Source organism: Cyprinodon tularosa, unplaced genomic scaffold (assembly GCF_016077235.1).
Source record: "Cyprinodon tularosa strain WSP-4 unplaced genomic scaffold, ASM1607723v1 ctg780, whole genome shotgun sequence".
Taxonomy (NCBI): Eukaryota; Metazoa; Chordata; class Actinopteri; order Cyprinodontiformes; family Cyprinodontidae; genus Cyprinodon; species Cyprinodon tularosa.
The window spans coordinates 114,710-252,940 of record NW_024039541.1 but is presented as its reverse complement, the minus strand read 5'-3'; the positions used below and the strand labels follow the sequence as shown (position 1 = coordinate 252,940).

At 50.2% G+C, this 138,231-nt stretch overlaps 4 protein-coding genes across 6 annotated transcripts; 2 read left to right on the top strand and 2 right to left on the bottom strand.

Annotated features, from left to right (window-relative positions):
• The first annotated feature begins 2,627 nt into the window (after positions 1-2,627).
• Positions 2,628-27,093, top strand: mapkap1 (MAPK associated protein 1). Its single transcript, XM_038270869.1, has 12 exons — positions 2,628-2,830; positions 8,101-8,497; positions 12,537-12,626; positions 15,986-16,134; positions 21,812-21,984; positions 22,049-22,225; positions 22,304-22,413; positions 22,523-22,630; positions 23,734-23,874; positions 24,390-24,518; positions 26,274-26,371; positions 26,443-27,093. Exons 2-12 carry the CDS (start codon positions 8,215-8,217, stop codon positions 26,563-26,565), a joined length of 1,581 nt encoding a protein of 526 aa, XP_038126797.1. The 5' UTR covers positions 2,628-2,830; positions 8,101-8,214; the 3' UTR covers positions 26,566-27,093.
• Positions 27,094-43,019: 15,926 nt separating this feature from the next.
• Positions 43,020-67,081, bottom strand: ajm1 (apical junction component 1 homolog). Its single transcript, XM_038270864.1, has 2 exons — positions 66,886-67,081; positions 43,020-48,008 (listed from the first exon to the last, which is right to left on the bottom strand). Exon 2 carries the CDS (start codon positions 47,952-47,954, stop codon positions 44,685-44,687), a length of 3,270 nt encoding a protein of 1,089 aa, XP_038126792.1. The 5' UTR covers positions 47,955-48,008; positions 66,886-67,081; the 3' UTR covers positions 43,020-44,684.
• A 3,210-nt stretch (positions 67,082-70,291) lies between these two features.
• LOC119773747 (major intrinsically disordered NOTCH2-binding receptor 1-like) lies at positions 70,292-76,831 on the top strand. The gene is made up of 3 exons (XM_038270874.1): positions 70,292-70,478; positions 72,733-72,975; positions 76,617-76,831. Exons 1-3 carry the CDS (start codon positions 70,332-70,334, stop codon positions 76,803-76,805), a joined length of 579 nt encoding a protein of 192 aa, XP_038126802.1. The 5' UTR covers positions 70,292-70,331; the 3' UTR covers positions 76,806-76,831.
• Positions 76,832-76,993: 162 nt separating this feature from the next.
• slc12a2 (solute carrier family 12 member 2) lies at positions 76,994-112,733 on the bottom strand. Of its 3 annotated transcripts, none has more exons than XM_038270870.1 (27): positions 111,980-112,733; positions 97,725-97,844; positions 96,762-96,837; positions 96,414-96,509; positions 95,377-95,516; positions 95,196-95,306; positions 95,013-95,121; positions 93,784-93,908; positions 93,542-93,626; positions 93,305-93,465; positions 93,023-93,130; positions 92,828-92,951; positions 92,301-92,402; positions 90,975-91,130; positions 90,672-90,771; positions 90,216-90,327; positions 89,609-89,749; positions 89,152-89,258; positions 84,805-84,884; positions 84,571-84,711; positions 83,394-83,441; positions 82,747-82,869; positions 81,023-81,134; positions 80,275-80,361; positions 79,923-80,058; positions 78,928-78,995; positions 76,994-78,259 (listed from the first exon to the last, which is right to left on the bottom strand). In XM_038270870.1, the coding sequence occupies exons 1-27, from the start codon at positions 112,460-112,462 to the stop codon at positions 78,124-78,126; spliced, it is 3,387 nt and encodes a 1,128-aa protein (XP_038126798.1). In that variant the 5' UTR covers positions 112,463-112,733; the 3' UTR covers positions 76,994-78,123. The 3 variants fall into 3 exon arrangements, with proteins under 3 accessions (XP_038126798.1, XP_038126799.1, XP_038126800.1); XM_038270871.1 differs by having other exon boundaries at positions 83,394-83,438; XM_038270872.1 differs by lacking the exon at positions 83,394-83,441.
• Between the last annotated feature and the right edge of the window lie 25,498 nt (positions 112,734-138,231).

Here is a 138,231-nt window from a genome sequence, read left to right as displayed (position 1 = left end):
GATAGATGATGGATGAAGGATGATGAATGGATGGATGATGGATGGATGATGAATGGATGGATGATGGATGGATGGATGGATGATGGATGGAGGATGGATGGATGATGGATGGATGGATGGATGGATGATGGATGATGGATGATGGATGGATGGATGATGGATGATGGATGGATGATTGATGGATGGATGGATGATGGATGATGGATGGAGGATGGATGGATGATGAATGGATGGATGATGGATGATGGATGGATGGATGATGGATGGATGGATGGATGATGGATGGATGGATGGATGGATGACGAATGGATGGATGATGGATGATGGATGGATGGATGGATGGATGGATGATGGATGGATGATTGATGGATGGATGAATGATGGATGGAGGATGGATGGATGATGAATGGATGGATGGATGGATGATGGATGATGGATGGATGGATGATGGATGGATGGATGGATGGATGGATAATGGATGATGGATGGATGGATGATGGATGATGGATGGATGGATGGATGGATGATGGATGATGGATGATTGATGAATGGATGGATGATGGATGGATGGATAATGGATGGATGGATGGATGGATGATGGATGGATGGATGATGGATGATGGATGATGGATGGATGGATGATGGATGGATGGATGGATGGATGGATGATGGATGGATGGATGGATGGATGGATGATGGATGGATGGATGGATGGATGGATGGATGATGGATGATGGATGGATGGATGGATGATGGATGGATGATGGATGGATGGATGATGGATGGATGGATGGATGGATGGATGATGGGATGATGGATGGATGGATGGATGATGGATGGATGGATGATGGATGGATGGATGGATGGATGGATGGATGATGGATGATTGATGAATGGATGGATGATGGATGGATGGATGGAGGATGGATGGATGATGAATGGATGGATGATGGATAGATGAATGGATGGATGATGGATGGATGATGGATGATGGAGGATGGATGGATGGAGGATGGATGGATGGATGATGGATAGATGATGGATGAAGGATGATGAATGGATGGATGATGGATGGATGATGAATGGATGGATGGATGATGGATGGAGGATGGATGGATGATGGATGAAGGATGATGAATGGATGGATGATGGATGGATGATGGATGGAGGATGGATGATGGATGGATGGATGGATGATGGATGGATGATTGATGGATGGATGGATGATGGATGGAGGATGGATGGATGATGAATGGATGGATGATGGATAGATGAATGGATGGATGATGGATGGATGATGGATAGATGATGGATGGAGGATGATGAATGGATGGATGATGGATGGATGATGAATGGATGGATGGATGATGGATAGATGATGGATGAAGGATGATGAATGGATGGATGATGGATGGATGATGAATGGATGGATGATGGATAGATGATGGATGAAGGATGATGAATGGATGGATGATGGATGGATGATGAATGGATGGATGGATGATGGAGGATGGATGGATGGATGGATGGATGGATGGATGATGAATGATGGATGATGAATGGATGGATGGATGATGGATGGATGGATGATTGATGAATGGATGGATGATGGATGGATGGATGATGGATGGATGATTGATGGATGGATGATGGATGGATGGATGATGGATGGATGATGAATGGATGGATGATGGAGGATGGATGGATGGATGGATGATGGATGGATGATGAATGGATGGATGGATGATGGATGGATGATGAATGATGGATGATGAATGGATGGATGGATGGATGATGAATGGATGATGGGGAATGGATGGATGGATGGAGGATGGATGGATGATGGATGGATGGATGATGGGGAATGGATGGATGGATGGAGGATGGATGGATGATGGATGGATGATGAATGGATGGATGATGGGGAATGGATGGATGGAGGATGGATGGATGATGGATGATGAATGGATGGATGGATGGATGATGAATGGATGGATGGATGGATGATGGGGAATGGATGGATGGATGGAGGATGGATGGATGATTGAGGATGGATGGATGGAGGATGGATGATTGAGGATGAATGGATGGATGGAGGATGGATGGATGATGGATGGATGGAGGATGAATGGATGATGAATGGATGATTGAAGTGTTTAATGTTTCTGGTTGTGGATGTAGTTACCCGCCTGTACCGTAGGTGGCGGTCTGCATCTCTGCAGTAATTTGCTGTCCGCCTAGAAGCAGTAGAAGAAGAAATGCTGCGTTCTCTTTTATCGCAGATGCCGGAAATATCGCTTAATGAAGTTTTATCCAGAACAATGGGTGAGATGTAGAAAACTAAAGCATAATTCCAGTGGGTCTTCATCTACAGCTGGATCAGCCGCGGCACTGACCGGCTGGGTGCTGCTTCCGGTCTGCATGCCGTCAGATCCACTGCACACTGTGGCGCGAACCTTTATGTTCAACATTTCAATCAGGCGCGAAATAAATGATTAGGTGACTAATGATTCCAAGCAGCAACAGTACATGTTCAGTCTGCACTGTTTTAAAGCTCGGCTCGGAGCGCAGATTAAGCTCTGCGGCGTGAAAGTACCTCTATCTGACGTCATTGCTGTTTCCAACTTCCGAGGGGACGCAAACGCCCCACGCTGGACGGAAGTGGCTGCTGCTGGTGTTATGGTTCGGTTCTATGGCGCCTCGTAAGGTGGAACAGAAGCTGCCTGCTGGGATATAATGCTCTGCCGGAGACCTGCTGACCTGCAGCCATTAGTGACGGAGGTGATGATAGCGGCTAACTGCTGCCAGCTAACCCGGCTTGGACTGCGAGGTAACCCGGCCTGAGCTGTGAGGCTCCAGCGGTTCTCCTCCTGATTAAATGGTTTCTGACGCAGATAAAGGATTTTATAGACGGTTAGAGCGGAAGGCTACAGCCGGATAGCCAACAGCTGCTAGCTCCGCTCTTCTCTTCATCTTTGACCAAAAGTACCACAGCGGGGGGAATTAACCCTGTTGACGTCACTTCCTGTACAGAGAGCCCCCTGCTCTTCTGTTAGAACACAGCTATCCAACATCTGTCTGCTTTAGGACATACTTTATATTGCGGCTCCTGAGGGTCAGACTGTCCAGACTCAGTCTGTCCAGGGTCAGTCTGTCCAGGCTCAGACTGTCCAGGTTCAGACTGTCCAGGGTGAGTCTGTCCAGGGTGAGTCTGTCCAGGGTGAGTCTGTCAAGACTATCCAGGGTCAGACTATCCAGGTTCAGTCTGTCCAGGCTCAGACTGTCCAGGGTCAGTCTGTCCAGGGTGAGTCTGTCCAGGGTGAGTCTGTCCAGGGTGAGTCTGTCAAGACTATCCAGGGTCAGTCTGTCCAGGTTCAGACTATCCAGGTTCAGGCTGTCCAGGGTCAGTCTGTCCAGGTTCAGTCTGTCCAGACTCAGACTATCCAGGTTCAGACTATCCAGGTTCAGTCTGTCCAGGCTCAGACTGTCCAGGTTCAGACTGTCCAGGGTGAGTCTGTCCAGGGTGAGTCTGTCAAGACTATCCAGGGTCAGTCTGTCCAGGTTCAGACTATCCAGGTTCAGGCTATCCAGGGTCAGTCTGTCCAGGGTCAGTCTGTCCAGGTTCAGTCTGTCCAGGTTCAGACTATCCAGGGTCAGTCTGTCCAGGTTCAGACTATCCAGGGTCAGTCTATCCAGGTTCAGGCTATCCAGGGTCAGTCTGTCCAGGTTCAGGCTATCCAGGGTCAGTCTGTCCAGGTTCAGACTATCCAGGTTCAGACTATCCAGGTTCAGTCTGTCCAGGTTCAGACTATCCAGGTTCAGGCTATCCAGGGTCAGTCTGTCCAGGTTCAGACTATCCAGGTTCAGACTATCCAGGTTCAGTCTGTCCAGGTTCAGACTATCCAGGTTCAGTCTGTCCAGACTCAGACTATCCAGGTTCAGTCTGTCCAGGTTCAGTCTGTCCAGGGTCAGTCTGTCCAGACTCAGACTATCCAGGTTCAGTCTGTCCAGGTTCAGACTATCCAGGGTCAGTCTGTCCAGACTCAGTCTGTCCAGGTTCAGTCTGTCCAGACTCAGACTATCCAGGCTCAGTCTGTCCAGGGTCAGTCTGTCCAGGTTCAGTCTGTCCAGGTTCAGACTATCCAGGTTCAGTCTGTCCAGACTCAGACTATCCAGGTTCAGTCTGTCCAGGTTCAGTCTGTCCAGGGTCAGTCTGTCCAGACTCAGACTATCCAGGTTCAGTCTGTCCAGGTTCAGACTATCCAGGGTCAGTCTGTCCAGACTCAGACTATCCAGGTTCAGTCTGTCCAGGTTTAGACTATCCAGGGTCAGACTGTCCAGGGTCAGACTGTCCAGGTTCAGACTATCCAGGTTCAGACTATCCAGGGTCAGTCTATCCAGTCTCAGTCTGTCCAGGCTCAGTCTGTCCAGACTCAGACTATCCAGGGTCAGTCTGTCCAGGCTCAGTCTGTCCAGACTCAGACTATCCAGGCTCAGTCTGTCCAGGTTCAGTCTGTCCAGACTCAGACTATCCAGGGTCAGTCTGTCCAGGGTCAGTCTGTCCAGGTTCAGACTATCCAGGTTCAGACTATCCAGGGTCAGACTGTCCAGGGTCAGACTGTCCATGTTCAGACTATCCAGGTTCAGACTATCCAGGGTCAGTCTATCCAGTCTCAGTCTGTCCAGGCTCAGTCTGTCCAGACTCAGACTATCCAGGGTCAGTCTGTCCAGACTCAGACTATCCAGGGTCAGTCTGTCCAGGGTCAGTCTGTCCAGGGTCAGTCTGTCCAGGGTCAGTCTGTCCAGGTTCAGACTATCCAGGTTCAGACTATCCAGGGTCAGACTGTCCAGGGTCAGACTGTCCAGGGTCAGACTGTCCAGGTTCAGACTATCCAGGTTCAGACTATCCAGGGTCAGTCTATCCAGTCTCAGTCTGTCCAGGCTCAGTCTGTCCAGACTCAGACTATCCAGGGTCAGTCTGTCCAGACTCAGACTATCCAGGGTCAGTCTGTCCAGGGTCAGTCTGTCCAGTCTCAGTCTGTCCAGGGTCAGTCTGTCCAGGTTCAGTCTGTCCAGGTTCAGACTATCCAGGTTCAGACTATCCAGGGTCAGACTGTCCAGGGTCAGACTGTCCATGTTCAGACTATCCAGGTTCAGACTATCCAGGTTCAGACTATCCAGGTTCAGACTATCCAGGTTCAGACTATCCAGGTTCAGACTATCCAGGGTCAGTCTATCCAGTCTCAGTCTGTCCAGGCTCAGTCTGTCCAGGCTCAGTCTGTCCAGACTCAGACTATCCAGGGTCAGTCTGTCCAGGGTCAGTCTGTCCAGGGTCAGTCTGTCCAGGGTCAGTCTGTCCAGTCTCAGTCTGTCCAGGGTCAGTCTGTCCAGGGTCAGTCTGTCCAGGGTCAGTCTGTCCAGGTTCAGACTATCCAGGTTCAGACTATCCAGGGTCAGACTGTCCAGGGTCAGACTGTCCATGTTCAGACTATCCAGGTTCAGACTATCCAGGGTCAGTCTATCCAGTCTCAGTCTGTCCAGGCTCAGTCTGTCCAGACTCAGACTATCCAGGGTCAGTCTGTCCAGACTCAGACTATCCAGGGTCAGTCTGTCCAGGGTCAGTCTGTCCAGGGTCAGTCTGTCCAGGGTCAGTCTGTCCAGGTTCAGACTATCCAGGTTCAGACTATCCAGGGTCAGACTGTCCAGGGTCAGACTGTCCAGGGTCAGACTGTCCAGGTTCAGACTATCCAGGTTCAGACTATCCAGGGTCAGACTATCCAGTCTCAGTCTGTCCAGGCTCAGTCTGTCCAGACTCAGACTATCCAGGGTCAGTCTGTCCAGACTCAGACTATCCAGGGTCAGTCTGTCCAGGGTCAGTCTGTCCAGGGTCAGTCTGTCCAGGGTCAGTCTGTCCAGGGTCAGTCTGTCCAGGGTCAGTCTGTCCAGGTTCAGTCTGTCCAGGTTCAGACTATCCAGGTTCAGACTATCCAGGGTCAGTCTGTCCAGGCTCAGTCTGTCCAGACTCAGACTATCCAGGGTCAGTCTGTCCAGGGTCAGTCTGTCCAGGGTCAGTCTGTCCAGGGTCAGTCTGTCCAGGGTCAGTCTGTCCAGTCTCAGTCTGTCCAGGGTCAGTCTGTCCAGGGTCAGTCTGTCCAGGGTCAGTCTGTCCAGTCTCAGTCTGTCCAGGTTCAGACTATCCAGGTTCAGACTATCCAGGGTCAGTCTGTCCAGGGTCAGTCTGTCCAGGTTCAGTCTGTCCAGGTTCAGACTATCCAGGTTCAGACTATCCAGGGTCAGTCTGTCCAGGCTCAGTCTGTCCAGACTCAGACTATCCAGGGTCAGTCTGTCCAGGGTCAGTCTGTCCAGGGTCAGTCTGTCCAGGGTCAGTCTGTCCAGTCTCAGTCTGTCCAGGGTCAGTCTGTCCAGGGTCAGTCTGTCCAGGTTCAGTCTGTCCAGGTTCAGACTATCCAGGTTCAGACTATCCAGGGTCAGTCTGTCCAGGCTCAGTCTGTCCAGACTCAGACTATCCAGGGTCAGTCTGTCCAGGGTCAGTCTGTCCAGGGTCAGTCTGTCCAGTCTCAGTCTGTCCAGGGTCAGTCTGTCCAGGGTCAGTCTGTCCAGGGTCAGTCTGTCCAGGGTCAGTCTGTCCAGTCTCAGGTTGTGGGTTTGAGGAGCTGCTGGAGATCATGTGATGGTGTGTTTGCTGCCAGCAGCTGGGTTGTTGAAGATGTAGACAGCTTTATGTTTATGCAGGGCGTTAGTAATCAGGTGAATGTCTGAACTACAAACACTGAATGAAATACTAGGCAGCTGCTTAGGGCCCCAAGTTCCTGGGGGCCCCATAAAACTCTGTTTCCATGTGTGGTTAATACAACTATTCCTTATTTGTTCACATTATTTATGTTTTAGATACATTTTTTTTCTCTAAAATGCCATCAGAACGCTGATAATATTCAGTGTGTCTCAGCCCCCCCCCCTTCAGTGTCCACCATATTGGATCAGTCCATTTGCTGCACATGTTCAGAAAGGTCCAAACAGACAGCAGCAAACCATTTGAAAACAAACCATGCAAAGAGCAGTGTTGCCAACTTAGCGCTTTAGTCGCTATATTTAGCCACTTTTCAGACCCCTCTAGCACTTTGATTTCTAAAAAGCTCCTAGCGCCAAATCTAGAGACTTTTTTCTGCTACTGGAGACTTTGGAGACAACATCTAAAAGCAGCGAACTCTGCTCTCCAGAGCCAGTAGATTGGTAACCCCGCCTCCTGCTCTCCTCTATCTTGTCTGCTGTCATGATTCATGCAGCTATTATTTCATCCAAATGAAAAATGGAGAACAGAGAAGCAGATCATGGCTTGTCTACAGTGAAAAGAAGGACTGGGTTATTTACTTTGGCCTTTTTGGAAACACAGGAAGGAGCAATCAGCTAAGTGAGCTTAGTGTTGGGAAAAATCTTTCATTCCTTTAGAGACAGCATGAAAAGTCAGCCACCAATCACTGACTGGAGCTGGTTACTGATGGCGCAGTAATATCTACAGAATTATAAAAGCCTCATAGATCTTTTGGGAACATCTATATTAGAACAGGTTATTGTTCTGTGATTGGAGGGATCGGCCGCACACTGCGGAGCCTGACAGTCTGATGAGACTGTTTTCTTTAATAAATCATTTTAAAGTGGCCTTTATGATGCAGCTAAGGATTATTTTTCAAATAGATTAATCTGTTGATCATGTCTTTGAATAATCTAGAAGACTTTTCATTAAATTAAAGCAACTTAAACTTTTCCACTTGAAGAGTTCTGGATTATAGAGCAGATTGACAGACTGTTTTTTTTTTTATCTTAAATGCTTATACTTGGTATCACTCCTGCTCTTAGCGTGTCGCTCTGTCAGCTAAAGGAATGTTTTAGAGTCTCTATCCTCCAGTTAATAATTAATTGATTAATAAATTAGTTGATTATTTTAATAATTGATTAATTGGATTCATTGTTTCAGGTCTAATTGCTTATTTATCCTTTTAAAAGTATTTTAAATGAGTGATTTAATTTAACCTGGTTAGATTGTGGTCTATATCAGCTGAGGAGCTGTCTCCCTCTGACCAGGTGGCCACTCCTCCTCCATGGAGCTGAGTCAGTAGAGCGAGGAGCAGCAGGAGGTGCTGCTTTGACCCGGCCCAGCAGAAGATTGAGAAGCTTTAGGTTCTGCTGCGTGAAGCCATGGCTTTCCTGGACAACCCGGCCATCATCCTGGCCCACATCAGGCAGTCCCACGTCACCAGCGACGATACGGGGATGTGTGAGATGGTTCTGATAGACCAGGACGTGGACCTGGAGAAGTGCCAGCTCACCCTGGTGCCCGGTACCAGCTGTGGATCGTCAGGCTCCGCCTCCCTCGGCGAGGCCGGCTGTCCCGCCGTGGAAAACCACAGCTGTGACCTCTCCCAGTCCATGGACATCACCTCCAGCTGGGACTTTGGCATCCGCCGCCGCTCCAATACAGGTAAGCTCAGCCGCAGGCCGCGGCCGGCCCTCTGACCGGCCCTCTGACCGGCCCTCTGACCGGCCCTCTGACCGGCCCCGCAGGAAGCCGGTCCCTGTGGCTCTGAGGGGCCGGCTTCCTGCTGGGCCGGCCTCCTGCGGCTCTTATGGGTGGAACCAATCGGAGGTTGGAGCTTAAATCTTTGGTTTGTGGTGAAATCAGGGGATCAGATGTTTGTTGATTGAGTGAAAGGAGACGATAGAAGAAGAACTCAGGAAGGAAGCTTGGTTTGACCCACAGAACCCACTGGTTCGGTCCCGTCTGCTCATCCAGCAGCAGCCGCTCACAGACCGCCAGGCGACGGGGGGGGCGCCATGCACCTCCTGAAGCAGAGTGTGGAGGATCGTCCCATGGCTGAGAGCTGAAGGCCTGAGCTGGTTCCAGTGGGAAAGAACCACTCTGGACACACAGCCTTCCACGTCTGCAGGCTGCTCAGGCTGCTCCTGCTCAGGCTGCTCCTGCTCAGGCTGCTCCTGCTCAGGCTGCTCAGGCTGCTCCTGCTCAGGCTGCTCAGGCTGCTCCTGCTCAGGCTGCTCAGGCTGCTCCTGCTCAGGCTGCTCAGGCTGCTCAGGCTGCTCCTGCTCAGGCTGCTCCTGCTCAGGCTGCTCCTGCTCAGGCTGCTCAGGCTGCTCCTGCTCAGGCTGCTCAGGCTGCTCCTGCTCAGGCTGCTCCTGCTCAGGCTGCTCCTGCTCAGGCTGCTCAGGCTGCTCCTGCTCAGGCTGCTCCTGCTCAGGCTGCTCCTGCTCAGGCTGCTCAGGCTGCTCCTGCTCAGGCTGCTCCTGCTCAGGCTGCTCCTCCTCAGGCTGCTCAGGCTGCTCCTGCTCAGGCTGCTCCTGCTCAGGCTGCTCCTGCTCAGGCTGCTCAGGCTGCTCCTGCTCAGGCTGCTCCTGCTCAGGCTGCTCCTCCTCAGGCTGCTCCTCCTGCAGGCTGCTCCTGCTCAGGCTGCTCAGGCTGCTCAGGCTGCTCAGGCTGCTCAGGCTGCTCCTGCTCAGGCTGCTCAGGCTGCTCCTGCTCAGGCTGCTCCTGCTCAGGCTGCTCCTGCTCAGGCTGCTCCTGCTCAGGCTGCTCAGGCTGCTCCTGCTCAGGCTGCTCCTGCTCAGGCTGCTCCTGCTCAGGCTGCTCAGGCTGCTCCTGCTCAGGCTGCTCCTGCTCAGGCTGCTCCTGCTCAGGCTGCTCAGGCTGCTCCTGCTCAGGCTGCTCCTGCTCAGGCTGCTCCTCCTCAGGCTGCTCCTCCTGCAGGCTGCTCCTGCTCAGGCTGCTCAGGCTGCTCAGGCTGCTCAGGCTGCTCAGGCTGCTCCTGCTCAGGCTGCTCAGGCTGCTCCTGCTCAGGCTGCTCCTGCTCAGGCTGCTCCTGCTCAGGCTGCTCCTGCTCAGGCTGCTCAGGCTGCTCCTGCTCAGGCTGCTCCTGCTCAGGCTGCTCAGGCTGCTCCTGCTCAGGCTGCTCCTCCTCAGGCTGCTCCTCCTGCAGGCTGCTCCTGCAGGCTGCTCCTGCTCAGGCTGCTCCTGCTCAGGCTGCTCGTGCAGGCTGCTCCTGTTCAGGCTGCTCCTGCTCAGGCTGCTCCTGCAGGCTGCTCCTGCAGGCTGCTCCTGCTCAGGCTGCTCCTGCAGGCTGCTCCTGCTCAGGCTGCTCCTGCTCAGGCTGCTCCTGCTCAGGCTGCTCCTGCTCAGGCTGCTCCTGCAGGCTGCTCCTGCTCAGGCTGCTCCTGCAGGCTGCTCCTGCAGGCTGCTCCTGCTCAGGCTGCTCCTGCAGGCTGCTCCTGCTCAGGCTGCTCCTGCTCAGGCTGCTCCTGCTCAGGCTGCTCCTGCAGGCTGCTCCTGCAGGCTGCTCCTGCTCAGGCTGCTCCTGCAGGCTGCTCCTGCTCAGGCTGCTCCTGCTCAGGCTGCTCCTGCTCAGGCTGCTCCTGCAGGCTGCTCCTGCAGGCTGCTCCTGCTCAGGCTGCTCGTGCTCAGGCTGCTCCTGCTCAGGCTGCTCCTGCAGGCTGCTCCTGCAGGCTGCTCCTGCAGGCTGCTCCTGCTCAGGCTGCTCCTGCAGGCTGCTCCTCCTCAGGCTGCTCCTCCTGCAGGCTGCTCCTGCTCAGGCTGCTCCTGCTCAGGCTGCTCCTGCAGGCTGCTCCTGCTCAGGCTGCTCCTGCTCAGGCTGCTCCTGCAGGCTGCTCCTGCAGGCTGCTCCTGCTCAGGCTGCTCCTGCTCAGGCTGCTCCTGCAGGCTGCTCCTGCAGGCTGCTCCTGCAGGCTGCTCCTGCTCAGGCTGCTCCTGCAGGCTGCTCCTGCTCAGGCTGCTCCTGCTCAGGCTGCTCCTGCAGGCTGCTCCTGCTCAGGCTGCTCCTGCAGGCTGCTCCTGCAGGCTGCTCCTGCTCAGGCTGCTCCTGCAGGCTGCTCCTGCAGGCTGCTCCTGCTCAGGCTGCTCCTGCAGGCTGCTCCTGCTCAGGCTGCTCCTCCTGCAGGCTGCTCCTGCTCAGGCTGCTCCTGCAGGCTGCTCCTGCTCAGGCTGCTCCTCCTGCAGGCTGCTCCTGCTCAGGCTGCTCCTGCAGGCTGCTCCTGCTCAGGCTGCTCCTCCTGCAGGCTGCTCCTGCTCAGGCTGCTCCTGCAGGCTGCTCCTGCTCAGGCTGCTCCTGCAGGCTGCTCCTGCAGGCTGCTCCTGCTCAGGCTGCTCCTGCTGCAGGCTGCTCCTGCAGGCTGCTCCTGCTCAGGCTGCTCCTCCTGCAGGCTGCTCCTGCTCAGGCTGCTCCTGCAGGCTGCTCCTCCTCAGGCTGCTCCTCCTGCAGGCTGCTCCTGCAGGCTGCTCCTGCTCAGGCTGCTCCTGCTGCAGCAGCGCTCACAGAGGCCCGTCTGGTTAAAGGAGGAGTAATCAGTGATCTAACCCTCGAAGGCATCAATCAAACCTGCTGTTCTGTAGGACGGCCTCCCTGCCATCACCCTAATGTTTAGCTGCAGGCAGGAAGGTTCTCCAGGAGAGGAACCAGTGGGTCCATGGTGTTGATCCACCTGATGGAGTCAGGCGGAAGCTGTGATCCTGGGAAACATGGCCGCCAGCTGCTGCTTCCATCTGCTTCCTGCTTCCATGGCCAGTCCATCCTGTTCAGGAGCTGACCCCCCCCACCAAGACTTGGTGGCTTTTATTGAGCGCAGAGGAGGTGCTTGTATCCATGGCAACGCTGTGTGGCGCTACGACTACTTACTGCTAGTCGTAGAGGCACCATGAACTCCACGGACTGTCCAGTTAACTCTTTAAATGTGATCCGTTCAGGATCCAGTGGAAACCTGAAGAATGTTGACCTGGACCACATTCAGTCTGATGGCCGTCTCTGGATGAAGGCTTGTTCTCTAGCTGGCAGGTGTGGAACGTTACCTGGAGGTCAGAGCAGCAGCCGTTCATCAGAACTTCTCCTCAAAGATCTGAAGCTGGGATGTGGGTCAGTTTGATGGAGAGATGCACCGACAGCACGGTTCCAGTTGGTCCAGCAGGTTCTGCTCACCCTGAACACAGAAACACCAACACCGTTTTTAGGATGTGATCCAATAGAACCCGGCCCCCCTAAACGGGCTGAGGTAGAAGGACCGGGCTGGGACCGGAGCGATGGGTGCATCTCTGCCTTCATGGAGCCGATCAGACAGGAAGATGATCCTGAAGGTTCTGCTGGGAGGCAGGTGGTGTGAGATGTTTGTTGGTGTGGAGGTTCTGGGATGGCTGGGTTCTGCAGGGTTCTGCAGGGTTCTGAAGTACTGACCTGTGTGGCTGTCTCATCAGGATTCCAACAGGAAAGCTGTGAAAAGGCTGGGGCTGCGGGTAAGATGGTCTGTTCCTCAGGAGACGGTGGAGAGGTTCCACCTGGAGGTCCAGAGTGACCCGGTTCCCTCCTAATTAGAACCTTATTGATCAGATGGAAAGCAGCTTTGATGTTCTGTAAACAGACTAGTGAAGCATTTAGAAATGAAAGACTGAGTAACTTGGACTAGTCTACTAGTCGACGGGACGTAAAATTTGTTGTCTCTCTTTTCAGCGCAAAGACTGGAGCGACTGAGGAAGGAGCGTCAGAACCAGATCAAATGTAAAAATGTCCAGTGGAAGGAAAGGACGAGCTCCCACTCTGGTACGCCTCCTGCTCCTCTCTGCCGCCTGCTTCAGCCATTTCTAAAATCAAATGTTTTCGGTCAAAGAGGACCTTCCATTTAGGAATTATTACATCTTATTTATAAACTAACTCTTGATTTTCTGTCAGTGTGACGAACAAACCAGCAGAGTTTATGTTCCTCTGCCATCAGGCCGCCGCGCACCTGCTGCTTAAGGGCTGAACCGTCCACTGGCCCCACCCACTACAGTGTTTGGGACGGCCCCCTAATGTGGTGGACCCTCAGCGGGAACAAAAGGGCACGTTAAAGAAACAATCCATTGGACTTTTGTTTCCAAGTTTGAAGACGTTTCTCTTCCCAGTTCATAATGTCAGAAACAGCCTTGAGTTCAAGGACCCCCCTTTCAGAGACATAGACAGGTATGGGGCATTGCAGGCTAATAAAGAAGCCAAACCACCCCCGTTCCAAAGGGGGGGACCCGTTCATCTGTTTCTATTACTGCACTGTATAAAGTCTGAAACTCAATGCTATTGAGTTCTGAGGAATATTTACATCACTGCCTTTTATGCACCTTAAGAAAAGGTGATCGACCATATACTGGCGCCACCAGGAGGCCGCTGCCGCCCAATGTGTCTCCCCACTGGCCTCCCCACGGGTTGCCCCACGGGCCTCCCCACAGACTGCCCCCACGGGCCTCCCCACTGGCCTCCCTACAGGTCGCCCCACCGGCCTCCCCACTGGCCTCCCTACAGGTCGCCCCACGGGCCTCCCCACGGGCCTCCCCACGGGTCGCCCCACAGGCAGCCCCACAGACCGCCCCACGGGCCTCCCCACGGGTTGCCCCACAGGCGGCCCCACGGGCCTCCCCACGGGCCGCCCCACAGGCGGCCCCACAGACCGCCCCACGGGTTGCCCCACTGGCCTCCCCACTGGCCGTCCCACGGGCCTCCCCACGGGCCGCCCCACAGGCGGCCCCACAGACCGCCCCACGGGCCTCCCCACGGGCCTCCCCACGGGTCGCCCCACAGGCGGCCCCACAGACCGCCCCACGGGCCTCCCCACTGGCCGTCCCACGGGCCTCCCCACGGGCCGCCCCACAGGCGGCCCCACAGACCGCCCCACGGGCCTCGCCACTGGCCGTCCCACGGGCCTCCCCACTGGCCGTCCCACGGGCCTCCCCACGGGCTGCCCCACCGGCTGCCCCACGGGCCTCCCCACGGGCCGCCCCAAAGGCGGCCCCACAGACCGCCCCACGGGCCTCCCCACGGGTCGCCCCACCGGCTGCCCCACGGGCCTCCCCACGGGCCGCCCCACAGGCGGCCCCACGGGCCTCCCCACGGGCCTCCCCACGGGCCGCCCCACAGGCGGCCCCACAGACCGCCCCACGGGTTGCCCCACGGGCCTCCCCACTGGCCGTCCCACGGGCCTCCCCACTGGCCGTCCCACGGGCCTCCCCACGGGCCGCCCCACAGGCGGCCCCACAGACCGCCCCACGGGCCTCCCCACGGGTCGCCCCACCGGCTGCCCCACGGGCCTCCCCACGGGCCGCCCCACAGGCGGCCCCACAGGCGGCCCCACGGGTTGCCCCACGGGCCTCCCCACGGGCCGCCCCACAGGCGGCCCCACGGGCCTCCCCACGGGCCTCCCCACGGGCCGCCCCACAGGCGGCCCCACAGACCGCCCCACGGGTTGCCCCACGGGCCTCCCCACTGGCCGTCCCACGGGCCTCCCCACTGGCCGTCCCACGGGCCTCCCCACGGGCCGCCCCACAGGCGGCCCCACAGACCGCCCCACGGGCCTCCCCACGGGTCGCCCCACCGGCTGCCCCACGGGCCTCCCCACGGGCCGCCCCACAGGCGGCCCCACAGGCGGCCCCACGGGTTGCCCCACGGGCCTCCCCACTGGCCGTCCCACGGGCCTCCCCACGGGCCGCCCCACAGGCGGCCCCACAGACCGCCCCACGGGCCTCCCCACGGGTCGCCCCACCGGCTGCCCCACGGGCCTCCCCACGGGCCGCCCCACAGGCGGCCCCACAGGCGGCCCCACGGGTTGCCCCACGGGCCTCCCCACTGGCCGTCCCACGGGCCTCCCCACGGGCCGCCCCACAGGCGGCCCCACAGACCGCCCCACGGGCCTCCCCACGGGTCGCCCCACCGGCTGCCCCACGGGCCTCCCCACGGGCCGCCCCACAGGCGGCCCCAGGGGTTGCCCCACGGGTTGCCCCACGGGCCTCCCCACGGGCCTCCCCACGGGCCGCCCCACAGGCGGCCCCACAGACCGCCCCACGGGTTGCCCCACTGGCCTCCCCACTGGCCTCCCCACTGGCCTCCCCACTGGCCTCCCCACGGGCCTCCCCACGGGCCGCCCCACAGGCGGCCCCACAGACCGCCCCACGGGTTGCCCCACTGGCCTCCCCACTGGCCTCCCCACTGGCCTCCCCACTGGCCTCCCCACGGGCCTCCCCACGGGCCGCCCCACAGGCGGCCCCACAGACCGCCCCACGGGTTGCCCCACTGGCCTCCCCACTGGCCTCCCCACTGGCCTCCCCACTGGCCTCCCCACGGGCCGCCCCACAGGCGGCCCCACAGACCGCCCCACGGGTTGCCCCACTGGCCTCTCCACCGACGTCACATTAGAAATCTCACTGTTAACCAGGATCTGAGGAGGTGTTACTGAATCGTTCTGATTTCACCACTATAGTAGAATCAAACCCTGATATTATGGCTTTTAGATTCAGTGGCCACTCCCAAGATTTTAGTGGCCCCATCTGCCCCCCAATGAAACATTTCTGGAGGCGCCACTGATTCCATGGTGGCCAGACAAGCAGATATATCCCATGATGCTTTGCGAGAATTCTCCTCGCAAAGCATCATGGGATTTGTCGTGGCAGCGTTAAAGAACAAAGATGGCGGAGGCAGTGTGCGGGGTTAGCGCCATCTGGGGTTAGCAGGGATCTTCTGTGAGTTAGGGAGGGGTCAGGGCGTCTGTCAGCCATGACAGCTCCTCGCCAGGTCTCAGTAATCCCTAATCCTGCCTGTGGCTATGGCAACGTAGAAATGACCTTTAACATCATAGAGCTGCTCTAATGTAGCTCTAGACATTCAGTCTGAAGGTCTCCACATCAGCTCCACGCAGCTTAAGCTCCTCCTACTTGATGATGCGGTCCAGGGTGTAAATGCTGCATCTGGAATGCAGAGTGCCCAAACTCCCTGCAGGGCTGGAGGAGATCACCATGGAAACCGCCTGCGACCTTAAGAAGCCTGAGGGACGAAGCGAGGCGGCGGCCGCTGCTTTCAGAGGCAGAGCTTCCTGCTCAGTCTGAGGCTCTGCAGGATCACGCCGCAGGTATTAACTGAATGACGTGTTCGTTTGTTTCCAGCGGAGGATCTGGGCTCTCTGTTTGAGAAACGCGACTACAAAGACCGGCCGAGGGCGGCGGGGGCCAAGTCCACCTTATCGCTGCGCCTGGAGCAGTGTCCTCAGCAGCTTAACAATCCCTTCAACGAGTACTCTAAATTTGATGGCAAGGTAAGCTCAGCTCCCCCTGCTGGTCAGAACGGGTCCTACAGGACGCCAGCTAACCAGTGCAGACCAGTCTGCAGACCTTATTCACTCCAGCCCATCTCGTCTTTGAATAATAACCAATGTTTATTTCTAACTTTAGGTTTTAAAAAGAAGAAAGAAAACACATCTTAAATGGGTTTCTGAAAATTTAGAAAAATTATGTAACAAACAGAAAACAAACTTTTTCCTTCATATGAAAGATCAGAAATAGATTTTTATTTTTATATTTTCTTTTACTTAAAGCAATGAAATGACTTTAAAGAATCGTGTGGCTTTAAGGTGAAAGAACACATGGCACCATGTTGGTCTATTATTATTGAGGGATATTTGTGTTTAATGGAGAATATAATGAAGCCAATCACACCTGATTCTATTGATTAGCAATAAATCTGATATGGTTGGTATTATTTATGACGGGAAGGAAATGCTTCCTTAGGGAACTGAGGTTTTATTACCTTTAAGATGTTTAAAAGTTGAACCCTGTGGTCACAACTGCACCTCATGATGACATAAAAGCATTTTAACCGGCTTAATAAATGAAAATATGATGAGATTGAACCATATAGCTGACTTTACATCTAATAACTCAGCGACCACCGACCACCTGACTTCCTGCGGTCGCCTCCAGACCAGCAGCTCACGGTTCAGCTGGAGCTGCAGGTGGAAATGATCTGAATCAGGCGGATCTAACTTGATTGGTCGGCTGGCTGCTCTGTCGGCCATCGTTCTCCCATGCTACTCCTATGCTGCTTTCCCATCAAAGGTTAATAAAACCTTTAAACGTAGAAAAATGGACGCCGGATCAAACTGTGGTCGTGCTGTTCTGATGCTTCGCGCTCCGGTTGTTTATCTGCTCTGATCTGGAGCTACAAGCTAAAACAGTTCAGCTTTATTTACTTTGGAAAAATAGTTTCTAAGTGAGAAAGTCCACCTCCAAACATCCTGAGTTCATCAGGATTATAATCCCACTAAAATCTGCAGTTGTTGTTGGGAGCTCCTCACCCCCAGCATCATCACCGCCGCTGTTCTGTCAGAGCAGCATACCCCGTCAGAGCAGCATACCCCGTCAGAGCAGCATACCCCGTCAGAGCAGCATACCCCGTCAGAGCAGCATACCCCGTCAGAGCAGCATACCCCGTCAGAGCACCATACCCCGTCAGAGCAGCATACCCCGTCAGAGCACCATACCCCGTCAGAGCAGCATACCCCGTCAGAGCAGCATACCCCGTCAGAGCAGCATACCCCGTCAGATCAGCCTGCCCCGTCAGAGCAGCCTGCCCCGTCAGAGCAGCATACCCCGTCAGAGCACCATACCCCGTCAGACCAGCATACCCCGTCAGACCAGCATACCTCGTCAGACCAGCATACCCCGTCAGAGCAGCACGGCCCGTCAGAGCAGCATACCCCGTCAGAGCACCATACCCCGTCAGACCAGCATACCTCGTCAGACCAGCATACCCCGTCAGAGCAGCACGCCCCGTCAGAGCAGCATACCCCGTCAGAGCACCATACCCCGTCAGAGCAGCATACCCCGTCAGAGCACCATACCCCGTCAGAGCAGCATACCCCGTCAGAGCAGCATACCCCGTCAGATCAGCCTGCCCCGTCAGAGCAGCCTGCCCCGTCAGAGCAGCATACCCCGTCAGAGCACCATACCCCGTCAGACCAGCATACCCCGTCAGACCAGCATACCTCGTCAGACCAGCATACCCCGTCAGAGCAGCACGCCCCGTCAGAGCAGCATACCCCGTCAGAGCAGCCTGCCCCGTCAGAGCAGCCTGCACCGTCAGACCAGCATACCTCGTCAGACCAGCATACCCCGTCAGAGCAGCACGCCCCGTCAGAGCAGCACGCCCCGTCAGAGCAGCCTGCCCCGTCAGAGCAGCCTGCCCCGTCAGAGCAGCCTGCCCCGTCAGAGCAGCCTGCCCCGTCAGAGCAGCCTGCCCCGTCAGAGCAGCCTGCCCCGTCAGAGCAGCACGCCCCGTCAGATCAGCACGCCCCGTCAGATCAGCACGCCCCGTCAGAGCAGCACACCCCGTCAGAGCAGCACACCCCGTCAGAGCAGCATACCCCGTCAGACCAGCATACCCCGTCAGAGCAGCCTGCACCGTCAGAGCAGCATGCCCCGTCAGAGCAGCATGCCCCGTCAGAGCAGCATGCCCCGTCAGACCAGCATACCCCGTCAGACCAGCATGCCCCGTCAGAGCAGCATGCCCCGTCAGACCAGCATACCCCGTCAGACCAGCATGCCCCGTCAGAGCAGCATACCCCGTCAGATCAGCCTGCACCGTCAGACCAGCATGCCCCGTCAGAGCAGCCTGCACCGTCAGACCAGCATGCCCCGTCAGACCAGCATACCCCGTCAGATCAGCATACCCCGTCAGATCAGCCTGCACCGTCAGACCAGCATACCCCGTCAGACCAGCATGCCCCGTCAGATCAGCATGCCCCGTCAGACCAGCATACCCCGTCAGACCAGCATACCCCGTCAGACCAGCATGCCCCGTCAGACCAGCATGCCCCGTCAGACCAGCATACCCCGTCAGAGCAGCCTGCCCCGTCAGACCAGCATACCCCGTCAGAGCAGCCTGCCCCGTCAGACCAGCATACCTCGTCAGAGCAGCATACCCCGTCAGACCAGCATACCTCGTCAGACCAGCATACCTCGTCAGACCAGCATACCTCGTCAGAGCAGCATACCCCGTCAGACCAGCCTGCCCCGTCAGAGCAGCCTGCACCGTCAGACCAGCATACCTCGTCAGACCAGCATACCTCGTCAGAGCAGCCTGCCCCGTCAGAGCAGCCTGCCCCGTCAGAGCAGCCTGCACCGTCAGACCAGCATGCCCCGTCAGAGCAGCACGCCCCGTCAGATCAGCACGCCCCGTCAGATCAGCACGCCCCGTCAGAGCAGCACGCCCCGTCAGAGCAGCATACCCCGTCAGAGCAGCATACCCCGTCAGACCAGCATACCCCGTCAGAGCAGCCTGCACCGTCAGACCAGCATGCCCCGTCAGAGCAGCATACCCCGTCAGATCAGCCTGCACCGTCAGACCAGCATGCCCCGTCAGACCAGCATACCCCGTCAGATCAGCATACCCCGTCAGATCAGCATACCCCGTCAGACCAGCATACACCGTCAGACCAGCATACCCCGTCAGACCAGCATGCACCGTCAGACCAGCATGCACCGTCAGACCAGCATGCCCCGTCAGAGCAGCATACCCCGTCAGATCAGCCTGCACCGTCAGACCAGCATGCCCCGTCAGACCAGCATACACCGTCAGACCAGCATACCCCGTCAGACCAGCATGCCCCGTCAGAGCAGCATGCCCCGTCAGACCAGCATACCCCGTCAGACCAGCATACCCCGTCAGACCAGCATTCCCCGTCAGACCAGCATACCCCGTCAGAGCAGCCTGCCCCGTCAGACCAGCATACCCCGTCAGAGCAGCCTGCCCCGTCAGACCAGCATACCTCGTCAGAGCAGCATACCTCGTCAGACCAGCATACCTCGTCAGAGCAGCATACCCCGTCAGACCAGCATGCCCCGTCAGACCAGCATACCCCGTCAGACCAGCATACCTCGTCAGAGCAGCATACCTCGTCAGACCAGCATACCTCGTCAGAGCAGCATACCCCGTCAGACCAGCATACCCCGTCAGAGCAGCCTGCCCCGTCAGACCAGCATACCCCGTCAGACCAGCATACCCCGTCAGACCAGCATACCTCGTCAGACCAGCATACCTCGTCAGACCAGCATACCTCGTCAGACCAGCATACCTCGTCAGACCAGCATACCCCGTCAGAGCAGCCTGCCCCGTCAGACCAGCATACCCCGTCAGACCAGCATACCCCGTCAGACCAGCATACCTCGTCAGACCAGCATACCTCGTCAGAGCAGCATACCCCGTCAGACCAGCATGCCCCGTCAGACCAGCATACCCCGTCAGACCAGCATACCCCGTCAGACCAGCATACCCGTCAGAGCAGCATACCCCGTCAGACCAGCATACCCCGTCAGACCAGCATACCCCGTCAGACCAGCATACCTCGTCAGAGCAGCATACCCCGTCAGACCAGCATGCCCCGTCAGACCAGCATACCCCGTCAGACCAGCATACCCCGTCAGACCAGCATACCTCGTCAGAGCAGCATACCCCGTCAGACCAGCATACCCCGTCAGACCAGCATACCTCGTCAGAGCAGCATACCCCGTCAGACCAGCATGCCCCGTCAGACCAGCATACCCCGTCAGACCAGCATACCCCGTCAGACCAGCATACCTCGTCAGACCAGCATACCCCGTCAGACCAGCATACCCCGTCAGACCAGCATACCCCGTCAGACCAGCATACCCGTCAGAGCAGCCTGCCCCGTCAGACCAGCATACCCCGTCAGACCAGCATACCCCGTCAGACCAGCATACCCCGTCAGACCAGCATACCTCGTCAGAGCAGCATACCCCGTCAGACCAGCATACCCCGTCAGACCAGCATACCCCGTCAGACCAGCATACCCCGTCAGACCAGCATACCTCGTCAGAGCAGCATACCCCGTCAGACCAGCATACCCCGTCAGACCAGCATACCCCGTCAGACCAGCATACCTCGTCAGACCAGCATACCTCGTCAGAGCAGCATACCCCGTCAGACCAGCATGCCCCGTCAGACCAGCATGCCCCGTCAGACCAGCATGCCCCGTCAGACCAGCATACCTCGTCAGACCAGCATACCCCGTCAGACCAGCATACCCCGTCAGACCAGCATACCCGTCAGAGCAGCCTGCCCCGTCAGACCAGCATACCCCGTCAGACCAGCATACCCCGTCAGACCAGCATACCCCGTCAGACCAGCATACCCCGTCAGACCAGCATACCTCGTCAGAGCAGCATACCCCGTCAGACCAGCATACCCCGTCAGACCAGCATACCCCGTCAGACCAGCATACCTCGTCAGACCAGCATACCTCGTCAGAGCAGCATACCCCGTCAGACCAGCATGCCCCGTCAGACCAGCATACCCCGTCAGACCAGCATACCCCGTCAGACCAGCATACCTCGTCAGACCAGCATACCCCGTCAGACCAGCATACCCCGTCAGACCAGCATACCCCGTCAGACCAGCATACCCGTCAGACCAGCATACCCCGTCAGACCAGCATACCCCGTCAGACCAGCATACCCCGTCAGACCAGCATACCCCGTCAGACCAGCATACCCCGTCAGCTGCTGCTCGTAGGGCTGGAAGTGAATAGAAATATTTTAAGGTTTGTGGTAAAAGATGCAAGAATCAGAATAAATAATCCAGTATCTTCCATCAGCAGGTTTTATCAGTTAATGATGGGATTTATAAACTGTTTCTGTTTTATTTCAGCAATAATCTGTTCTTTCTAAATAATCCGTTCTATTTTCTAATCTGTGGAGTTTACCTCTGGATCAAAGCTATAAACGCTCATTTATAGTAAATTTAGTTTTAGACGCCCCGGACTGAGGCAGGTTCATGGTACGAGCAGACCCACAGTGAATATAACTTTATTTTAACTTGCCGTCACTCAGCAGCCGCTCTGCAGCCCCCAGAGGCGGGATTATGTTGGGAGTTGGGCGTCCGTCTGTCCGTCACACGTTTCCTGTCTGCTTTTGCAGGGTCACATCGGTACGACGGCTACCAAGAAGATAGACGTCTACCTCTCCATGCAGATGGCTCAGGAGAAGCTGCACCCCATGACGGTGGTGACCATCGCCAACGCTCGGGTTCACGACCTCATCGGCCTCATCTGCTGGCAGTACACCGGCGAGGGCCGAGAACCCAAACTGAAGTGAGTGTGAAGCGCTCAGAGCCGTCTCTCTGCTGCTGCCCCTCTGACTCTGCTCGCTCCGCAGTGAGAACGTGGACGCCTACTGCCTCCACATCGCCGAGGACGATGGTGAGGTGGACACAGACTTCCCTCCGCTGGACTCTAACGAGCCCATCCACAAGTTCGGCTTCAGCACGCTGGCTCTGGTGGAGAAGTACTCCTCCCCTGGACTGACCTCCAGGCAGTCCCTGTTTGTCAGGATGTGAGTGCAGCAGACTGGGAGCACTGGTGCTGGTCCAACAGGACCAACCGTCTGACCGCTCTTCCTTCTTCCTCCTAGAAATGCTGCTCATGGCTTCTCTTTAATTCCTGTGGACAGTCTGAAGGTCACCATGAAGGAGATTCTTCAGAAGGCCCTGAAGAAGAGGAAAGGTTCCCAGAAAGGAGCAGGTAATGGTGCTGAGCCTCCAGCTCTTCCTTCCCTTTGGTCCATTTAGGATTCTGGTTCTGAAGGGAAATGAGGACTGACTGTGAAAGTGTCTCCATGACTCTCCACCAGGTCCTCTGTATCGTCTGGAGAAGCAGATGGAGCCAAACGTTGCCGTGGACCTGGAGTCTTCTCTGGAGAGCCAGAACACGCTGGAGTTCTGCCTGGTCAGAGAGAACAGTGAGTACAGCTGCTGGAGATGCTGGGATGGATCTACTTTTTTTAGGGGAAAAGCTCAATCAGAAACATCATGTTGCATCTTCCTGAGCAAAGGTACGATTCACAGCACTACAGTGTTTACCTGTGAAATTTATCCACAGGGATTATTTCACAGTTTGTCCATTTAGACCAGATCCTGAAGAATGATCGCCGTCCACCTTGAACAGAAAATAACTTCTCCAGAGTCTCAGTGTCCTGAACCAGACCGACCCAGTCCTCCACTGTGGGAGCTTCAGGCTTTTTGTTTTGCTTTCTGCCAGAAGCTTGAACAGCAGTGGACTCCATCCTCTGATGACTCGTTCCTAGCAGAGCCGTACGTGTCCCAGTAGAACCAGTTAACGTCCCCAAACCAACAGGGATGACCTCCTGGAAGGGGTTCAGATGATTAAAAGACAAAAACTGGACATAAAGTCCCTCCTGGACCAACTAACAGTTTAGTAACATCTAGGAGATTCTGCTGTGGTTTACTTAGAGCAAAGCTGAGCAGGAATGTCTATCTGACCAGGTGATCATCTCTAGACGGGTCACGGTTCTGATGGTCCCTCTGCAGACGGGTCACGGTTGCCGTGTTACTTTTGGTTTTTGATGGCGGTCTGTCAGCGGTTTGCATCATGCATCGTTTCCCAAACGTTTCCAGGACTCATGGAACGTTTCCAGGACTCGTGGAACGTTTCCAGGACTCGTGGAACGTTTCCAGGACTCGTGGAACGTTTCCAGGACTCGTGGAACGTTTCCAGGACTCGTGGAACGTTTCCAGGACTCGTGGAACGTTTCCAGGACTCGTGGAACGTTTCCAGGACTCGTGGAACGTTTCCAGGACTCTTGGAATGTTTCCAGGGCTCATGGAACCGATACAGATGTTTCCTTGAGGCTCTAGAATGTTCCACATATTGGAACGATCCAAGTTCATGTGAAACCATTGAGTCAATGAGCAGATGGTGACTCAGCACCTTCAGACATTGAGTCAATGAGCAGATGGTGACTCAGCATCTTCTGGGTTAGTCAATGAGCAGATGGTGGCTCAGCATCTTCTGGTTAATGATGAGATGTTTCTGCTGTTTCAGGCTCCAGAGGCGAGGAGAGCTCAGAGGAAGACCCTACCATTGACATCACCACCGTCCAGGACATGCTGAGCAGTCACCACTACAAGTCCTTCAAGATCAGCTTGATCCATAAGCTGCGTTTCACCACAGAAGTCCAGCTAGGTACTTCCTGCTGCCGGGGGCCCAGACCGCCCACATACGCTCAGGTGGAGCAGAACCTGAAGGTTCCTGCATGGAGGAGGAAACCAGCAGAAAGGGACAGAAGGTTCCAGATGTTGGTGCCTTTAGGGCGTAAAAATGCTGCTGGTTCATTTAGCTGCTGATGAACCAATCAGTCGCCCTTTAATGTAGAACCGTTTCATCCCGTTCTGCTTCACATCTCAGCTGATGAGAACGCCATCAGTAAAGATGCTGCTAACATTTAGCCTTAAGCTAACGCTTAGCTGTAAATGTTGAAGCTCAAACAGCCAGGATTCCTCCAGGCTGCATGAAAGCAGAGCCGGTTCCTCAGCTGCTCCATCAGGACGGTCTCCTCCTCTGGGAGGGGCCGCCCCTCGGTCCAGATGTTGGGTATCTTCTGCCAGATGTTTTCTGTTGGGTCTTTAGATCAGTAATGTTGGCATTTTACCAAACTAAACGCTTTTCCACCATAAACCACTTCCAACCTTTCTCTGCAGGCATTTCAGGAGAAAAAGTGGAAATCGATCCTGTTACCAATCAGAAGTTTTTCCGCATTCGCCAGAAACCCATCTCCATCGACTCGGACCACCTGTGTGCCTGTGACCTTGTTGAGGAGAGGAGCCCCAGTAAGTGTTCCTCAGATCTGCAAAAGTTTGAATCGATCCCTGAGAAACAGTCCTCCCATCCATCAGAAACGTTTAGCACCTTAAGTTCAGCAGCGATCGACCTGAAAGATTACGGCCTTCAGCTCGTCCTAGCTTAACCCGGATGCAGCTCCGAGCTTTAAACACCCCGACTGGAAGGTTTCCCTCATCAGGATCAGTCTGAAGCAGAAGGACAGACCTGAGGAGAGTCAGTGGCTGTGGTTTGGAGCTGCTAGCTAAACTCCATCAAACACTGGGTTACTGAGCAAGACCCTTAAAGGGGAACACCGTTTTTTTTTTTTCATTGGTCCTTGATTTTCCGTTATTCCATCATGTTCTACTCTCCCAGATGAGTTTAGTGTCATTTGGAGCCGTTCTGAAGATATTCCGTTAGGTTATATCCAGTAACGTCTTCCTATGGGCAACGACTTGAAGGCACAAACTAAACTGTTCATCATTCATTCTTTATGGAACGCCAGCATTCAGAACATGGAGGCTAATCACTGTCCCCCAGACATCCACAGTTAGATTTTTTATATTTATATCTTTTAAAAACAAAGCGGAGTGTGTATGACGTCATCAGCGTGCCGGACTGTAGTAGTAACAGGCGGCTACGCTCTACCTCTTCTATTCATTTTAGCTCATCTGAATTGTTCATCTGGAGAGCGAGATCATCTGTGGTAGCAGCTCTAGACATCTTCCAGGCATGAGAGGAAAACTAGCAGCAGTTCAGCGGACAGGAAGAATGATGGTAGCCGGCGGGCGCTGATGACGTCACACACACGCCGCTTTGTTTTTAAAAATCTAACGGCGGATGTCTGGGGGACAGTGATTGGCCTCCATGTTCTGAATGCTGGCGTACCATAAAGAATGAATGATGAACAGTTTAGTTTGTGCCTTCAAGTCGTTAACCTGACTCCTCCAGATGGATTTACTCCGCATATCCATCTGGAAACCTTCTGTTGAAGTAATTTTGGGAAGGGACGAAAATACTGGTTAGCTGATTGGCCTATGTTGGTGATAGACGGGCCAAATAAACCAATCAGATCAACGAAGCATATGACGTACTAACAGAGCGACGACGAAGAGGAGCCAATTGATAGATCAAACTCTTGCTGAAACCAGTCGGGAGAAGAGCAAAAACATCTTTTCCTCTGAGAAAAGCCTCCAGAGCAGTGTTTTGCTCTTCTTTCAGTGAAGAAATACTCTGTAATTCCCATAAAACTTGCCCGATAGCCACGCTAACGCTAGTTTCATCGGCTGAAGCCGCCATGTTCTTTAGACTGAACTGTCGCGCTTCTCGTTGCGTCACACCTCAACCCGGCTCAAAGCCAACGCTGATTGGACGTTAAAATTTTCTTTAACGGAGAGTCTCCAGACTGATTAGCGAGTGAAACCTTGAAAGCTCGCGAGATCAGAATGGTCTCACCAGGCTACCAAGTCGTTGCCCATAGGAAGACGTTACTTGGATATAACCTCAAAATCAAGAGACCAATGGAAAAAAATGGCGTTCCCCCTTAACCCCACACTGCTCCCCGGGCGCCACACTGTGATGGGTTTATTGCAGAGAGGGAATTTCTCCAGTGTGAGATCAATAAAGTTAAATTATTATTCTTATAGGATGGCACTTCAAGCTAAAGGCCTGTAACCTGCTGAAGGACGGTTAAACCGTCCCTCATTTATTCTCCTTGATGTGTGGAAAGATGTTCAGCATGTTTTTGTCCTGTTGTCCTGCAGGTCACGCCATTTTTAAGATCACCTATCACAGTAACCATGACTACAAGGCTCTGTTCTTTGAGTCTGACGCTGCTACGGTTAACGAAATCGTGCTGAAGGTAAGTAGGAAGGGAGGGAAGGAAGGAAGGAAGGAAGGATCTGATTCTAAGCGGCGTTCTCCTCCTGCCAGGTGAACTACATCCTGGAGTCCCGGGCCAGCACCTCACGGGCCGATTACTTTGCCCAGAAGCAACGCAAGCTCAGCCGCCGGACAAGTTTCAGCTTCCAGAAGGAGAAGAAGACGGGGCAGTAGTCTGAGGGAAAGTTTGCTTCCATCCACCTGAGGCCTTCAGTCTCATAGGGGGGATTCAGGACTTCAGATCCAGAAGGATCAGAGAAATGGAGCCGCATCAGAGATCAGCTGATGATGATTGGACAGGTTGGTCTGCTGAGCTGCAGCCAGATGTTCTCCATGGATCCTGGCAGTTAGGGAACGCAGGAGCATCCCTGTCAGCAGCTATGAATTCTCATCATTTTTATGTATTGTATATAAAGATTTTTATAATCGGGACATGAATGGGTGATTTAGAAAAAGCCGTTTGGCTTTTGACGCGTCTGCCTTGAATCAATGCGTTTGGTTCTGCTCTGTGAAAGTAGCAGCATCTCCATCATCCCGTCAGTTTAAAACCAACACAGAAATGTTCCTACATGAATGTCTGAGCTTCTGATCACTGCAGAGCTTTTTATTCCCAGCATGCAGGAAACGCCACCTTTTGCTTTTCCATGTCTACTTGGACAGTTTGGCATCAATAACACAAGAATAAAAGAACTTCAAGACATTTTCCAGCTGTTATCTTTATTGTCATATTCACCACATTTCAACCGGCTTCCTTTAAAATGAGATTTAGTGGGTGATTAATGTTTGTACCAAGGAGCTGAAGCATCCATTCAGGAAGCCCTGATGTCACACTTAAAGCTCATTATGCTACCAGACCTTTGGCCGCCATGCTAACCTTAGCTTAGCATTAGCTAACAGCTAATAACCTCCTATTTGCTTCCTGAAGTCGATCTGAATCTAGACCAAAGTTCCTGTTGATGCAGAATCCCTTCCTGGTGACGTTGTCATGGTAACCAAAGTAACGTTTATTTCTTTCATTTTGACTCATCAAAATGTATAAATTATTCTTCATGTAGTAAGTTTGCTTTCCTGTAAATGTTAACACGTTCATTCTCCTCCAACCATCTGCAGAAATAATGAGGATGAAGTTGGACTCTGACCCAAACCGATGGTCGATTTAAACATTAGCAGCAGGGGCGGATTTAGGACATGTGGGGCCCTAGGCAAAGACAGGCAGGGGCCCCTCTGGATGGAGAAGACATCAATCAGCCCCCTTCTCCAGATAGAGAAATGTTAATAGAATAGACATCCATGATCTGTTCTAGGTTGTGTCCCTCTCTTCTTGTCCCTTTTCTTCTTGTTTTCCTCTCTATGTTTTGTACTCAGCTGACTTTTCATGCTGTCTCTAAAGGAATGAAAGATTTTCTCCAAGCACTAAGCTCACTTAGCTGATTGCTCCTTCCTGTGTTTCCAAAAAGGCCAAAGTAAATAACCCAGTCCTTCTTTTCACTGTAGACAAGCCATGATCTGCTTATCTGTTCTCCATTTTTCATTTGGATGAAATAATAGCTCCCGCCTCCGTTCCTTGGACAGATCCTGTCCTTCACCTGGAGTGGTCTCCATTCTATTGAGCAGCGTTTACAGCTGCTTTGGCCAAAGTGCTGAGTCATCTTCCAGAAACACTCTGCTGACTAGCTGAGTGGATGATGATGATGGTGGATCATCATCATCAGATCCTGGCTGGATCATTCTGGAACTCTCTCTCTGTTGCTTCCCATCTCTGTCTCCTTCTGAAAAACAAACACGCACCTTAAACCCAGAATAAGGCTTTAACTCAGCGCTCTAATGGACGAATATTAATCCTTTGCTAAAGTAGAAGTGTGACAATTTCATGCAACTTAAATTTCTCAGGAAAATACTGCAATTTCTAATCTATTACTAAACCTATTTATATTTCTGGCTCCATATTTTAACCTCTTCATGCTCAGTGGAAACCTTGTATCCCCAACATGACCTTTTAAAGGCAAACCGTGTAACTTTTGGCCACCAGGGGCACTAGACCTGTAACTTTAAAGTCTAGCGCCCCTAGTGGCCAAAAGCAATGCAGCGCTGTCCAAAAGTCAACAGTCAGCCTCCCGTGTCTGTCGATGGGAGATCATACTAGGCGTCTAGGTTCAGCTCGGAGAGCAAGAGAAACGCTGCTGCTCTCAGGAGAGCATCAACGCCACGGCCGACTGGACCACGCCGCACGGCACGGAGGACCAGTAGCTCCACTAAACAGCCACTGGGTCGGACGGGCGGTGCGTAGCCTGCTAGCTTTCTCTGCCTGTGTTTTGCTTCTACTAAATATTGACAATAAAGAAGATCTGACTGTAAACTAGGAGCAAAGGGTTAACTTAACAATCTAATAATAAGGTTGAGAAAAAAGAATCTGTTTTACATCCAGCGGCTTCTTTCATTCTGCGCCAACCAACAAACTCTTTTCCAAGATTGACCCTTGTTTCCTTGATCCTTTTACGTTTCTGGTTTTTAGCCTCAGAAGGTTTTAACTTTTTACTGGCCTGAGTCATGACCAGTAGCCAGCTGTGGCCAGTAGCCAGCTGTGGCCAGTAGCCGGTCGTGGCCAGTAGCCAGCTGTGGCCAGTAGCCGGTCGTGACCAGTAGCCAGCCGTGGCCAGTAGCCAGCAGTGGCCAGTAGCCAACTGTGGCCAGTAGCCGGTCGTGGCCAGTAGCCGGCCGTGGCCAGTAGCCGGCCGTGGCCAGTAGCCGGCCGTGGCCTGTAGCCAGCCGTGGCCAGTAGCCAGCCGTGGCCTGTAGCCGGCCGTGGCCAGTAGCCAGCCGTGGCCTGTAGCCAGCCGTGGCCAGTAGCCAGCCGTGGCCAGTAGCCAGCCGTGGCCTGTAGCCAGCCGTGGCCAGTAGCCAGCCGTGGCCTGTAGCCGGCCGTGGCCAGTAGCCAGCCGTGGCCTGTAGCCGGCCGTGGCCAGTAGCCAGCCGTGGCCTGTAGCCAGCCGTGGCCAGTAGCCGGCCGTGGCCTGTAGCCAGCCGTGGCCAGTAGCCAGCCGTGGCCAGTAGCCGGCCGTGGCCTGTAGCCGGCCGTGGCCAGTAGCCAGCCGTGGCCTGTAGCCAGCCGTGGCCTGTAGCCGGCCGTGGCCAGTAGCCGGCCGTGGCCTGTAGCCGGCCGTGGCCTGTAGCCGGCCGTGGCCAGTAGCCGGCCGTGGCCAGTAGCCGGCCGTGGCCTGTAGCCGGCCGTGGCCTGTAGCCGGCCGTGGCCAGTAGCCGGCCGTGGCCAGTAGCCAGCCGTGGCCAGTAGCCAGCCGTGGCCAGTAGCTGAAACCCAGAGAAGATTGGCTGTATTACCAAGTTGGCGTCATTCTGGTTCTCTTTGGCTGATGTCAGGCTGCACTGCCATCTACTGGTCTCTACCTGTTGGACTCCAGCATGTGTTTGTTGCCTCTTGTTGTTATTGCTCTGATGTCACACCTTGATGATTTAGATCAGCATATTACTGACGTATGAAAAATCTGGCAAAAGTGCGGGCATACGTTGGATAAGTTATGAGCACGCTGGCACACGTCATCATACGGCGAGTATGATGATGTCTTGACATGCCAGCATCTGCCATCCATGGGCCGTCAGTTATCTGATGGTTGACAGACGTTCAGTGTCAGATTCTCATCAGTCGTGGCGTCTAGCTTATCCTAAACCTCTGAGTAACTTGTGCATAACTTCTGCAATTGTTGCACGCAGCTACAGCTCACACTGTAAGACGAATCCGCAGGGATCCGAGTTCACAGCTCACGATGTTTGTACAGCACGACGCTCTGTTGCGATCTACCTGCTCACACTGTACATCTAAAAACCAGGTGGGACTCAGCTCCGCAGTGAGATGGCGCTACTGGGACTCGTCTATCTGGAAGCCAAACCAGTAGCAGAGGAACATGAAGCTCACTAGAGTGAAACGCGCTGCCTTGGATATTTGGCCAATTTAGTGCTGAAAGCCCTAAAAAGAAAAGGAGACGACGTATTTGGACAAAGACATGGCTGAGCTAACGTGGCTACTACGGTCTGTCAGTTTGACAGAAAGAACTCCATTTCACTCATTGCCCCCCCGCCATGCTGCTGGGTTTACATCTGAGAGGAAGAAGAAGAAGAAGAATCCTAGTTTGCTGACTGAGCGATTTGCCAATGACGGTGGGCAAATGTTTGATTTTTGATTTTCTCCTGATCTTATGGTTCCTAATGGGGGGGTGGTCGTTAGAGGCTGATCGCCCCTCGTTACCCCCTGTAGACTACACACCGCACCATCAGGCTGAAAGTCGGCCGGATCGAAAAATTCTCGCACGACTGGAGAATCAACCTGAAAAGGGCAAAAAAATCGCACAGTGTACGCCCGGCGTAACTTATCCAGAACTTCTCTCCAACATATCAGCGTATCTGCCGTGTTCCAGACGAGCGCTGAACGTGTTTCTAACTTCCAGCTACTGTATAATGGCGTATTGGCAGCGTTTTGGTATAAAGGGGGTTCACAGGAGGAAACCGACAGTTCTCCTCCAGACTTCATCCCCATCATAGGGTGAGCCAGAAGGTGAGTGATGGATCCTCCCTGCGTTCACGCCCACCACCAACACACTTCCTAGCAGACATGATCAATCTGCTGACACCAGAAACCTGCTTTATTTATTCTATTGTCGGGTGGTAACCAGCAGCTAGGTTAATACCGCGATCAAAGACATCTCTATCTGCAGGCCGGGCGCCTCCGGGTGCATCGCTGCCCCCCTCAGGACTCATCATTTCCTGGGCGTCACGCTGCCGTGCGTCATGCAGAAGTTAGGCTGTCGTTGGACAGAAGTTCTGGACTCGTTATGAATCCTCTATGTTTACGCCCAGAATAGAAAGAATCCATAGAAAGTTCAGAGTTTAGGAGATTCTGGGACGTCAGGCAGACGCTGGATATATCGTCATGTGGGACCGGCCTAACCAGCTACCACCTCTTTATTATTTCGGTGCATTCATGGGTCCTCTGAGGTCAAAGGTTCAACTCTAAAAACAAGACAGCAGCGGAGGATAGAAATGGACCTGGGAGCTTTTCTAATCACTAATCCCAGGAGGTGAACCTCCATCTTTTGCTGAATGTGTTCCTGAAATATTTGACACTAAATGACTCTAGGTGACACTGGTCTATTTGGCCATCTTTGGACGCTGTTCTCTGGTTCTGTGTTACTTTGGGCTACGTTCACATCGCAGCCTGAAGTGACCCAAATCTGATGTTTTTTTTTTGTTTCTTTGCGCATGCGCTGAGTGGACGCTGGCGCGTTTTTGCAGCCGCTGCTCTCCGCTACCTGTTTTTAAGTATTTTTCAACGTTTTTACGGAATTTTGGGCCGTGTACTCACATTCAAGTGAGAGCAAAGACACTTGCCTTCGCTTTGATCATCCTAACTCCCGCTGCCATCCCGTTGTTTTTGTGTCTGAGTGTGTTTAACTAACCTCACTCTCCAACTGTTCTCCTGACTCGACCCCGTTGCTGCTGTTGGTTAGCCACCCGCTGCCGTTAACAATGTCAACCTCCAAGTTCTACATCTGGTGTATCCTCCTCTGGACTGTCCTCTCCACTCTACACCGACCTGGGGCTGGTCTGTTCCAGTATTCGGCTGCTGATCTCCTCCTGCTCCGTGGGCTTCTGTCTGCGCCTCCACCGCCAGTTCTCCAGCTACACCCGGAGATCATGCTCCTTCCCCGCCGGAGATACATCCACCGCGGATCCCGTCGGAATTTCCACATCGATGACTCCAATCCAATACCATCATTCTGGTCCACTTCACGCCGCTCTCGCCGATATCCCGGTCGGACCGCTGACTTCAGTTCGCTTGCTAGCCTGGCTAAGGCAGCAAGCCCCGCCTCCGGTCATATCAACTCTCCCGTCAACTTTGGACTCCTGAATATCCGCTCTCTCACAAACAAGGGTAAGCTCATCCAGGATCTCATCAATGACCGTAAGCTGGACTTCCTCTGCCTCACGGAGACATGGCAACAACCTAAAGACTTCTCCCAGCTCAACGCCTCCTCTCCACCTGGGTTTGTTTACCACTCTCTTCCTCGTGTTTCCGGCCGCGGGGGAGGTCTCGCGTTACTTCATCGCGAGAAGTGGAAGTTGTTGCCTGTTTCTATTCCTGTTTTCCGTTCTATGGAATGCTTTGCATTTGAACTACCTGGTCCTACTCCAATATTTATTTCCATAGTCTACCGTCCCCCCAAACCACATAGTGACTTTTTAAACGAATTATCCATACTACTTACCCACCTGACTACTCTCTCTCCTAATGTCATTCTCCTCGGTGATTTCAATATCCATATGGACAATGTAAACCTTTCACTCACCAGAGACTTTTCCTCCTGCCTGGACAGTTCTGGATTTCATCAGTATGTTGATTTTCCCACCCATATAAAAGGACATTCACTGGACTTGATTTGCTGCTCTGGTTTAATCCCATCTAACTGTTCTGCTGATGATGTCCATATTTCAGATCACTTTCTTTTATCCTTCAACGTTTCCCTGTCTCTCTCCATAATCAAGCCTGTCCGCCAGATTTCCTTCCGCAATATTAAGAACATAAACACAGACATTTTATCCTCCCACATTGACAATATCCCAATCCCTACTCTTTCCTCTCCGGACCACCTTGTCACCCACTACAACTCTGGGCTTTCCAATATTCTCAATTCCCTTGCCCCTCTCAAAACCCGGTCTGTATCCTTTTCCCGCTCTGCCCCTTGGTTTACTCCTGAGCTCCGCCTCATGAAAGCCAAAGGTCGGCAACTGGAACGCCTCCACAAAAAAACTGGTCTCTCCATACACAAAGAAATGCATAAAACTCATCTACTTCAATATTCAAATTCAATAGCCATTACTAAATCAAATTACTATTCTGACCTTATCTGTTCCAATGATGGAAATTCCAAGTCTCTCTTTTCCATAATGCATAGGATCTTTGACCCCCCTGACACCCTGCCTTCTTACATGTATTCTACTCAGACCTGTAATTCTTTGTCAACCTTCTTTAATGAAAAAATCTGCTCCATTCACCAGCAATTACATATGACCGCCTTGCCTCCCACTTCCCCTCCGCCCCTCCCCCGTAGCCAGTCATTCTCCTCCTTCCTACTGCCCACTTCTTCTGAAATTTCTGACCTCATTCAAAAATCCAAGTCCTCTACCTGTTCTCTTGACCCCCTCCCCACAGCTCTGGTCAAAACCTGTCTTACCTCCCTCCTCCCCTTCATTACTTCCATTATTCATTCTTCACTCTCTTCTGGTATTGTTCCTTCACTTTTCAAAACTGCATCTGTCTCCCCGATTCTGAAAAAACCTGGTTCTGATCCCACTAACTTTAATAATCTTCGTCCCATTTCTAATCTTCCCTTTATCTCTAAAATACTTGAAAAAACTGTGTCTGCTCAACTCCACACCTTTCTTACCCTCAACAGTCTTTACGAACCTTTCCAGTCTGGTTTTCGCCCCTCTCATAGCACTGAAACTGCCCTAATAAAAATCACAAACGATCTCCTTATAGCTGCTGACTCCGGACTCCTCTCCATCCTCATCCTTCTCGACCTCAGTGCAGCCTTTGATACCATTTCTCATCCCATTCTCCTCAATAGATTATCCTCTCTTGGCATCTCTCACACCCCTCCTGACTGGTTCCACTCATATCTCTCCGACCGCACTCAGTTTATTCAGCTCAAATCTTTCACTTCGCACCCTTCCCCTGTCACTTCTGGTGTTCCTCAAGGCTCAGTTCTTGGCCCCCTCCTCTTCATCACCTACCTTCTTCCCCTTGGCAGTATTTTCCGGAAATTCAACATTCACTTTCACTGTTATGCGGATGACACCCAGCTTTATTTATCCAGTAAACCCACTTCCTCTCTCCCCCCCTTGTCCCTTACTAACTGCCTACTTGAAATTAAAGACTGGTTCACCTCAAACTTCCTTAAACTAAACAGTGATAAAACAGAACTCCTCCTCGTTGCCACTAAATCCACCCTATCAAAAATCAAAAGTTTCTCACTACCCATTGACAACTCCTGAGTCTCCCCCTCCCCTCAGGTCAAGAGTCTGGGTGTCATCCTCGACTCCTCCCTCTCCTTTCAGTCTCACATAAACAAAATTACCAGGTCTGCATCCTTCCACCTTCGCAACATTAACCGTCTCCGTTCCTCCCTCACCACTCATACTGCCTCTGTCCTTATCCACAGCCTCATCACCTCCCGTATTGATTATTCCAATTCTCTTCTTTTCGGCCTCCCTCATAAATCTCTCCATAAACTTCAACTTCTTCAGAACTCCGCTGCTCGTGTCATCACCAGAACCCCCTCCTTCCATCATATTTCCCCTGTTCTTCACCAACTCCATTGGCTCCCAGTTCAATTCAGAATTCAATTTAAAATCCTTCTCTATACTTTCAAAGCCATCCATAACCTTGCTCCTTCATATCTGTCAGACCTCCTTCACATTGCCACCTCCTCCCGCTCCCTTAGATCCTCCTCCTCCATCCACCTCACTGTACCCCCAGCTCGACTGGTCACCATGGGGAGCAGAGCCTTCAGCCGCTCTGCTCCCCAGCTCTGGAACTCACTTCCTCCCGACCTCCGCAGTATTGACTCTCTCCCCTTATTCAAAGCCAGACTCAAAACCCATCTGTTCCAGCTCGCTTATCTGTGAATACACTGCTCTTTTCCCTATCCATAATTGTTTTTTGTTCTCTGTTTTTTTTATGTTCCTGTATCTGTATTTTGTATTTTCATCTTTTTATTTATTTTTTGTATTATTTGTAAAGTGACCTTGAGTGTCAAGAAAGGCGCTGTTAAATAAAATGTATTATTATTATTATTATTATTATGTTTTTGCCCATATCCGACCTGCATCTGATCTTTTCATGGCAGTCTGAACAACACAGATCCGATCTGCGAACAGCCATGGCGGATGATGATGCGGAGAGCAGTATTTATGTTTAACTATATTGAAAAGTTTGAGTTTTAATGGTTGGAAAAGATCGCTAGATGCGCACAGGCGCTACCTTCCATGTTTACTTCCGTAAACATAGAGCACGCTGGCCTGTGACGTCATCGCGTCCTCTACTGCACATGCGGGTTACATGTGCCGTATGACTGCAGTATCACACAGGAGATCTCATACAAGTCGCATATAGTTGGAAATGTGAACGGCAACGCAAAAAAAATTGGATTTCACAAAATAATCTGAATTGAGCATCGATGCCTGCCGTGGAACGCAGCCTTAGATTCTCTAATTCTCTCCCAGCTTCTTCATCGTCGATGTGTTGATATGGTGACTGGTCTGAAGAGGAGCTGAGGCGCTTTAATCACTTAGATTATCAGTTCATACCATTTAAACCCGACTGTAAGGATCCAGAAATTTCAAACAGAAAACATCTTATTGTTTTGGACTGATGCTACTGAGAAGTTTCCTTTAAATCTAATAATCTGCATCTACGTTTCTCATCCTTTCAGAGTGGAAAACACCTTTTTATCCTCTGCTGCGGCTTAAAGAGCAACGTCTGCTCTTCTTCACGGGCTGTTCAGTATTCTCTCAGAGCGCTGGCCTACATACAACTGAACAACAGATGATTGTTTGACAAATAAAGACAGTTTGTATCAAACACAGCAGAACAAATAACACCAGTTAAACTTTAACCAATATAAACATGTTAAACATCCTTAGAAAGCTCAGATTCTCCACAATCCAACCACCGAGTTCCTTTAATGGAAATATTGAGCACCAAAGCAGACGTGACGAGATGCAGAATAAATGTAAAATAATGACACTGGCCTATTTTAAAGCATCTCTGTCTTACTGCTATTTAAAAAAGACCTAATATGTTTTAGAAGAAAAAACCCAACTATGAGTCGTATTTTAACTGCTGCAGTTTAGGCTGCGTTTTAGTCACAATAGTTTATAGTTTTATAATTTCAGAAACCAGAAGGTGTTAGCTTTCTAATGATGTGTCACGCTTACAGTTCCTCAGGTATTTGCTTTTCTATTTGGGTATGCAAAAAGGAAAGGATGGCTTTAAATTAGTTGGATGTTAAGTTTAACTCAAAATCAACAATTTCTTGGGGAGCTAATTAAATATTACTCTGCTTTATACATTTTCATAAGAGCTGAACATGTGGTTCAGTGTTTCCCTCTAAGGACCTAGCAGCGGCTGATGTCGTTGAATTTTCTTCTTCTTCAAACGGTGCTTCTTGTGCATCATTTGTTCATCATATGCCGACTTTCATTTGTGCTCAGAAGTTTCAAATATGGGTCAGAAAGTTGGTGCGTCACGATGGGACCCGCATCAACACTACGTAGCCCAGTCAGTCATTCAGACACTATATTTTGTCAGGACTCTGTGGGCGGAGCCTAGCAGTTTCTGCCTTCCCTGCTCTATCTGCTCTTTCCACAGGTGTCGGCAGTTGACTGGTGGGCGGGGTGCGCTCACCTGCAGCGTGTTCAGCAGCGCTGAAGGAGGACGGCAGAGTATTAACCGTTGGTGGTTCGCTCTCGTTCTCCCGTGGCTTCTTGTGTGGTGGGCCTCCAGACCGCCTTTGCTCCAGTCAGGCTCCAGTGATCCTCTGACGTCTGGAATCCCAATTTCAGTAGCTGTGTCCCGATGCAGCTGCAATATCGGTATTATAAATAAAAAAGTTGTAAGAACTGACGCGCTTCCAAAGTAACCCGTCAGTTACTGTAATACATTCCAGACCTAAAGTTTGGACACACCTTCTCATTCAAATGTTTTCTTTATTTTCATGACGAAAAAAATTGAAGATTCACCCTGAAGGCATCAAAACTATGAATTAAAACGTGGAATTATATACTTCACAAAAAAGTGTGAAACAACTGAAAATCTGTCTGATATTCTAGGTTCTTCAAAGTAGCCTCCTTTAGCTTTGATCACTGCTTGGCGTTCTCTTGATGAGCTTCCAGAGGCCGTCACCTGAAATGGTTTTCACTTCACAGGTGTCCCATGTCAGCTTTAATAAGTGGGATTTCTTGCTTTATAAATGGGGGAGGGACCATCAGAAGTCAGGTGGATCCACAGCTGATAGTCCAACTGAACAGACTGTTAGAATTTGTATCATGGCAAGAAAAAGCAGCTAAGTAAAGAAAAACAAGCGGCCATCGTTACTTTAAGAAATGAAGGTCAGTCAGTCCGAAAAATTGGTCAAACTTTGAAAGTGTCCCCAAGTGCAGTCCTAAAAACCATCAAGAGCTACAAAGAAACTGTCTGACATGAGGACCGCCCCAGGAAAGGAAGACCAGGAGTCGCCTCTGCTGCTGAGGAGAAGTTCATCTCAGTCACCAGCCTCAGAAATGGCAGATTAACAGCAGCTCAGATTAGAGAGCAGGTCAATGACACACAGAGTTCTAGCAGCAGAAACATCTGTAGAGCAACTGTTAGAGGAGACTGTGTGAATCAGGCCTTAGTGGTAGAAGAGCTGCTAGGAAACCGCTCCTAAGGCAACAAGCAGAGACTAGCTTTGGCTAAAGAAGACCAGGAACGGACTTTAGACTGGTGGAAATCTGGGCTTTGGTCTGATGAGTCCAAATATGAGATCTTTGGTTCCAACCATTGTGTCTTTGTGATACAGAAAAGTTGAACAGATGGACTCATGGTTCCCACAGTGAAGCATGGAGGGGGAGGTGTGATGGTGTGGGGATGCTTTGCTGGTGACACTTTTGGGGATTTATTCAAAATTGAAGGCATCCTGACCCAGCATGGATTCCACAGCCTCTTCCATCCGGGTTGCGTTTAGTTGGACCATCATTTACTTTTCAGCAGGACAATGAGCCCAAACACGCCTCCAGTGTGATAGGATGCTGCACCAGATGACCTGGCCTCCACCATCACCGGTCCTGAAACCAGTCCAGATGGTCTGGGATGAGCTGGACCACAGGGTGAAGGCAAAGGGCCAACAGGTGCTCAGCATCTCTGGGAACTCCTTCATGACTGTTGGAAGATCATTTCAGGCGACGGCCTCTGGAAGCTCATCAAGAGAACGCCAGGAGTGAGCGAAGCAGTGATCAAAGCTAAAGGAGGCTGCTTTGAAGAACCTGGAACATCAGACAGATTTTCAGATGTTTCACATTTTCGTATTAAGTATATAATTCCACGTTAATATTTTTGATGCCTTCAGTGTGAATTTACAATGTTCATAGTGATGAAAATAAAGGAAACTCTTTGAATGAGAAGGCGTGTCCAAACTTTTGGTCTGTACTGTATATTCCATTCAGCAGTAACCGAGTAATTAAACGTGTTCCAAACTACATTTTGGTCATATTGTTACAGCTACTAAGGTGAGTAAGATGGTACAATCTGAGCTGAATAACCCAAGGCCAACAGCCTAAATGAAGAGCAGAAGCCCAGCCTGAAGGAGCCACATGAGGCCATCCCACAGTGGGCCCAGGGGGCGGAGCTGTCCACCACTGAAAGAGAAGGATAGAACCAGAGGTTCGGCTGGGAACGTCTGGAGCCCTCGGTCCGCTATATGTTGAACTCCCTCCTCTGGGAGCCTGTGGCTGTTCCCATAAGATCTGCTGTGCCTGTCATGGCAGCAGTTCTTAACCCAGTGGTGAACATCAGCAGTAAGGGATTCTGTAAAGCTGAAGGTGGAGTCCAGCCTGACTGACTCCTGAGTCAGCAAGCAGGTATCACGAGGCCAAGTACACGGCTGTCTGGGCAGTTGTTGAGGCTGGGAGGAGTTTGAAGGAGCCATGGAGAGAGTCCATTGCTAGGCCCTAAAGTGATTCTGGAAAACCCTACCTTTCCTCCAGGGGAATGCAGTGCTTTGCTAACATGGTTTTCAGAGGGAGTGGGGAGCAGCTGACCCTGGGAGGCAACATTGTTAGACGTTGGAAGGAATACTTTGAGGTTCTCATCAATCCAGCTGACACGCCTTCCATGGTGGGAGAACAGAAGGCGTTCTTGGGTTTGCTAGTCCAGATAAGCCCAGCACGAAGATGCTTTTTGATTATCAAAACAGATGCTGAAATCAGCTAAAGTCCTGAGTCACTACTCAGCAGACACAGTTGGTACTGGCATGCAACGCCTCACCATACGGAGTAGGTGCCGTCTTGTCCCATATCATGGAAGATGGCAGTGAGAAACCCTTAGGTTTTATATCATGCACGCTGACACCAGCCGAGAAGAGATACTTCCCACTGGATAAAGAGGGCATAGCCATAATGTTTGTAATAAAGAACTTCCATAAGTACATCTTAGAGCTTACAGCTTTAAAAATAGAAAGCTTGCTTCTTTGGTTTAATGCAGAGCTGCACACTTTAAAGCTAAATGCTAGGAAACTGGAGAGAAAATATCGCTCCACAGACCTGCGGGAGTCCTTCTTAGTCTGGAAAAATGGTTTACTGCTGTATAAGAGGACTCTTTGTAAAGCAAGAGCAGCATACTTCTCCTCATTAATAGAGGAGAATAAGAATAATCCTAGATTTCTTTTTAATCCAGTTGCCAAACTCACCCAGAGCCATAGCTCTGTTGAACCGTCCATTCCACCTGCTCTTAGCAGCAATGATTTTATGGGATTCTTTATAAATAAGATTGATCTTGTTAAAAATAAGATCATAAGCACTCCTCTATCCGCTATTGGTTTGTCTCTGAAGGGGGGGGGGGGGGGGGGGGGGGCAGCATCTGAGGTAGTCATGGAATCTGAACCGTGTTTAGACTGCTTTGATCCAGTTGAACTTTCAGAGTTAGCAAAACTATTGTCTTCATCTAAGCCTTCAACTTGGATGTTAGATCCAGTTCCAACCAGGTTATTTAAGGAGGTATTCCCTTTGATCTCCTCCTCCATTTTAGATGTGATTAATCTATCTCTGTTACAGGGATATGTACCTAAAGCTTTTTAGATTGCTGTAATTAAACCTCTGCTTAAGAAACCGTCTCTTGACCCAGATGACTTGGTCAATTATAGACCTATATCCAATCTTCCTTTCTTATCCAAAATTCTTGAGAAAGTAGTTGCCAAACAAGTTTGCGATCACTTCCACCATAATGAACTTTTTGAAGAGTTTCAGTCTGGCTTTAGAGCTCATCATAGCACTGAAACAGCTCTGGTGAAAGTCACTAATGATATTCTCATGGCCTCAGATAATGGACTTGTATCTGTGCTCGTCCTGTTGGATCTCAGTGCTGCATTTGATACAGTTGACCATAATATTCTTTTAGAAAGACTTGAATATTTTGTTGGAATTAAAGGAACAGCTCTAGACTGGTTTAAATCTGATCTATCTGATCGATTTCAGTTTGTTCATGTTAATGATAGATCTTCCTCATGCTCAAAGGTTACCTTTGGAGTACCACAGGGATCAGTGCTAGGACCAATTCTCTTTACTTTATACATGCTCCCAATTGGTAGAATTATTAGACAGCATGGGATTAATTTCCACTGTTATGCTGATGATACCCAGCTATATCTGTCTATAATCCAGATGAAGCTAACCCATTACATATCTTTATTACATATCCATTACAGATCTTTTAGTTCTCAGGCTCCTCTCCTGTGGAACCAACTATCAGTTTTAGTCCGTGAGGCAGACACCCTGTCTACTTTTAAGGCTAGGCTTACAACTTTCCTTTTTCATAAAGCTTCTAGTTAGAGTGGCTCAGGTTATCCTGAGCTATCTCTATAGTTCTGCTGCTATAGGCTTAGACTGCTGGAGGACATAGGGACCCCTTTTTCATCATTCTGCTTCATTCTATCTCTATTCTCCCACTCTGCAGAATCTGTTAGTTCAATCTCTAACGTTCTGCTCTCTCTGCTTTTTCTCATAGTAGCTTCATCTGGTCTGTTCCTGTTTGGCTGTGACTCCATCCTGGAGAGAAATATCAGCTGTGCTGCTGCCATCAACACCTTTGTTTCTAGATGCTGGAGCTTGGCCTGTTTTCCAGTGTAGTCCTGTTTCTCTGACTGTGACTAACTGGATGTGCTCTCTTCATCCTCTGTCATGGGAGCTGGCTCGGAGCTCGTCTGCCTGGCTGTGTGTTTCCTGGACGGGGCCGCCTGTGGAGCTGGTTGACAGTTGCCTTTTGTATCTATGCTTCTTTTTCTATGTCTGCTTCTGTCTCCTTGAACCCCAGTGGGCCTCAGCAGATGGCCGCTCACACTGAGCCTGGTTCTGCTGGAGGTTTCTTCCTGTTCAAAGGGAGTTTTTCCTCTCCACTGTCGCTACAAGCATGCTTAGTGTGAGGGATTGCTGAAGAGTCAATGAGTCGATGCAATCAGCTGGTTTTCCTTAGATAGAAAACTTTGAATCAATCTGACTGGATGATCTGGTGAACTGGAAAGTGACCTGAGATGACATGATGTGAATTGGAGCTATAGAAATAAACTGAATAGAATTGAATAACCAAAGCTGGTAAAACTGCATGGTTGTTGTGTTATGCTTGAAGATAGATCGGTTAATCCACAATGTGTATTCATATTGTGTTTCACATTTGAGACTCATTGTTTTGTTTTTCTGGGCCTGGATCTAAGTTTGACCTTTCTGAGGTTAGAAATGGTTACCTTAGTATTTGGTCTCACTGGGTGGGCCTGGGTTCCCTTCAACAGCTTGCTGGAATTTTGGCCCATTCCTCCTGACAGAAAATGTGTGGCCGGTCAGCTGCTGTCTCACATGCTTTCATCTCATCTTTACCTTCATGGCCAGTCTGTCCACACGTTCTTCTCATGAAGTCATCTGTTTGAAGTACCAGCCTCTTCTGAAGCAAAGCCACTCCCATTAATTTATGACTGTGATGAACGTATTTGATGATCATTATCAAAGCTCAAAATGTTCAGTTTCATCAGACATGTCTGAAAACACAACATTTACAATCTCTGCTCTCTGAAGGTCTTTCTTCTCACCCAGAAGCCTTTGAAGCTTCAGAACGAGTTTTATTAAAGTTTACCTTCCACATCCACAGATGGATTCAAAGGGAGAATATATCCTGCAGACGGTTTAAAAGCAAAGCATTATTTTCTTGGCTGTATTTTTTATCTCTGATTATCATCTCGCAATAATCTGGAAATTAATTTGATATGAATTAGTCTGAATGAGGGTCAGACGGTAAGGAAAAATACGTAGATTTAATCTGAACTTCAGCTCCTCCTCCTCAGGAGATAAAAGATGGCAGTTCATTATGCAGCATCAGAAAGGGAAAAACGATCCTCAATGCTGAAAATGTAGATTAAACAAGGTCCAGTTTGAGGTCTAGAGGAAATGTTGGTTAAAATAATGAAAGCATTTAATAATCTGTTGCTGCTGAGGTTTAGAGGAGCAAAGAATGCTCTTCAACATCTTAAGGATAAAATCATTTTAAAGACGTCTTTAAGCTGCATCACCAAACAAATGCAGATCTTTGGAGGAAAATCTGATTTCCTGCGACGCCTCCCAGTCATTTATTAGACTCTATGAAGATTCATCAAACTCACAGTCTGATCCCTCCAGTGATAAAGACGTTACCTTTAAATCAGACGTCATTCATTGGCCAACAAAGAAAACCGTCTTGCTGCTAATCTCCCAGTTTTTCTCTCAAAGAGCTGGATTAATAATCCAGACTGCCAGGCTTGAACAAACGTCCCTTTGAGAAAATAGAGAAGGCAGTTCCTGTTCCGTTTATTGGACATGGTTTATAAACTGACACACACACATGTTGAAAGTATAAAAAATACAAGATTACAGGATCTTCTAGTGAGGTCTCTTATTGTTTGTGTTTAACATGGTAGATAATAAAAACAGATCTTTCACAGCATTGTATTCATTTTCACAAGCCCATTCATCAAGCTTTTTTTTGCGGTTAGGGAAGAGGAATTAGATCACATGCAGTCAGACTTTTCAGGAACTTTCTACAGAACATTTTCTAGAAAAGGTTTCCAGGTTTTCACCGTACTTTGTGTTGCAGATTGTGAGGGACGGTGAGAAGGAATGAGGATAACAAATGGACATATCTGCTAAGGCCGGTCTGTATCAGACGCTGACAGCCCGACCGCCTTTAGACCTTTAGGAATATTAGCATTCAGTCACAATAAATTCAAGCATTTTTCAAATATTCAAGGTGGGACATTCGGAGAATGCTACAAACACACGGGTAACAGATGAATGGCCGAGTGCTTTCATCAAACATCCATCATGTTTGCCTCTAATGAACCAAAAAGGACATTATACTTACAATAAACCTAATTCAGCACGAATACACAGCTAACTTATTCTGTTCCTACCGTAGAAGCCTAGCATACAGCTACCGAGCCAACGTCTGGCTTACTTGGTTTAAAGGACAAAAACCTCCTATAGTTTATGAAAATATCGATAAAGACGACTGATAAAACTGTCTAAGAACTTGCATCATATGTTGGCGTTTGACCAGGTTGCGTTTTCCGTTACTTTCACTATTCACAGTGTTTGAAGTGAAGCGTTCAGGCCCACGCCTGTAACTGGCACCATGACGACCGCTCTCAAGGGTTCCAAGTACCGCATTGCTCTGCTAATTCTGCAGAGCAAAATAAACTTAAAGAAAAAACTGATATGAGCTTCTGTTAGTCTGCCTTTGGACAGAAGAGTCCATTGATCTTTCATATATACATATATTACTTTCCTCTGATTATTATAGTCTGTGCAACAAGCAGCACAACTAATATCCTTTTTCTAGTCATCATTTAAGCGTTATAAGACTTTATAGTGCCATCAAAAATCTAACTTCTTCACAGATGTATTAGATAATTATCTTTCTATGTATAGATAAATAGATATATGTCATAGATGATATAGCAGATGCTCCACCTGCAGGAATGTGGTTCTTGATTGATGAAATAACTTTGCATAGAAAGTATTTGTGTTGCTAAGAAAATAATGTTTCATTTTTCCAGCATGTCACACCTATAAAGTTAGATATGAAAATATCCATGTTGTACTCACAGATGTAAAAAGGCTCAGAATAAAACAATAATCCTTAGCTTTGGAGATAATAACAAACTACATGTCAGATAAAATAATCCCTACTGAAAGTAACAGTACAGAACCAGGAAAATGACTGAGTGGGCTTAAAGCATTTTCTTTAGGATTAACATAAATACCTAATATACTGGACTTCTGCACCTGATAATTAATATTCTGATAAATAATACTGACCTAGCAGCCATGGACGTATTCAATTCTGATTTTAAAAAATCTGCTGTTGCATCATACATCACTGTTTACAGGCGGACCAATAGAACTATGTGCAACATTTTCTTTTCTGTATTTCTGTACACATATATCTGTCATTAAATGATGTCATCCAGGAGATGCGGTGTGCCCACCCAGTCCAAGGTTCTGGGCTCAGAGGCAGCCATGATCATGCACATGAACTGTTTACCAGTCCGCTTATCAATTGGGTAAATGGTGGTGGGTGTGAACCTTCTGTTGCTCTCCACAAACTCACAGAGGTGCTGATACACGTTTGGGTACTCATGGCGTAGGAAAACCCCTCGCATTCTCAGCTCTCGCTGTATGTTGATAAAACAAATTTCTCGTGCCTTCCGACCTTCTTCTCCTTCCATGTCGATATCTGCGGTTCCCGGGGGGGGAGTAAGGATCAGTGTTTCCATGTCACTCTCTTTCTTGTGAACCTTCCTCTCTGGACTAAAGGAAGCCAATGCAATTTTTGCATATTTTCGAACTGTCGGGGCTTGATTCCTTGGCGACGGTCCATCGGGCAGCTGCTCACCCACGGCGATGGATACATTCAAGATGAAACATTCGTTGGGGTCATACTCGTTGCCAGCCTCCTGCAGCTCATTGCAGTACTCACCCAGGTTGTCCTTAAAGCTTTCAAGCTCACGAAGAGACAGGTATGTAGGAGACATTGGTAAACTGTTCAGGCCATACTGCAGGAAGCTACTGGATGAAGAAGGGTTTGGAAAACCAAGGAAGAGAACCCCTCTTCCTCGAGAAAGGTAGCCAACCTTCGCAATACGGGAGAAAGCTTTGTGGACTTCAACAGTCTCCCGGCAGTGTTTTATAATATGGCGGCACGTGCTTCCAATCCTCCCATACAAGCAGCTTTCTTTATGTATGTCCCAATCCTCTCTACGACAGTTCCTGGAGCAGTAGTAGGTGTAACAGCTGTGGCATGACTTAAAGTAAAGACAAGCATTGAATAAGGTCTCTGTTCTACGGCACTTGTTGTTGGAGCACATCATTGTATCATCCTCATCTGGGCTCTGATCTGGAGAGCACTCCTCTGCGCTTTTCATTGCATCAGCTGCCCCATCCATCTCACGAAAAACATCAGGATTCATTTTGATTGAAGTCGGCTGCTTGTCCAGAGGTGGTGGTTCGTCCGGATCGGCCTTCGAGAATTTTCTGGACAAAGATACCGCTTCTTCTTCATCAATTAACTTCTTTAACTGATCCAAAATCTCCTCACTTGTTCGTCTGCTGGGAGGCTTGTAGTCAGTCACAAGATCTGCTAGGAGTTCGTCGAGCTGCTCAAGGCTTTGCTGAAGCGAGGCATTGTCATGTGTCTTTTCTTTGGTTGAACTTTTGAAATCATGCAGCTCTAAACCGTCAGCGTTTCTGGAGTCAAGAATATCCCAACTGGCGGACCGTCCTTCAGCCTTGTTAAGATTACCTGGCCTCATGTCATTATCAGTGATCGTTATCTCAGGAGTAACAAACCGGAGCTTACTTGAGGGGCTTTTTGAAATCTCTGTTGGGCTTTTGTCAATGAGTGAGCTATCAGACACAGATAAGGCTGCATAGCGTCTTGGTGAACTAGAAAGATTGACTACCACTGGTTGAGGTTTGTCACCTGTGACTGTGGAAGGTTTCCTGGAGTCCAGAAGATCGTCATAGCTCTGACCTCTCTGTACAGGAAGAGGTTGTTCTCTTTCTACACGTGAGTTGAGGATATTGTCCCAAGACCTTGAATAAGATTTGGAATCAGTGCCTATTTTTTGAGGTTCTACACATGGGTTGGTGTACCATGGATTTGGCACGGGCTCTTGTTGGACTCTAGTTGGAGTCATCTGAGATACGTATGACGCTGGATTGGTGGAATAACCAGATGCATCAGAGCCGTACCAGTCATCGGTTTGTGGTGGAATGACTCTAGCATGTCTCCGACCTTCCGTATAGTATGCCCTTGCTGGGACATGGTGCTCTGGAGGCACTGCATACATGTCACTAGAATAAAAAAACCTTGGCTGTACTGTCTGAATTTGATAAGTTCTTGGATCATCACGATACAATATACTTGTGGGGGGTGTACTTATGATGTATGGTCCTGGTTCACTTGCAGCATATGGTTTGGGATACCCTGTCTGCACCGAATATGGGTAGGGCTCCATTTCAGAATAATATGGTCTAGTCGCTACAGCATGTACTATTCGTGTCCTTGGATCTTGCACATATTGTACTTTTGTGGGATTTGCTTTGCCTGGTACATAACGCTGATCGTGATAAAAAGGACCTGGTTTTGGACCAGGAGCAGCGACGTATCTGGCTGCATCATCTGCATAAAAGAATTTGGTTGGCACGTTAGGGCTGGAGTGAGCTCTATGCTCTCTACCATAATAATCACCAGAAGAAGGCATTCTTTGCAAAGGAAGCTCCATGTGTTGCAGGTAATTGTTTGGCATGCTGCGGGAATATTGATACGCTTGCCTACTTTCTGCTCCCATTGAGTCGGTGGGGGTTGGTGTTCTGGAGTAGGAGAAATGACGTGGCACAGTCAGACTCCTCCCAGCACTGTGGTGTCTCTGCCAGGGTATGTCCATTGCAGCTGTTGACTGTTTCCGAGCCGATTGATGGAATGCTGCATCGTCAGGCTTGATGTCCACCCGACACCTGACATGTGGGCTAGTTGCTGGTTTATCCAGACTTCCATCCTCACATTTATCAGAGGTGTAGTGAGGTGAATATCTACTGGTGTCACCAATTTGGGGCTGCAGTTTAATAGGATGTACATCACGCATGTGAGTCCTTGTTGCTGCATAAGATGAATCCCTGTGTGGCGATGCTTCTGCTCTCCAGCGAGAGTCTCTCTGAGCTCTTTGGGACTCTCTTCCTTTCCTTCCTGATGATGAGGATCCTTCAAAAGCCACAGGAGTGAGGCCTGTTTGAGCCCGAGAGGCACTTTTTGACCTGGTCCTTCTTCTGTTTTCAGGAACAACGACTTCGCTCACCCTTTCTGCAGCCACTGATTGAGGAGGAAATTTATCACTGAAAATGTCCGGAGCAGAAAAACGATATCTCTGCTGGCGGCCCAGGGCGTTCCAGGCCACATCTGGGTTGGCTGCATGCCTGTCAGCTTTTCTGTATGGAGACTCCATGGAGGACTTGTGTGATCTGGGAAACTCCAATGACTTATAGTCAAAGGTCCGACAGTGCCTCTTACTACTTTTGCTTTTACTTTCCTCCAGTGTGGTAGAGTGTGTGAAATCACATTGTGCAGAGGGCTGCAATGACTTATAGTGGGAAGATATAGGAATAACTTTTATGTCTCGATGCACAGTTGATCCCAGTATATCAGGAGGGTCTGTACGTGTCATCTTAAAGGGATTCCTTTATTTTTCTCCATGAATTTGCCTCAGTATTGTGGTTGCCTGTGGAAGAAGCAAAAACAGAAATCAAACATTTCTCTCTGCTTATTTAACATGGAGACATATTACAATAAATTTCAATGTCATTATCTATGAGACTATTTTAGGGGATACCAGAAAAAATAATTATACACTATAACACAGAGAGTATTGAATCACCCACCAAATAAATGAATCTAGATGTTAAGTCAGCTTTATACAGCTGGTGACCAGCATTGAAAAACTGGTATTAAGCCAATCACAGGGAAAAAACAGGACAAACAACAGCGCACACACATTGGGTCAAAGTATTATTGGCCCTTTTAACACTCATCAACCAATCATGTCTGGATGTGGGAGGAAGCAGGAGTACCCAGACGGCTACAAAGTGTGCCACAGCACAGCCGCACTGTTGGAGTTCAAAGACAAACAGGCACAAAATGGAGCAGCTCATATTTCAGTGGTGTTAAAATGGATGATGGCTAAACAGCTCTGCAGTCCGCGCTAAACCAAAGATCGGCCAATCGGTGCGACGTAGACATTTGAAAGTTGGTACATTGGTAGAATCCTCCAAACACATGAACAACGTCTCTCTGAGGTCCGCGCCAACAGCCACGAGCAATTCTGCTACTTTAGGTCAGAGGGTCAGTTTTTAAGACCTTTGGCAGTTTACGTTAGTCATCACTTTTAAATGTTTATCTGACATCTCTAAAGCTGAAAAAATACTTTAACTACTTCAAGTACCAACAGAGTTTAAAAAGGAGGTGCCGGGATGCAAGTAGCAAGGAGAAGAGAGAGCAAGAAGAAATTTAAAATATCTCTTCCATCAGTCATCATGGCCAATGTAGATCTTTAGGAAACATCTTAGAAGAACTCCCAGTCCCAGCAAGGACCCATCAGCAATGCAGCATGATGTGTTTGACTGAAACATGGCTGCAGGATCATAGCTCAGACTCCAGCGTCTCTCTGACCGTACCAGCAGGCAGACATTTAAAGAGGACTGGGAAGCTCAGAGGAGGGGGGTTGGCAGAGTTAGAGACCAACAGATGGAGGACATGTTGGCGAGAAGATTCATCACTGCAGCCCAGATGCTGGTTTCCGACTGCTGCTGCCGCCAGCGAGACACCTCTTTACAGCGACCACTAGCTTGCTTGATGTTGCCATGACAACGTAACATCTGTGAACTTGTGTTGATTAGGCCCCAAAATAATTAAATTAAAAGCCAAGTAGTAAAATAAAAAAAGTCAAAATAATTTCCCAAATATTCATAAGAAATTTATAAAATGTGTATTTTTAAAAGATCCCCTCTCGCCACTAGGGGGTGCTGCAGCACCCCCACTTCTGGTGGCTAGTGTGTGGAGCGTCAACAGAGGGTCTTCAGTCAGAAGCTTCTATAGGTCCGCTGCAGACAGACCTCTACAGGAGAGGCTTCCAGCCTACAGTATCAACATCTACATTAAGCTCAGAGTTTCTGCAACATTTAGTTTCCCTTTGGGAATAACAAAGTATTTTTCAACTGAATTGATTTCTAACTATAATCTTATTAGTTTGCTAAATTTTCCCAACTTGTGTCAATCACATACTGTTTGACATAAAAAATACTGTCTGAGAAAAGCTGCTGATATTCATCCAGATTAAAAACAAAACAAAACCAGAACTTTCATTTCTACCAAACGGCACAGCCACAGGCGCCGCTGCCCTGCTTTCTGAGGGAAGAGTGAACGTTTGATCGTTAGCATGAAGGTTAGCATTATCATCAACCGTTGTTACCAGCTGGTAAAGACAGCTCAGCAGAGAGATAATGGATCCCACGTCTTCAACAGAACAATGGTGGCGTTCCGGTCAGCGAGCAATCAGAGCACGTTTTCATGTGGATCCGTCAGGAATGGCGTGGAACACTGGAACCTCCCCCCCCCCGCCCCAAGGCAACCTAATTCTACAGTCTGACTGGATCCTGCCAGCATTTAGCGCCATCTGAAATGTTTCATGTTATTTCCTTTAAATAATAACACCTTGACAGTGTTTGTAAGATATGTTGTTTGAGCAGACTTGGAATGCAACTTCCAGGACTATCCAACATTTTTCTACAATACACTGCACGCTACTTAAATTAGCGAGGAGTATGAGGACTGCATTGTGCTCCGTGCAGAAAGCTGTGCTTTGTTGGTGCTTGATGACCAACAAAGCAGAGAGCTTTTAGCGAAGCGATGGGTTCTACAAAGCCTGGCAAGGAAATAAAATGGTGTGATTGAGGTTCTTTAAATGCTGAGGATGAAACCTTAGAGCTGGCCTTCATTAAAGGACTAAAACTGACTCCCATTCATTTAAAATGTATTTATCATTTTATCTATGCAACTATTATTAATCCTCCTCTGGATCGGTCCTGTAATTCTCACGCTAATGACAGCGTTAATAACATAAAGATGGTTAAAGCTGGGCTGCTAACAGTTAAGCAGTCAGAGATGTTAATTAATGGAAATACTGTTTCTTCTTTCCTGTTTACTGGAATCAGAGAAAAACTTGTTATAGAAACGAACCTGCCATAATTCTGTCAGTGTTTCTGAATGACCTTTTTATTACCAATGATATTCTCATGGCCTCAGATAATGGACTTGTATCTGTGCTCGTCCTGTTGGATCTCAGTGCTGCATTTGATCCAGTTGACCATAATATTCTTTTAGAAAGACTTGAATATTTTGTTGGAATTAAAGGAACAGCACTAGACTGGTTTAAATCTTATCTATCTGATCGAATTCAGTTTTTCATGTTAATGATAGATCTTCAACACGCTCAAAGGTTACCTGTGGAGTACCACAGGGATCAGTGCTAGGACCAATTCTCTTTACTTTATACATGCTCCCAATCGGTAGAGTTATTAGACAGCATGGGATTAATTTCCACTGTTATGCTGATGATACCCAGCTATATCTGTCTATAATCCAGATGAAGCTAACCCATTACATAGATTACAGGCATGTCTGAAGAAATAAAAACCTTTCTGATTCCAACTTCTCACTAAATCACATAAATATCAGACTGATAGAAGATCTGCAACCTCTGAAGGACCTAAGCTTCCTCTAGAAGTCCAGTCTGCTCTGTCAGCGCAACATCTGTACCTTTTTACTTCACATTTATCTCTGCATCAACATCACTCTCATATTAATGTGGAACCTCTTTAGAGTCAGGTAATCTTAAGGAGAATGACCATCAACTCAAATATAAGCCAACCATACGCTACAAACACCAATAACTAATAATCAACTCGGAATTTATCATCTTTTCAATCCTACCTTGTTTTTCTGTTCTGGCAATTCAAAACACAAGCGACTATGGCAGAAAGAGGCTAATTTTATCCGTAAGACTCCACAGAAAAGAAATATCCAGTTTTAATAACCAAGAAATAAACTCCAGTGTCGTGATAATCCCCTAAAGTTTGTTTATTTGTTTGTTTTCTTTTTCCATAAAAAGGAAAAACATAAGGATGAAAACATATAATCCATCTCCATAATGATTCCGCCATTTTAGATAATCTACGTTAATGAACCATGGAAGTCATTTTGGGGGGAATGGAGGGGACACGCCCCCTGCGCTTTTATAAAAGACCGTTTGGTCCCTGACAAGTTTCACTGTCCAAAAACAGTGTAACCCTACGGTACATGGACAATGGTCGAGCACTAGGACCAAGCGGAAAACCGCAGCTCAAGCTGAAGCCCGCCTCCCTGAGTTTAGACCCGCCCACAAGCTCCTGATTGGCCCTCTGTCTTTTCTTGTGTGATTGGCCGTCACTCCTGAGAAGCTCACTTTACCAACATCTGATGCGCCTCTGAATCTGCTCTGTGATTGGTCGGTCAAACACGCTGAAGTTAGTTAGAGTAAAAAGTTCTTTCAACCCTCTCAGAGCACCAGCTGCTCTGACCACTAGGCCAGTGTTTTTCAACCCTGGTCCTCAAGGCACCCTGCCCTGCATGTTCTAGATGTCTCACAGCTTCCACACACCTGTGATCAATTGATAGCAGATTATCAGGCTTTGCTGAACTGCAATCATCTGAATCAGGCTTTGCTGAAGCTCAGAAACATCCAGTCCTTGAGGACCAGGATTGGAAAACACTGCACTAGGCCATGACTCCCCTGATGGGCACCTAAAGGCCTGCTTATCCTCCCCCAGCAGCGTGTTGCAGATATTTTTGATTTCTGCCCAATATTGAAGCGTGGTCTGCGCTATGTTATTACACGCCACGACGCCAGAGGGCCAATCAGGAACTAGCTCTGGGTCTAGATACGGCTAAGGCGGTGAGTAAGTGGGGGAACGGTGGAAGAAGGGTCCCAGCGTTCTCACGCACCTCACTCTGCTAGCTGCTCCATCTTCACCAGTCGTTTTCCACAATGGCGGTCAGACAAACAAAACCAGCCGGTAAGGAACCAAACAGGAAGTACGCATACTGTCTGCGGTCACGTACAGTTTGGCAGAGGTGCAGCAGAGTGTCTGCGGAAGGGGCGGGGCATATCTGCGTTCACTGTGACACATGCAGACCACTTGGTTTCTGAGGATAAACCCGCCTTAAGAAGCAGAAGCTCCTTATTTCAGGACAGCCATCTATAAAGTGATGGATAGTCTGAGGATTGGGTGTCAAAGGTCACCAGGCCGGGACTGAAACCTGCGACGGTGCGTTGAGCAATGAGGCGTCTTCACATGGGCTGCATGCTTCATTCCTGCAGCTGCATCACATGCTTTCTACATCAGTGGTTTCTATGATGCTCTGCTCCTCCTCCTCCTCTGCCTTCGCTGGAATGTTCTTTCATTTTGCGGCTGCAGGCGATGGGATCTTCAGAGAACACTGCTGACCTCATGTTCATGAAGATCAAGCTCATAACGAGCCGCAGTTGTTCCTCAGGAACAAAAAATCTAAGGTTTGAGTCTTTCACAGTTAGGGTTGAACTGCTCCTAGATCTACTTTTCTAGATGCTGATGAAGGTTCTCAGTCATCCAGGTCATAGTCATTCCGTAAAAATTCAAGAAGTATCCACTGGACTTGGTTTTCAAGATTTGAAGACGTTTCTCCACCTTTCCAGGAAGCTTTCTCAATTCAAATGTCTGGATCCGCAGTGAGTTTGAGTCTTATATGGACAACGCCTTGTATCGCTTGGAAACATGCAATGGTAACCGATGAATGGGTCGTTAGTTCCATCGTTAGCCTGTAATATCTGAACCTGTCTATGATTCTAGGGGTCGGTCGTTAAAGGGGGGATTGCCATTAAGGGGGGGATTGTCTCCTGTAATACCTGAAACCCGTCTATGATTGTTAAGGGTTGGTCGTTAAGGAGGTATTGTTCACCGGCTGGGGCGGGTGGGTCCCTCGTTCCTCTGTGATGGGGTGGGGGGTTTGGTGATATCTGGAAGGGATCATGTCTATGATTGCATTGTATGTTTTTGGAAGCTGGAATCTGAGTCCACCACCTCTGTTTAAAGTTGGTTTTTCTCTCTTAACATAGATGGCTTCCTTCACGCCCCTCTCAAACCACCTATTTTCTTTATCTAGAATATGGACATTCTGGTCCTCAAAAGAATGTCCTTTGTCCATAAGGTGTAGGTGTACTGCAGAGTCTTGTCCAGAGGCAGCCGCTCTTCTGTGTTGGGCCATGCGTCTGCGGAGAGGTTGTTTTGTTTCGCCAATATAAAGATCAGAGCATTCCTCGCTGCACTGAACAGCATATACCACTCCGCTCATATTTGGTCTGGGGGTTTTATCTTTCGGATGCACTAGCCTCTGTTTAAGGGTTTGGTTTGGCTTGAAATGTACTGGGATCTTGTGTTTGGAGAAAATCCTCTTGAGCTTTTCAGACACTCCAGCAACATAAGGGATTGTGATGTTTTTGCGTTTAATTTTCCCATCGCTGTCTTCTGTTGCGTGTCTTTTGGATTTCCTTGCTGATTTGATAAAAGCCCAGTTTGGATATCCACAGTTTTGGAGAGCATCTTTGATGTGTTTCTGTTCTTTTTGCTTCCCATCTGTTTTAGTAGGGACATGTTCTGCCCGGTGTTGTAAGGTTCTGATGACTGAGAGATTGTGTTCCAGTGGGTGGTGTGAGTCACCACCCACTGTATATGCTGTTCAGTGCAGCGAGGAATGCTCTGATCTTTAGACGGGTTTCAGGTATTACAGGAGACAATCCCCCCCTTAATGGCAATCCCCCCTTTAACGACCGACCCCTAGAATCATAGACAGGTTCAGATATTACAGGCTAACGATGGAACTAACGACCCATTCATCGGTTACCATTGCATGTTTCCAAGCGATACAAGGCTTTGTCCATATAAGACTCAAACTCACTGCGGATCCAGACATTTGAATTGAGAAAGCTTCCTGGAGAGGTGGAGAAACGTCTTCAAATCTTGAAAACCAAGTCCAGTGGATACTTTTTGAATTTTTACGGAATACTTTTCTAGATGTTAGAATGACTCTGTTACTCTTAAGGCATGTGAGATCAAACCCTCGTAATAAAGACGTGTGATGACATCACCACGGCAGCTTCAGCTTCCAAACAGGCCAACATGGCCATTGGGTGACCTCATCATCGAGCCACGCATGTAGAACAGGAAGTGACACGTTTTAGAAGTGGATTTGATTGATTGACAGGCTTTGATGACCCTGGAAACAGAGGCGGTCCTTTAAAAAACAGACTTTATGGTCTTCTAAATATGACCTCGGATTGTATGTCAAATTTACTGCGTGTAAGTTCAACTTTTAATTTCCTTTACTTTCATTGAATGCGTTAGAATTAATTAGTAAATCTAGATTTATTTGAATTCGATTCACCAAATAGTTTTATTTAAACAATTTAAAGACGGATGAAATCAAAAGGAGAAACTTTTTTCTGTCACTGAATATTGTTTCCCTGTCGACTGAACAGCAAGAAGCATGAAGGTTCTGGGTTTGATTCCCGGTCCCAGGTCTTTCTGCATGTTCTCTCTGTGCAGCGTGGTTCTCTCTGGGTACTCCAGCTTCCTTCCACAGACCAGAAACAGACTGATAGAGCAACTGGCTTCTCTAGATCCTCCATGTGTCTGAAACTCCTCAACTCCTGAGTCCCAAAAGCAAACAGAGCCACTCCTCTTCCAGCCTCCATCAGGCAGCCTCCATCAGAATGCATCCATCAGGCAACCTCCATCAGGCAACCTCTATCAGGCAACCTCCATCAGGCAACCTCCATCAGGCAGCCTCCATCAGAATGCATCCATCAGGCAACCTCCATCAGGCAACCTCCATCAGGCAGCCTCCATCAGGCAACCTCCATCAGGCAACCTCTATCAGGCAACCTCCATCAGGCAGCCTCCATCAGGCAACCTCCATCAGGTAGCCTCCATCATAGCCTCCACCAGGCAGCCTCCATCAGGCAACCTCCATCAGGCAACCTCTATCAGGCAACCTCCATCAGGCAGCCTCCATCAGGCAACCTCCATCAGGCAACCTCCATCAGGCAGCCTCCATCAGGCAACCTCCATCAGGCAACCTCCATCAGGCAGCCTCCATCAGGCAACCTCTATCAGGCAACCTCCATCAGGCAGCCTCCATCAGGCAACCTCCATCAGGTAGCCTCCACCAGGCAGCCTCCATCAGGCAACCTCCATCAGGCAACCTCCATCAGGCAGCCTCCATCAGGCAACATCCATCAGGCAGCCTCCACCAGGCAGCCTCCATCAGGCAACCTCCATCAGGCAACCTCCATCAGGCAGCCTCCATCAGGCAGCCTCCATCAGGCAACCTCCATCAGGCAGCCTCCATCAGGCAGCCTCCATCAGGCAGCCTCCATCAGGCAACCTCCATCAGGCAGCCTCCATCAGGCAACCTCCATCAGGCAACCTCCATCAGGCAGCCTCCATCATGCAGCCTCCATCAGGTAACCTCAATCACAGCCTCCATCAGACAACCTCCATCATAGCCTCCATCATAACCTCCGTCATGCAGCCTCGATTAGGCAACCTCCATTAGGCAACCTCCATCAGGCAGCCTCCATCAGAAAGCCTCCATCAGGTAGCCTTCATCGTTCAGCCTCCATCAGAAAGCCTCCATCATAACCTCCATCATGCTGCCTCCATCACAGCCTCCATCATTCAGCCTCCATCATAGCCTCCACCAGGAAGCCTCCATCAAAGCCTCAATCAGGCAGCCTCCATCAGGTAACCTCAAACACAGCCTCCATCAGGCAACCTCCATCAGGCAAACTCCATCAGCAAACCTCCATCAGCCAACCTCCATCAGGCAACCTCCATCAGCCAACCTCTATCAGGCAACCTCCATCAGGCAGCCTCCATCCGGCAACCTCCATCAGGCAACCTCTATCAGGCAACCTCCATCAAGCAGCCTCCATCAGGCAACCTCCATCAGGCAGCCTCCATCATGCAGCCTCCATCAGGTAGCCTCCACCAGGCAGCCTTCATTAGGCAACCTCCATCAGGCAGCCTCCATTAAAGCCTCAATCAGGCAGCCTCCATCAGGCAGCCTCCATCAGGCAACCTCCATCAGGCAGCCTCCATCAGGCAACCTCCATCAAAGCCTCAATCAGGCAGCCTCCATCAGGCAGCCTCCATCAGGCAGCCTCCATCAGGCAACCTCCATCAGGCAACCTCCATCAGGCAGCCTCCATCATGCAGCCTCCATCAGGTAGCCTCCACCAGGCAGCCTTCATTAGGCAACCTCCATCAGGCAGCCTCCATCAAAGCCTCAATCAGGCAGCCTCCATCAGGCAGCCTCCATCATGCAGCCTCCATCAGGTAGCCTCCACCAGGCAGCCTTCATTAGGCAACCTCCATCAGGCAGCCTCCATCAAAGCCTCAATCAGGCAGCCTCCATCAGGCAGCCTCCATCAGGCAGCCTCCATCAGGCAGCCTCCATCAGGCAACCTCCATCAGGCAGCCTCCATCATGCAGCCTCCATCAGGTAGCCTCCATCAAAGCCTCAATCAGGCAGCCTTCATCAGGTAACCTCAATCACAGCCTCCATCAGACAACCTCCATCATAGCCTCCATCATAACCTCCGTCATGCAGCCTCGATTAGGCAACCTCCATTAGGCAACCTCCATCAGGCAGCCTCCATCAGAAAGCCTCCATCAGGTAACCTCCATCACAGCCTCCATCAGACAGCCTCCATCATGCAACCTCCATCATTCAGCCTCCATCAGAAAGCCTCCATCAGGTAACCTCCATCACAGCCTCCATCAGACAGCCTCCATCATGCAACCTCCATCATTCAGCCTCCATCAGAAAGCCTCCATCATATCCTCCATCATGCAGCCTCCATCAGGCAGCCTCCATTAGGCAACCTCCATCATGCAGCCTCCATCACAGCCTCCATCACAGCCTCCATCGTTCAGCCTCCATCATTCAGCCTCCATCAGGTAGCCTCCATCGTTCAGCCTCCATCAGAAAGCCTCCATCATAACCTCCATCATGCAGCCTCCATCAGGCAGCCTCCATCATTCAGCCTCCATCAGAAAGCCTCCATCATGCAGCCTCCATCATTCAGTCTCCATCAGACAACCTCCATCATAGCCTCCATCAGGCAGCCTCCATCGTTCAGCCTCCATCAGAAAGCCTCCATCATAACCTCCATCATGCAGCCTCCATCAGGCAGCCTCCATCATTCAGCCTCCATCAGAAAGCCTCCATCATGCAGCCTTCATCATTCAGTCTCCATCAGACAACCTCCATCATAGCCTCCATCAGGCAGCCTCCATCAGGCAGCCTCCATCAGACAACCTCCATCATAGCCTCAATCATAACCTCCGTCATGCAGCCTCGATTAGGCAACCTCCATTAGGCAACCTCCATTAGGCAACCTCCATCAGGCAGCCTCCATCAGAAAGCCTCCATCAGGTAGCCTCCATTGTTCAGCCTCCATCAGAAAGCCTCCATCATAACCTCCATCATGCAGCCTCCATCAGGCAGCCTCCATCATTCAGCCTCCATCAGAAAGCCTCCATCATGCAGCCTCCATCACAGCCTCCATCATTCAGCCTCCATCACAGCCTCCATCATTCAGCCTCCATCAGACAACCTCCATCATAGCCTCCATCATAGCCTCCATCAGGCAGCCTCCATCAGACAACCTCCATCATAGCCTCCATCATAACCTCCGTCATGCAGCCTCGATTAGGCAACCTCCATCAGAAAGCCTCCATCATAGCCTCCATCATAACCTCCGTCATGCAGCCTCAATCAGGCAACCTCCATCAGAAAGCCTCCATCATAACCTCCGTCATGCAGCCTCAATCAGGCAGCCTCCATCAGCCAACCTCCATCAGCCAACCTCCATCAGGCAACCTCCATCAGGCAGCCTCCATCAGGCAACCTCCATCAGGCAACCTCTATCAGGCAACCTCCATCAACCAGCCTCCATCAGGCAACCTCCATCAGGCAGCCTCCATCATGCAGCCTCCATCAGGTAGCCTCCACCAGGCAGCCTTCATTAGGCAGCCTCCATCAGACAGCCTCCATCAAAGCCTCAATCAGGCAGCCTCCATCAAAGCCTCAATCAGGCAGCCTCCATCAGGCAGCCTCCATCAGGCAACCTCCATCAGGCAGCCTCCATCATGCAGCCTCCATCAGGTAGCCTCCACCAGGCAGCCTCCATCATGCAGCCTCCATCAGGCAACCTCCATCAGGCAGCCTCCATCATGCAGCCTCCATCAGGCAGCCTCCATCAGACAGCCTCCATCAAAGCCTCAATCAGGCAGCCTCCATCAGGCAACCTCCATCAGGCAGCCTCCATCATAGCCTCCACCAGGCAGCCTCCATCAGGCAACCTCCATCAGGTAGCCTCCATCATAGCCTCCACCAGGCAACCTCCATCAGGTAGCCTCCATCATAGCCTCCATCAGGCAACCTCCATCAGGTAGCCTCCATCATAGCCTCCATCAGGCAACCTCCATCAGGCAACCTCCATCAGGCAGCCTCCATCAGGCAGCCTCCATCAGGCAACCTCCATCAGGCAGCCTCCATCAGGCAACCTCCATCAGGCAGCCTCCATCAGGCAGCCTCCATCAGGCAGCCTCCATCAGGCAACCTCCATCAGGCAGCCTCCATCAGGCAGCCTCCATCAGGCAACCTCAATCAGGCAGCCTCCATCAGGCAACCTCCATCAGGCAGCCTCCATCAGGCAGCCTCCATCAGGCAACCTCCATCAGGCAGCCTCCATCAGGCAACCTCCATCAGGCAACCTCCATCAGGCAGCCTCCATCATGCAGCCTCCATCAGGTAACCTCCATCATAGCCTCCATCATAACCTCCGTCATGCAGCCTCGATTAGGCAACCTCCATTAGGCAACCTCCATCAGGCAGCCTCCATCAGAAAGCCTCCATCAGGTAACCTCCATCATTGAGCCTCCATCAGACAGCCTCCATCAGACAACCTCCATCATAGCCTCCATCATAACCTCCGTCATGCAGCCTCGATTAGGCAACCTCCATTAGGCAACCTCCATCAGGCAGCCTCCATCGTTCAGCCTCCATCAGAAAGCCTCCATCATAACCTCCATCATGCAACCTCCATCACAGCCTCCATCATTCAGCCTCCATCAGAAAGCCTCCACCAGGCTGCCTCCATCAAAGCCTCAATCAGGCAGCCTCCATCAGGTAACCTCAATCACAGCTTCCATCAGCCAACCTCCATCAGCCAACCTCCATCAGGCAACCTCCATCAGCCAACCTCTATCAGGCAACCTCCATCAGGCAGCCTCCATCAGGCAACCTCCATCAGGCAACCTCTATCAGGCAACCTCCATCAAGCAGCCTCCATCAGGCAACCTCCATCAGGCAGCCTCCATCATGCAGCCTCCATCAGGCAGCCTTCATTAGGCAACCTCCATCAGGCAGTCTCCATCAGGCAACCTCCATCAGGCAACCTCCATCAGGCAGCCTCCATCAGGCAACCTCCATCAGGCAACCTCCATCAGGCAACCTCTATCAGGCAACCTCCATCAAGCAGCCTCCATCAGGCAACCTCCATCAGGCAACCTCTATCAGGCAACCTCTATCAGGCAACCTCCATCAAGCAGCCTCCATCAGGCAACCTCCATCAAGCAGCCTCCATCAGGCAACCTCCATCAAACAGCCTCCATCAAGCAGCCTCCATCAGGCAACCTCCATCAGGCAACCTCTATCAGGCAACCTCCATCAAGCAGCCTCCATCAGGCAACCTCCATCAGGCAGCCTCCATCATGCAGCCTCCATCAGGCAGCCTTCATTAGGCAACCTCCATCAGGCAGCCTCCATCAAAGCCTCTATCAGGCAACCTCCATCAGGCAGCCTCCATCAGGCAACCTCCATCAGGCAGCCTCCATCATCCAGCCTCCATCAGGTAGCCTCCATCAAAGCCTCAATCAGGCAGCCTTCATCAGGTAACCTCAATCACAGCCTCCATCAGACAACCTCCATCATAGCCTCCGTCATGCAGCCTCGATTAGGCAACCTCCATTAGGCAACCTCCATCAGGTAGCCTCCATCGTTCAGCCTCCATCAGAAAGCCTCCATCAGGTAGCCTCCATCGTTCAGCCTCCATCAGAAAGCCTCCATCATAACCTCCATCATGCAGCCTCCATCAGGCAGCCTCCATCATTCAGCCTCCATCACAGCCTCCATCATTCAGCCTCCATCAGACAACCTCCATCATAGCCTCCATCAGGCAGCCTCCATCAGGCAGCCTCCATCAGACAACCTCCATCATGCAGCCTCCATCAGGTAGCCTCCATCAGACAACCTCCATCATAACCTCCGTCATGCAGCCTCGATTAGCCAACCTCCATCAGAAAGCCTCCATCAGGTAACCTCCATCACAGCCTCCATCAGACAGCCTCCATCAGGCAGCCTCCATCATGCAGCCTCCATCATGCAGCCTCCATCAGACAACCTCCATCAGGCAACCTCCATCATGCAGCCTCCATCATGCAGCCTCCATCAAGCAGCCTCCATCATGCAGCCTCCATCAGGCAGCCTCCATCATGCAGCCTCCATCATGCAGCCTCCATCAGGCAGCCTCCATCATGCAGCCTCCATCAGACAGCCTCCATCATGCAGCCTCCATCAGGCAGCCTCCATCATGCAGCCTCCATCATGCAGCCTCCATCAGGCAGCCTCCATCATGCAGCCTCCATCATGCAGCCTCCATCAGACAACCTCCATCAGGCAGCCTCCATCATGCAGCCTCCATCAAGCAGCCTCCATCAGGCAACCTCCATCAGGCAACCTCCATCAAGCAGCCTCCATCAGGCAACCTCCATCAGGCAGCCTCCATCATGCAGCCTCCATCAGGCAGCCTTCATTAGGCAACCTCCATCAGGCAGCCTCCATCAAAGCCTCTATCAGGCAACCTCCATCAGGCAGCCTCCATCAGGCAACCTCCATCAGGCAGCCTCCATCATCCAGCCTCCATCAGGTAGCCTCCATCAAAGCCTCAATCAGGCAGCCTTCATCAGGTAACCTCAATCACAGCCTCCATCAGACAACCTCCATCATAGCCTCCATCATAACCTCCGTCATGCAGCCTCGATTAGGCAACCTCCATTAGGCAACCTCCATCAGGTAGCCTCCATCGTTCAGCCTCCATCAGAAAGCCTCCATCAGGTAGCCTCCATCGTTCAGCCTCCATCAGAAAGCCTCCATCATGCAGCCTCCATCAGGCAGCCTCCATCATTCAGCCTCCATCAGAAAGCCTCCATCATGCAGCCTCCATCACAGCCTCCATCATTCAGCCTCCATCAGACAACCTCCATCATAGCCTCCATCAGGCAGCCTCCATCAGGCAGCCTCCATCATGCAGCCTCCATCAGACAACCTCCATCATAGCCTCCATCAGGCAGCCTCCATCAGACAACCTCCATCATGCAGCCTCCATCAGGTAGCCTCCATCAGACAACCTCCATCATAACCTCCGTCATGCAGCCTCGATTAGGCAACCTCCATTAGGCAACCTCCATTAGGCAACCTCCATCAGGCAGCCTCCATCAGAAAGCCTCCATCAGGTAGCCTCCATTGTTCAGCCTCCATCAGAAAGCCTCCATCAGACAACCTCCATCATAGCCTCCATCATAGCCTCCATCAGGCAGCCTCCATCAGACAACCTCCATCATAGCCTCCATCATAACCTCCGTCATGCAGCCTTGATTAGGCAACCTCCATCAGAAAGCCTCCATCATAACTCCGTCATGCAGCCTCAATCAGGCAACCTCCATCAGAAAGCCTCCTTCATAACCTCCGTCATGCAGCCTCAATCACAGCCTCCATCAGGCAGCCTCCATCATGCAACCTCCATCAGACAGCCTCCATCAGACAGCCTCCATCAGACAACCTCCATCAGACAACCTCCATCATAGCCTCCATCATAACCTCCGTCATGCAGCCTCGATTAGGCAACCTCCATTAGGCAACCTCCATCAGGCAGCCTCCATCAGACAGCCTCCATCAGGCAGCCTCCATCAGGCAGCCTCCATCAGGCAACCTCCATCAGGCAGCCTCCATCAGAAAGCCTCAATCAGGTAACCTCCATCATAGCCTCCATCACAGCCTCCATCAGACAGCCTCCATCAGGCAGCCTCCATCAGGCAGCCTCCATCAGGTAACCTCCATCAAAGCCTCCATCACAGCCTCCATCAGACAGCCTCCATCAGGCAGCCTCCATCAGGCAGCCTCCATCAGGTAGCCTCCATCAGAAAGCCTCCATCAGAAAGCCTCCATCATAACCTCCATCATGCAGCCTCCATCACAGCCTCCATCATTCAGCCTCCATCAGAAAGCCTCCATCATAACCTCCATCATGCAGCCTCCATCACAGCCTTCATCATTCAGCCTCCATCAGAAAGCCTCCATCAGACAACCTCCATCATAGCCTCCATCATAGCCTCCATCAGGCAGCCTCCATCAGACAACCTCCATCAGGTAGCCTCCATCAGACAACCTCCATCATAGCCTCCATCAGGCAGCCTCCATCAGACAACCTCCATCAGAAAGCCTCCATCAGGTAGCCTCCATCATAGCCTCCATCATAGCCTCCATCAGGCAGCCTCCATCAGACAACCTCCATCATAGCCTCCATCATAACCTCCGTCATGCAGCCTCGATTAGGCAACCTCCATTAGGCAACCTCCATCAGGTAGCCTCCATCGTTCAGCCTCCATCAGAAAGCCTCCATCATAACCTCCATCATGCAGCCTCCATCAGGCAGCCTCCATCAGAAAGCCTCCATCATAACCTCCATCATAGCCTCCACCAGGCAGCCTTCATCATGCAGCCTCCATCATGCAGCCTCCATCAGGTAGCCTCCATCATAGCCTCCATCATGCAGCCTCCATCATGCAGCCTCCATCATGCAGCCTCCATCAGGTAGCCTCCATCATGTAGCCTCCATCAGACAACCTCCATCAGGCAGCCTCCATCAGGTAGCCTCCATCAGACAACCTCCATCAGGCAGCCTCCATCAGGTAGCCTCCATCAGGCAGCCTCCATCAGGTAGCCTCCATCAGACAACCTCCATCATAGCCTCCATCAGGCAGCCTCCATCAGAAAGCCTCCATCAGGTAGCCTCCATCATAGCCTCCATCATAGCCTCCATCAGGCAGCCTCCATCAGACAACCTCCATCATAGCCTCCATCATAACCTCCGTCATGCAGCCTCGATTAGGCAACCTCCATCATGCAGCCTCCATCATAGCCTCCATCATAGCCTCCATCATAGCCTCCATCATGCAGCCTCCATCATAGCCTCCATCATAGCCTCCATCAGGCAGCCTCCATCAGACAACCTCCATCAGGTAGCCTCCATCAGACAACCTCCATCATAGCCTCCATCATAACCTCCGTCATGCAGCCTCGATTAGGCAACCTCCATCATTCAGCCTCCATCATTCAGCCTCCATCATTCAGCCTCCATCAGACAACCTCCATCATAGCCTCCATCATAGCCTCCATCAGGCAGCCTCCATCAGACAACCTCCATCAGGTAGCCTCCATCAGGTAGCCTCCATCAGACAACCTCCATCAGGCAGCCTCCATCAGGTAGCCTCCATCAGACAGCCTCCATCAGGTAGCCTCCATCATAGCCTCCATCAGGCAGCCTCCATCAGACAACCTCCATCAGAAAGCCTCCATCAGGTAGCCTCCATCATAGCCTCCATCAGGCAGCCTCCATCAGACAACCTCCATCATAGCCTCCATCATAACCTCCGTCATGCAGCCTCGATTAGGCAACCTCCATTAGGCAACCTCCATCAGGTAGCCTCCATCGTTCAGCCTCCATCAGAAAGCCTCCATCATAACCTCCATCATTCAGCCTCCATCATTCAGCCTCCATCAGACAACCTCCATCATAGCCTCCTTCATAGCCTCCATCATGCAGCCTTCATCAGACAACCTCCATCAGGTAGCCTCCATCAGGTAGCCTCCATCAGACAACCTCCATCAGGCAGCCTCCATCAGGTAGCCTCCATCAGGCAGCGTCCATCAGGTAGCCTCCATCAGACAACCTCCATCATAGCCTCCATCAGGCAGCCTCCATCAGGCAGCCTCCATCAGACAACCTCCATCAGAAAGCCTCCATCAGGTAGCCTCCATCATAGCCTCCATCATAGCCTCCATCAGGCAGCCTCCATCAGGCAGCCTCCATCAGACAACCTCCATCATAGCCTCCATCATAGCCTCCATCAGGCAGGCTCCATCAGACAACCTCCATCATAGCCTCCATCATAACCTCCGTCATGCAGCCTCGATTAGGCAACCTCCATTAGGCATCCTCCATCAGGTAGCCTCCATCGTTCAGCCTCCATCAGAAAGCCTCCATCATAACCTCCATCATGCAGCCTCCATCAGGCAGCCTCCATCAGAAAGCCTCCATCAGGTAACCTCCATCACAGCCTCCACCAGGCAGCCTTCATCATGCAGCCTCCATCATGCAGCCTCCATCAGGTAGCCTCCATCATAGCCTCCACCAGGCAGCCTTCATCATGCAGCCTCCATCATGCAGCCTCCATCAGGTAGCCTCCATCATGCAGCATCCATCATGCAGCCTTCATCATGCAGCCTCCATCAGGTAGCCTCCATCATAGCCTCCATCATGCAGCCTCCATCAGGTAGCCTCCATCATAGCCTCCATCATGCAGCCTCCATCAGGCAGCCTCCATCATGCAGCATCCATCATGCAGCCTTCATCAGGCAGCCTCCATCAGGTAGCCTCCATCATGTAGCCTCCATCAGACAACCTCCATCAGGCAGCCTCCATCAGGTAGCCTCCATCAGGCAGCCTCCATCAGGTAGCCTCCATCAGGTAGCCTCCATCAGGCAGCCTCCATCAGGTAGCCTCCATCAGGTAGCCTCCATCAGGCAGCCTCCATCAGGTAGCCTCCATCAGGTAGCCTCCATCAGCTAGCCTCCATCATGCAGCCTCCATCATGCAGCCTCCATCATGCAGCCTCCATCATCCAGCCTCCATCAGGTAGCCTCCATCAGGTAGCCTCCATCATGCAGCCTCCATCATGCAGCCTCCATCATAGCCTCCATCATGCAGCCTCCATCATGCAGCCTCCATCATGCAGCCTCCATCAGGTAGCTTCCATCATGCAGCCTCCATCATCCAGCCTCCATCAGGTAGCCTCCATCAGGTAGCCTCCATCATGCAGCCTCCATCATCCAGCCTCCATCAGGTAGCCTCCATCAGGTAGCCTCCATCATGCAGCCTCCATCATAGCCTCCATCATGCAGCCTCCATCATAGCCTCCATCATGCAGCCTCCATCATTCAGCCTCCATCAGGTAGCTTCCATCATGCAGCCTCCATCATCCAGCCTCCATCAGGTAGCCTCCATCAGGTAGCCTCCATCAGGTAGCCTCCATCATGCAGCCTCCATCATGCAGCCTCCATCATGCAGCCTCCATCATCCAGCCTCCATCAGGTAGCCTCCATCAGGTAGCCTCCATCATGCAGCCTCCATCAGGTAGCCTCCATCAGGTAGCCTCCATCAGGTAGCCTCCATCATGCAGCCTCCATCATGCAGCCTCCATCAGGTAGCCTCCATCAGGTAGCCTCCATCATGCAGCCTCCATCATGCAGCCTCCATCAGGTAGCCTCCATCAGGTAGCCTCCATCATGCAGCCTCCATCATGCAGCCTCCATCATGCAGCCTCCATCATGCAGCCTCCATCAGGTAGCCTCCATCAGGTAGCCTCCATCATGCAGCCTCCATCATGCAGCCTCCATCATAGCCTCCATCATGCAGCCTCCATCAGGTAGCCTCCATCATGCAGCCTCCATCATGCAGCCTCCATCATGCAGCCTCCATCATAGCCTCCATCATAGCCTCCATCATAGCCTCCATCAGGTAGCCTCCATCATGCAGCCTCCATCAGGTAGCCTCCATCATGCAGCCTCCATCATGCAGCCTCCATCATAGCCTCCATCATAGCCTCCATCATAGCCTCCATCATAGCCTCCATCATAGCCTCCATCATGCAGCCTCCATCAGGTAGCCTCCATCATGCAGCCTCCATCAGGTAGCCTCCATCATGCAGCCTCCATCATGCAGCCTCCATCATAGCCTCCATCATAGCCTCCATCATAGCCTCCATCATAGCCTCCATCATGCAGCCTCCATCAGGTAGCCTCCATCATGCAGCCTCCATCATAGCCTCCATCAAGCAGCCTCCATCATAGCCTCCATCATAGCCTCCATCATAGCCTCCATCATCCTCTGCAGTCACAGTCAGAGGATGGAGGCCTCCTGAATCCTTCCTGCTCTGCTGAGGACCAGTGAACCTCTCGGTACCGAATGGATCTGCTCTCTAAGGACTTCTTGCCGCAGTAGCTGGAGGCTGAGCTGGATGTGATCACCGCATCGTCACGCACAGATTAATGGATGTTCTTACCGCATTAAGGCCGCGTTTCTCCAATTTCTGTCCGGGTTGCGGTTCCTGGATGACGCCATCTGAATGTGGGCTTCACGGTTAAACCGCTAAAAGCCGCTTATCGCTCACTTTACTCCTTTCGCCCTGATCCCGCATCGCCATCAATCTCTGTGCATCAGAGCTGCGCAGCGGCGATGCAGCGACCGCAGCTCTGCCTCACCCCTCCCTCTGCTCCCTCACCCCTCCCTCCCTCCCTGCTCCTCCTCCCCCTCCCTCTGCTCCCCCTCCCTCTCCCTCTGCCATCCCCCCCGCGCTCCTCTCCTCCTCCCCTCCCTCTGCTCCCCCTCCTTCCCTCTGCTAAACTAAACGCTAAATGCAACTAACAACTAAATATATTTAGATTTTCTTTTTTATATAATTAAAGATATATTTTATTTCAACTGTTCTATTTCATGTCTGCACTTTTATTCTCATTTTCTAATTTAAACCAGTAATATTTAATTTTTACTGGAATGCTGTTTTATATTCTTTCTGATTTTCTGAAGGATCAGAATCCAGTTTATTTATAGGCAGGTTTGAACTTAAAGTAATTTGACTTCATGTTGATGGTGCAGAGAAACTAGATATATATAACCAGAATACAGGATTTATAGATCTATACTATAGAAAACAAACTATATATGAGGAGTCACCAATTAAAACTCATCAGGGTCCGAATAAAGAAAATCATCAACCAGAAAAGGTCCAGAGACATTTTTAATTAGAATCTGTTAATTTAAACAGAATTTAACACTGAAATAAAATGAGGTGTTTATGCATCCATGTTATGCATTGAATTTTTCAATAAAAAAAAAGAAATAGAAAATTTTTCCATTTTAAAATCTAAACTGTTTTTAAAGTAGAGATCAACAATCGTTCAGTTTGGTTTATAGATAATTTCCTGATTCCCATATTTTCTCAAACCCCTGAACTGATGGTTTGTTCTTTTCTTTCTTTTTTCTGTCTTAATGCTGGCAGTGGGCTTTAGGCTGCCCTGCAAGGCTTTAAACCTGGGTTTAACCGGAGACTAAGCCATTCTCAAGCACATATCAAGGAGCTCATTTTGAGCCTGGATCCAGATTTATTGTTGATTCTGTTCATGGTGGAGAATCCTGCTTCACAGCAGCAGGTTGAGCCAAACATCCTCTAAATGTGCAGGGTCATCTTTGAGCACGCCATTTCACTTTTCTTTCACCAGTTCACCGCAGTTCTTCCAGCAGTCCACACTTTCTCTGCTCTCTTTTTCTCATGGTCTTCTCCTTCTTTCCCATCGCCCGGCTTGCCACAGGTTTGCCTGCTGTGTCTAACAGTAGCAGCAGCAGCAACCCAGACTGACAGCTCATTGGCTCATTTGGATCACGTGCAGCCTGGAGCCGGACGCTCCCCAGGGCTTTACCGTATTAACAGGAGAAGAGGAGCAAGTGAAGTTAGACACTGCTGTCGGACAACATGCTGTAGTTTATAAATGTTTTAAATCAGGTTGGGTCCGGATCCGGACCGTGGTCCGCTAATACCTGTGCTATAGACAATATATAGTATATAGATATATAATATACAGAGTAGACTGTTCATTAATGTAAGGCAGGAGGTCTGGAGATGCTGTGTTGGTGTAACTTCTGGGTCCTAAATGAGGTAGGGAGAGAGGCAGGCGGGGGTCTCTGGGCCTGGTAGCAGATGGGAAGAAGGTGAGCTTTGGTCCTGATGGGGCGCAGCTTCCTGCCAGAGAGGAGGGACTGAAATAGTTTGTGGCTGGGTGGGGGGGATCAGCCACAATCTTCCCTGCAGGCCTCAGAGTCCTGGAGGCGTACACAGCCTGGAGAGGATTTTAGTCAATCATCTTCTCTGCAGACCGGGTGACACCAGCTGCTGCAGGAAGTTCATCCTCTGCTGGGCTTTCTTGGTGAGGGAGTTGATGTTCAGCCCCCCCTTTAGGTCCTGTGGGATGATAGTTCCCAGGAAGCAGAAAGATTCCATAGTGTCAATAGTGGAGACCCAGAGGGTGATGTCGTTGGAGAACTTCAGGAGCTTTGCAGACTGGAAACCGCTAACAGCTGCTAGTCCTGCAAACACAGACTCACTGCCTGTGCTGCATCTTCGTTTGTGAGAAACACACACAAGCCACAAAACATTCGGATTCCACCAAAAATCTGAACTAAGCTTGAGGCCTGCAGTGTGAACGTCGCCGGAAAATAGAAACTGTTCAATCTGCAATTCCAAAAAAGTAAAACTCAATCCTCTGGACTTTGTTTCCAAGTCTGAAGACGTTTCTCTTCCATCCAGGAAGATTTTTCAATCCAAAATATCAGAAATAGCGTTTAGTTCCAGGTTTTATCCAGCAGCCCAACAAAGCCTGGTTTTAGTTTAGAAAACATGCAGATAGAAACAGATGAACGGGTCCCCCCCTTTGGAATGGGGGTCGTTTAGCTTCTTTGTTAGCCTGCAATGCCCCATACCTGTCTATGTCTCTGAAAGGGGGGTCGTTAGAGGGAATAGTTGGCCTGGATGAACAGGTGAGGTCTTCTGTTCTCCTGTAAAGGGGTTGGGGGGTGGGGGGGGCTGCGATGATAGCAGGAAGGAATCAACTCTATCGCTGCATTAGAGGTTTTTGAAAGCCCTTGGTTTAAGGTTGGTTTTTCTTTCTTAACATAGATGGCTTCCTTCCTTCTTCTCTAACCACCTGTCTTCTTTGTGGACATTCTGGTCCTCCAAAGATTGTCCCTTGTCCATCAGGTGTAGATGTAGCGCAGAGTCTTGTCCAGAGGAGGGCGCTCTTCTGTGTTGGGCCATGCGTCTGTGGAGAGGTTGTTTGGTTTCTCCAAAGATCAGATCATTGAGCTGCAGACACTCTGCTCAGATTAGGTCTTTAGGAGGAACTAGTCTCTCTGACCTGCAGTCTGAGTCTAACCTTAATGCTCATCATTCACATCATCAGTGTTCAGTTTATACAGTAAAGATAAAACACGATTTAATGCCAATGAATGAAAAAAAGCTTTTCAGTGTCTGAGATTCTGGCGTTTGCCAAAGATTTGCTGCCGTCTGTTTCCTTTGGCCTGTTGCTTCATTCCTGCAGGACGCTGTAAACCAAAGGCTGATGGGTAATTAATACGACCCTGATCCAAGGCGGAGCTCAGAGACGGGCATCACCATCTTTAACAAACACCAGTGATGTTATCCTGTTTGTCATGAAGAATCGGCTGCAGCTAACCTTTCCTCAGGTAGCGGCAGGCGTGATGTCACCTGACGCCATGCTGTGGACCCTGCCTCCCCTCTCTGCACAGAACGGCTCCGTTCTATCAGGTTCAATGATGGGGTCAGGTTACCGCCAGCTGCAAGTGATACAGCGTCATAAATACCCTGCTTCATAAATACTGAGCAGGCGGACCAGCTGCTGGGAGGCTGTTAGCAGTCAGAGCAGCAGCAGAGCTCAGATGGATGTTTCTGTTCTGCCCAACAGCAATCACCCAGAGAGGTTGCTGCAGCTGGATGTTGGGATGTTGGATGCCAGGCGCGGCCTGTCCCAGGTCGGAGCCATCGTTTCCAGTCAGAGACGGTGGCACAACAGGGTCTATTGGCAGGTACGGATCAACTTTGACCTTTGACCCCAGGCTAGCTGCAGGCATTTTAAAGCAGACTAACCTGCGTCTCCTTTCTTTGTTATAATCCCAGATTAAGTCGAGAAATGAACTGAGGTTCAGCTAAATTCTCAAAGGTTTAACTTTAAATAGATTTAAAATAAATAAACTGATTTCTGGTAATAATGAGAATTAAGAGTCATCATCTAAATAAAAAAAAACTTTTCATAACAATTAAGTCCTGAAAAAGAGTCTAAAGTAAATTTCATGGTGATCATTTAATTTTTTGAGCGGTTCTAAGAAACTGAGCCTGATAAATTAACCGATACGATGAAAGTAACCAGGTCACAGTTTTTATTTCCAGTAACAATAAGGGCTTAGACATTTTCCTCATAAGTGGCTGGAATGTAGTCAGAGTGAGTTTAGTAATAGTGACCTACTGATGGCCCAGTGTCGGAGGACCTGGCTTTGATTCCAAGAGTTAAACACGATAAAGCTTCTTCTCTAGAGCGTTCTGATTGGCTGCTTCACAGCAAACTATTAATTCTCTGGAAAAAATAAATAGAAATAAGACATTGAGCATAAATTCTTCCTCAATTCAGCAGCAACTCGGTCCAGTTCATTTCAGTTCCTTTTCACAACTAATTATATTCAGGTTTCCTTATAGATCTAGATCAATCAGATCATCCAGTCAGGTTAAAAGTTTCTATCTGAGGAAAAGCAGCTGATTGCATCCAGACTGCAGGAATTTCTATGATTGTTCCTTATGTTCCTAACAGAGCACTTCGCTCTCAATCTGCAGGTTTACTAGTGGTTCCTAGAATTTCTAAAAGTAGAATGGGAGGCAGATCTTTTAGTTATCAGGCTCCTCTCCTGTGGAACCAACTACCAGTTTTAGTCCGTGAGGCAGACACCCTGTCTACTTTTAAGGCTAGGCTTAAAACTTTCCTTTTTGATAAAGCTTCTAGTTAGAGTGGCTCAGGTTATCCTGATCTATCTCTATAGTTCTGCTGCTATAGGCTTAGACTGCTGGAGGACATAGGGACCCCTTTTTCATCATTCTGCTTCATTGCAGTTCAATTCAAATATACTTTATTAAACCCAAAGGGAAATTAAATGTTGTCAAAAGTCATAAATAATATTTTAACCAGCTGTTGCAGGCTGGAAGGATCTTCTGTAGAGGTCTGTCTGCAGTGGATCTGAAGAAGCCTCTGACTGAAGACCCTGTGTTGGTGTCTAACAGTCAGGTGAAGAGGACGATCACTGCTGTCCATCATCTGCTTCCTTGGACTGCAGCCTGCAGCCAGAGCAGAGAGTCAGAAACAGTTTGGGGCCTTAAAGTCCTGGAGGTGTACAGTTCCTGAAGACAATCAGGTTTGCAGCCGATAACTTTCTCCATAGAGATCATTCAACTCTGCAATCCAATCAATAGAGACGTTAGATTAGCTGCATAATCAGATGTCAGATGATGAAGGCCGAACTGTTTCATAGGACAGTCACTGCTTCTTACTGGAGGCCTCATCCTGACTGCTGCTCCCTGATTGGTCAGGCTGCAGCGCTTCAGTGCATCTCAATAAGTAATATCTTTAACTAATAAATCTCTAATTATTAACCCCCCCCTCCAGTGAGTCAGATTCATGACTTAAACTTTGGTTGAAGTGCCTCCAGTGAGTCATGAATCTGCTGCTGTCAGTGAGAGAAGAACAATGCAGAAGTTCTGAAGGTATCAGATGCTATAAATGCAGATTTGAAGGTTTTCATTGATGCAGGAAATAGAAAACATTTAATTTAATGTGAATGTCTGCCACTAACTTAGGGTGAGCTCCCCGTCAGTCAGGGTTCGAGCGCAGTGCCTGGTTTATCAAACATCTATAGACTAATGAGACGTTGTGACACCCAGCCCCTCTCTTTGTTCTCTTCTCTGTTGTTGCCGTTGGTAACCATGTACTAGAGTTAATCAGCTGGTTCATTTAGCTTCATATCAGCATTATGAAATATAGAGAACAGAACGGGAGCTGAACCCTCGTAAGCAAGCAGGAGGCGTAGCAGCGGATGGTTTTATAGATTAGGATCCTCTGCAGAGGTTAATAACCGCCGCCTGATGGATCCTTCGCTTGGATCCTTACCTATTGAGGGACGGTGTTGAATCCTGGGAAGGAGACTGATCCTGAGGCTGCCTTAGAAACATAGAAACTGAACCTGATTAGTTGTTTTCTGCTGGATCTGATTAAATTGACTCCATGTTGTTTTTTGACAGAGGGAACAGACGGCTCAGCCTGGAAGCCAGAGGTTCACAGAGGGCCGATCTGTGGCGTTTGTGGACAGATATCTGGAGAAGCACATCACGCCAGTTACTCTGAAGTCTAACATCAAGACCAATCCTCTTTACCTGGAGATGAAAGACAGAGACATGGTGGACAGCGAGGAGTTTAGGCCTTCCTGGACCATCCAGGAGTATGACTCACAGACCATCCATGGAAACCTGGCAGATTATTCCAAGGTATTTCAAGGACTAGCAGAGGCTGGAGATTGAACTGCTCCATCAGGGACACACAGACACATACCATTCCACCACTGAGGGAGGGAACCAGAGTTCCCAGTGAACGCCGCAGCCCAAATTAAATCACATTTAAAATTAGATCCTAGTTAGAAAACAAAATAATTAAGTTTAATCATTTACATTCTTCAAAAAACAGCCAAGAAACACCAGTTTGCTGCAAAGAGTCTTTTAACAGCCGCCATTTCTGAGTTACCTACCAGTGACAGCTGCGCATTGAACCGCCGTTTGCAGCATAAAGGGAAACTTCCTGTTGATAGAAGGAAACCTGCAGCCTCTCAGCAGCAGCTGCTCTGCTGACAACAAGCAAACACATCTACACCTTCTACTAAACAAAGCCACCATCAGGGATTAAACCAGGAGATCCTGGTTTAACGAAGCCTTGGCTCGGTTTAACCCAAGCAGTAACATCGGTTACCATGGTGATTTAGCATCGATTTACTGCGCAGCCAGTCTGCTCCATACCAGGGGTCCGTTTCATTAAGCAGGTTTATCAAAAACGTAAAGTTTTCTAAACCTGAAATTAGGGAAACTCTGAGTTTTCCGTTTCACAAAGACAGTTTCCTCATCCTCTGTTGCCATAGTAACATCCTCCCACAGCTAAATCCCTGGAGGAAAAGGAATTACTTTAGGATAGGATTGACTGGATGATAACAACCTGATGAACCTACTGGAACAACCTGAAGCCGTTCTATAGGCCTGATAGCTGCTAATAACGTCATTTATTGGGATGATAACATCTGGAGCACAGCTGCAAACAGCCACTGAGTTAAAGGATGAATCAACATGAGGAGGAACCCATGAGATGATGAACAGGTTCTATTTATTAGAACAATATTTTTATTCTTCATCTTCACCTGCTGACAGAATATTTCACCTAAATAGATCCACTGATCTACGACCGTTCAAGAAATAATCTCATAATATTTTCACAGTAAAAACAAATATGGCAAGCTGTTTTCATATATACTAGTTTTACTGGATATGTATTCCTGATATCTAAAAAATAACATTTTTCTTTGTCTAAATGAACATTTCAAAGAAAATGACATTCTCCACATCTAGAATAAACATTCTGGTTGTCTATAAATTAATTTCAGATCTGCATATTCCTAATATCACTGCTCAGCATTTGTATTATTTTAACTAAGAAAAATTGTATTTCCGATTTCATAAAAACATTTTCAATCGAGGTGATAAATGTCAGAACGGCCACTTAAAATGTGTCAACATTTCTAGATATATAAAATTACTGATTATACATATATATATATATATATATTTTTTTTTTTTTTTTACTTTCTAAAATTCAGTTTCTGCTACAAAAATGTAATTTATAAAATCTATTATTACAGTTGAGTCTAGGAGTGTGATTTTTATCAGGAAGAATCTTATTTTAGTGATCTACAACTGGAACAACAGAGAGGAGAGTGCTTTGAATTAATGTAAAAACGGCCTGCCATAGTGCTTATATCTAGTTTCCATCTTCCTCTCCTCTGCAGCTGTAGCGCTGTCTCTCTCTCTCTCTCTCTCTTTTAAACACATTCTCCATTTTTATTTTATTTTTTCTTCATTTCTGCATTTAAATCTCTAGTTCCAGTGGGGTGAAATAGGCACTTCCTGTTTGCTGTTGTCATGGTGACTCGTCGAATTAGATCTCCACTGATAATAGCTTTTCATAATTGTTGCGCACGTGCTTAACTCTGAGTGGACCTACTTAAAATTGATTGAACTGATAGCAGCCTTTGTGAAAACGAACACTCAGAGTTCCTGATTTTAGGATGGATTAATCTCTCCATCCTGGAGAGAAATATCAGCTGTGCTGCTGCCATCAACACCTTTGTTTCTAGATGTTGGAGCTTGGCCTGTTTTCCAGTGTAGTCCTGTTTCTCTGACTGTGACTAACTGGATGTGCTCTCTTCATCCTCTGACATGGGAGCTGGCTCGGAGCTCGTCTGCCTGGCTGTGTGTTTCCTGGACGGGGCCGCCTGTGGAGCTGCTTGACAGTTGCCTTTTGTATCTATGCTTCTTTTTCTATGTCTGCTTCTGTCTCCTTGAACCCCAGTGGGCCTCAGCAGATGGCCGCTCACACTGAGCCTGGTTCTGCTGGAGGTTTCTTCCTGTTCAAAGGGAGTTTTTCCTCTCCACTGTCGCTACAAGCATGCTTAGTGTGAGGGATTGCTGAAGAGTCAATGAGTCGATGCAATCAGCTGGTTTTCCTTAGATAGAAAACTTTGAATCAATCTGACTGGATGATCTGGTTGATCTGGATCTATAAAGTGACCTGAGATGACATGATGTGAATTGGAGCTATAGAAATAAACTGAATAGAACTGAAACAGACTCCAGGCTAACAGCCAGGCTGTTTCATGTCTGAGGAATTTACCAAAGCAGTTTAAACCACATTGTCATTCACACACACACCATGGTGGTGAGCTAGCACACTGCCTTGCTCAAGGACACGACGACACTAAAGGCTAGAGCCGGGGCTCGAACCGACAACCCTTTGATTGCAGGGTGAAGTCCTGCACCCGGCGCCGCTGTGGCTCAGTGTTATTGTCAGATAGAGCCGCCATGTTGGTGGTTATTTTAAATGAGGCCAGCTGACAGCCGGGACAGAACTGATGATTGATTGCTGATCCTGAACTTGATTATTGCATCTATGAATGAATCCAGGTGAAAAATGTTGGGGCTCCTCAGGGCGGCTGCATGGCCAGGTGTCGGCCCTACGGGGGCCTCTGGGGGGCCCTGATGTAGGGCATCATGGACACTTCATTTCATATTAACTGTATATACTTCAGTGATGGTATCAAGGTGTTGCTGTATCTATATCTGTAGTTCTATATCAGTTGTTCTGTTTCTTTCAGCTCTTTACAGCTGATCTCTTCTGTCCTTCTTCTCATTTCAATGCAGCGTCTAAATAACCTGAATAATTCCCTCTAGACCTGCTAATGAAACTATTTCCATAGAACTCGAGCAGAGCTCTATAGCCACAACAATAACGCTTCACTTGAAGAATAAAATCTGTTGGACTCTTTCTGGCATTAAGACGATTCTTATTTCCACACTGCCTGAGAGGACACTATATAAAAATAAAGTTAAATACTTTTTGCATCATTTAATCCAGGCATCCCCAAAGTGGGTCCTGCAGCTTTTAGAGGTCTCCTTCCTCCAGCACAGCTGATTTTAATTGAAAGCTCCTTAATAGGCTTTTGCTGAACTGCAATCATCATAATCAGCTGTGCTAAAGCAGGGGAACCTAAACCCTGCAGGACCGACCTTCAGGAAGCCTGATTTAATCAAACCCTGCCAGCTGTTTATGGATGATGGCTGCAGTTTGGTGCAGCAGCTGTTCGCCCACAGCAGCAAGAGGTACGAGTGAACTACACAAAACGTGCACAATAAAAAATAAAAGACCAACTGTTCCGGATGAAATGTCTCTGCCTCAGCAATCACCTGTAGCAGTGGGTTTTTTCTCCTTATAATCAAGTACAATTACAGAAAATATTCCATAAAAAAAAAATAATAATCAAGAAATGAGTCATGATTTTTGCTGTTTTCTTTTTTTTTTTTTGCAAATACAGGATGAAAAAAGTGCAAAGGATCTGGACTTCTGGCTTGAGGACCTCTACACTCCAGGATTCGACTCCCTGCTCAAGAGGAAAGAGGCAGAGCAGCGTAGAAAACGACTTTCTAGAATCCTTCCCTTAGTTGTTGTGCTGCTCTGCGTTTGTCTCGCCGTCATCATTGTTCCTGTTTTACTAAATAAATGATTTCCATCAGAATCACTGATTCTACTCTGAACCTTTTCCTGTGTTTACATGTAAGGTGAGAGTGGGGGCCCCGCGGGGGCCGGGCCCCTCAGACGTTCTCCTTCCATGAACAAAGATGGATCCATAATGAAACAAACAGCGGTTCTGTTCTAGATGTGGTTTAATGAAGCACAGCTAAAGAAAACAGAAACGTTACAGATTTCATTTGATTTATTGCAATAAAGATATACAAAGTATGAATAATCATAAGTGTTAAAATGTTAGAAAAGCATATCTGTGACCGTTAACAGTGCAGTGGATGAAATAATGGCTGCTGCAGCCGGCCAGGTCGACCCGTTCATGTTTGCATAAAGCAGGACGCCGCCGCTTCGTCTAAAAGGCATCGAAACGATAGAAACCGTCAAAAAGAATATTTCTTAAATTAAAAGGAGAAAAAGGAGGAAAAACATGCAAATTAACTAGAAACCAAAACCAAACGTTTCACAGGAAGAAGCTAAAATAAATACGTCTTCAGGATGAGCCAGGAAGCCTATTTACAGCTGGGAGGCCCCCAGTGGCTCCCAGTCACCGCTGGGACCGCTGAACTGGAAGCACTGGGAGGAAGACGCTTCGGACGTCTGATTGGTCCAAGGAGCCGCAGATCTACGCTCGTTTCTACAGAGATTATACGCCTAGATACAGATTAATGTGTTCATCCGGAGGGAGGGGGCGACCAAAACCCGCTGTTCCCATGGCAACCATACATTCAGAGCTGAGATTAGATTATTCTGAACCAAACGAAACGAAAGGCGTGTTTATGGGACGGCGATGGAACATCTGGGTCGCTGGTTCTGGACCGCCAAGATGGAGGACAAGAACCAGGCGGCTCAAAACACATCAGGTCCAAATGCTTCGCTACCCGGCCGGCGCCGCTTCCTAAAGCATGGAGGTTCTGTGGTACCGAGGAGCAGCCCGACATCAGAACCACGTCAGAACCCAGAGTGTTTCCAGAACCGGTCAGTCCTCAGGGGGAGGAGCACAAGAACCGGACCAATCAGAACCTGATCCAGAACCACAGCGACCCAACGGGGAAAGAAGGACAGGAAGCGGGTCAGATGATCTGATGATGGGACGCATCGTCGCTCCGACCTGAAGGCACATCTGGAAGGAACGTTATTGCTGCATCACCCCCCCCCCCCCCCCCCCCAGAACTAGGATTCATTCAATTGGAAAAACTAAACTAGAAAGAAAAAGAATCTGAAATAAATAGAGGACCCCCCCCCCCATGGTCAGTGTCCGGCTGTGATGGGAGCTCCACTGGGAACACTGGGATCTGCTTCTAGGAGTAGAAGGTCAGGACGCTCTGGTGGTTCCCCCGCACCAGCAGGATGGGGGGCAGGTCCTTGGACAGCGCCTCCAGCCACGCCATGTAGAGGGCGCTAGAGACCGCGCCTTTCCTCGCCAACGGGAGGCTCCTGGACACAAGACAAGAACGGACACGTCAGAGACAGAGGGACGGACAGGGACGCCTAACGACCCCCCCCCCACCCCCGGTCAGAGACAGAGGGACAGACCGGGACGCCTAACCACCCACCAAAGAGGAGAAGCCCAGAAAAATTGATTACAACTTCTTCTCCAAGCGCTGGGACATTTCTGAGACATAACAGAGGATGTCCCTAACGTCTCAGGGACGTCTCCATTATGAACGTCCCACTGAGGTCAACATCCCTACGTCTCCAGGGATCCAACAGGCGGCAGCAGGGTCTACAGCCAGAGGAACCGGACCAGTGACCCACATGGTTCCTCTGGACACAGCAGAGCCGCTGGGCTGTGGTACCAGAACCATGAAGAAGACATGGAAGTTAGGAGAACTTTCCCTTTCTGGGTCACCACCACCCCCTCCCTAGCGGCTCCGCCACGCCTGGTTCTACTCCACCGATTTTTCAGTACCGGTTCTGGTTCCAGTCCCGGTTCTGGTTCCAGTACCGGCTGAGGAGCAGGTAGGAACCTGGGCAGAAGCGGAACCTAACGTTGGACGGAGGAGGCCCGGGCCACATGGAGGCCAGGAGAAGGTGGGAGGGCGAGGTTCTCCGGGGTCCAGGCTGAGGAACCCTCTGCTCTACAGAGGAGGAGGGAAGCTTACATGACGATGAGGTTGGCGGTGGCAGAGTGCTCCTTCAGCAGCTCGTTCAGGCGGATCTGGCGGTTGGTCTGAGGAACAAGCAGAGCAGATGATCAGAACCCGCTTCCAGTTCAGTCCAGTTCAGTATAATAATCTTAGATATGGCATTTTGTTCTTTCCATTAGAAGAGCGTAGCAGCAGATGGCAGAGAAGGTAAGTATGCAGTCTATAACAGATCTATAGAACATGGTTATCAGAGTCATGTCATGCTGAACCCTGGCTAACTTTCTGAGGCAGTATAAGAGCTGCTGTCCCTCCATCATCTATGCTGGATCAGCAGAAACATGAACAATGCTAACAGGTTAGCAGCTAGCACGCCGTCCTGTGAAGCAAAGATCAGGCTCAGCGGGTCCAGATCTAGTCTAGAACCAATCTAGAATCAAAGTCCTTTCCTTTGGTGATCAGTGGTGTTTATGAAGCTCAGTGTGATAAACGTCAGCCTGTCGCAGGGCGAGGACACGTCTTCCTCTGACCCCCACAGGATATAGACATAAAACACATAGATCTGGCTGTGTTGGTGCCATTTTTCCATTCACTAATTTACGCTCATATTTAGTTATTATTGGATGTTTAGTATTTGCACATTCTAGAACACGTTGCTGTTTTACTGGATTAATTTCCTTGTAGTTTAATCTGCATTCAGTTTAATGCTTAGTGTTGGACGGACAGCCAATAGGAACGCACGCTGAGCGATGACGTCTGGGAGCTCGCACGTCTCTGGAATGTAAAGAAAACCTAAACTGGCGTGTTTGTTGCTACTGGAAACGGAGACACACTGTTTTCTACGGTGGTTCAAACATTAACGCGCGTAGACTCGTTCACTCCGTCCGACTCGTGGTTATTTGCCTTCATCTGAGCAAAGAAGTGGTGAATATGTTAATCACAGACATTTAGCCGCTCCAGGCTGATTCTCCCACAGGAAGCTCAGCCTGGCGGCCTGGCGGTTGTGGTCAGACCTTGGCGCGGTACAGCTCCAGCTCGTTGTCTGTGATCCTCCAGGGCTCGCTGTTCTTCAGCCGCTCCGCCGCCTCCAGCTCCATGTTGTCCTCCTTCAGCCGGTAGGGCTCCACCATCTCTTCGAAGGCCGCCACACTGCATCACAACAGAGGCGTCGCCGTTAGCAACAGGCTGCGGACATTCAGCAGCATCATGTGCTGAACAACAACCATCCAACCACAGCATCTTCAGGAAGGTTCTGGTTGAGGAGCAGCAGCCCCAGCAGCTGGTTCCTGGAGCTCAGAACCTTCCAGAACCAGAACCAGAACCGTCCTGATGGGCGGGGCGGCAGTGAGGAAGAGGAGAACTTACTGCTCCTTCTTGGGCTTGGTGTTGATGTCCCCCAGCACGTTGATGTCAGAGAAGTCTATCCTGAACTTGCTCAGCAGAGTCGCCATCCTGCAAGAAACAAGCAGTTCTCACCACCAGAGGGCAGCAGACATCCAAACATTTCCCAGTTCAACCAGTCCTCTGCCAGCATGGGGGACTGGTTCCGCTCAGAGGATCCAGTTCTGGAGAACCAGGACCTCCAGAGGATCCATGAAGCAGCAAAGCAGGTGGAGCCAGAGAGCTCCAGGCTCTGCTGCAGCGTGGGCCGGGTCACCCAGAACCTCCCATCACTGGTTTGGGTTTCTCTGCTGGTTTGGACCTGAGGCTCATCAGACCCCAGATCAGAGAGGAACCACAGCTTCAAACACACAGAACCACCTCCCACAGAGCTCTGGACCTGCAGAGCTGCTGATGGAACCAGAGGTCCATTTCCAGGTGTTCTGGTCCTCTGCAGGACATCAGAGGAAGCAGCCTGGATACGCACCTCCATCACAGATCTATTCTACATGTTTAGCTCTACTGTTCCTGCCTCTAACAGCTTCTATTGACGGCTCATGACCTCCAGGAGATCAGCTCATCCATGGCCGCCATCTTGCTCTGCTGTAAGCTGAGAATGAGTCAGTGCTGACAGGGAGACCAGCTGGTTCTCCTGGAGACCATGATCCCAGCAGCTTCCACACAGCGTGAAGCTCAGGAGAACAGCTGAACCTGGAGAACCTGGAGAACTTACGCTCGGCGGTCGTGATCGATCCGGTTGATCTTCCCTCCAATGAAAACGCGGATCTTGCAATCCTTCCACCTCTTCTTGTTGGTCAGAAGGTAGGGGATGAGCAGGGTCAGACCTGATGGAGGAACAGAAGAGCTTAGAACCAGAACCGCTGCATACAGGCCTCATTCTGGAGAGAAGGCCCAACCCATCATCATCATCATCATCATCGAGTGGAGACGCGGTTCCTCTCATCCTGCAGCTAAACAGGTTCTGCTGTTTTATTGGACCTGAACCCATCCGAAGACTAGAGCTAACCCTACTGCTAACCCACTGCTAACGCTAACCCTATTGCTAACTCTACTGCTAACCCGACTACTACTACTGCTAATGCTACTGCTAACCCGACTACTACTACTGCTAATGCTACTGCTAACCCGACTACTACTACTGCTAATTCTACTGCTAACTCTACTGCTAACCCGACTACTACTACTGCTAATTCTACTGCTAACTCTACTGCTAACCCCACTACTACTACTACTGCTAATTCTACTGCTAACCACACTACTACTACTGCTAATTCTACTGCTAACTCTACTGCTAACCCGACTACTACTACTGCTAATTCTACTGCTAACTCTACTGCTAACCCGACTACTACTACTGCTAATTCTACTGCTAACTCTACTGCTAACCCCACTACTACTACTGCTAACTCTACTGCTAACCCCACTACTACTACTGCTAATGCTACTGCTAACTCTACTGCTAACCCCACTACTAATACTGCTAATTCTACTGCTAACTCTACTGCTAACCCCACTACTAATACTGCTAATGCTACTGCTAACTCTACTGCTAACCCACCGCTAACGCTAACCCTACTGCTAACTCCACTGCTAACCCTACTGCTTAAACACTGCTAATGCTAACCCTACTGCTAACCCCACTACTACTGCTAACCCTACTGCTAACCCCACTACTACTGCTAACCCTACTGCTTAAACACTGCTAATGCTAACCCTACTGTTAACCCCACTTCTACTGATAACCCTAATGCTAACGCTACTGCTAATGTTACTGCTAACCCTACTGCTAACCCCACTACTACTGCTAATGTTACTGCTAACCCTACTGCTAACCCCACTACTACTGCTGCTAATGTTACTGCTAACCCTACTGCTAACCCCACTACTACTGCTGCTAATGTTACTGCTAACCCTACTGCTAACCCCACTACTACTGCTAATGCTACTGCTAACCCTACTAATTAAACACCGCTAATGCTAACCCTACTGCTAACCCCACTACTACTGCTGCTAATGTTACTGCTAACCCCACTACTACTGCTAATGTTACTGCTAACCTTACTGTTAACCCCACTACTACTGCTGCTAATGTTACTGCTAACCCCACTACTACTGCTAATGTTACTGCTAACCCTACTGCTAACCCCACTACTACTGCTGCTAATGTTACTGCTAACCCCACTACTACTGCTAATGTTACTGCTAACCTTACTGTTAACCCCAGTCCTACTGCTGACCCCACTTCTATTGATAACCGTAATGCTAACACTACTGCTAATGCTAACCCTATGGTTAACCCCACTACTACTGCTAACCTTACGCTAACGCTTACCCTACTGTTAACCCCAGTCCTACTGCTAACCCCACTGCTAACGCTAACCCTATGACCCTACTGCTACGCTAAGGCTAGCCTGGTCTGGTCTAATCTGGTCTCACCTCCGTCATCAAACAGCCACCAGACGTCCACGGTGCCTTTCCCCTGTTTCTGCTGGAACTGCTGGCTGGCCTCCAGCAGCCGCTGGTCAGAACTGTTCAGTGGAACCGTTGGACTCTTCTTGCCTGGAAGACAGCGAGCAGACAGAAATAGAGCACATAGAATCAACTCCCAGGTGATCAAACACAGAGCACATCTGTTCATCTGGTTCTCTTCCTGCCTTCAGCGCTGAACCAATAAATCAACCTTCAGGCAGAAGAGAAACGCAGAGGAGCCGACAGACGGCGCCGGGACGGGTCCGAAGTACACCAGAACCCGGAGAAGAAAGCTAGAGAGCCGTCACCCCCAAGGAAGGAAGGAAGGAAGGAGGCGAAACACAGAAACTACCAGAGGTCTGAAGAGAGAAGGAGATCAGATGATGCAGCAGGACATCAGAGACGGACTGAAGCCAGGAGACGACAGAGCAAACAGGAAGAGGGAGCGTCCTGGAGCAGGACAGGAGGACAGAGACGGTGTGTTAGCGGCAGCTCTCTAAATCTACCGGGAAACATGAGGCGACACAAAGTGACAGGATGAAGAAAGCCAGAAGCAGCAGAAGCTCTGAGAGGAAGAAAAGTCTGAAGGCAACCAGAGGAAACGGGTCTCCTGCCTTTTTTCAACAGGGGCTGCGTTGTAGCTTTGCCATCTTCATCGTCTTCTGGGAAATATGAAACAAAAGAACAAAGAAAACATCCTTAATGTGAGACACTGATGATGATGATGATGAGGGAGGAGAATGCAGGAGCAACAGCCTCCTCCCAGCAGCGGGAAGCAGGACTCCACTGCTCTGAGCCTCCTGCAACATTTCAGATTTCTGGGCAGGAGCCAGGAGCATCCGGTTGGATCCAGCCTGCTGGACGCAGCAATGTCCTGAGACTGAGGTCATCTGGGAGGCTCCGCCCCCTCTCTGCTCTGCACTTACATCTAGTTTATTTAGGAAACGGGTAAACCTTTTCCCCTCAGATTGACCAGAGAAAAGCGCCTGAAAGCAAACTACAGTAACGATGATGGTCACCTGAACGTCTGATGTAATGGAAGAATCTCATCTATCAAAGTTCTGATTTCATTAGCAGGTGAATCCTGTGAGGTCATCAGGGCGCATCAGACGTGTTAGCAGGTGAACCCTCTGTGAGGTCATCAGGGCGCATCAGATGAAAAACTTTACGGTCATTTTATTTCCACCCAGACCAGCAGCAGCTCTGAAACTGGACGCCATCCGGACCAGGAGGAGCCTGGGAGACTGCGCTGAGGGACGCAGCAGGGTCACCAACGTCCAAGGACGGCCCCCAGACTGGGAACACTGGTCTTACCCCAGTTTCCTTCCCTACTGAGCTGTTGGCCTCATACGCTTCCCAGCAGGACAGACAGGAAGCAGCGGGCTTGGCTTTTCAAATTAAGGTGACGGTGTTTAAACCGACTGACTGGAAAGGGTCTGCAGACCATCGCTGCACCATCTGCTCTGAAACAGGAAACGCCTAAAAACCACAACACGTTCTGCTCCTCGCCATCCCTCTGCCGTCCCCCAAACACAGAGCTGTCAGGAACATCTGTGACCAACATTCCTGCCCAGTCAGGGGTGGGGGTGGAGGTCACTTCCTGTGTGGGCGGAGCATTAGCAGCAGAGAGAGAAGCTGGTGGATGAAGAGCTTCCTGAGAACAGGAGGAACCATGAGCTTCCAGGAAGCTTCCTCCACCATGGGACGGTGCGCCTCCTGAAGGTCCTCCTGCCACCAGGAGCAGCAGGAGCTGGAGCAGGGAGGAGGGAGGAGGGAGGGGAGCAGGCTGACCTTTCTGTGCAGCTGGACTGTTCTGAAGGCTGGTGGTCTTTGAAGACAGCTTGGATGAGTCACAGTCCGAGTCTTTGCTGGTGTCCATGGAAACGATGACGTCCTTGGCTCCTGATTTCTCCTGGGAGGACAACAGCTCATCTGGCAGAAAGGGAAGCAAAGACGTCAGAGACGCTGCACGCCACCAGCAGGGGGCGGTAATGGGAGGTCAGCTTCCTGCTCCTCAGCAGGTACCTTGTCCTTGGATGTGAGACACGTCCAGCCCCTCCTTCAGCCGCAGGATCACCGCGCCGTACTGGAAGTCAAACGCGTCGCTGAGGAGGACGGAAAGCAGACATGTTAGCGACGCAGCTAACCTATGACCTACAGCTGCTTCCAGTCATACCGCCATCACTGATGGCGGTATGACTGGAAGCACACCGCTGCTCCCACTGCTCCTTCAGCAGGAGGCGACACGCCGCTCCCACAGCGGAGAGGCGACCAGCCGCTCCTACGGCGGAGAGGCGACCCGCCGCTCCCTCTGCAGGAGGAGACCCGCCGCTCCCTCTGCAGGAGGCGACCAGCCGCTCCCTCTGCAGGAGGCGACCCGCCGCTCCCTCTGCAGGAGGAGACCCGCCGCTCCCTCTGCAGGAGGAGACCCGCCGCTCCCTCTGCAGGAGGAGACCCGCCGCTCCCTCTGCAGGAGGAGACCCGCCGCTCCCTCTGCAGGAGGCGACCCGCCGCTCCCTCTGCAGGAGGCGACCAGCCGCTCCCTCTGCAGGAGGCGACCAGCCGCTCCTACGGCGGAGAGGCGACCCGCCGCTCCCTCTGCAGGAGGCGACCAGCCGCTCCCTCTGCAGGAGGCGACCAGCCGCTCCCTCTGCAGGAGGCGACCAGCCGCTCCTACGGCGGAGAGGCGACCCGCCGCTCCCTCTGCAGGAGGCGACCAGCCGCTCCCTGTGCAGGAGGCGACCAGCCGCTCCTACGGCGGAGAGGCGACCCGCCGCTCCCTCTGCAGGAGGCGACCAGCCGCTCCTACGGCGGAGAGGCGACCCGCCGCTCCCTGTGCAGGAGGCGACCAGCCGCTCCCTCTGCAGGAGGCGACCAGCCGCTCCCTCTGCAGGAGGCGACCCGCCGCTCCCTCTGCAGGAGGCGACCAGCCGCTCCTACGGCGGAGAGGCGACCAGCCGCTCCCTCTGCAGGAGGCGACCCGCCGCTCCCTCTGCAGGAGGCGACCCGCCGCTCCCTCTGCAGGAGGCGACCCGCCGCTCCCTCTGCAGGAGGCGACCAGCCGCTCCCTCTGCAGGAGGCGACCCGCCGCTCCCTCTGCAGGAGGCGACATGCCGCTCCCTCTGCAGGAGGCGACCCGCCGCTCCCTCTGCAGGAGGCGACCCGCCGCTCCCTCTGCAGGAGGCGACCCGCCGCTCCCTCTGCAGGAGGCGACCAGCCGCTCCCTCTGCAGGAGGCGACCCGCCGCTCCCTCTGCAGGAGGCGACCCGCCGCTCCCTCTGCGGGAGGCGACCAGCCGCTCCTACGGCGGAGAGGCGACCAGCCGCTCCCTCTGCAGGAGGCGACCAGCCGCTCCCTCTGCAGGAGGCGACCCGCCGCTCCCTCTGCAGGAGGCGACCCGCCGCTCCCTCTGCAGGAGGCGACCAGCCGCTCCCTCTGCAGGAGGCGACCAGCCGCTCCCTCTGCAGGAGGCGACCAGCCGCTCCCTCTGCAGGAGGCGACCCGCCGCTCCCTCTGCAGGAGGCGACCCGTCGCTCCCTCTGCAGGAGGCGACCAGCCGCTCCCTCTGCAGGAGGCGACCCGTCGCTCCCTCTGCAGGAGGCGACCAGCCGCTCCCTCTGCAGGAGGCGACCTGTCGCTCCCTCTGCAGGAGGCGACCAGCCGCTCCCTCTGCAGGAGGCGACCAGCCGCTCCCTCTGCAGGAGGCGACCAGCCGCTCCCTCTGCAGGAGGCGACCCGCCGCTCCCTCTGCAGGAGGCGACCAGCCGCTCCCTCTGCAGGAGGCGACCAGCCGCTCCCTCTGCAGGAGGCGACCAGCCGCTCCCTCTGCAGGAGGCGACCAGCCGCTCCCTCTGCAGGAGGCGACCCGCCGCTCCCTCTGCAGGAGGCGACCAGCCGCTCCCTCTGCAGGAGGCGACCAGCCGCTCCCTCTGCAGGAGGCGACCCGCCGCTCCCTCTGCAGGAGGCGACCCGTCGCTCCCTCTGCAGGAGGCGACCAGCCGCTCCCTCTGCAGGAGGCGACCTGTCGCTCCCTCTGCAGGAGGCGACCTGTCGCTCCCTCTGCAGGAGGCGACCAGCCGCTCCCTCTGCAGGAGGCGACCTGTCGCTCCCTCTGCAGGAGGCGACCAGCCGCTCCCTCTGCAGGAGGCGACCAGCCGCTCCCTCTGCAGGAGGCGACCAGCCGCTCCCTCTGCAGGAGGCGACCAGCCGCTCCCTCTGCAGGAGGCGACCCGCCGCTCCCTCTGCAGGAGGCGACCTGTCGCTCCCTCTGCAGGAGGCGACCAGCCGCTCCTACGGCGGAGAGGCGACCTGTCGCTCCCTCTGCAGGAGGCGACCTGCCGCTCCCTCTGCAGGAGGCGACCTGTCGCTCCCTCTGCAGGAGGCGACCAGCCGCTCCTACGGCGGAGAGGCGACCCGCCGCTCCCTCTGCAGGAGGCGACCCGCCGCTCCCTCTGCAGGAGGCGACCCGCCGCTCCCTCTGCAGGAGGCGACCCGCCGCTCCGTCTGCAGGAGGCGACCCGCCGCTCCCTCTGCAGGAGGCGACCCGCCGCTCCCTCTGCAGGAGGCGACCCGCCGCTCCCTCTGCAGGAGGCGACCCGCCGCTCCGTCTGCAGGAGGCGACCCGCCGCTCCCTCTGCAGGAGGCGACCCGCCGCTCCCTCTGCAGGAGGCGACCCGCCGCTCCTACGGCGGAGAGGCGACCCGCCGCTCCCTCTGCAGGAGGCGACCCGCCGCTCCCTCTGCAGGAGGCGACCCGCCGCTCCCTCTGCAGGAGGCGACCCGCCGCTCCCTCTGCAGGAGGCGACCCGCCGCTCCGTCTGCAGGAGGCGACCCGCCGCTCCCTCTGCAGGAGGCGACCCGCCGCTCCCTCTGCAGGAGGCGACCCGCCGCTCCCTCTGCAGGAGGCGACCCGCCGCTCCGTCTGCAGGAGGCGACCCGCCGCTCCCTCTGCAGGAGGCGACCCGCCGCTCCCTCTGCAGGAGGCGACCCGCCGCTCCTACGGCGGAGAGGCGACCCGCCGCTCCCTCTGCAGGAGGCGACCCGCCGCTCCCTCTGCAGGAGGCGACCCGCCGCTCCCTCTGCAGGAGGCGACCCGCCGCTCCCTCTGCAGGAGGCGACCCGCCGCTCCCTCTGCAGGAGGCGACCCGCCGCTCCCTCTGCAGGAGGCGACCCGCCGCTCCTACGGCGGAGAGGCGACCTGCCGCTCCCTCTGCAGGAGGCGACCCGCCGCTCCTACGGCGGAGAGGCGACCTGCCGCTCCCTCTGCAGGAGGCGACCCGCCGCTCCGTCTGCAGGAGGCGACCTGCCGCTCCCTCTGCAGGAGGCGACCCGCCGCTCCTACGGCGGAGAGGCGACCCGCCGCTCCCTCTGCAGGAGGCGACCCGCCGCTCCCTCTGCAGGAGGCGACCCGCCGCTCCCTCTGCAGGAGGCGACCCGCCGCTCCTACGGCGGAGAGGCGACCTGCCGCTCCCTCTGCAGGAGGCGACCCGCCGCTCCTACGGCGGAGAGGCGACCTGCCGCTCCCTCTGCAGGAGGCGACCCGCCGCTCCCTCTGCAGGAGGCGACCCGCCGCTCCTACGGCGGAGAGGCGACCTGCCGCTCCCTCTGCAGGAGGCGACCCGCCGCTCCCTCTGCAGGAGGCGACCCGCCGCTCCCTCTGCAGGAGGCGACCCGCCGCTCCCTCTGCAGGAGGCGACCCGCCGCTCCTACGGCGGAGAGGCGACCTGCCGCTCCCTCTGCAGGAGGCGACCCGCCGCTCCTACGGCGGAGAGGCGACCTGCCGCTCCCTCTGCAGGAGGCGACCCGCCGCTCCGTCTGCAGGAGGCGACCTGCCGCTCCCTCTGCAGGAGGCGACCCGCCGCTCCTACGGCGGAGAGGCGACCCGCCGCTCCCTCTGCAGGAGGCGACCCGCCGCTCCCTCTGCAGGAGGCGACCCGCCGCTCCCTCTGCAGGAGGCGACCCGCCGCTCCTACGGCGGAGAGGCGACCTGCCGCTCCCTCTGCAGGAGGCGACCCGCCGCTCCTACGGCGGAGAGGCGACCTGCCGCTCCCTCTGCAGGAGGCGACCCGCCGCTCCCTCTGCAGGAGGCGACCCGCCGCTCCGTCTGCAGGAGGCGACCTGCCGCTCCCTCTGCAGGAGGCGACCCGCCGCTCCTACGGCGGAGAGGCGACCTGCCGCTCCCTCTGCAGGAGGCGACCCGCCGCTCCCTCTGCAGGAGGCGACCCGCCGCTCCGTCTGCAGGAGGCGACCTGCCGCTCCCTCTGCAGGAGGCGACCCGCCGCTCCTACGGCGGAGAGGCGACCCGCCGCTCCCTCTGCAGGAGGCGACCTGTCGCTCCGCCGCTCTGACCCGTCCTCCATGCGCTCCTACTCACTGGATCATGTTGATGTAGGTCTCCACGTTCATCATGTCTCCGTCTCTCCAGTCGTTCTTGAAGCCGAGCACCAGCGTGTTCGGCCGCAGACGACCCAGACCAGCAGCCTGAAACATCCAGCCATTAGGGACGGTTAACACTGGAACCAGTCATTCCAGTTTAAACACTGGAACCAGTCATCCCAGTGAAAAGTATTCAACCATTTCTAGATTGAACAGCCTGACTCGTTAACCCTTCCAGACCCGACCCGCTGCGTTTCCTTCACTCATCAGCTGGATGCCTGACCTCACTGGGCTTTGACTAGGCCGTTCCATGATGGTCGCCCTCCTGGATGGTCAACATCCGTCTCTAACTGCAGTTTTATTTAGCTTTGCCGTTTCCCAGCCTCTGCTGCTGGGTAATGTCCCACAGCATGATGCAGCCAGCTGCCACCACCGTGTCTGAAGAGGGTTCTTACCTGGAGCAGGTACTGGGAACCTTGTCTCAGGTCCTCAGCAAACACAGGCGTGTAGAAGGCCTTGGTCTCATTCCTCATCAGCCAGCGCTGGTACCGGGACTGGTCTGCAGCTAGATCTCTGAAGTTCGGCTTCCTGTAGCCCTGCAGGGAACCAGAAGCTGACGTCAGTCTGCGTCCTGATGGCCCACAGCCCCCCATGCTCTACCTGCTCCACCGCCAGCCCCCACTGCTGCAGCTCAGGGGGGACATGAGTGGAAGAAACACGTCAGCCTGTTTTACTGGGAGGGGGAACAATCCAGGCCTTCAGCCAGGAAAGAGTAACGCCATTAACTGGGAGCTGAACCACCATTAAACTGGAACTCCTCCACAGCCCTAATGGGAGGGAGGGAAACCGGAGCCTTCAGGCCTGAACAGAGCGTCCATTCATCCAACCAGGAGGGGGGGGGGACTCACACCTGGTCCATTATCCGCTCGGATTCAGGACCCGATGGGATCAGGAATGCTGGAAATCAGCGCCTGCAGCCAGAACCAGAAGGTCTGAGGCTAAAAGAGAGCAGCTGCTCCACCTGAACATGGCCGCCAGGCCCTACGCCTCGGCGGGGCTCACCATGCGGACGTGGCCACAGATCATCAGGCCCACATTCTTGGTGAAGGAGTGAACCAGGTCCAGGAGGGCAGGCCGGGAGTTGGGGTAACCGGTCATCACCAAGCACTGGGGCCTGCAGGGGAGAAAACTCTGGTTAGTTTAACGTCTTTAACGGCTGAAGATCAGCGGCTTTTTAATCCGGATTTCTGTAACTTCATGTTAACACGGCAACAGCACATCAAAGAGAGGAGCAGCATCAGAGGGCTTTAATCCCCGCTGGGTTTGCTGCCATTGGTAACAGTCAAACCACATGGCGAGCAGCCGGTCCAGAACAACAGCAGGCAGACATCAGGGAATCACCCCACAGCCGGTTAATTATCTCCCTATGGCGGTCTGATGGAGCCGCTCGCTCAGGAAACCAACAGGAAGTCCCCGTCAACCTTTCCAGAGCGGAGGTTCATGCTGCAGACGTGGTACCTGAAGTTCTTGACGTGGTCCTCCACGGCGCTGAGGTGCAGCGTGTGGCTCAGCGCCTGCTGGTAGGTCAGGGCCTGCGTGGACGAGCCCCAGTTCACATCTGCACAGACGGACAAATGCAGTCAGCAGACGTGTTTATGGGTCAGAGCAGCGTGCTAAAGGTCATGTGACCCCCGCGGCGCTGGAGGCTGAGGAACGGCCGCTCTGTGTGTGTTCAGGCTAAAGAGCAGCGCCGCCATTCAGCTGCAGGCCCTCCAACCTTTCCACAGCCTCAGGAGGGAGGGTGGGGGGTGGGGTGCTCACCTGGCTTCTTGTGGCACACATAGATGTAGAGTCCCATGACGATGACGTTGGTGAGGAGCGCCGCCGCCCAGTTGATGACGAACATCACTACGCAGCACAGCACGGCGCCGGCCAGGGCCACCCACATGTTGTAGTACCTGAAGCTGGGCCGCCAGCCTGCAGCAACGACAGCCGTTAGTCACACACAGCACGACCCGGCCCACGGCGTCATTTAGTACAGGAACACGGCGCCGTTAGCGGGGGGACCGGGTTAAACAGCGGAGGTTAGAAGCCCATTAGAGAGTTACAGGTGGGCTACATGCTAACCGCTAAGCTAACAGACTTTAGTGATGGTGGATAACTGCTGGTTACAGGATGGGTCTACGGCGGCCTCTCCCTGAAGCTCCAGGTGGAGCTAAAGCCATGAGGAGGTGACAAACAAAAGGTTCTGTACCTGCAGGTCTGGAAAGGAGTCGGTGTGGAAGGAGGAGAAAGGAGAGAACTTAGTGGAGCAACAAACAACATGCTTCCCTAAAACACTTCCTGCTAGGAAAACCTTTCCATGCGTCCCTCTGGGGTTTAATGATTTAATGAGAACTGCAGGACGGAAACGCGCTCTGCAGCTGAACATCAGCCATCGCTCAGTCACTGCTTTATTAAAACCCATTGAGTGACTGAAGTCAGTCCCAGGTTAGCTCCGCCTCTAAATGACCCCGCCGGGTATCAGACGGGTTTGGAGCAGCAGATCTGCAGGAGGGACAGAAGATCTGTTCCACCTGAGGAAACCTTGAGTTTAAGGTGATCCTGACCAGCTGATTGGACAGTTCTAGACTTCCTGCTTCATCTACAGGATGAAGAGGATTCATCTGATGCATCCACTGACTGCTGATCAAATAAACAATGACGGTCAGTTTAAATGTTGATCCATCTATTTCCATATTTCTATCCCGCCATCTTGGAGGCTACAACCCCAACAGGAGAGGAGCTTAACGATGCAGAATTCACCGCACACAATCCTTCCTGTGCTCTCCACCATGGGGAAAGGTCAAAGGTCATCTCAGGAATCAGAATAATTACGACCTGAGCGACTTTCGGTATTTACCATTATTACAATGGTCCATGAAGGCAGCATTAATCCTCCACGATCCGCGGAGGGTCAGAGCTAACAGCTGTTAGCTTAGTTAGCTCAGACTGACAGGAAGTGGAGCTCTGGGTCACACAGAGCAATGCTGGGGTCAAAGGTCACACAGCATTGCTTCAACTTTCTGAAAACCTCCTTTAGTTTAAAATCCTGACTTTGTAAAACAGGTTTAGCGTCGGCGGTCCCGCCTGGCTCCCTGAGCTTACCTGGAGAGTTGGCCAGCGATGCGTGGAACACCGAGTAATTGATCAAGGCATAGGAAGCCAGGAAGAAGTTGGAGATGATCGGTGCGATGGTGTTCAGCTCCGCTGGAAGCAAGAGAGAAAAACAGAAGTTTAGACAAAGAGTGGCAGCTAGGATGTGTTTATAACTAACTATAATAAACTTTAACTTCCAATGAAAAGCTCAGCCATGGAACAACATCTGGGTTTTAATCTGGATCTCCAGGATCTAAAGGAGGCCCAGCAGATCGGTGCGTTCAGGGACTCCATGGGATCCAGCACAGACCAACATCTGCTCACAAATATCCTGCAAGAAGCTTTTAACTCCTAATCAATCTGATCCCAGCTCAGTTTTATCATCTCCAAAGGGAACGCGTTTCAAACGATTTCTGCTCCCAGCACACCCCCATTTCTGTCCTCTAAACTGGCCCAGCTAACTGCTAACAGGCTAACCCAGATGTTCTGTCCAGCTGTGGTTACTGATGGACGTCAGGAACAGAGCGCGGCCGTACCGATGAGGATGAAGCCCAGAGCGATGCCGAAGGTCAGGAAGTACCCCCGCAGCGGCTCGTTGTTCTTCCCGTACCCTTTGGCAAACACGCCGATGTAAGGGTAGATGTTGTCTTTACACAAAGCCTGCAACAAAACAACAGCTTTAGGCTTCTGGGCCGCAGACGGGCGGCGGGTTTATCAGGACGCGGCGTCACCTGGAAAACTTTGGGCGCGCTCACTAAGGAGGCCAGCGCAGAGGACAGCGTGGCAGAGAAGATCCCAGCGGAGATGATGGGGGAGAACCCTGAAACCACGCTCATCACCTGCACGGAGAAAACACACCTTCAGTCAACCCTGAGCCATGACCCCCCAAGGATGCTAATATGTACTAGCATCCTTCGCTAATACATATGAAGCTTTTTCCAGCTGCTCTCATTGTAAGGCAGTGAACCTCTGGTCACCAGCAGCTAGAGGTCAGAGGTCAGAGGGGGTCGTACCTGCATGTCATTGTGGAGTCCGTAGCGGCAGGGTTTTTCAGATATATTACAGCTGGAGAAGTCGTAGCCAAACTTGCAGGCAGCGCTCGTGCAGTTTTTCAGGAAGTCTCCAGTGAGGGTGTCATTCACATTTCCAGTGGCGTCCCTCACAATGCAGGAGCCTGGAGGCAGAAGGAGCGAGGTCATCCTCAGCGCCATGAGAGGTATGTCTGCACAGCCAAAGGTGAGCGGGCCTACCTGTGGAGATGGCCACCCCCATGTAGACTATTCCTGTGATCAGGATGGCCAGCAGAGTTCCTTTGGGGATCGCCATCTGAGGGTCCTGCAACAACCAGACAACGCTTTCAGCAGGAGGACGAATTCATGACTTCTAACTACTGTCATGGAAGCAGATGCATCCAGAGCATTTCATGAACTATGGGGACAGGAGGAAGGAGCCAATCAGGATCTAATATGGGGGGTCCAGGGGTCCGACTTACTGCAAGGTCCCCGGAAATATTGGCCCCCGCCAGGATACCGGTTGCTGCAGGGAAGAAGATGGCGAAGACTGAGAAGAACGTCTCTCCTCGGAAGTCCGGCCCCATGTTCTCCCACATGAGGTCACCTGCAGCCAATGAAAGCAGAGGAGGTTAAAGGAGGCGCATCGAGCATGGAGGCAGAGAGCCGGGCGGCTCCTGACGGCAGAGAGCCGGGCGGCTGCTGACGGCAGAGAGCCGGGCGGCTCCTGACGGCAGAGAGCCGGGCGGCTGCTGACGGCAGAGAGCCGGGCGGCTCCTGACGGCAGAGAGCCGGGCGGCTCCTGACGGCAGAGAGCCGGGCGGCTCCTGACGGCAGAGAGCCGGACGGTTCCTGACGGCAGAGAGCCGGGCGGCTGCTGACGGCAGAGAGCCGGGCGGCTCCTGACGGCAGAGAGCCGGTCGGCTCCTGACGGCAGAGAGCCGGGCGGCTCCTGACGGCAGAGAGCCGGGCGGCTCCTGACGGCAGAGAGCCGGGCGGCTGCTGACGGCAGAGAGCCGGGCGGCTCCTGACGGCAGAGAGCCGGGCGGCTCCTGACGGCAGAGAGCCGGGCGGCTCCTGACGGCAGAGAGCCGGGCGGCTCCTGACGGCAGAGAGCCGGGCGGCTGCTGACGGCAGAGAGCCGGGCGGCTGCTGACGGCAGAGAGCCGGGCGGCTCCTGACGGCAGAGAGCCGGGCGGCTCCTGACGGCAGAGAGCCGGGCGGCTCCTGACGGCAGAGAGCCGGGCGGCTCCTGACGGCAGAGAGCCGGGCGGCTCCTGACGGCAGAGAGCCGGGCGGCTCCTGACGGCAGAGAGCCGGGCGGCTCCTGACGGCAGAGAGCCGGGCGGCTCCTGACGGCAGAGAGCCGGGCGGCTCCTGACGGCAGAGAGCCGGGCGGCTCCTGACGGCAGAGAGCCGGGCGGCTCCTGACGGCAGAGAGCCGGGCGGCTCCTGACGGCAGAGAGCCGGGCGGCTCCTGACGGCAGAGAGCCGGGCGGCTCCTGACGGCAGAGAGCCGGGCGGCTGCTGACGGCAGAGAGCCGGGCGGCTGCTGACGGCAGAGAGCCGGGCGGCTCCTGACGGCAGAGAGCCGGGCGGCTCCTGACGGCAGAGAGCCGGGCGGCTCCTGACGGCAGAGAGCCGGGCGGCTCCTGACGGCAGAGAGCCGGGCGGCTCCTGACGGCAGAGAGCCGGGCGGTTCCTGACGCACCGTCGTATCTAAAGAAGCCTCGAGGTTCCTTTGACTTCACAGGAATGAAGGATCCAATAAAGTAGTTGAAAATGGCGGTGATGAGGACAATCAGCAGGAAGATCTGGGCCTGAGGACAGAAGCAGAAGCCATTAGTCGCTCACGCCAGGAGGTGAAGATAAACCGACCCACAGGAAGTCCCACCTTGGCCTCCCACTCCATCCCTGCCACAGAGATGCCCAGGAGAAGGATTATGGTGATGGTGCCGATGATCCGGATGTCGTTGATTTCATCTGTCATCAGCGCATCCACGCCCTAACACACAATCAGGACCGTTGGTACACACAGATGCACTGATGGCTGGGAGCAGAGGGGACAGACTTACTCGGAGAAGTTCCACCACAGTCTCAGCAAAGCCGACCACGTACATGGCTACGGCCACGGCGTTGGCGAAGGCGAAGATCAGGCCAATAGAGCCTCCGAACTCTGGTCCCAGACTCCTGGAGATCAGGTAGTAGGCCCCCCCTGTAGGAATTCACTTCAGGTTATTTCCAGCAGACATTCACTGGCTCTAGCTATCCCTCACACCAAGCATGCATGCTGCGACAGTGGAGAGGAAACCTCCGTCTAACAGGAAGCAGCAGCAGCCTGGTTCTGGTTCTGCCAGTAGAGTAGCAGCCAGAGAAACGCTAGAGGAGGGATTGCTTTGTCATCTAGACGGGCCAACCCCTTCCTCCATTTTAATGACACGCGTCTTCCTTTCCCACGCCGCCGCATCGGATGGGTTTGTGTCCAGGAAGACCCTCCTACCAGAGACCCATCAGGATCCCAGTCTCAGTGCATCTATAAATGCTCTTGCAGAGACACGGTGCTAAAAGTCTGGCCCGGTTTGGACCTCCAGAACCTCTGAGCTCAGGTCAACGTGTCCGACTCTGGTGGAACACCCAATGATCAGCTGATCTGTCCTGCCGTCCATTTCTGAACGACCTGCTCCATGTCGGTTCAGCGCTTTAGGAACGGCACGGCCTACCAAGATGGTTCAGAACACCATCAGCTCTGGAGAACCTCTGTTCCTCCAGAACCGAGCAGCATCCATAACCAACGCTGTCGCCATGGTAACGGGACAGAAAAGTCATCCGAGGAACTGGGAGTTACTGTATGCGGCGCTCTCCCAGGTCCTGAAGACCCCATGTGCTCCTGCCGCCGTCCTGGGAGGAGCCTATCTGGGTCACCAGCAGACCTCCCATGGAGCTCATTCAGCTGTTTGGTCCATGTTAGATGGACCAGGGACTGAAAGGTAGGACAGGAGGACCAGAGTCTGCTGGATGGACCTTTGGACCGGCCAGAGGACAGACCCTGGGAGCATCTGGGCCCTTCATTCAGCAGCACAGCAGCCATTCTGCAGAACAAAGTCAGAAATACCTCCTCGCACGAATCCGTTGGTGGCAATGGCAGAGGTGGAGAGGCCGGTGATGGTGGTGACCACGGTTGCCATGCCAACGATCACACAGGCTAGAGCTGCAAGACAAAACAGAAGGTTCCCCGTTAGCGGCTGTCCGCAGACCCCCTCAGCCCTCAGCCAGAGGACGGCTCTGGTCAGGTCGGTCTCCATCAGCGGGATGTTTGCTGGCCTCTAGATGTGGACGTCTCTAACTGTTCGGACTCGGAGAGTCGTTCACGTCTTTAAGCTGGGACCTTGCAGAGCGCGTCCTCTGTCCGTCCCTGAGGGGGACGCCCGCAGCGAGCTGAACAGGAACAGCTCCAACTCACCGATCCCTGCCTGGCCCACGATCCAGGTCATACGGATGAACAGCATCACTCCCCAGATGTTCAACATGCAGCGGACCTGCAGAGAGAAGCACAGACTGGAGCGCTTCTAGAGACACCTGCACCCCCGTCGGTTCTGACAGGGGACAGAAACCGTCAGCAGAACCACTGCAGCTCTGCTGACGCCTGGATCAGACAGAACTCCTGTTCTGGGTCAGTCACCATTCCTGCCACCAGGCAGAACCTCCCATCCTCAGTGTCCTGCCTGGAAACTGGAGGCTCTGGGTCAGTGTGACCTACAGAACGATCCGAGCGCCGGCTTCATTTACACCGATTAAGGATATCTCTGGGACACGGCGGCCGGGTCGCTGCGCGCCGCACCGGCCAGCGCTGAGGGAACGGCCTTTTCTTTGCTTCGTCTGATGAAGTTCAGACATTCTCCACCTTTTGGAGGAGCAGATCTACGGATCGGTTTGGTTTCCCATTCCTCTGAAGGACCAGCCACTCAGCGCTGCCAACGCCTCATTCCAACCTCATTCGTCTGGTTGGAATAGATGTTGGGGAACCAGAATGGGCTTTGCTGCGATGGTGGAAAAGCTCTATGTGTTTCTTTGGAAAAACATCAGTCTGTTAAAGCCAAAGGTTCAGAACTAGAAGTCCTTCTCATCCTCTGAGCTCCTGAAGGTGTGGAACAGAAAGATGACTGACCCGAATCAGGAGACTGAGCATAGAAATATGCACAGATCCAGAGTTTAGACTGATCCCAGGTCAGAACAGGAGCCTGGAGGAAACATCTGAGTGAGACCATGAAGGACTGCAGAGAGGTTTGGGTTAACTTAGCAACCAGAACACCTTCAGAGGAAATTCATCCATGTAAAGCACCTTAGAGACCCGATCAGAACCGCACTGATAATGCCTCAGGAACCATAAAAACCCAAAAGGTTCTGCAAACAGCAGGTGGCTTACCAGAACCCCCTTGATCCAGCCGAACTTGACCACTCCTTTGGGCTCGGCCGCCTCCTTGGCTGCGGCCTCTTCAGCCGGCGTCAGCTCGTCGCCGTTAGGGAAGCCATCCTCAAACGGCTCCTGAGAACAACAGACCAAAGCAAGCAGGTCACTGAAGGTTACAGTCTGTCAGAGCATCCAACGTCCTACTGGCTGGAGGTGGACAGGGTTCCTCTCCTCCTCTCAGCATTTAGGACCTTCTAGTGAAGGAGAAGCTTCTGCCATCGCTGGACCATTCCCTGCATCGGCAACATCATCCCAGTTCAACCAACTACAGGCCCTCAGGTTTGGTCCCATCACATCTAACAGGAGTCAGACACCGACCGGACGATAGACGAGGAGAGGACGGACGAGACGATAGACGAGGAGAGGACAGATGAGGAGACGTGGATGAGGGGATTTGGATAAAGAAATGATAGATGACAGACGAGGAGACGGAGAACAAGGAGACAGAACATGAGGAGATGGCGAAGGGACGAAGGACAACGGGAGAGAGGACGAGGGGATGGAGGACAATCAGCAATGATCTTGATGAGCAGGTGAGCGGTGATGGATCAGGGCTGCAGGCCAATCACTCCAGAACCTTTGCATCAGCAGCCAGTTCATCAGTCAGAAACCAACCACATCAGCCTGGCCCAGTCTGGGACCAGCAGCATCCAGGTCCAGTCCTCAGGCAGCACCAGACTGGGACCCGGATCACTGGACTGATCTCCATTTGGTGTCTTTGAAAGAAGTTCTGATCCATTCAGGGTCTGGTTCCAGCATCAGAATTAGATCAGAACCTTCTCAGCAGGACGTAGCCAAAAGGTGAAGATCTGAGCCTCCTTCCTCCGCTAAGCTAAGCCGACTCCTCTGACCCGGTTCACCGAGGCCCGCTAGCGGTCCCATGTGTTGCTGCTTCAGAGGAACCCTCCTGGGATACGTGGACCCGGCCTCGGTAGCTGGATCCACCAATCAGAGCTTCTGTCTCCTTATCCTCATAATTACACCCCTGATCTTCATTAGGAGCAGAGAGGATCCGCTGAGACCGAGCAGCCATGGATCCAGACCAGGTACGCTCCAGTTCTAGCTAGAACTGCTCATCAGGCAGACCTGAACAGAACCACAGCCGTTTGCTTGAAGCTTCAGGAGAGGGACGGCAGGACGGTGACTGGTACCGTTTCATCGGGTCTGTTCAGTTTGGATTCCACTCAGGACACATGGCTGAAATGAAGGCTTTAATAAAGAGCGCCCCCAAGTGGTCAGCTGACAATGAGGCGAGTTCATTTGAAAGTATCCAGCTTGGTGCGGTGAGGGAAGCCATGCTGCTGGACCAGAGCCATGAAAACATCAGCGCAGAGCCGTACCGAGGCTAAAGGCTAAGCTAACCAGGTGCTAACTGGAACCACGACACTCCAACTGGTTCCAGTTAACTAGGCCAGGGTCTGGTTCTCTGCTCAGTTCTGGTCACAGACCTGCCAGTCTGCTCTGCCTTCTGGTTCTACAAGAGAACACTGATAGAGCCAAACCTGACAGCTGGACTTCACCAGCAGATGAAAACAAGCATAGAATGCTCTAGTTTGGTTGGTCTGTGCTGCTCTAGTTTGGTTGGTCTGTGCTGCTCTAGTTTGGTTGGTCTGTGCTGCTCTAGTTTGGTTGGTCTGTGCTGCTCTAGTTTGGTTGGTCTCTGCTGCTCTAGTTTGGTTGGTCTGTGCTGCTCTAGTTTGGATGGTCTGTGCTGCTCTAGTTTGGTTGGTCTGTGCTGCTCTAGTTTGGTTGGTCTGTGCTGCTCTAGTTTGGTTGGTCTGTGCTGCTCTAGTTTGGTTGGTCTGTGCTGCTCTAGTTTGGTTGGTCTGTGCTGCTCTAGTTTGGTTGGTCTGTGCTGCTCTAGTTTGGTTGGTCTGTGCTGCTCTAGTTTGGTTGGTCTGTGCTGCTCTAGTTTGGTTGGTCTGTGCTGCTCTAGTTTGGTTGGTCTGTGCTGCTCTAGTTTGGTTGGTCTCTGCTGCTCTAGTTTGGTTGGTCTGTGCTGCTCTAGTTTGGATGGTCTGTGCTGCTCTAGTTTGGTTGGTCTGTGCTGCTCTAGTTTGGTTGGTCTGTGCTGCTCTAGTTTGGTTGGTCTGTGCTGCTCTAGTTTGGTTGGTCTGTGCTGCTCTAGTTTGGTTGGTCTGTGCTGCTCTAGTTTGGTTGGTCTGTGCTGCTCTAGTTTGGTTGGTCTGTGCTGCTCTAGTTTGGTTGGTCTGTGCTGCTCTAGTTTGGTTGGTCTGTGCTGCTCTAGTTTGGTTGGTCTGTGCTGCTCTAGTTTGGTTGGTCTGTGCTGCTCTAGTTTGGTTGGTCTGTGCTGCTCTAGTTTGGTTGGTCTGTGCTGCTCTAGTTTGGTTGGTCTGTGCTGCTCTAGTTTGGTTGGTCTGTGCTGCTCTAGTTTGGTTGGTCTGTGCTGCTCTAGTTTGGTTGGTCTGTGCTGCTCTAGTTTGGTTGGTCTGTGCTGCTCTAGTTTGGTTGGTCTCTGCTGCTCTAGTTTGGTTGGTCTGTGCTGCTCTAGTTTGGTTGGTCTGTGCTGCTCTAGTTTGGTCGGTCTGTGCTGCTCTAGTTTGGTTGGTCTGTGCTGCTCTAGTTTGGTCGGTCTCTGCTGCTCTAGTTTGGTCGGTCTGTGCTGCTCTAGTTTGGATGGTCTGTGCTGCTCTAGTTTGGTTGGTCTGTGCTGCTCTAGTTTGGTTGGTCTCTGCTGCTCTAGTTTGGTTGGTCTGTGCTGCTCTAGTTTGGTTGGTCTGTGCTGCTCTAGTTTGGTTGGTCTGTGCTGCTCTAGTTTGGTTGGTCTGTGCTGCTCTAGTTTGGTTGGTCTGTGCTGCTCTAGTTTGGTTGGTCTGTGCTGCTCTAGTTTGGTTGGTCTGTGCTGCTCTAGTTTGGTTGGTCTCTGCTGCTCTAGTTTGGTTGGTCTGTGCTGCTCTAGTTTGGTTGGTCTGTGCTGCTCTAGTTTGGTTGGTCTGTGCTGCTCTAGTTTGGTCGGTCTGTGCTGCTCTAGTTTGGTTGGTCTGTGCTGCTCTAGTTTGGTTGGCCTGTGCTGCTCTAGTTTGGTTGGTCTGTGCTGCTCTAGTTTGGATGGTCTGTGCTGCTCTAGTTTGGTTGGTCTGTGCTGCTCTAGTTTGGTTGGTCTGTGCTGCTCTAGTTTGGTTGGTCTGTGCTGCTCTAGTTTGGTTGGTCTGTGCTGCTCTAGTTTGGATGGTCTGTGCTGCTCTAGTTTGGATGGTCTGTGCTGCTCTAGTTTGGATGGTCTGTGCTGCTCTAGTTTGGTTGGTCTGTGCTGCTCTAGTTTGGTTGGTCTGTGCTGCTCTAGTTTGGTTGGTCTGTGCTGCTCTAGTTTGGTTGGTCTGTGCTGCTCTAGTTTGGTTGGTCTGTGCTGCTCTAGTTTGGTTGGTCTCTGCTGCTCTAGTTTGGATGGTCTGTGCTGCTCTAGTTTGGTTGGTCTGTGCTGCTCTAGTTTGGTTGGTCTGTGCTGCTCTAGTTTGGTTGGTCTGTGCTGCTCTAGTTTGGTTGGTCTGTGCTGCTCTAGTTTGGTTGGTCTCTGCTGCTCTAGTTTGGTTGGTCTGTGCTGCTCTAGTTTGGTTGGCCTGTGCTGCTCTAGTTTGGTTGGTCTGTGCTGCTCTAGTTTGGTTGGTCTGTGCTGCTCTAGTTTGGTTGGTCTGTGCTGCTCTAGTTTGGTTGGTCTGTGCTGCTCTAGTTTGGTTGGTCTGTGCTGCTCTAGTTTGGTTGGTCTGTGCTGCTCTAGTTTGGTTGGTCTGTGCTGCTCTAGTTTGGTTGGTCTCTGCTGCTCTAGTTTGGTTGGTCTGTGCTGCTCTAGTTTGGTTGGTCTGTGCTGCTCTAGTTTGGTTGGTCTGTGCTGCTCAGCAGAACTGCAGCCATAATAAAATCAATTCATCACTTTTTCCCTTCCCAGATCAGTTTGATGAAGAGCAAAACATTAGAGCTGCAGTCTAAGTGAGAACTAAAGGAAATTCACCGCTGACAGCTCACTGTTACGCCACAAAATGAAACTGCTAGGAGATCAGGAAGTACTGGAAAAAACAACAACTTGCACAAGACGTGTTGGAGCCGGTCCAGAAGACAGGCGGCCTGCTGAGGCTCCACGCTACAGGCAGGAAATGAAGCGGCCAGTAAAGCCCAAACGCCATCGTTTCATTTCCTGCCTGCACTCATCCACAGCAGGCCTAAAGGAGCAGATATTCAACAATAGATAAACCCAGAGGTATTGATAGACATGTAGACATGTGTCTCTGGGTGGGGGCGGGGGCCTACAAAGCTGGGCTGCCTCCTGAGGGGAGAGGGACAGGAGGAACAGAAAAACCCCAACATGACTTAAACTTTATAATCCTTTAAAATAAAACAACTCAATGCTTTACTGCGTTTAGCAACATATTTATTTAGCACAGAACTGAACCTATTCAATGGAAAAAATTAAATGCTTTTGTTCTTCAATTACAGAGACATTTTGCCAATAGAACAAGACAATTTACATATAAAATAAGGCATTGTCTTATTGTAAGAGCATGTTATCTAATTATCTTATTTCTAGAGTAAAACGACTGATCTCATTGGCTCGTTGTCTCATTTACCTGCTGAAGGGTAAATACGGTTCCTTTAAGACATTTTTACTCATTTCTAGATGGTTGTTCCAGTGTGTCGACGCCTTTTGCTCCATTATTTATTAAACTGGTTTAAATGATGATCACTGCTGCACTTCATGGTGGTAAATGTTCATTTCTCGCTTGGAAGCTGTGAGCAATGTAATAGAGTTAGTCTGTCTTCTCTTCTTCATCCTCAGGTCTTGTCGCCAGTTAACCGCTTGGACAGATCGCCAGTTAACCATTTGGACAGATCGCCAGTTAACCATTTGGACAGATCGCCAGTTAACCGACCGTTAGGACAGATCGCCAGTTAACCGTTTGGACAGATCGCCAGTTAACCGACCGTTAGGACAGATCGCCAGTTAACCGTTTGGACAGATCGCCAGTTAACCGCTTGGACAGATCGCCAGTTAACCGCTTGGACAGTCCGCCAGTTAACCGCTTGGACAGATCGCCAGTTAACCGACCGTTTGGACAGTCCGCCAGTTAACCGTTTGGACAGATCGCCAGTTAACCGACCGTTAGGACAGATCGCCAGTTAACCGCTTGGACAGATCGCCAGTTAACCGCTTGGACAGATCGCCAGTTAACCGCTTGGACAGTCCGCCAGTTAACCGCTTGGACAGATCGCCAGTTAACCGACCGTTTGGACAGTCCGCCAGTTAACCGTTTGGACAGATCGCCAGTTAACCGACCGTTAGGACAGATCGCCAGTTAACCGACCGTTAGGACAGATCGCCAGTTAACCGCTTGGACAGATCGCCAGTTAACCGCTTGGACAGATCGCCAGTTAACCGCTTGGACAGTCCGCCAGTTAACCGCTTGGACAGTCCGCCAGTTAACCGCTTGGACAGATCGCCAGTTAACCGACCGTTTGGACAGTCCGCCAGTTAACCGCTTGGACAGATCGCCAGTTAACCGACCGTTTGGACAGATCGCCAGTTAACCGCTTGGACAGATCGGCAGTTAACCGACCGTTTGGACAGTCCGCCAGTTAACCGACCGTTAGGACAGATCGCCAGTTAACCGACCGTTTGGACAGATCGGCAGTTAACCGCTTGGACAGATCGGCAGTTAACCGACCATTTGGACAGTCCGCCAGTTAATCGCTTGGACAGATCGCCAGTTAACCGACCGTTTGGACAGTCTGCCAGTTAACCGCTTGGACAGATCGCCAGTTAACCGACCGTTTGGACAGTCCGCCAGTTAACCGCTTGGACAGATCGGCAGTTAACCGACCGTTTGGACAGTCCGCCAGTTAACCGACCGTTAGGACAGATCGCCAGTTAACCGCTTGGACAGTCTGCCAGTTAACCGACCATTTGGACAGTCCGCCAGTTAATCGCTTGGACAGATCAGCAGTTAACCGCTTGGACAGTCTGCCAGTTAACCGACCATTTGGACAGTCCGCCAGTTAATCGCTTGGACAGATCGCCAGTTAACCGCTTGGACAGTCTGCCAGTTAACCGACCATTTGGACAGTCCGCCAGTTAATCGCTTGGACAGATTGGCAGTTAACCGACCGTTTGGACAGTCCGCCAGTTAACTGACCGTTTGGACAGTCCGCCAGTTAACTGACCGTTTGGACAGTCCGCCAGTTAACTGAGCGTTTGGACAGTCTGATGCCTCCTCCCTCCTCCCTGGTTTCTATGATCCCACAGCAATGGCGGCTAACGATGGTTGCAGCTGGTTAGACTGGTCAGGCTGCTGTCCATACCTGATCCCATTCATCTCATGCATGCCTTCTGAAGGAGCTGGATGGAAATTAACGGAATGTGAAGACTTTCACTTCATGAACACATTCTCTGATGATGAGAGCAGAGGAAAAGGAAAACTACCCGTTTAAAATAAACCCCCCCTGCAAGACGACGGTGGAAAAGCCCCAGCTGATGAGCAGGTTTGGTTCACCGACCATGAAGCACCTGATAACAAGGAACTGGTTTCACTCTGAGGACAGAACCTGCTGGAGGAACCGTCCCTGAGCTCTGCAGCAGGGTCTACCACCGACAGACCACCTAAGCTGACCACAAACCACCTAAACCACCTACAGACCATCTGAACTGACCACAAACCACCTGACCACGATGGGCCTAATGAACCGCCTACAGACCACCTGAACTGACCACAGACCACCTGAACTGACCACAGACCACCTGAACTGACAACAGACCACCTGAACCGCCTACAGACCACCTAAACCACCTACAGACCATCTGAACTGACCACAGACCACTTGAACCGCCTACAGACCACCTAAGCTGACCACAAACCACATGACCACGATGGGCCTAATGAACCGCCTACAGACCACCTGAACTGACCACAGACCACCTGAACTGACCACAGACCACCTGAACCGCCTACAGACCACCTAAGCTGACCACAGACCACCTGAACCGCCTACAGACCACCTGAACCGCCTACAGACCACCTAAGCTGACCACAGACCACCTAAACCACCTACAGACCATCTGAACTGACCACAGACCACTTGAACCGCCTACAGACCACCTAAGCTGACCACAAACCACCTGAGCCACGATGGGCCTAACGAACCACCGACAGACCACCTGAACTGACCACAGACCACTTGAACCGCCTACAGACCACCTAAGCTGACCACAAACCACCTGACCACGATGGGCCTAATGAACCGCCTACAGACCACCTGAACTGACCACAGACCACCTGAACTGACCACAGACCACCTGAACCGCCTACAGACCACCTAAGCTGACCACAGACCACCTGAACCGCCTACAGACCACCTGAACTGACGACAGACCACCTGAGGCCCGATCAGCCTAATGAACCAGCCGCAGACCGTCTGCTGGTGGAGCCAGACGGACCGGGGCCACAGCAGACAGTTGTTTTCAGATTGGCAGCGTCTCAGTTTCCTTTAATAAAAGCAGCAGCTTCATTATTAAAGGTGATTCCATTAACAATCATTTATTAAGGCAGGAGTTAATTAAGTGTCGTCGCCTAACGACCTCCTGCTTGTTTCTCTGATGCGGGAACCAGAACCAGCTGGAGGACGTCTGTGTCGCTGACACGGTGGGGCCCCCAGCTCAGGGGCCGCCATGATGGGCAACATGTGGCAGCCAGTAAACAAGCAGAGGAAGTTTTCCAAGATGCCGTGACGTCTGAGAGAGGAAGTAGATCTGAGGCTCCAGATGGGAGCAGCAGGCTGGGGGAGGGGGGGGGCAAGCAGAGGCCAGCTCCTGGGGGCCACAGCCTTAGAGTCGGATACTTTACAGAAACCTGGATCTCCTCAGACAGTCTAACTCTGCTGACCCTGGGAGCAATCCGCTCTCCTCCCAGTATCACCAGTTAGTCCCAAACAGGTTTGTTATGGATCCGTGCAGCAGGGAGCGGCCGCCAACGCTCACTACACATACCGCCACCGAGCCTCTGAGCAGAACCAGCGCTGACAAAACGCTGAGCTTAGCAGCACTGGGAGCAGCCGCAGGGGCCGGGACAAAAACTACAATCAGACCGCACAGGGCAGCCATGTTGGATTCTATTGGAGCAGAGTCCTGGCATGAAGCTGGGCCTCGGTCCAGTTCCCAACAGAACCTGCTGAGATGGACCTGGAGGAGCTGCATTCCCAGAGAGTCAGCAGTGGAGCATCAGCTGATCAGCTGAGAGGGATTAGGATTAGGCAGCCATGAAAAAACTAATGATGAAGAAGAACAGATTAGCATTAGCTACGCTACTAGTCTGCTAATGCTAATCCTCAGTCTGTCAGAGAAAAGAAAAACTATGACCCAGGAACTGGACCAGAACCAGGAGCCCGGACCGGAGCCAGGAGCTGGACCGGAGCCGGGACCCCGGACCGGGACCAGGAACTGGACCGGAACCAGGAGCCCGGACCGGGACCAGGAGCCCGGACCGGAGCCGGGACCCCGGACCGGGACCAGGAACCGGACCGGAACCAGGAGCCCGGACCGGGACCAGGAGCCCGGACCGGAACCAGGAGCCCGGACCGGAACCAGGAGCCCGGACCGGAACCAGGAGCCCGGACCGAAACCAGGAACCCGGACCGGAACCAGGAGCCCGGACCGGGACCAGGAACCCGGACCGGGACCAGGAACCCGGACCGGAACCAGGAGCCCAGACCAGAACCGGAACCAGGAGCTGGACCGGAACCAGGAACCCGGACCGAAACCAGGAGCTGGACCGGAACCAGGAGACCAGACCGGAACCAGGAGCCCGGACCGGAACCAGGAGCCCGGACCGGAACCAGGAGCCCGGACCGAAACCAGGAACTGGACCGGAACCAGGAACCCGGACCGGAACCAGGAGCCCGGACCGGAACCAGGAGCCCAGACCAGAACCGGAACCAGGAGCTGGACCGGAACCAGGAACCCGGACCGAAACCAGGAGCTGGACCGGAACCAGGAGACCAGACCGGAACCAGGAGCCCGGACCGGGACCAGGAACCCGGACCAGAACCAGGAGCCCGGACCGGAACCAGGAGCCCAGACCAGAACCGGAACCAGGAGCCTCTTCAGGCATTGTCCTTCTGACAGGTCGAGGGCCGTTGGATGGAGACCTGCTGACGTGTAGATCAGGTACTGAGAGGCTCCTGAAGCCTGAGAGGATTTTCAGGCTGAGGAGGAAAAAAAGGGGCGGGGTCTACAGGGTCATAACAAACCAGCATGAGTCAGAGAGGACGCCTCCTCCCATCAGGGGCCACGGCGGTCCCTCCGAGTCCCGTCCTTCCTGCCTCCAAACAAAGGCAGGAGGACGGACATGGCGGGTCCGGAAACGGGAGACGACATCCTTCAGAAACGTCAAATTGGACCCTACAGGATAACGGCTGAGGTCCGGCCATGGTTCTGGATCTAATCTGATGGAGCGGCCGTTTCCATGGCAATAAGCAGAAATGGTGCCGATGGCGGTTCTGCTGTGTTGGATCAATAATTCCCATAATGCAGCTGGGTTCTGGTACGCAGCGATGAGGAGACGTCGATACGCAGGCCCGCCGGGTTTCTGCTCGGCCGCTCGGGTCAGATCTAATCTGCTCTGGCTCCACGTTCCTCTGCCGGGTCAATAAAGGTCAAAGGTGAAGCCGGAGAGCACTGACACCCAAACACACTCCTGATCCTGCAGCACGCCCAGAACCCAGCAGAACCTCCGGAGTCCCGGCCCAGTGCACCAGAACCCGGCTGTGGAAAAGCATCGACCCGCTGCAATCGATGGGCCTTTCAGACGCGCGTTCCAGCGCAGCGTGCAGGGTCACAGCGACCTTCAAACCGCTCCACTCCCAGCAGCTTCAAAGGCAAGCTGACCCCCCCTCCGCCACTGGACCCGGGCCAGCCCAGCGCCTCCTTCACGGGCCTCTCTAATTCCCAGGCGCTGAAAGCCTGACCCGTCAGGTGGAGGATGGCGGCCAGAAACAAAGGAAGCGTTTTCCACCATGAACGAATCCACAGAAACCAGATGAGGGGAAAGATGGCCGACGGCGACGGGCCATTCCCTGATGAAACCAGAGGTTCTACCGTCTGGTACCGAGTGAGCTCAGACCTGAGGGAGGGGAACCCTGCAGACCTGAAGGCAGTCCGGGTGGAATCTGGATGATCCCGCCCCTTCAGCCTGCAGGACGCCGTTAGAAACCGTTAACCAGGTCGCTTCAGATAACCAGAACATTCAGAACCAAGGTTTCATTTTAAGGTTGCTGAGAGGCAAAGAATGGCCGCCAACAAGGAAGAGATTAGGGTTGGCGCCGCACCAGAACCCCGCACTGCCTTACAGACCGCAGGAAAAACTGGATCAACTGTTTCTGCTTAACAACACAAACATTCAGGAGTTTTTCTCCTTCATGGAAGTTTGAGGGATTTTATGGATTTTTACACCAATTCTTTTTTCCTCCTTTTGTTTTATGACAGAAATGATAAAAGTTGCTCTAATTTCAAGCATGGCGGCTTTAAGCTGAACAAAATGAGTCGATAATGATTCCAGCTGGAAGCCATGGAAACACGCTAACCGTTAGCAGCTGCTATAAGATCATTTTATCAGTTTAATCAAACCAACAGGCTGAAGTAAACAAACTACGGAGGCCCAGAGAGGACATTAGTGGAGAATCAAATCAAGCCTGAAATGATGAAACGCTCATTGATCCGTCATCCAGCCGCCTGCTGCTGCGTTTCTCCAATCGTCTAAACCTGCTAGCATTAGCCGTGACTCGCTGGCGGGGGGTCAGACCCTCAGAGCATGGTTCACGTAGCGAGCAGATCGGCGACGGCAGTTTTACTGCGGTGGTTCTTAGGGCGACACTTCACTGAGGAATGATGGATTAACATAATAACATACTTTAATTAAACATCTGGAACTTTCTAAAACTCCATCTAATAATCGAAAGTTATGGATATAAACCAGAAACAACTAAAACCAACTCAATGAATGGTTTCTCCAGCAGCTAAGCTCAGCCCCTCCCAGGCAGGACCACAGGTGCTGGGTAGCGTGAGGTCAAGGCCGTTCCTGGACCAGGACCAGGACCTGGACCAGGACCTGGTCCAGGTCCTGGTCCAGGTCTGCCAGGCATCATTTAACCCGTAGCTGCAGCTCCTCTGGTCCACTCTGGGTGCAGCTAGCATGCAGGTGGTTAGCAGCAGCATCAAGGGAGTCAGGTCTGGTTCTGGAGCCTCTGGAGGACATAGGGACCCATTTTACATCATTCTATCTCTATTCTCCCACTCTGCAGAATCTATTAGTTCAATCTCTGTGCTTTTCCCATCATAGTAGCTTTAGCGTTCCTTCCCTGCTGTGAAATGCAGATGTAGAAATAAACTGAGCAGATAAGGCTTCTTCAGAACTTTCTACGCTGCCTGGCACTGAATAACTAACTGACCGCCTGCATCTGGACTTGTTAATGGGTCGTGACGTTCACGCTGACTTCCTGTGGAGCCTTTCCTGCTTCCAAACATCTTCTAGCCATTTCCTAATATTTAGCTCTTTGTGGCCTGCTTCATCTTCCAGCTCATCCAGAACAGATCGGATCACCAGAACCTTCAGATGTGCGGCTTCAGAAACGGGCAGGGAGCTTCTGTTTTCTAGATCTTCTTTTTCAAGCAAAGGAACGTCGTGTTGTAACATGTTTTTGTAGGAAATTGCAGCTTGCCCAACGTCCTGTTGCCCAGCTCCATCACTAAGGTTCTGTCAGCACGGTTCTGTACGGCCTGGTTCTGTCAGCACGGCCCGGCTCCATCACTAAGGGTCCATCAGCAAGGCCCGGTTCTGTCAGCACGGCCCGGTTCTGTCAGCACGGCCCGGTTCTGTCAGCACGGCCCGGTTCCAGCCCAACTACCACAGCCTGCTGCAGCTGTTCCACCTGCGGAGAAGCTATGGGCGCTTCCTTCCAGCATGGTGAGGAATCAAAGCGGACCCACATGGTTCTGATCTGCAGAACCAGGAAGTGAGAACGTCTGCTGAACGGTTCTTGTTCTACCCTTAGAATCCCAGTTTATCCCACAGAACGATCCCAGTCCACCAACGGGCCCAGTCCACCAACGGGCCCAGTCCACCAACGATCCCAGTCCACCAACGGGCCCAGTCCACCAACGGGCCCAGTCCACCAACGGGCCCAGTCCACCAACGATCCCAGTCCACCAACGGGCCCAGTCCACCAACGGGCCCAGTCCACCAACGGGCCCAGTCCACCAACGGGCCCAGTCCACCAACGGGCCCAGTCCACCAACGGGCCCAGTCCACCAACGGGCCCAGTCCATGGGGAACCCAGGAGATGCTGGATCATGTTTATAGACTCAGCTTTAATAATCCTTCAGGGAGATTCTGCTTCCAGCATATAGAGAGTTAAAGCAAGAGGCCATTAAGGATTAAATACTACAGACTATAGAAAACAAGCATATAGAAGCAAAACAACATTGAAAAAAATAAATAAAAAAGTTTTAATGTCCTGGAAAATGTTTCCTTTAGAGATCAAACTATCTGCCAGCAAAGAGCGAAGAGAAGACACTGGGATTATGGCTGCAGACCAGCCGGGTCTGGACCTGATCCGGTCTCACCCTGCATCACTATGACAGGCTACTGGTGGCAGAGCCTGACTGCTCCCGCAGCATGACACCCCCTCTACCAAACCCTTTACTGTTGGCGCAACAGTTTGATTCTAATACAAAATATGTTCAATAAAAGGTTTGACAAAACCTCCTGATGAGGAGAACCTGCAGACCTCCTCAGTGAGGAAGACCTGCAGACCTCCTCAGTGAGGAAGACCTGCAGACCCCCTCACTGAGGAAGACCTGCAGACCCCCTCACTGAGGAAGACCTGCAGACCCCCTCACTGAGGAAGACCTGCAGACCCCCTCACTGAGGAAGACCTACAGACCTCCTCAGTGAGGAAGACTGAGGAAGACCTGCAGACCCCCTCACTGAGGAAGACCTACAGACCTCCTCAGTGAGGAAGACTGAGGAAGACCTGCAGACCCCCTCACTGAGGAAGACCTGCAGACCCCCTCACTGAGGAAGACCTACAGACCTCCTCAGTGAGGAAGACCTGCAGACCCCCTCAGTGAGGAAGACCTACAGACCCCCTCAGTGAGGAAGACCTACAGACCCCCTCAGTGAGGAAGACCTACAGACCCCCTCAGTGAGGAAGACCTGCAGACCCCCTCACTGAGGAAGACCTGCAGACCCCCTCACTGAGGAAGACCTGCAGACCCCCTCAGTGAGGAAGACCTGCAGACCCCCTCACTGAGGAAGACCTACAGACCTCCTCAGTGAGGAAGACCTGCAGACCCCCTCAGTGAGGAAGACCTACAGACCCCCTCAGTGAGGAAGACCTACAGACCCCCTCAGTGAGGAAGACCTGCAGACCCCCTCAGTGAGGAAGACCTACAGACCCCCTCAGTGAGGAAGACCTACAGACCCCCTCAGTGAGGAAGACCTACAGACCCCCTCAGTGAGGAAGACCTGCAGACCCCCTCACTGAGGAAGACCTGCAGACCCCCTCAGTGAGGAAGACCTGCAGACCCCCTCACTGAGGAAGACCTACAGACCTCCTCAGTGAGGAAGACCTGCAGACCCCCTCAGTGAGGAAGACCTACAGACCCCCTCAGTGAGGAAGACCTACAGACCCCCTCAGTGAGGAAGACCTGCAGACCCCCTCAGTGAGGAAGACCTACAGACCCCCTCAGTGAGGAAGACCTACAGACCCCCTCAGTGAGGAAGACCTGCAGACCTCCTCAGTGAGGAAGACCTACAGACCTCCTCAGTGAGGAAGACCTGCAGACCCCCTCAGTGAGGAAGACCTACAGACCCCCTCAGTGAGGAAGACCTACAGACCCCCTCAGTGAGGAAGACCTGCAGACCTCCTCAGTGAGGAAGACCTACAGACCCCCTCAGTGAGGAAGACCTACAGACCCCCTCAGTGAGGAAGACCTACAGACCCCCTCAGTGGGCCGTTTGGACCGAGCTGGACCAGAGGAGAGGAGCCTGGGCTTCCTGGGGGGCTCCACCTTCAGCCTGGGATCCAGGACCAAAGCCTCCCTCACAGCAGTCTACAGACCCACCTCCCCTTCAGTCTGCTGTTGGGGTCTTTCAGTGGGAACCGGTTCGGGATAGTCCCAGCAGCAGATCCAGACCCTGAGGACCACCTACCTTGTCCAGCTCGTCGTGGAGCTCCGACAGGGTGGGTCTGACCAGCTTCTCCCCCAGAGGCGCCGCGGTCTGCCGGTAGAAGTCTATCTTGGGGACGGCATCGATGGTGTTGTGTCCAAAGGTCCGCAGGTAGTAGGTGTTGGTGTGGGTGTCATAGTGGTAGTGATGCTGGCCCCCCGTGGAGGAATGCAGGCTGCTCTCGCTCATCACCGTGTCTCCGTTCTGTAACCCCTCTGGCGGCCCTCCCTCCGGGGAGGCCCCGCTCCCAGAGCCGCTGGGATCCGCAAAGTTCACCACTCTGAAGCGGCCCTTGGCCTCCTCTCCTCCGGCCCCCGGGTTTTCAGCCTTCCCCTCGGAGGCGCCCGCCGCCTCGGACACCAGATCCACCTGGAAGCGGCTCTGGCTGGGAGTGGGACCGAGCGGCCTTGGCTCGCCCTCCGGAGCTAGAAGCTCGCTCTGCGGGGCTGCGGGTGGCTCCGACATGTCTGCGGCTCGTCTGCTGAGTAATGGAGGTGAACCGTCCCAACCGCCCGGCTAGCGCCAGTAAAAGCCCCGCTGAGAGAGGCGGCAGATGGCTGCTGCCTTCCCCGCCCGGCTTCTCTTCTCCGAGGAAGAAAGTCCTAAAAGTTCCAGCGAGTTTTCGGCGTCAGGCGGGTCCGCTGCGGGGCTCGCTGTGAGGGATGCTGCTGTCGACCTTGCCGCGGCTCCTCCTAGACTCCCAGCGCCGCTCCGCCGGTTATTATACACACTGCGGACGACACCGGAGAAGGGCGGGCTCCCCAGCCGCAAGCATCGCGAGACTTCAGCCGCTGCCCTCCCGTTTGGCCCTAAGGGACGGACATGTCGCGAGAAGATCCCCAAACTTCAGCAGTGTGCATGACGACATCAGCGTCCTATGTGAGGTGGAGGAACCGCTCCGACAGGCCCGCCGGCACGTGGTCCTCTGTGCGGCTTTAACCCAGAAGTTTAACGCTTCAGTTCATCATTTCTGAACAAATAAAACACAAACAAACGCTAAAGGTTTATGGTAATATTTCCCCCAGGATGTGTTTACAGGCAGGCTAGCTTCTGTTAGCTAAGAGGCGCTTTAAGAAGGTAGAGCCCGTTCACCGGCGGTCCTAGACCAAATGTACCAGGGGCCCAGGAGGGGGCCAGCATGAATCATGGGGGCCCAGAAAAGCATGAAATAAAAACAGGGCAAGAGATTCAGATATATTAAGAGAGCTGCATGAAGGGACAATTCTATTCAATTAGGTTTATGTCATTATTATATTATTATTGTCTTATTAGGTAAATATACATTCATAAATTAGGAGTTTTACATATTTTTGACTTAATTTGAGTTAAAATGACCGTTTTCTATAAAATCTGAATTAGAACTCAAGAAAAACATTTAGCAGAAAACTGAGAATCTATCTCAATCTCACTGAAGCTGTCATCTTATTATTTAAACTAATTAGTAAAAAATGAGAATTTGTAAAATAAATGAATAAATAAAAATGAAATAGATCCAAAAGACCTACAGTATCAGCAACCATGTCTGTTCCAGCGCAGATCATCATTAGAACTTCTTTGAGTATTATGTTTTCAGTACAGGGGCCATAACTGGCCCCCGTTGGCCCCTGTCTAGAACCGCCCATGCTCACCAGTTTAATTCATTTTCTCCAGGTTTTATGGTCATTAGACTGTCACAGGGGCACCATAAGAAGATTCTAAGGGCCTTAGTCTGAGGGGGCCCCCAAAGAAGAAGAAAAGTTTCGTCTTGCTTTATTTTTCAAATATAAGAAGAAAATGGAGAAGTAAATAAATTATCTTTATGTTCTTCCTCATTTTTCAGCAGGAAACAGCAAAACAAAGCATGAAAATATTAAATATATGAATAGAATTTTATAGAATTAAAATATTACATTATACCATAAACCTATCATATTGTATCATTAAAGGCATCTATAAATCTAGATCATTCTGACGAGCAGCCTGGAGCAGCTGCACCAAAAATACATCTTTATTGTCATTAAACGTTTACAGGAGTGAACTCTGAGGGCATAAAAACAATCTGTCCTTTAATGACGTTATAGGGAAAGTTTATAGGAATATATTTTCATAATCCTAAACCTATTTTCTGTTCATGTGTTCATAAATACAGCTGAGCTTTTTGTTTTTATTTGTATTAGATGTAAATGTAAAGCTTAAAGTTGATTTACATTTAACTTTTTTACTTAGATTTATTTTGTTATTTGTATACACAGGCGTAAACAAAAAGACATTTCATTAAGAATTATGATAATCACATATGATCATTTTCCTTTGTAGAAATCTTACAATGAAAATTAGATAAAAAATGTAAATTATCTTCTTTATTGCATCTTTATTAAAGCTTGCATATCTTTATTTCTTTTGTGTTGGGGGGGGGCTTAACTCATCCCCTCGGGGAGCAGTGGGCTGCCATTGTGCGGCGCCCAGGGAGGAGTGTGGGGTTAAGGGTCTTTCTCAGGGACCCAGAGTGGCAGTCTGTGGGAGTGGGGCTTGATCTCACAACTAGTGTTGCACTGATAGTGATACCAGTATGGGGCGGGGCCCCGATCCAGCACTAAAATGGTGGCATTGGTACCAACCAATAGGGCACCGACATCATTTTGTGAACCAAAGGTTTCTTCAACTATTGTCACCCATTCCAGGTAGGAAATGAAAAGTTCTACTGATTCACTTTGTTTTAGTCTGTTTCCTGCTTCACAAAGGAAGGCAGCAGCTTGAAGCCATGATGGTGATTATTCTACATCCAAGCAGGATGCAGTTCTTCATAGATACACACATTAATTTCAATCAGATGGTATCGGTCGATGCTGACAGCCAGGTATGGGGGCCAGAAAATGGCATCAGAGCAACACTAATTACAGCTGAACTAAGCCTAACCTCAGGATTCCAAGCTCTATGCCCTATCCACCAGGCCACCCCCCCCCCCCCCCCCCCCCCAAGACATGGCCGACGGCTGGGAGAAAGGCCCTTAGGTTTAGCAACGTCGTCCAAATACTCTAAAGCAGAGAATCGTCTTAGCAACGGTCTGACATCTTAAACACTTCAGATAGTTTGGCCTTATATTTTTCAATAAGCATCATCAGACAGGTTCTCCCCCCCCCCCCCATGGTGAATATAGTCAGCTTTAGTGGAAGAACTTGTTAGTTTGCTCTGTTTCTCTCCAGCTGTTAACATGTTACACGCCTTGTTTACATACATGATCAGAGATCTCCATGATTCAGTGAATAGAAAGGCTTTAAATGCTTTAACTCTTCAGTGCTTTAAGTTTTTAATCCATTATCATCTTCAGCTGGAGACGTTTTACATGCTAACACTATTTCCTACATCTGATTAGACATCAGAGTTCAGTCTAAAGGCATCCGGATCTAATAAATTAAATATAATTAGATTTAAACTGACGGAGTGATGGCCCAGTGGTTAGAGCAGCACTCTGCGGTCTGAGAAGGTTACAGTCCCCGGTTTGATCCCCACAGCCTCCACTCTGGGTTCCTGAGCAAGACCTTTAACCCCACACTGCTCTCAGAGCACCGCACAGTGGCAGCCCACTGCTCCCCGAGGGGAGGGGTTAAATGCAGAGAGGGAATTTCAGAAACTGCTTAATGTAGCGACATTATTTCAGCACCTGGAAGGACTTTGAGCCGATGCTTTTCTGCAGGAAGGTTAGTGGACTGATCCCCCCCCTGGAAAATGATTCAGTAAACATGCATTACCATCACATCATCACACATTAATGATAGTATTTTGCATTGATAACTGGTTTATTTTAAGTAGCTGCATGTTTAGTGGTTGGGTAATGTAACTCGCTTCCTGCCAAAAACGTTCAACTGCACCTGTTTACCCAGCACACCCTGTTTTCTTACACAGAGTGGCTGCAAAACACGACAAGAAGCTTAAAAAAGAGGCAGACACATTTTCCCCAAATAGTATTACAGAAGAAATTTAGAAAGAAAGTCTGTTTAAAAAGACTGTAGCCCATATCAGCCCTATATCAGACTTTTAATGGTTTCTGTTGTTTTTGACCTGGTTACGATCAGCTGTTTTCCACTCTGAGTGGAGTTCCACTCGGAGCTCATGGTAGGAAACATAGAATAATGCAGTAGATCCCTGAGGGTCAGTATTCCACCTGAGAGCCAGTTCTGCCTAATGGTGTTTGGTGGTGTTCATGTCACTTGGTGCAGGTTGCTTCTTCTCCCGAATGTTCTGCTTCTCCTGAAGCACCAGCAGCAGTGATGTCATCTTTCTGTTTTTGTCTCTGCGTCTCTGCAGAGAACCAATCGTCTTTCCCTCCTCACATGCTGCTGGCCTAAGTGGCCTGGCTTGTGCCTCTAGGCGTGCAGCCGCTGCACCGGCAGAATGAAAAAAAGAGAGAGAGGCTAGCGGGCCAATCCCAGGCCGGCCCAGTTCGGGTCCGAGTATGTCCCCCACCATGGAAGACCCAGAGTTACACCGTTGCTGGTCTGGGTCCAAATCTACAGGTCGTTGACCTAGCTGACGGTGTGGCGGCTGGCTGGTCTCTCTGTGTTGCCTTCATCTAACCCCCTGAATATTTGTTTTCAGGCGTCATTTTGTTTTTAGCTCCATGCGATCCACAAACATCCACCCTGATCCCAACATGTAAACAGCGAATACACTGAGGTGGAGGTCATGGAGATCAGGTCAGGACTATAGATGTGTTCAGCATGATAGGATAGAGTAGAACAGGTGTTAGATTATGCAGTATAGCTGCTTTCCATACAAGGTGGGATGAGAAATTACTGAGGAGACTCCTCTACAGCTTCTGTTTGGAAAAGATGAAGAGCAGGAGGACGCGGATGGCAGGAGATGATGTTTCTATCAGCGCTTTCACTGAGCTGCTAACAGGGACTGATTCCTGCTGCTTAATATGGTGGAGATCCAGACCTAGAGTCTCTCTACAGGCCGTTTCTTCCAGGTAAATAAACATGCGGACCCCTCCCTCTGCAGCTAACAGGGGGCTTTATAGAGCTTCACTAAAACCAAAGTACTGTTGGCTATTTCGTGGCCCGTTTCCTCTGCATGTTTGTGTCCTCTGAGTGATTCAGCAGGAGATTGTTGGGATGGCCGTCTGAGGCCGTCGCCATGCCTACAGAGGGGGCTCTACGTCTGACGGGACGTACGTCTGCACCAGACTCATTTACTTACAGGATGTTTCACCTCTGCCTTCATTAAAGCAGGCATTCCATCCGACTTCATGATGTAGAGACTTTATTAGTCTGCAGTGGGATAAAGTAGAAGCAATTGACTGACGAAAGTAAACCCAAACTTTTTAATAATAACAGGAGGAAATGCCGCCTGATGCTTCAGTGGAGCAGCTGCAGAGTGGGGCTGTTTACATCGGCGTGCTCCGGAGCACATTCCAAAAATACCAAAGAAAGGGTTTAGTCAAAATAAGTCATCTAAGGCAGCTTTATCACTGCATGTCACTGAGGAGCAGGAGAAAACCGGACAGGAAAAGGTTTTCCTGAACAGCTTCATTTAAACTAGCCAGACTCTTCCCACAATGCCACTTTATTAACATTACAGTTCAAATGAAACCTTGATTGATCCGATTCATCAGATACAGACATTCACAGCTCAGTTCAGTCAGAGCAATTTGTTTAATCACGTCCTTCACTAAGGATGAAGCTTTAGGTCGTCATGCAGCCTCTATGAGGAAGCAAAGATTAATGCCGGTGCGCTCGCTCTTTGAGCTAATTTATAAATCCCTGTTGACCCGTTTAATCGGCAGGACGGATTAGGAGATTTGGAGCAGCTGTGAGATTCTTTTGCTGTGGGTCAGCAAACCAAGCGTTCTGGACTCCTGCTGAAAACTACAAAACCTCGAAAGTCCAACATGGAGAAAAAAATGCCAACAACAACCAGACCAATGTTAGCTGTTGTTACGGTTGCTGTAATTTAATGTTTACTGAAGACCTGACCCAGATGACTTGGTCGATTATAGACCTATATCCAATCTTCCTTTCTGATCTAAAATACTTGAGAAAGTAGTTGCCAAACAAGTGTGCGATCACTTCCACCGTAATGAACTTTTTGAAGAGTTTCAGTCTGGCTTTAGAGCTCATCATAGCACTGAAACAGCTCCTTCCACTGTTATGCTGATGATACCCAGCTATACCTGTCTATAATGGCCGCTCACACTGAGCCTGGTTCTGCTGGAGGTTTCTTCCTGTTCAAAGGGAGTTTTTCCTCTCCACTGTCGCTACAAGCATGCTTAGTGTGAGGGATTGCTGAAGAGTCAATGAGTCGATGCAATCAGCTGGTTTTCCTTAGATAGAAAACTTTAAATCAATCTGACTGGATGATCTGGTGAACTGGAAAGTGACCTGAGATGACATGATGTGAATTGGAGCTATAGAAATAGACTGCATAGAACTGAAATCAATATAAAAAAATATTATTTTTCCATAATGACAAGAAAGATTATTGACTGAAAAACTAAAAGTATAAGTGAGTTAGAGCGATGCTCAAACACCAAGTCTTGGTCCAGTGGTTTAGAGAAGGCTGCATCCATCATGCATGGTGCCACTCAGGGCCCTGAGTAAGACCCCCAGGGGTCCCCACGCTCCAAGTGGCCCACTGCTCCCTAAGGTAAGGCAAGCAGCATTCTGCCTGTAATGTCATGTGACCAATAAAGATAACTATCTTCATAAAGACAAGAAGTTTAGCAGGATGAAAATTAGATTTAATGAGAGAAGCTTGCTGCTCTGTCCGGCACTAAAGAATTAAAATAAGGACAGCTTTGATGTGCAGGAAAACATGGTTGTTATTGTAGTAAATGTGATTACTGCACATTTAATAAGACGGGGAAACCCGTCCAGTTCTGCCCGTTTAATGAGTAAACTGCATGAGCTACTGGTAGCTTGAGTGGCTGTAAAAGAAAGATAAGGTTCTGCCATGAAGTTAGAGGCAATAATGATAAGCACTAAACAAAACAATAAAATGATAGGAATAAACCTTACATAGAGTTAGCAATTATAAACATGTTAAATTTAGAAGATTAAACATCAGTTATAAAACCTGGAAAGTGTTTTCTGACTGATAAAGGAAGGAGGTGTGCAGATGAAGCTGTAAACAGGTGGATTTACCTGCAGGCTCTGCTCACAGCATCTCGCTGCATTTCATGCCTGTCATCCTGTTTGATGGTCGAGGTTCATTTCCAGCATAGGTTTCCGTATTTGCATTGTTCCTTATTTTGTTATTATTATTGTTTAATTTTTATTTTTTACGGCACCAGTTCTCGTTTTGTCAACAGTAGGCTGACACCAGCGCAGACGACCTGGTTTCAAAGTATAAATCCGCCTTAAGGCCTCTGCACATGGGTCGGCGCGCTAACCACTGCGCCACGCCGCCTTTATTCTATTCTCTATCAGCCCAAATATATTGACACTCATCACGTGTCATCCATCAGTCAGCAACTTCTCCACAAACAGTGCAGACATTTTTAAACACGCTAAATAGAAAAAAAAGAAGCTTTTGATAGGTTTGATTAATCCCAGCATTTATAAAGCCTCCATACATGTTGGGTCTTACCCGCATGTATTTATGAAATATGTGAAAAAGATTTCTGCTCGTTTTACACCCTCAGTTTGTGCCTAGTATGAAGGTCGGCCTTGCAGCACTAACCGTTTGCAGGTGTTTTTACAGGTCGACCTTTTGAAGATCAGATATGAAGGAACTTTTGGCGGCGAACAGGAAATTAAGTCTAAAATGTTCTGCAGAGAAAAGAAGAGCCTGGAGACGCTGAGCAGAGACGTTCTTTACAAAGTCAGGAGCTGATTGTACATTAGATGATACCTGCCTATAACATCAGACCCATTAAAATAAGGATCTGCTTAGTGCTTTGGAGCAGGCGTGAAGAGAAGCAGAAGCTTGGAAAACGCAGCAATGCTAAAGTCACTTAGTGGGGAGGGTCACGCGTTGCTTCACAGCAGCAGGCTCTGCTGAGGGCGGCACAAAGCCATATTTCTGGAAAAGGAAACAGGCCATAAACCCAGAGAACAAATCAGCTTTTTAAAAAGTTTTACTGCATTTCTATTCAGACGGTAATGGAAAGTAAAATGTTTAGCACTGGGCTGAGGAACAGAAAACAGGGAAGTAAAGCAGCCATGGCTGAGAGAGCCAGCAGCCTGACAGGGTTTCAGGTCAGGAGGCACTTATTCTATACTATAAATGACTCTATATACTATTATTCTACATCTCATCTTTCAGCAGCATTTGATTTTCATTCAGGATATGAATCTGATGTCAGAAGTGCGTTCTCCAAAGTTTGTGTCTAAATAGTAATTGTCATTTTGAGTTAGGCTTTCTAAAAGATAAACAGTCCAGGTGTAAATAATGGCAGTAGCCCAGAATGTGTGTGTTATCATAACTTATGTGTTGACACAACAGCGAGGAGCTACAAATGCTCTCTGGACAGAAGTGGGAGAAGAAAGAAGCGTTTATTCTAAAGTCCATTATTTAAAGAGCAACATGTCCTTATTTATCATCCACCGAAAGCAGGGAGGGGGTCTACTGGTCCCCAAAGCAGCGCCTCGCTGCCTCTTGGCTGCGCCCAGAAATCTGGTCCATAAAGGTTCTGAACAGGACCGGTACCAGAGGGCAGGACCCCAGGAACAAGTCAGAGTCAGTGGGGACCAAATTCCTGCTCACCTGTACAGGGACCGGTGAAAAGAAGAAAACACTCATTGTCAGTCTGGAAGGAAAGGTCTGCCTTCTAGACTGACTGAGCTCTGCCATTTAACAAGGAGTCACTAGTATGGAGAGATATTTGTGCCATCGGTTTGAGCGCGCAGGAACCAATCCGAGCGCGCAGTGAGACAACACGCGCGCGCGCAAAACCGGTCTGGCGCGCGCTCAACTCTGAAAAACCCTCTCAACACACTGTTCTCGCGCTCAGTTTCATCTCTGCGCGTGCTCGAATCCGTCTCTGCTCGCGCTCGCTCGACCTGCTCTCTCTCCGCGCTCAACACCAGCTGTGCGCTCGGCTGTTTCTCTGCTCGCTCGACTCTCTGCGCTCGCAACTTCAGCAATGTATGTAAATGAACCATACCATCAGCCAATCACACCCAGCTTCTTTTCATCCAATGAAAGCATTCCTTCCTTCTTCTTCTTTTCTATCATGGCGGTTCGCAAGCAACTTCAAGGTGCATACCGCCACCTACTGTTCATGAGTGTGTAGCAACATTGTTTTACATCTATTAAATTCTATTTTTTAATTTTGCATTCTGAAGATAACTAATTAATGCTTTCCTTAATCTATAAACATCCTTTATATTTCCTTTATTTCCCAATAATCCTTTAAGACTCCATTCTTGGCCTGTCATTTCAACTACTCTTCTCAATTTTTCCCTTTCAGGTTCATATGTTTTACAGTTCATTAATATGTAAGCATTCGTTCCAAATACTACATCCGGTTAGATGAAAAAAAATACATAAATAAATAAAAACACAATCAGGAAAATCAAACAACTCTTACAGTTATTTTGTCAACATTCATAAGATAGTACTATAAAATATCTTGAATTATCTCAAATAAACTTCAGTAAAACAGTTATTAGATCATTGCCTCATCCATCTCTTTTACCTGCTATTGACATGGATTTAAATTTGCTGTTTTAAAAGAAAAATAAGGAGGATATTTCAGGTTCAAGTATGGTTCAACAATATATAGATAAAAAATATTATGGATATGTTAAATTTTTTATGGATGCTTCAAAATATTCCAATATTAGGAATGGTGTTTTGTTTTAGTTTCATAATTTATTTTTAAATCGGGTAAAAGAATCAGTGATGGAATTCAGCCTACAAAGGAGAAATGTTTTGGATCATATTGGCCTTACAATGGATTGAAGAAATCGTTCCATTAAGAAGTTTAGTTTGCTCTGATTTTAGATCAGCGACCGTTATATTAATTTAAACGCAATTATTCAGACAGCAGACCTGATCTGAAATTTAACAATTATTATTTAGAAGACCTTTTACAGATGGACTCTAAATAAGAGGGTTATTCTTTATTATATATATTAAAAAGAATAATTTGATAAACAGGATTTTTCAGTTGGTGGCGGTAATTGTTGTTTGCCAACCTCCATAAAAAACAACAAAAAGAAGAAACACCCGCCACAAAAGCTAAGAGTAAGGCCAATATGATCCAAAACATTATCTATATACTGTTGAACCATACTTGAACCTGAAATATCCTCCTTATTTTTCTTTTAAAACATCAAATTTAAATCCATGTCAATAGCAGGTAAAAGAGATGGATGAGGCAATGATCTAATAACTGTTTTACTGAAGTTTATTTGAGATAATTCAAGATATTTTATAGTACTATCTTAGGAATGTTGACAAAATAACTGTAAGAGTAGTTTGATTTTCCTGATTGTGTTTTTATTTATTTATGTATTTTTTTTCATCTAACCGGATGTAGTATTTGGAACGAATGCTTACATATTAATGAACTGTAAAACATATGAACCTGAAAGGGAAAAATTGAGAAGAGTAGTTGAAATGACAGGCCAAGAATGGAGTCTTAAAGGATTATTGGGAAATAAAGGAAATATAAAGGATGTTTATAGATTAAGGAAAGCATTATTTAGTTATCTTCAGAATGCAAAATTAAAAAATAGAATTTAATAGATGTAAAACAATGTTGCTACACACTCATGAACAGTAGGTGGCGGTATGCACCTTGAAGTTGCTTGCGAACCGCCATGATAGAAAAGAAGAAGAAGGAAGGAATGCTTTCATTGGATGAAAAGAAGCTGGGTGTGATTGGCTGATGGTATGGTTCATTTACATACATTGCTGAAGTTGCGAGCGCAGAGAGTCGAGCGAGCGGAGAAACAGCCGAGCGCACAGCTGGTGTTGAGCGCGGAGAGAGAGCAGGTCGAGCGAGCGCGAGCAGAGACGGATTCGAGCACGCGCAGAGATGAAACTGAGCGCGAGAACAGTGTGTTGAGAGGGTTTTTCAGAGTTGAGCGCGCGCCAGACCGGTTTTGCGCGCGCGCGTGTTGTCTCACTGCGCGCTCGGATTGGTTCCTGCGCGCTCAAACCGATGGCACAAATATCTCTCCATAGATGAGATGGGCTGTTACGGGTGTTGAGTGAGGAGGACTCCAGCAGGGGGAACGCTATCTGATGGGGTTTAGAACACATCAGATAGCGTTCCCCCATGTTCCATCCATCCATCCATCCATCCATCCATCCATCCATCCATCCATCATCCATCCATCCATCCAGTTTCTTAACTCAAATATAATTTTTCAGACAATCAGAAGAGGTTAAATAATTCATCCATTCATGGTGAAAACACCAACCTGCAGATAGATTAAAACATTTAAACCTCTGTGAGACGACAGCACAGAAATCTGAACCATTGTTCTTTTCTTTTACCGGCTCTGCTGTTTGTCTTTTATTGAAGTGTCCTTGTTCCAACTTGATGTTCCAGGCCACAAAACTTAGTTACAGTCACTGAAGCTCATGTGACAGGTGCCTAAGTAGAACCGTATGGTCTCTGAGAAAAGCGTGTGATTAGCTGGGAGACAGCAGTGTTACATCCACACAGCGACAAACAAGCCTTCCTCCCAGAAAGGCTCCAGTGCAGAGCTGACCACAGGAGGAGCCTTTACAGGCCTGGTACACTGCCTGGGAGAGCTGCCGGAACGCTGCCACACATGTAAAGAAGGAAGAGGAAGGAAACACGGCGTAAAAAATGACCGCGGAGGGGAGAAAGGAGGTGTTTGAGAGGATCGACAACAGAGGAGCAAAATGTTCGATAACAAAAACAACAATGAATGAAAAAGCATGGATTAAAACAGAGGTTCTAAAATACAGCTGCAGCTCTGAAGTCTCCAGCTGTTCAGTTTTGAACAGGGATATTAAGGCTGTCCTGAACTGTCTCAGCTATCATGCTGGTCTGTAGCTGATGCAGATAGAGTCATCCATACGAAGACGCCACTGGCTCAGCCTTAAGGGCAGATTATACTTCTGCAACCGCACACATCAAATGACGCATGCTTCTGGTCGCAAACCAGTTTAGCTGGTATGCTTCTGCACCGTCGGTCTGGAGTTTCTAGGCATGCACAGCAGCTTCCCGGCAAAGCGCAACGGGGCGCCTATTCAAGAATTCGCGAGAACTTCGGCGGCGCCGGCGGGAGTGTTTATCTGCCAAAACAACAACAAGATATCTCGGTCACAGAGATGGACCTAGCATTGCTAGACATTGAAGAAGAACAGGTTCTGTTCTTACATTGGCCCATCAGAATACCGTTCAAGAACAGGTTCTTGGCAAAAAGACCGATTAGCCTTTCGTTATAGGTGTCCATTGTAGTTGTTCCTCGGTTTTTAAAAATGGCGCGCCCCGGCACCGAATAGAGAAGGACGACCACACAGAGAGCCGGAAAGGCATACCAAGGACCAATCACAGCTGCTTTTTGTTGCGTGGTCGTGCATAGAGACAGATATGACGGTTGCAGAGGCTATACATCAGTATAAATTGGCCTTTAAACATCCCCAACCTTACCTTCTCCTCTAGGCGGGGCCCAAACCCTGCTTTGTCTGAATGGGACCCCGATCATTTCTACTGTGGATTAATCTTAGTTTCATGTTAGCATTAGCATTAGCAAGATGATTGCTTGTACACCGCTTGTTCCCTCTGCTGTGTTTTATCCCGCCCTGTCCTAAACACAAGAGACACAGAGGTTGAAGGTTGGATGGAAGGAGACTCTGCTGTCAGCGAGCAGTAGGGTCTGAAACCACAAACACAGATGTATTCATGTTAACATGAACAAAGACTCACATAAAAACACCATGCAATGAAGTATTGTTAATTAAATCCAATGTATTGCTCCTATTTGTATGTGTATGTTTATATACTGAGCATCAGGGAGTCCAGTGGGAGAAATAGAGTTCTCAGATCCTTATCTGAAAAATTGTAACTCTGGAATTACAAGAGATGCAGAAAAGGCAGACGTGCAGGAAAGTTGCTCAAAATATTCCAGTGGACTCTCAGGGCTCAGAACTTTGGATCCAGAATTTTAGGCAGAAAGACTTAAGTAATTTAAAACAGCGTTTATTGACAAATCGTTGAATCCGCGACTCAGCAGCTACGACGAAAATGGCTGGAAACACTCATGTTAGTGACCAGGTAAATCTGACGGACGATCATCATGTGAGTTACTAACCCGGTTCTAAAGTTCATTCCGAGCCCAAGGGTTAGGAGTTCAATCCAGCCTGGATAATTTTCCACAGCATGCGGCGCACAGTGCCCAGAGGGTTCCAGGAACCGATGCCCAGAGGGTTCCAGGAACCGATGCCCAGAGGGTTCCAGGAACCGATGCCCAGAGGGTTCCAGGAACCGATGCCCAGAGGGTTCCAGGAACCGATGCCCAGAGGGTTCCAGGAACCGATGCCCAGAAGGCTGCTGAACCGGTTGACGAGCAGAAACAAGCAGAAAAGGGAAAGCAGGAGTTTCCAGAAGGCGAAGCCAAAGCCAGTGTTGAGGAGGCACACAGGAATCCAGATCAGAAAACCAAAGAGGATCCGAAGGGAAATCCAAGTCGGGGTCAGGAGATAGGTCCAGGGTCAAAAGCAGGCAGAATCCAGTAGGAGTCCGAAGACAGGTCAGGCAAACAGATGTGATAAGGAACAGGCAGGCTCAGAGGTCCAAAGGCAGAACGGTTCAGGATCAGGTCATCAGAACACAATCAGGTTAGCTAGAGAGCTCTCACCAAAGGCTTTAATAATCTGGCCCTGATGACTGGAAGCAAGCTGGTTAAATAGAGACTGGAACAGGTGAAACAGATGAGCGGTAATGAGAAACTGGGTGGAGCTTGGCAGGTGAATGGAAAGAACAATCAGCACAAAGATCATGGCGTTAATGCTATCTTCTAGTAGATGGAAATGTTACCCAGGATTAATAAACCAACAACTCTTTTCCAAAAAGACTTGAGTTGATTGTTGAGAATCTTTAACTCACGCCCCTGAATGCCCCTGAATGCTAGCACACCGCGGCTACTTCTATTCACTGGGCATTGAACTTGCTTTTTAAGCACCTGTTTACCTGTTGCCTGTTTTAGTCCAGATTCTTCTGCTGTTCTTGTCACCACCAGGAGTCTGGACTCCGCCACACTTTTTAGACCATGCTTCCTGATAAATGCACCTCTTCTAGCTCTGGCTCAGCCTTTGACCTCATCATACATTCACCGAGGTTCCCATTGTAGTCTCAGCTTTGACAATCCATCCCTATAAACTTCTTTCAATCTTCTTGCCGTCCTTCACACACCAAAGTTTATGTGGTTACCAGCAGCTTCTTAGTCTGGCCTGGTCGGCTAGTCCTCCTCCCACTTCCAAATCCTCCACAGTAAACCTTGGTCTCCGGATGTCCACTGTCTCGGGACAAAGGTTCCCCTTTTGTAGGGTCTTAAAGTCCCCATCAGCTGGCTTTTTTACATTGCTGCACCTCTCATGGTGGTGGGAGGTCTTACAGTAATTCCTCCAGAACTGGCAGGTCTTAGGGGGCTTAGACACCTCATTTCCTCTCATTTGAGCCTCTGCCTGTCTCCTTTCTGGCTTCATCTATTTCTGCTATTTATCGTCCTCCCAAACGTAGCAGCTCTAATAAATGACGTTGCAGCTCTTCTTGCCATCTCACACCCAGGGTTATTTTGATTGGTGATTTCAACATCGGTGTGGTTGACAACCACCGCCCTCTTTTCTTCATATCTTCAGACTTCCCAGCAGTTCATTGAATTTCCATCCCACATCAAAGGACCCACTTTACTATGATGGTCTGTATTAATTCCCTTCAAATGCTCTTGAGAGGAACTTTTACTGATCATCTGTTCTTCTCATTTAACAACCATCTTCAGGTCTGATCCTCTAAAACTCTTTGCACTCTTTATTTCTACAATATTAGGAACATCAATGATGCCGTTCTTTCACCCCATTTCTAATCGTTGCTCTACTTTTCATTCCATAAAACACTGACCTTTCCGAACACCCTGAACTCCTTACAGGTTGGTTTCCTTCTACAGCTCTGCATCGTGGTTCACTCCTGAATGGTGGTTTATAAAATCCAAAGGCCGTAGGCAGGAACATCCCTTTAACCCTTTAAAGCCCGATCCAAGAATAAAACAAAACTGAAAATTACTTTTTTTTTGGTTTGAAGTCCTCATTTGGCCTTTTAACAAAATATGTAAAAAGAAAAAACAGAAATACATTTTTGATATTAATAATTTATTACTATGCGATAAGTCAAGATTATTTTTTGTGTAATCTTCTGCCCTTTGTTATCAGGTATATCTGATTGTGTACAACAGGATTTTCAGCAAAGTTTTTACCATCAGGAGGAACAGCTTTCCAAACACCTGGCAGTCATTTCAGGTAATTACCCTTATCAAGCCGACAGCCTCAGAAGTTATTCACATTCTTCACCTAAGCTTCGCCTTCAGCTTGGACATTTAGGGCCAAAGAAAAGTACAGAAATATATACAGAAAAAGTACCTGGTAAAAGTAAATATACAAAGGGAAATCTTTACCTAATTCAAGATTAAAAAGTAAAGGTTCTACATTATGCTTAAAAGCCTACACTGCAAAAACAATCCAGAAATAAGTAAAAAATGGCTTAAATTAAGTATATTTAGCCTTAATTTGAGCAGGTAAATAAGATGATTTGCCAATGGAATGAGTATTTTCACTCTTAAAATAAGATAGTTAGATAATATTTACTTGAAATAAGACGATAAAATAGTTTTTTCTTATTTTAAAAGGAAATTGTCTTGTTCCATTGGCAAAGTGTCTTACTTACCTCCTCAAATCAAGGAAAAACACACTTATTTTAAGAAAAAATAACTTATTGAGATTTATATTTTTTGCAGTGTAACTAAATAAGTTTTTACCTTAGTTATACAATCTAAGTTTTAAAAACTCTATTTTTGGGCACGTTGGTGGTGCTGGGGTTAAGCGTGTGACCCATGTTGACAAGGTCTTTTTTTTCCCAAAATATCTTTATTGTTTTCTACGTTTATGTAAACATTTTATAGGCAGTGTTTTAGAATTTGTAACTCATGTCTGATATACTTGTGTCTTAACTGATATAAACAACAAAAATACAATAATTGAATAAATTCAGCAAATCAACCTGGAAAATACTGAAAAAACGCAAATAAAACAACTGTGATCTATTAGTTATGATTTATACTGTGGGAACGCTATGATGCTGTCTACAGTAAAAACTCCTCATGGGCAGATGACAATAGAAAAGCTGACTGTTTAAAACCCAAAAATGTAAATTGAAGTTCTAAGTTGATTTAACCCAAGATGTTAAAGTAAAAGTAATTCATTTCCGTATATTTCTATAGTTCCAGATCAAACCACGTCATCTCAGGTCACTTTCCAGATCCAAATCAAACAGATCATCCAGTCAGATTGATTCAAAGTTTTCTATCTAAGGAAAACCAGCTGATTGCATCGACTCATTGACTCTTCAGCAATCCCTCACACTAAGCATGCTTGTAGCGACAGTGGAGAGGAAAAACTCCCTTTGAACAGGAAGAAACCTCCAGCAGAACCAGGCTCAGTGTGAGCGGCCATCTGCTGAGGCCCACTGGGGTTCAAGGAGACAGAAGCAGACATAGAAAAAGAAGCATAGATACAAAAGGCAACTGTCAACCAGCTCCACAGGCGGCCCCGTCCAGGAAACACACAGCCAGGCAGACGAGCTCCGAGCCAGCTCCCATGTCAGAGGATGAAGAGAGCACATCCAGTTAGTCACAGTCAGAGAAACAGGACTACACTGGAAAACAGGCCAAGCTCCAACATCTAGAAACAAAGGTGTTGATGGAAGCAGAGAGAGCAGAACGTTAGAGATTGAACTAACAGATTCTGCAAGTGGGAGAATAGAGATAGAATGAAGCAGAATGATGAAATGGGGGTCCCTATGTCCTCCAGCAGTCTAAGCCTATAGCAGCAGAACTATAGAGATAGATCAGGATAACCTGAGCCACTCTAACTAGAAGCTTTATCAAAAAGGAAAGTTTTAAGCCTAGCCTTAAAAGTAGACAGGGTGTCTGCCTCACGGACTAAAACTGGTAGTTGGCATTGTTTTAGAAAGTAAATCTTTACAACTTATAACTGCACTATCTGATAAAGATCTACTAAAATTGAACCTTCTTTTGGGGGAGGAGAACTCTGTTAAAGTAATCCTGAAGGTTATTGGAAAGTGGTCAGAGAGGACAGGGTTGTGAGGAAATACTGTTATTTCTTCACATTCTATGCCGTATGTCAGCACAAGATCCAAAGTATGAAGATGAGAATGTGTGGGACTATTCACATTTTGAACAAAGCCAATAGTGTCTAAGATAGCATTAAAGGCTGCTCTTAAGCTATCGCCTTCAATGTCAGCATGGATGTTAAAATCTCCCACTATGATGACCCTGTCAGTATTTAATACCAAATCAGAAAGGAACTCTGAAAACTCATCTAAAAATTCAGAGTAAGGACCTGGTGGACGATACAAAGTTAAAAAAAGAAGAAGTTTTCTTGCTTTGAAATTTGGATCAGGGAAATTAAGGGTTAAATGTTCAAAAGAGTTGTAGGTATTAATTGTTTTGGGAGTAATCAGTAAGTCAGACTGGAAGATTGTTGCTACTCCTCCTCCTCGCCCAGAACTTCTGGGGATGTGAAAATTTAAATAGCTTGAAGGAGTTGCCTCATTTTTGCTCACATAATCCTCTTGCTGCAGCCAGGTTTCTGTAAGGCAAAACAAGTCAATGTGATTATCACAAATCAAGTCATTAACTAGCAGTTTTTTTAAAGAGAGAGATCTTATGCAGGGACGGAGCTAGATGGGGGGCCAGGGGTGGCCATGGCCGTCCTTAGCCAATCATTGGCCAACCCTGTTGCCACCTCTATCATTTTGTTCCTTCTAATACAGATGGTGGCAGCAGTAATACTCTCAGGTGGAATATTCAAAACATTAAAATTTTTCATATTAACAATTACTTAAAACTCTGTGGTTTATTATGCATATCAACATACTAACATTAAAGATTATAAGTACAGAATTTATTCTCTTTTTAGAACTAGATTTTGTGTTATATGGGGTAAAAAGAAAATGCAAGTCATCCAGGAGTCTTCAGTTAAATCATACATAAGTATTTTAATAAAAACGTGTTAAATTATAATTGTATTAATTGATTGACATTATTGATCTCACAGTGGAGATATTTACTTTATGAAGATATGAGTACATAATATCAATTTTATGCAGAGTGATTATTAATAAAAGCAGGTAAGTAATGACAATGGAAAAGATGTTTGCCCCAGAACTCATACCTGAAAGAATTTTATCCACTATACCTTTTATCTAGAAAGTATGGATGTTTAAATATATCTGTCAAAGTGGGCTTTAAAGATCTGACCCACATGCAGAGAACCACCCAGAGACCGAGGGTAAAAGTTAACTGGTTTATTGAGGGTTAGCAAAAACACAGATGGAGAGAGATATTCTGCTGGGTAATACTGTTGGACCTCAGCGGACTGGTGAACCGGAACCAGAAGCTCTGAAGGGAAGATGATGATCAGTTCAGGGACCGTGGGAAAAAAGACAGAGGCCTGTATATTGCTTGAGAGGCACTGACGTTTAGTGGGGCTCTTGGTTATTCCTTGGATCCAGGTTGTGGGGTTAAATCCAGAAAAGAATGAGCTTGTTGGAGAGCAGATAGGCTGACTAACGTTGGACCCAGAGGAGTAAAGGAGCTGACTGTCACTTGGTTTTCCACAGGTGGACTTGAACGGATCATGTGGAGGTTTCCCCTTGCTCAGTGACTCAGTTAATCCTTCCAGGGGGAGAAGGTCCAGGCTTATCCAGTGATACAGGAAGGCTTCTTCCCGAAGAACAAAGACAAAGCAAGCTTAGACTCAGACAAGACTAAGGTTAGACTCTGCTAATCTCAGTATGGCTAGAGTACCCAATACTGGCAAACACTCTGGCGTCGAGGTAGTGACAGCCCACTGCTCAAGTACTCCTCTGGTAAAGACGCAACCAACCGCAGGTGTGCAAGGAGGCCCAACGAGGGCCTAATCTGGTGGTAGCGAGAAGAAAAAACACAAAAACAACCCAAACAGGCATGAATCCTAACAATATCTGTGTATTTGTTAGCAAAGGTTGTAGGAAAGTCTTTGTCTTTATGGAGAAAATATGGATGTTTTGCTGGTTACCTTTCCTGTTGAACAGTATGGATTGACATTGAGGTTCTGGTGCCTATTCACTTTCAGCCACCGCTCAATGGACATTGGTTATTGCCTGGCCACCTTATAAAGGTTTTCTGGCTACGCCTCTGATCTTACGTTAAACAGACCGCATTTAATCGTTTTAACTTTTTCCCCAATTGGAGTTATTTTGATTTTAATTAGATTATCATGATTTACTCCTTTGGGAATATTTGCTAATTGATTAGATTTTGGTCGTGGGCAAGACACTGTCTGGATGGAGTAAAGAGTGGGTAACAGTAGAGAAGCTGCAGAGAGGTCTGTTAAACTAGGACTCTGCTTCCTGGTCTGCACCCTGGGGGGTCAGGGTTTTGGAGGACTAATAAATGTGGCCAGATTCCTAGAAAGAAGAGCTGCACCATCCAAAGTGGGAAGGAGAAAAATGTTGTTTAACATAAAGTCAGTGTTAACAGAAAATCACCACCAGTCATTTAACACAGCATCAAACTGGAGTTATTCATGCAGTGTAGGTAACTTATCTGACTTAATTAACTTTTAAATCACTGCAATTCCTATAAACTGGCACAAAATTAATGAACTTTCACTGAATGTAGAGGAACAGTTCTCTCAATATTAAATCTAGCAAATAAGAACTGAACTGTCTGATTTTTTTATTTTTATTTTTCTAAAGATTACATTGTGAATGTAATGTAACATGCTTCCTTATGCATTTATTTATTGTCTTATAATGGAATTTCTATAGCAGTGTTTTTATGTATGACACATAGTTTGGACTACTATATAGAGTCTGTAACCAAATCAAGTTTCCTTTGGGACATTAAAGTTAATCTAATCAAATTCAACAAAGATGATCTGTTTCAGTCAAATGGTTAAAAATGAACCATTCTGTCTGGGATACGATGTTGATGCATTTAGGTAAACGTGACACTTTGCCCTATTACTGTTCTTTTAGCAGTTCTGTATTTGTGTTTGTGTTTGTGATTGAATCCATGTGAACCATGTCTTGTTTAGTCCACAGAGTAACAGTATTTCTTTGTTTTTGTGTTACCTTCTATTATTTACTCTTTCTGGACTGGTGTCCACCGGGTTCTTGGGATGGGAGGTTAAATATAAATATGAGTATTGTGTCTCTTGTATTTGAAATGATGTAATGTATCACTGATGCTCAATAAAAAGAAAAGCTGAGGATTTTTGCTGTGCCATCACCTCTGTTTGAACTCTTTTAGCGAGCCTTTGAATCCACGCCTCATGGACCTAACCTTGGTTATTGCATTGCAGTGTTTTGTGGGAATGTGAGCCGCCGCGCTGCGTGGGTCAACTAGGTGCTAATAGGCTAACACTGCTCTGAAAGGCTGCAGTGACACATGAGCTCCACGGCTCTCTGTCGTCCTTCCTGAAACACTAAACCACCTTCAGCAATCTGCTTTCAAGCTTCTGTCTCTGCCCTAAGAAAAAAAACACATTACCTGCATGACGCCTTCTATGACTATCGGGGTGATGCTTTTAGATAAAAATATACATTATTTGTATCTTTACTAATAACAGTTCATTTTTTGCATTTTCCGTCTGTTGTTTATCTTTGGATATTTTGATTAGAAACGGTCCAATAGGCTAAAGTAGAGCTAATTGTTACAGACGGGGTTCCACCCGAACCCAGGATGAAGGTTAAAAAGATTCCTGATTGGTTGGAGAACTGTTCCACCAAAGGTTAATTGATATAAGATGCTTCAGAACCAGGGGAGGGAAATCTATGTGGGAGCTTCAGGCAAAGGGCAGAAGATCCAGTTAGGTTGGGTCTGAACCACGCCATGCCTCCAGTAGACCACATAGCGACAGACGCCTACCCTGCCTGAAGGGAGGGGTCTCTGATGAACAACACGACCACCTGACAGTCATCTGCTGGGAAACATAAACATCAGTTCCAAACGCCGAAGATGTTCAGCTACATTGGATGCGGCCTGAGAGAAGGACCAGATTCCTTCGACATTTAGCTAGCTAGTATCGTTTATTCAGAAAGAGAACGGAGGCTAAAAATTAGCTTGTTTTTGTTTAGCATGATATCTTCGTTTTTCCATCTCTGGCAAGAACCTGCAGCAGAACCACAGGCAAGTTCTGACCAGTTCTCACCTGTTCTGTCTGCACTGATCTCTCTGACTCATGCTACGTTCAGAGCGCACGCAGCAAGAGCAGCAGAAACGCGTGTGCTGCTTTATTTTTGATGCTTGTCAAAGTTTACTTCTGACGCGCGGCTGAAGCATCTTTGCTTGGTAAAGTGGGTCTGATGCGTGGTGGGCGGAGCTACCCTGTCCTTTCTCTGCCTGGAACAATGGCGGCTATATTAGCTGTGATCAGCGGGTAGAAAGTAGTTAGAATCTATGTTGAAGTGAGAAAGTCCTCCTGAAAACATGGTCTGTGCAGTCAGTTCATCCAGATTACCATCCTGCCTTCAAAGATTATTTCTCTGTGGGAGCCGCTCAGACCCCCACGTACCGGCGCTGCGCTGTCACTGGGAATCCCCAGCAGCAGCTGCCTCAGGCCCGCTCGCCTCTCCAGGGTTTTCCCCTCCTGTTGGTGGCGGCTGGAAGTAGATGTTAGCGTTTTTCAGGTCTGTGCTACAAACTGCAGGCAGCAGGATAATAAAAGCCAACATATTCTGCCGGCAGGTTTCTACATTTGAAGTTAATTTAGGCGTTAATAAACTGTTTCAGAGGAGTGATCATAGCGCTGTGCATCAGCAGTGCTGCGTCTGACTCCCTGCCAGCTCCCAGATCAGCTTCTCTCATTGGTTGATGCGGCACGTCCAGCAGATAAAGTTACATTTTTCCAACTCCAGCAGCTGCAGCTTCTGAAGCGCTCATGAGGCTCATGCTGCTCTAGATGCTGCGGGACTTTTTGCCAGTGATGGGCAGTAGCGCCGCTACATGTAGCGAAGCTATTAGTTTAACTACATTTTCCAGTAGCTTGACCGTAGCGTCGCTGCTTTATTTATCAAGTAACTTTCCTGTAGTGACGTTATTGTTTTTATCAAGTAGCGTTTTTATCAAGTAGCCAGGTTTTCGATTTTGAAACAACAATCAGCCACAAAACTACTGTAAATAGCAGTTTCAGCTGACGCTCTTATAAGTGGAGTAGTAGCACAGGCACACTCAGTAGGGTTAAACAAGCGCACCCTTTCCGAGGCTGTCGTTCTATTGGCTGGAAAGGTTGCTAGGCGACGATCCAACTGCAGTCTGAGAGTGAGCAAAAAAAATCCGCAAGCAGAGCCTACGGGTTTGCGAGCGTATCTGAGACCCGAGCAGAGCGCGGTTTGTGCGCAAAGAGAAGGAGGCAAGCGAGAGGAGAAAATATCTGTGCAAGAAGCATTAAATCTGAGAGAAGAAACAAAGATTTGAGAGAGAAGAGAAAATATTTGAGAGAGAGCGCATGTTTGGAGTGTGAGCATTATAAGTTTTGAGTGCAAGAAGATGAAATTCTTTTCTCTAATTGAAATGATGTGCTCTTGCATTATGGCAGGATAATTCTCCCATATCTATGTGCAACTAAGATACTCTAATTAGAGAGCAGTAGTGAAACTTCCATATTGTATTTCCATGGCCTAGTTTACCTGACAGGATGTTTACATAAATCTGTTTTTAGGCTTTGCACAGATAAGATTTTTTAGGTATGAAGGAACAGCTCTACTGTATATAAAATAAATACATAAATAAATAAATGCTCAATAAATAAATAAATAAGCATTTAATTAATTGCCCCCAAAAATACAATGAATAAATATGTAGGTAGAAATTAAATTACACTTAAAAATCACTTAATTAGCTTCTTTATTTTTTCACCTTTTTTGTAAACAGTTTCATTTGTTACTTGAATCGACTGTTTAATTGAGGTCTGAAGAGGTTTTCTCTAAGGGAGACCCTAAAGAAATCAGATGCCTTTTGTAGGGTTTTGTTTTCCCTAGAGATGTCCATTGAATGCAAACTCATAGCCATGTCTCCATGTGTAGAACACTACACCGTACCTTTAATTTGGTTCTAATAACAGCAGATTGTTTACTAGTTTCTCTACTAGTAATTACTTCAGTTTTTTTTTATATGCTGATCATAAAGCAATGTTGAAACTGTGATATGTCATTGGCTGATCTTTAATAAATGTTTTAAGTAGTGTGTCAGACTCATTTTGAATTGATATTAGGTTGGTACAACGTTAAGTAGCTTCTGATGTAGTTAAGCTACTTTTAACACATTAGTGTAACTTAGCTTGCTATAATTCTTTAGGTGGTAGCTTTGGTGTAGTGAAGCTTAATTTATTGTTGAGTAACTGATAGCTGAGCTCACTACACTGGACAAGTAGCTTGCCCAACACTGCTTTTTGCTGCATCTTGATACGCATCAACCATTGACTTTGCATGGAAACCTGCTGCTGCTGCTGCTAGCGGTCTGAATGTAGCATGATAAATGTCTCACATGTCTGTCACGTTTTAATGTCCACTGTGGATTTTGCTCATGTGAAACAGGTTTCCTGAGTTTAGATCTGTGACGGGTTCGGCTAAGTCATGTTGCCCTTAGTGAAGGTCACGGCACCCTGATAGCTGAAAGGTCGGAGCTATGATGAAAACAAACAGAAGACTGATGATACATAAACTAGAGCTCTGCTCCATGAAACACAGCAGAACCAAACTTCTTCAATGGGCTGCAGATCTGAACAGGAACCAGGACCTGTTTCAAACACGAACATGTTCAAAAGTTCTTCCAACACAAATATCAGAGTTAGCCAGACATATAGAGAAGGACCGTAGCCAAGAGACAGAAACAGCACAGAGAAAACAACAACAATTAAACTGAAACAGACTCAGAGAGGAGCTGAAGGAAGGAGCCTAAGAAAGAAAGACTTTGTTCCTAAACTTTAATCAAATCCAGACAGGTGAGCGTTCGCTGCTGCTCCAGAATTACACTCAGTCCTGATGCCTGTCTGCCATCCAAGCTCCGCTTCACAGAACACTTCCAAATTAACAAACAGACGAGACACGAAACGCTGCTGGAAACAGCAAAGACATTCCTGAGTGTGTGATCATTTAGCATCAGCCTGTGGACTCGTGTCCTCCTCAGGTCTCTGCTGGCTCACACCAGTTTGCAGAAACATCCCTGAATCAGTGAGTGAGCGCAGGCCAAGTTGGAAATCAGCTGAAGCTCTGCTGGACGGACGTTCTTTACGTTGACTAATAAAGACTTTAAACGAAGGCTTCAGTGTCGTCTGCCATCACTGTGTCATTTTATAAAGGCTGACTGTATGATCTGGTTGAGTTTTCTCTCTTAAGCACGATAGAAACAAACTGAATAGAATGAAAGTAATATTGTCCTAAAGCTCAGCAGCACATATCAGCACCTGTTTGACTGATGATGACATAATCTGACCTTTACCCTCAATCTGACCTTAACCCTCAATCTGACCTTTACCAAAGCTTAATTCTCTCTGTGCCTCTAAGCAGCCTGTCTAAGGCTAGAATCTTTTTCCGCCCCATTCGGAGCAGCCTTCGGTCCTCAGAAGGTTAGCAAATAGGCCTGAGACTAAGTAGAAACTGAAAAGCAAAGATCCAGAAGGGCTTCAGATGTTGAAGAGGAAATGAACCGGCAGTAGTTGTTCCTTTAGTGGAAGAAACGCAGCCTAACAGTTTGAACAGAGCACAGAATCAGTGACATCAGCAGCTCAGCTAATGGCCGACAGGGAAACGGGACGGGATGGATGCAGGTCCATCAGAGGGTGAATGAGATCCGTACCCGGTTCCATTAAACCAAAAGGAAGTTCAACTGATTGGACAGGAAATGCTGAAGGTCAGGAACCAAAGCCAGGTCCTGATCCACCGTCTCACCAGGGAAACGGCTGCAATGACGAGCGCTAACCAGCAGCTCTGGCTTCTGGTCTGAGCATCAGACATTGGGAGAAGGAATCAGATTCCTGGAAGGAGGAAGTGCTCCATGTGGCCCACATCATGACACCACCCAGACAGCAGAATGGCAGCAGAGGAAAATCAAAGCTTTGTTTTGGAAAAAGAAGCGGCTCTAGTTGGTAGCTCTAGACTGTTTATCTGACTTGATGTGGTCAGACAGGTTCTGTTTCTGAATTAGGGGGATGTTGCTGATGAATATTTACTAATATGGGGGGGGGGGGCACTGCTTCCTGAACCTCAGCTTATGCAGGAGGATAGAGAGACGTGTAGTTAGCAAGGAGCCATTAGAGGCCCGCCATGGATCTACAGACAGATGATCTGAGATAAGAGCAGCTGCTCAAGCAGGACGGACGTCTGCAGACCACCGTCGTTCCAACATGCGGCAGACTTTAGAGCATCTGTTCAACCTGCAGGAAGAAGGATCAGGAAGGGATGGAAGCCATGGATGTTCCTCTGCCTGAGCAGCAATGGGCTGAAGGTAACTGGGTCAGCGCCGCCATGGCCAGCAGAGAGTGGAAACTTTGGAGCAGATGCTGACTTGTTATCAGCGAACACAAACAGCAGCAGCACCAGCATTTATCCTTCCCTCTGGCTGAAATCAGCCGCTCAACTTTGAATCACAGTAAACATTATGGATGTCAATATTGATGCTTCTGCGCCGACGTCAAAATATCAAGGAGGACTCCTGGGGGCATGAAGGTAGAGTCTGTTTCAGAGCTCAGAGGAGCCTTTAGTCTGAGCCTGAACGGCGTCTCTTCCTTCAGCAGGAGAAACATCTGCTCCAGCGCTGATCCACGAACGTCTCCAGGATGAGACCATGAGCAGAGCAGGCGAGCAGCATGGCTCTGCAGAGTCACATGTGCGCCTCTTTCTGTTCAACTTTCTCCAGTTTTCTTCTCCTTGTTGAATCTTTCATGAACTGGTTAGCCTTCCTCAGAGGAACACAGCAGCCTCTAACGGGCATGATGTGGTATCTGTTCTGTGTGGTGAATTTCTACAGTGATCTGGGTGTAAAATGCAAAGA

What these genes read in the sequence shown, in the direction of transcription:
- ajm1 (XM_038270864.1), bottom strand. Translation starts at nt 47,954, where the DNA reads ATGACACGTACAGACCCTCCTGATATACTGGGATCAACTGTGCATCGA.
- LOC119773747 (XM_038270874.1), top strand. Translation starts at nt 70,332, where the DNA reads ATGGATGTTTCTGTTCTGCCCAACAGCAATCACCCAGAGAGGTTGCTG. An exon ending in ACAACAGGGTCTATTGGCAG is followed by an intron (nt 70,479 to 72,732) that starts GTACGGATCAAC and finishes GTTTTTTGACAG; the next exon opens with AGGGAACAGACGGCTCAGCC. An exon ending in ACCTGGCAGATTATTCCAAG is followed by an intron (nt 72,976 to 76,616) that starts GTATTTCAAGGA and finishes TTGCAAATACAG; the next exon opens with GATGAAAAAAGTGCAAAGGA.
- mapkap1 (XM_038270869.1), top strand. Translation starts at nt 8,215, where the DNA reads ATGGCTTTCCTGGACAACCCGGCCATCATCCTGGCCCACATCAGGCAG. An exon ending in CCGCCGCCGCTCCAATACAG is followed by an intron (nt 8,498 to 12,536) that starts GTAAGCTCAGCC and finishes CTCTCTTTTCAG; the next exon opens with CGCAAAGACTGGAGCGACTG. An exon ending in TTAACGAAATCGTGCTGAAG is followed by an intron (nt 26,372 to 26,442) that starts GTAAGTAGGAAG and finishes TCCTCCTGCCAG; the next exon opens with GTGAACTACATCCTGGAGTC.
- slc12a2 (XM_038270870.1), bottom strand. Translation starts at nt 112,462, where the DNA reads ATGTCGGAGCCACCCGCAGCCCCGCAGAGCGAGCTTCTAGCTCCGGAG. An exon ending in CGTGGGCCAGGCAGGGATCG is followed by an intron (nt 96,510 to 96,761) that starts GTGAGTTGGAGC and finishes TTTGTCTTGCAG; the next exon opens with CTCTAGCCTGTGTGATCGTT. An exon ending in GGATGGAGTGGGAGGCCAAG is followed by an intron (nt 95,122 to 95,195) that starts GTGGGACTTCCT and finishes TTCTGTCCTCAG; the next exon opens with GCCCAGATCTTCCTGCTGAT.